General features: G+C 43.5%; 1 protein-coding gene across 1 annotated transcript; it reads left to right on the top strand.

Annotated features, from left to right (window-relative positions):
* Positions 1 to 28,413: 28,413 nt before the first annotated feature.
* On the top strand, positions 28,414 to 132,422 carry LOC144768423 (protein-glutamine gamma-glutamyltransferase E-like). The gene is made up of 13 exons (XM_078652066.1): positions 28,414 to 28,570; positions 61,379 to 61,552; positions 63,334 to 63,576; positions 71,332 to 71,444; positions 73,639 to 73,767; positions 82,195 to 82,369; positions 91,479 to 91,611; positions 103,790 to 103,893; positions 104,844 to 105,086; positions 107,937 to 108,251; positions 110,518 to 110,732; positions 115,210 to 115,343; positions 132,143 to 132,422. The coding sequence occupies exons 1-13, from the start codon at positions 28,564 to 28,566 to the stop codon at positions 132,291 to 132,293; spliced, it is 2,136 nt and encodes a 711-aa protein (XP_078508192.1). The 5' UTR covers positions 28,414 to 28,563; the 3' UTR covers positions 132,294 to 132,422.
* Positions 132,423 to 144,179: the final 11,757 nt, after the last annotated feature.

The following is a 144,179-nucleotide window of genomic DNA, read 5'->3' as shown; positions in this document are numbered from 1 at the left end:
CCGTCCCCCGCCTGTGGTCGCTCCTGTCCCCCTCCCCCCCCCTCCTGTGGTGGCTCCTGTCCCCCCCCCCTGTGGTGGATCCTGTCTCTGCCCTGGGTGGCTTCTGTCCCAGTCCTGGAATGGCTCCTGCAGCGAGGGTGAAGTTCTTGATGGGCCTCTTGTCAAAAAGGCTCAGCTCAAAATTAATATGAAAAGGTGGGTGGGTGAGTAAGTGAAGGGATGGCTGGATGAATTAGTGAAAGGGTGAATGGATGAATGAAAGATTGAATAGATGGATAATGGAAGAGGATGGATGGATTGATGAGTGAGTGGAAGGATGTAAGAGAGAAAAGGGAAATAGCTGTATGTATGGGTGGAAGGGTAGCTGGACGGGTAAAAGGGTGGATGGGTGAGTGAAAGGATGGATGAGTGAAAAGGTGGATGATGAGTGAGTGGGTGGATGGATGAGTGAAATGATGGATGGATTGATGAATTGATAAGTGCAAGGTTGAATAGATGGACGGATGAGTGAAAGGGTGGATGTAAGGATGGATGAGTGAGTGAAAGGGAAGGTAGATGGACACAATGATGAATAGATGAGTGAAGGAGTGAAAGGATAAATGGATGAGAGAAAGGATGGATGAGTGATAGGGTCAATGATGGATTCATTAGCGGATGAGTAGATGGATGGATGGGTGGGTGGATGGATGGAAGGAAGGATTGCTAAGTGAAAGAGTCAATGGAGAGAGAAAGGGAGGATGATGGATGACTGAAAGGGTGGATGGGTGGAAGGATGAGTGACTGGGTGAATGGATGAGTAAGTGAAAGGATGGCTGGATGGGTGAAAGGGTAAATGGCTGGATGGATGAGTGAATGGATGGATGATTAGAAGAGTGGATGGATGAGTGTACAGATGGATAGGGTGAAAGGGCGGATGGATGGAAAATGGATGGATGAGTGAAAGGATGAATGAAGAGGTGGATGAGTGAAATGATAGATGGAAGGATACATGAGGGATAGATTTGCAAATTGCTGAATAGGTCTCGATATGGCTGGGCTTACTTATATACAATTGCGCGACCTCTGGTGTGTCTGTAAAACTTATCCACATGTCCTGAAGTTTTGTCCTGAATTTTGACCTCCTGTCCTGAATTTGTGTCCTGAATTTTGACCCTTTGTCCTGAATTTTTACCCTCACCGTCCTGAATTTCCACCAATGCCAGTTGGTCACCCTTGTCATCACCCCATGCAATGACAAATAGTTGAGCATTACTTTTGTGAACACTGTCACCTCAGACTCACTTCTGTGAACGCTGTGGGCTTGACTCACTTCAGTGAACAGTCTGTTGCAGTTTCAGATTGCATGTTCCAGCTGGTCCAAACAGCGAGGGGCTGTGATTCACGGGGAGTGTGCGAGAGTTTAGTTGGGGCGGTGCAAACGAAACAAATAAAATCTGAAAATCATGCAAAAGACCATGACTAAGAATGCGAGTTACCAACAGCTTGTAAACTCCCTGATAATGACTGCTGGCGTAGGCTGTCCTTAAAAATGAATACCTACGAATCCTAAGGAATTTTTAGTAGATTTTAGAAGAGGGCGGGGCAAGATCAAGGACCGATGTAAGACTTTAAAATTACAGCAACAGAAAGAGGAAGACAATGTGCCCTGGTCGACCAATTTTAAATCCCTGATGCTGAAATATTGTCTAGATCACGAAAAGGACTCTGGCCCTAAGAAGTAATAATTAATAATATTGAAGAGTAGAGGTAGCAATGTGAGAAAAGGCGATTCTCGCATTATTATGAATTTGCCGCATTTGCCATCATCTGCTGTGGAGTTGGCAAATTTTACCCAAAATATGGTTGTTTCTAGCTCAAAAAGATTAAACGTTACTAAAAACGTAGGAACAAGTGTTGCCACTGTAATGAAAAGTCCCTAACAACAGTCTTTCAGTTGTCTATTGCTGTATTTGAGTGTTAAACTGCAACTAATGTGATGGAATTTTTGTGGAGTCTTAACGTGTAAAAACAAGATAATAAAATGCAGTAATACTGTCAAAAAATGTTTCCCAAAATTAGCTTTTTGTTACTGCATAATTTAGTAAAACCTGACACAAAATGTGATCCTCCTCTATCACCAAATTTTTGTGGCCCTAGTCACAGGTCATCAGACAGAAGCACACTACCCTTCATTAATAAAGCAGGAAACAAACATCTAGAGCCTCATTTATGAAAAGTGTTGCATCACTACGTGAAAGCAGCGATGCAACCTATTTCGGTGCACCCTCGTCACGATGGATGTGCCATATTTATTCTATGGCCAACCAGGTCAAAAGGAATGACAGGTACATCAGGAATGCTGATGTATCTGTCTGCGCAAAACCCACCCATTGCTGGAGTTGAGTCGTAAGCATGACGCAACTCCCGCAATGCATGGAAGAGGCCTATTCTTATTGCGTAGTGTCACCCTTACGCCTGCTGTGAGGCAGGCGTAAGGTTGTGATGCAGTAGCATCCTAGAAGTGGCACAGTGAATTTTGATAGATTTCACGACACCACTTCCACAAGGCTTTTTCACGTGGGAACTCCCACCCTGCATACATTATACCTGACACAGGTATAATGTAGGGAAGGCATTTACAAACTGACGCATCTGCTGAGATGCATCACTTTGTAAATATGGCACAACGTGGCACATTATTTAAGCTGCTGCTGCGGCACAAAAATGTACGTAACAGTAGCATAAACGTGTTGCAAGCCATTATAAGTAAGGCCCTTAATTTCTGGGTTTTACAGAATGGGGTACCATTGAGATCTCTAAAGTGGGAAATATGATAGAAGGCATCCATAAACAATTATTTACTGACCTGCAAAATGCCTATAACAGACATTACCATAATATCTGTCATTTCCCTGCAATAGAGACACAGCAACATTCCTACATTATAGACCTGCACCAACTTCCTGATTTCAGCCCTCTCGAAGTTAAACTCCTGATGGTGGACTAGAGGCAAGGAAGGATATCATGTACATATAGCTCCTTGTTGATTAACATGCCAGATACCTTAGAGACGCTGAGACAAGTCTGGGAAAAGGATATTGATGACCTAAGAAGAGGAAGAGTGGCAGGAGGCCAGAATGGACCCCGTGAAGACACCATTGCCACGGGGTACGTGTGAAATTTGCACAATTTACTTTCATGTAATTATGCGGAGTTTCGGGAAAATTACATTAAATTGCATTTAATTATGCGAAATGCAAATCTAGCATTTAGTGCTATATTTTAATCTCAAAATGCGTTTTGATGTCAATCCAATTAAAAACAAGCTTTATCGGAGACATTATGGCATCCATAAAAGCATCGTACAATGTAAACAATAAAAAAGATACAATTCATAAAATATAAGAAATACATACGGTAATTAAGATGGGAATAAGACATTTTTTGACATGAGGATGCATTTTTTCCTATCATGAAAAGCACAAAAAACACAACTGACATTGACAATTGCTACTCAGATCTGGTTGCTCATATTACTGTATTCATGAATGGCAGAGTATTTATCCAATGTAGCGCAATGGTGTAATTTCGTGAATTTTGCGTGATAAACCTAATGCTAAATGGTCAAAATACATGGAATTATGCTGGTGTAAATTACATTTCACCCTTGCCTAACTGCTGCATGATTTAGACTCGTCCAACTCTTGTTTCTTCACCTCAGCTACACGATAAGGGGTCCTGAGACTTCTAAGACTAAAGATAGGTTGGCAACTATTGAGTCATCCCATACTATCCCTGATTCGCCTTTTAGCTGACATTGACTTCAAAAGATACAAATTTGCATTACTACACTGACTTAGATCTGGTTGTAGTTATGTTGCTAGCTGCTAGCAGAAGGGTGAAGCCATTGAATTTGGAGACTTGGACATAAGGCGTAGACCAATGAATGGCACTGGAGATACAGATATACCAAATGTGGGACTGCACACCTATACACTCCAAAATATAGGATGGATGGATGGAATGCAGAAGAATTGATGTGACAATGATTATAACTGGGACCCTGGCTGGAAGGCCAGAATGACCTGTCGAAACAAAGGTTTACACAGACTGCAGAAGACTAGCAAATATTCTGGATTCGAGGGATATGCAGTAAGTAGTGAGTGACTATGTTATATATGTGTTAATGATGATGAACATGGAGGATAGGCTTCAATGCATGACCATGTAATGTCATGTTGTCGTGTTTATGTCCGGTCTTTGATATTTGTTTTTCAAAATAAAAACAAAACAATCAAGCGTTTTGAAAAAAACATTTAATTTATTGGGTGGCATCTTCTCAACTAATAATAGTAGTAGAGATTTGTACTTGTCTTGATATAAAAATAGTTAAAATCAACATAAAAGAGTAGACAGGAGAATAGCTTTCAAGTCGGCCTGTATGAGATGGAAAACAAAACAATGTTGATCACAACTTCAAACTTTTAAAGCCAAATTGCAAATAAAAGAAAATCTAAAAGAAAAAGTTCCTTACAGCTTATAAGAAATGAGTCTAATATAACTATAATAAAATTACATGTCTAACATGTTGTTTTGCTCCAGTTCATTATTTCCTAATTTGAAAACTTAAATTCTAATTTTCATCTTTTTAAAAAAAACACTAAAACAACATGATACTGTGTTATACAGTTCCCTCTAGAAAATATAGGACTGCGTATTAGGATAGCAGAACTTCAGAATGTTGGGACTAAGTCCATCTACACTATCAGAGATTGTCTGCCCAATTCCTAGCTTGCTCACAGTGCCTTACCCGAACACCTAACCTTCCTGGGGTGGCAGGTGATTTTGGCAACCTCGAACATGACACTCTGATCAGCCAGGCTGATTTGCAAGTTACCCAAGTGGGAATCCATCAAATTAGGACTAGAGAGACTACACTGGCTACCTGTGGCCCAGAGAGCCGCATTTAAAGCCGGTTGCATTATTTTTAAGGCCTTACAAGGCAAGGGCCCCCTGTTTATAAGACAGCTGATAGGGAGATACACCCCCTCGCGTAGTCTGCGCTCAGCCCATAAAGATCTATTGGTGGTGCCCCGGTTTAAGAAGAAGCGACAAGGAGGCAGCTGTTTTCACTTTTTGGCAGCCTCCTTATGGAACTCCTTGCCTCTGACTCTTAGACAGAGTAAGGATCTCCTTACCTTCAGACGGGCATTTAAAACCTTGCTCTTCACACAGGCTTTCGCTGTATAGATTGTTGTTAACACTTTTCCCTTGTTATGTTGTTTATCTGATCTTTCCAATAGCGCCATGAAGCCCATGGGCGTACGTGCGCTGTACAAATAATAATTAACATAACATGTACAGATTACATGACGAGAAAAGCTGTTTAAAAACAAGCATCATGTACAGCATCTTCTCAGAATAATATTCTGCGAGCAAAACACTTAAAAATAACATTGCTAAAATAATGTCAACCTTAAATATGTAAAATATAAAACTAAAATGGAGAACCAACATGGGCCCACGAAGGCCTCATGATAACTTCTGGTTTCATTATCCAACACCCTATTTTTTTAAACAAGTTAATTCTGAGGTGGAGGGCAGTGGTCAGATACATAGGATGTGATCAATTGATTCAAAATGGAGATTAAGAGTTGATATGTTGGGTCCACCTTGGAAACATCCTTTCATGCACCTTCAAAATGAAGAAAGGAAGAGTACAGTAAATACATTTGCAAGATCACTTTTAGGTTTAATTACTCTATGCATACTTTAAGGGGCTCTGGCTCAGTCATTGGCTTCTTTGACTCAGGAACCCACAGTCACCATCTTCAGTCAATGTCAATTATGTCTTTTAGCAACCCACAAGAGTATTTTATTTGCCCTATATTTTTGTTGGCTGTTTGGATCTATCCATCAACCTCCATTGTATTGTTTTCCACCACGGTGACAATTAGTAACCTTCACATTGTGTTGGAGCATGGGTATTCTCTCTTTCCTGGTTTCAATGTGCAGACACTCAATGGACTTCCAGGTTTTCGAGGACTTTGCACGTAGTGTAGGGCTACACACACAGCCTACGTATCCTGTTCACTCTATGAATTGTTAAGCATTTATTGAATATAGTTACTAAGTTACTTGAGATAACTACAACTGGTGAATGGCAATAATTGTCTATGCTTAAAACAGCATGTTGTAAATGAAATCTTCCCTTAACTATAACGTCTCTTTAAGTTTTGGATCTTTCTGTGAATTACTAGGGTTTTTATGGCAAAGTAATATTTTACTACCATACCTAAAGAAACCCCCCCATTGCTCACACTTTTCAAGCATAGCCCCAGCCCTGTGTTCAAACCCAGGTGGGCAGCCAATCCCCTTCAGCAGTGCATGGTGGGGGGTGGGCCACAGAGCCAGGCCTCCAGTCAGGCTCTGCAGCCAACCCCCTCCCTCCCACAGGCAGTCAACACCCTGTGCATGGCATGGGAATGGCCACAGATGCTTTCCTCTAACGAGCCTGCCCAACGCCATGCACGGCCTTCTACAGTACTAAAGTATAACAAGTAAGCCTATTGGCTTTATCAAGGAGTGAGCATATCAATATAAAGTAGATCTATCTTCTTTCTCCAAAAATCACCAATAATTTTATTTTATTTAAAGGTATATTTCAAGAATTCACACAATGCAATTTTTATTAACATTGACTACTAAAAATAAGTTTAATACCGCTTTATAGAAAAAATATGCATGTGACTCCTTTTTACGTACTGTCTTATTTAAGTAAAACATTTGAAAAGAAATAGTGAGGGACATATTGTTTTTTTTTTTTTAAACAAACATGTCTCTGATTCTTTTTGTTAATCTGTAGGACACATTAAATGCAGCCATACAACCAGACACTAGATGGCATTTTAATTCCAGCTGTAGAGCAAAAGTTCCAGCTGGGAAATGCTTCAAAAAACATAGCAAGTTTGCGTGGTGTACTTGATTCAGTGATCCAGGAGACTTACTATATTTTTGAAATATTGCTGGTGGGCTGCATAACTCCCTGCAGCCCCCCCCCCCCCAAAATTCTTTTTAAAAAACAAATGGTAGTGCCCCTTCCCCTTTTATGGACATCAGTAAAAATGCAACATGTTAATATCTCTTGCATTTCTTTTAGAGCGCTCCTTGAAGGAGTAGCGACAAATAAATCACAGGCTGTGTTCGCCCAGCACTCCCACTGTTTAAAATTACAGGGGCCTGTGTAGGGGGAAGCCTGAGGGCCCCCGCTAGATCACTGCACGCATGCCCATGTAATGGGGCCATGTAGCAGCTGCCAATTTTATGAATATAATTATCTAAAGGGGTGCTCCTGTGCCCATCGGGGTCACTCCACACCTTTATGTTTGATGGGACCTGGGGTGAGAGCCCCAGGGTCCTGCTGCCCCCAGCTCCCTGCTCCTGTAGGAGCTGTTTTTTTTTAATTTTAAAGTGGGATGCCCTGGTGCCAACCCAAGGCACCCCATGGCTGGTCCTTCATTGAAGGCTATGTGGGAGACTCCCTGCTAGCACCTATTGCACGAGCGGTGGGAGCAGGCATTTCTTCCACCCTGATGAGGCAGCTTCTCTTTTACTCCTATTGGGTGGGAGCAACTAACAGTACAGAGAAAAGTTTTGTTCTCCCTCCAGGCAGGATGGGATGGAAGAACATTGCGCTGCCCCTGTCCATGTGGGCAGGGAAATACATGGTATCCTGGGATTAGTGTTGGGGATCCTGGGACACTTCACCTGGGCCGGCTCCAGGGATGGAGTCCAGGGGCCATTGCATGGCTTTTGGAGGAGGCCTTGTGGCCTACCCCCATTTCAAATATTTTCGTTGAGGGGAGCCATGCACTCACCTTCTCCATTGTTACATTATGGACCCTGGGATGGGGCTCCTGGGGTCACTTAGAGGTTTGGGGGAGTGGGTACGCGTGCCCCCCTCACCTTTATGTTTTTTACACATCCGGGGATGATGTCCCTGGGACTTTTTAGGCTTGCACAGGGTGACTGCATGCCCCACTCTCCTTTATTTAAGATAAGGCACCAGGGTATGTGGTCCCCAGGACCTTTTAGAGTCTTGAGGCTAGAGGCCTCACCCTAAATAGAAAATGCACAATACCCGTGGGCTACCCATATGTTGTTTTCTTAATTTTACCACAGATTCTCTGATCCTTCCCCAAAAAGTGAAGCGCCCACTACCATGTGTAGGGGAAACAACGCTCTTCTCCCCCCCCCCCACACACGCTGCCTCCGCTTACCGCTGTGTTTCTTCTTTCTTCAATTCAAATCCGGAATGGCGGGAACTGCAACAATGTTTCAATCACTTCAGATGCTGCTATTGCAGTTCACCCTCCAACGGTGTCGGTGCCTGCTGTGGCGGCAGCCGCCATAATGTATAATCACCAAGACTTCTCCTCCAGAGCTCCAGACAAGAAATTAAGCGGCACACCAGGGATTACTTGCACAATTACTTTAATTTGCACCAAGACAACGCGTTTCAGAGTTAGCCTCTTTTGAGTGAATTGATACTGCAATTTCCCTTAGAAATACATCTTTCAATTCATGGAGAGTGACAACATACTTCGCTGTTTGCACATGTGTAGATATCATATATATAGCAAACTGTGGTTTGGATTTTGGGAGAGAGAGCAGGAAACCTGCTCTCTCTTCTAAAATTCAAACCAGATTGCTTTCTCCACATGGGGAGCTGCATCTTAGCAGCTCCCCGTGTGGAAAAGCAATGCTGGCTTCCGCAGGGACCGTGAGGGCATTGGGGCTCCCCCCCCCATGGTCCCCAACGAGAGGCCAGGTCCCAGGGGATGGAGTCCCCAGCGCAATAAGTGGCCAGGGAGGGGGGCCATGCAGCCCCCCTCTCCATTAATAAATAAAACAAAAAAAAACGCAAAGGCTTGCCCCGGGGTATGGGGTCCCCGGGCCATAAATGCCCTGAGGAGGGGGAAACACAGCCCCCCTCCAAATATATAATTATTTTTTTAAACACTGGCCATGCCCCGGGGGATGGGGTCTCCGGGGCCAGAAGTGGTCCGGGAGGGGGGCCACGCAGCCCCCCCTCCGAAATAATATTTACAAATAAATAAATAAATGAAGCACGCAAAGGCCGGCCCCGGGGGATGGGGTCCTCGGGGCCATAAATTGCATGAGGAGGGGGGGCCACGCAGCCCCCCTCCATAATAATAAAAAAAAAGTTGGCCCATGCCCCGGAGGATGGGATCCCGGAATTGGCCACAGGAGGGGGGCCCACGTGGCCCCCTTCCCATTATATATATATATGTATATATATATATATAAATATGTTTTTAATGGGGGTCAGGCCCTGGGGGATAGGATCCCCAGGGCCCAAACACAGTAAGAAGAAGGGGTTCTACACAGCCCCCTTCCCAAAACAATCTTTAAAAAACACTCGCAATCGTGTCGGGGGCCCTGCCCCTTCCCAGCAAAACTCTGCAAACCCGCCACAGGGACCCTCAGTATTCAAGGGGAATTAATTCCCCAACTTACAATGAGCCAGGGGATGCATTTGCACAGTGGTGAAGGGAGGGGGCGGGGCGTGAGGTGACATGTGTGGAAACACACCGTGGCGCGTTGTAAGTTGGGGAATTAATTCCTCTTCAATCCTGGGGGTTCCTGGGGCCAACTAGCCCACCAGGTACCTCCAGTAAGCGCCACAGGGCTGCGTTGCAGAGAGGTGGTCCAGGCCACCCCCCTTTTTACACCTCTCTGCAACACAGCTCTGTGGCGTTTACTGCAGGAACCTGGTGGGCTAGCTGGACCCCAGGGACCCTCAGGATTCAAGGGGCATTAATCCCCCAACTTAAAAAGTGCCACAGGGCGTGTTTGCACAGTGGTGAAGGGAGGGGGTGAGATCTGAGGTGACATGTGTGCAAACACGCTCTGTGGCACGTTTTAAGTTGAGGAATGAATTTCTCTTCAAGGCTGAAGGTCCCTGAGGTCCAACCAGCCCACCACCCACCTCCAGAAAGCACCACAGAGCTGCGTTGCAGAGTGGTGTAAAAGGGGCATGGCCTGAGCCACCTCTCTGCAGCGCAGCGCAGTGGTGCTTACTAGAGGTACCTGGTGGGGTAGTTGGCCCGCAGGGATCCCCAGGATTGAAGAGGAATTAATTCCCCAACTTAAAATGTGCCACAGGGCGTGTTTGCACACATGTCACCTCATGCCTCCCGCAATGCAGTGCTGATGACGTCACATATTACATCACTCATGACATGGTCAGTGACATCACTCATGACATCACTGATGACATCTCAAATGACATCACTGATGACATCATCCATGTGATAATTTGATGCATCTTCTCACACCCAAATATATTACCTTTTATACACCCACTCTAAATTACAGACTGCCATTCTCAAAACCATAGAAACTCCAACAGCAATAACTACATACACACTCACTGATTCTTAGGTTTACACAGACACCCACTCACTCAACCGTACAGTCACTCATACTTATGGTCACTCAGTACAGGACTATAATATGCACTCACACACCTATTTAAACACTCACACAGCATCACTCATCCATACAGGTACTCACACACCTAGTCAGTCATGCAAGTAATTAAACACACTGCCATTTATTCACCTATACAGTTATACACACCAGCGCAGGCACTCATACAAATACTAGCACATTCTTATGCTCTGATACAATCACTGATACAAGCACACACTCATCCATTCAGCCACTCTCACAATCACACACTCTCACTTGCAGCCACTTATATACTCCAACACACATATATACTGCCTTTCACATATGTAATTACTCACACATTTACCACTGAGATATACATTCACTTACTAACACACCCATACACACACTCACCCACCCATACAGTCCATCACAGATGCACTCTTGAAACCATGCACCCAGTGAATCACCCACTCACACATCTATGCACAGTCACACACACCCTACCCACATAAACACTCAGGCACCCATACAGAAACTCAGACAACCAATCAATAGCCCATATAGACATTCATGTAGCGATTCACAAGCCCATGTAGCCGCTTACATACCAACAGACAGACAGATACAGACATTCACATAGTTTAGTCACTAACCCTTGCATTCAGTGAGATACGTTTAATCACTCACTTATAGAGTCAGTCAGGCACCCACTAAATCATCCATGTAGATACTTATACACCCACTCGTTCTTCAATACGCCTTTCCCTATATAAAGTAAACATATTTAAACTTTACAGAAACACACAGTCACTGGATGATGTCATCAGATATGTCATTTGAGATGTCATCAGTGATGTCACTGACCATGTCATCAGTGATGTAATATGTGGCGTCATCAGCAGTGCATTGCGGGGGCGCAAGTTATAGTTAGCCGAACTAACTATAATGGGGAAATTTCTCTGGTTTTGTACGTGTGAAATGTCCAACTAACTATAACTTTCCCTAAAACCTATGGTTTTTTCAGTGAATTTCTAAGATTTTTTTAAATGTTAATTTCTAACTATAACGTGCCTGAAACCTATGGTTTTTTCAGTGAATATATATATATATATATATATATATATATTAATCCACAGATTGCCCATGGACTTAGGAGCTCACACAACTGGCAACACACCCTCCGGTTATTAGCTTCAGGCATCTTGCTTTCATCACTCCGGGTAACGGATTAGACCTGACGCGTTTCAAGACTTTCTCTCTTTATCAAAGGTCATATGCAAATTGAGCACACCGGAAGTTCTGCACGCACATTTTATTTACTGCTGAGTGCATTTTCGTTATGGTGCATGCTGGATTGTTTTGAAGCCGTCGGACAGCTACTTGCGTGTGTAAGTTTTCAGACTTTGTTTCTTCCCAGTGCTGGAGCATAACCTGGTAGAGTGTGTCCAGAGTAATCTCAGAAATCTGAGCCATATCTCCTAAGGAGGTTTCAGCAGCAGTGGTTAATACTGGCGAAGCTTGAACATCAACGCCTGCTGTAGTATCACCGGGTCTGCCCAAGTCCTGCGGAGCCTTGTGTATAGTATTTTCTTCCCCCCATTCCAATCTAGAGGAGGGGGATATTCCATTGTCACCATCCTCTCCAACAGCAGAGTTCTGAGCATCCTGTACATCCTGTACAGAGCTGCTTAGGCTGGTGACACTGAGATCATCTCTCCAGTCCCCATCAAAGCTCTCGGATTCCAATGCATTGGAAAGGTCCGACATAGAATGGAAATTGCCAGCCGAGTCAATAGACTCTGTATCTCCGGAGAGCTCAGATATTTGCGGCGTGCTGATAGCAACCATGGGCTCCGCTGGATTTTCCTGCATATTTACAATCTGCGATGAGTAGTTAAGACCTGCAATGAGATGGCAGCTAGAGTCGTCGAAGCCGAAGGAAGGATATCAGCGATCTAAGATGTCATGGCTCAACAGAAGTCTCAAATTTCCTCACTGGAGACATTAAAGGAAGAAGTTAATTGGAAACTGGTCGATCTGGAAAACAGATCAAGGCGTAACAACTTACGAATCTTGGGCATTCCGGAGGGGAGTGAGGGGGGAAACATTAGGCAATTTGTGGTTGAGCTCTTCAAGGAGGCCTTTCCGGAACTATCTCAGTGGCAGTGCTTCTCGGAGCTCCAAAAAGCTCATAGATTCCCCTTTCAAAAGAATAGTAGAACTGCCTCTATCGCAAAACCAAGAGCCATACTGATCTGTCTAAATAACTTCCTGGCTCGGGAGGCTCTCTATGACTTGGCCAGACCGTATCGGAAGCGTAAGGGGAAAAGCCAGGAGTTCTTCGTTCGGCCAGATTACTGCCATGCCACCGTCCAACAGCACTGGCAATTTCACCAACTTATCCCAGCCTTCCAAGCTAAAGGGGCCCAAGCTTTCCTCCTTAACCCCTCAAAGTTGAAAGTCATTTTTAAAGAAAGGACATTCTTTCTAACCTCTGAGACTGCAGCAAAAGCTTTATTAGCTTCTTTTTACCTACATTTTTGTAGTGTATGGAACGTCTATTGATGTATGATGCTACTTATGATGTTACTTATACATGTTACTATGTTTCTCAGAGGGTCTCTCAGCTGCCTGTGTTAGATAGTTTCTTTTTCTTTTTCTTCCCAGGATCATTTAAAGTTAATATTGATTTAGGGAGAGGAAGGGAAAGGGGGAGAAGGAAGGAAAAAAAAGAGGAAGAAATAAATACATTTTCTCTCCTCTTTACGGGACGGTCAGATAATTTGATGGGAAGCGAACTGCAAGGGGCACTATGCTTCTCAGGCCATCAATACTAGGGACTATACAGTCCCTCTGCCTCATGTGGGTGGGTTTTTGGGTGGGGTTGTTGGGGGGGCACTAGAGGGTTGTTGGGGTGGAACAAGGGTGGGGCAAGAAAGGACAGACTTTTTTTTGTAAGAGAGGCTTTGGCTGCATTTGGTGCTGCAGTATACTTTTTGGGATAGGATTTGTAGAGGACTTAGCAGTTCCTGCTGCACCTGAGCTGGAACCTGCGTCTGCTCGACTCGACTCGACGCTCGCTGCCTGCTGCTGCTACCTGCATCCCCCCATGGGGGACACGCACTTACCTGCCGCCACCGCCGAGAGTCATTCCAGGCCACGAATAGACCTTGCCAGAGCCGACGCCTAAGCCGCCACCGCCGAGAGTCCTCACAGGCCATTGGAAACCGCGTCGCCGCTCCGGGAGGACCACAGCTCCCGGCAGGCATCGCGGCGGCGCGTGGAAGTGACGAGGAACGCGCCGGCAGAGCGCAGATAGCAACATAAAGGGAGGAGGAGACCGGCAGAGCGGGGGGACACGCACTTACCTGCCGCCACCGCCGAGAGTCATTCCAGGCCACGAATAGACCTTGCCAGAGCCGACGCCTAAGCCGCCACCGCAGAGAGTCATCACAGGCCATTGGAAACCGCGTCGCCGCTCCGGGAGGACCACAGCTCCCGGCAGGCATCGCGGCGGCGCGTGGAAGTGACGAGGAACGCGCCGGCAGAGCGCAGATAGCAACATAAAGGGAGGAGGAGACCGGCAGAGCGGGGGGACACGCACTTACCTGCCGCCACCGCCGAGAGTCATTCCAGGCCACGAATAGACCTTGCCAGAGCCGACGCCTAAGCCGCCACCGCCGAGAGTCATCACAGGCCATTGGAAACCGCGTCGCCGCTCCGGGAGGACCACAGCTCCCGGCAGGCATCGCGGCGGCGTGTGGAAGTGACGAGGAACGCGCCGGCAGAGCGCAGATAGCAACATAAAGGGAGGAGGAGACCGGCAGAGCAGGGGGACACGCACTTACCTGCCGCCACCGCCGAGAGTCATTCCAGGCCACGAATAGACCTTGCCAGAGCCGACGCCTAAGCCGCCACCGCCGAGAGTCATCACAGGCCATTGGAAACCGCGTCGCCGCTCCGGGAGGACCACAGCTCCCGGCAGGCATCGCGGCGGCGCGTGGAAGTGACGAGGAACGCGCCGGCAGAGCGCAGATAGCAACATAAAGGGAGGAGGAGACCGGCAGAGCGGGGGGACACGCACTTACCTGCCGCCACCGCCGAGAGTCATTCCAGGCCACGAATAGACCTTGCCAGAGCCGACGCCTAAGCCGCCACCGCCGAGAGTCATCACAGGCCATTGGAAACCGCGTCGCCGCTCCGGGAGGACCACAGCTCCCGGCAGGCATCGCGGTGGCGCGTGGAAGTGACGAGGAACGCGCCGGCAGAGCGCAGATAGCAACATAAAGGGAGGAGGAGACCGGCAGAGCGGGGGACACGCACTTACCTGCCGCCACCGCCGAGAGTCATTCCAGGCCACGAATAGACCTTGCCAGAGCCGACGCCTAAGCCGCCACCGCCGAGAGTCATCACAGGCCATTGGAAACCGCGTCGCTGCTCCGGGAGGACCACAGCTCCCGGCAGGCATCGCGGCGGCGCGTGGAAGTGACGAGGAACGCGCCGGCAGAGTGCAGATAGCAACATAAAGGGAGGAGGAGACCCGCGTCGCGGGACGCCCGGGGCGAAGCCCGGGCAAAGGGCGGGCCGTCTGAGGCCGTCCGAGGTCGGACAAGGTCAGGTTGGGCCAGGGATTCTGCCTTTTCTACTAAATACTCTCCTTTGGATAAAGCATACCAGGCCCACTGAACTTCAGGTAAACATAAATCTCATTTCTCCTGCGTATTATAACATTTTGTTTCAAGTGCACTTTTGCTGAGCAATGCCTGTTAAAAAGCTAACCTCTGTCTCAAACACAATGGAGAACTATCTTGTTCAAGTTGTGACAAAAATTAACACTGATAGAAGGACTTCTTTGGGATTAGAATCCCCTATACAATCACCACTGGTAGATATCGAGAACGAGGATTCATTCGCTTTGCTAAATAATAGCCTCCTGGGTGGGGCACACGACTCCCTCCAGGACATAAATAGCATTCAGCCCAGTGGCATAGTAGCCAACACTGAAGAAAATAGTGACATTGACGCTTTGACTGTGCTTTCTACAAATAGCGACTCTATTGTCTCCAACGCTCCCCCCATCCCCGCACCAAGGGTTCCAGGGGGTAAAAAAAAGCCATTCAAAAGCGTGGAGGCCTAAGATCATCCAAAAACAAAGCTGCTACGCCACCAAGGAAATCTACCGATGATGACGAGGAAGACTTGACTGGGGAAACCTACGTGACTCTTTCCGATGATCTACTACAGAAACTTTGTTGCCTGATGGACACAAAAATCAAAGGGATGGTAAAACCCCTGATTAGTAAAATTGATAAATTAACTGCTGAGGTAAGCAAACTGGAAGGTCTATTAGGAAAAACTCTGGGGGAAGTGAGAAAACTTCCCGAAGTTATTACAACAAGTGTCCAGCGATTGATGAGTGAAATCCAATCTGGCAAATTTAACGGACCGACTCCTGTTGTTGTACCAAACCCCCCGTTGACTTCATTGTCAAACTTATCTGATAGGCCCTCCAGTGACGTACCATCTGCTTTACTTCATGGGGAACCTAATTCCTTGAAAGGATCATCAGAGCTTGTTGTGGAAGCTTCACCATTAGTTCTTGTTCTTGCAAATGTACCCCCACTAGCCCCAGGTGATGTCGAATCAACTTCATCATTGTTAAACAAATCTTTATCATGGCTAACCAACAACATGGCCATAACTTCCTGGGGCAAAGAGCAATTAGCTGAAGAACTGGTGAATGCAAGAAGGGTTGAGTGGATTGGGAATAGGGTAAAAAAATTCAAGGGGGACTGTGTTGTGCTTAACTTCTCTGACCCCGAGGTTTTGCCAAACATCCTGCCCAATCTTCACCCACCTCAGAAAAGATTTACCCCAATTGTCCCATTGACCCTAGATTTCTTCTATCCTAGGAAAGGCAGAGGCCCTAATTGCAGCACACTAAGAACAAAATGGAACGTTGTAACTAAGAGGGGCAGCAAGAACCCTGATCTTGGTGAGTGGGGTCTAGGATTGGTAAACAGATTTTCTGCTCTTTCCAACCTAGACGCATGTGATTGACTACCATCTAACCCCTCCACCTTGCTGCAAATTCCTACGGCTGCATGTTCTATAGAGGTGCCTAGTTGTTCAAAACTTTTACAAAATGTGATAGTCATTAATGTACCTAGAGCTGGATTAACTGCAGTAAATATAAATGAAATTGGTATTGTCGATTCAACGCCAACAGGGCCAGCTCACAGTAATTATCCAATAATGGTAAATGCTACCGGGAATTTATTGTCTTGGAATATTGCTGGGCTTTGTTCCAAAATGGATTGTGGAGAATGGTTCGGTTTTGTCAGCCTGTATGATGTTTGTGTTTTTCAAGAGACCTGGGCCTGTGATCCTGTATTTGCATTGGGCTATTTGAACTTTTATCTTCCGGCCACCAAGGGCCCAAAAGGGCGACCGATGGACGGACTCACTATATGGGTGCGCCAGTCTGTAAGGCTTGATGTGAGAAACATTGAGCTTCATCAAAAAGACATCCAGCTTATACGACTAAAGGGTAACCCATCTACCTCCATAGATATTTATAATGTATATGCTAGAGGGGGTAGTGCAGGAAAATCTGAGGTCCTTTTGTCTTTGTATAAATTGTTAGAAACTCACTCATCTGGGAAAAATACACTAATAGCTGGCGACCTAAATCGCACTTTTGAACCTTTAGACATTGGCGATGCACATTTGGGCACGGAGGAAGATATGTTATGGGATATTCCCGCTCTTAATACAACCCCAATAACACGCTGGACTGAGGATATTCTTGGCCTAAACGCTATGTGCCTCGAACATGGGTTAAGGGCCTTGAACGGTCGGACAATGTCTGACAGAGTACCAGCCATGACATTTAATAATGGGAGAAATAAGAGCCGTATTGACTACGTTATATGTAGTATGCCCCTATGGCCAACAGTCACTGATATGGTTGTTTTGGAAAGGCTCGAAAGTGACCATAATCCTTTATGTGTTCTCCATAAATGGTGGCTGTCTGATGTTGTTTCAAGTACTTGTGTTGAATCTCTTCCACCGTTGACTGTACCCACCAATGATTTGCGCAGGCTGAGGTGGACTAGTGTTAGAACTGACCCGCTGGTCTTAGAAAAAATAAGTATGGCAACTGATAAGGCTATACTGGCCCTTGAAGGAGAGGCTGGGCATTCTCCTACCCAAAATAATGTCACCAATGTCCATAATGACCTTTTCAAAGAAATAAAATGCCATTTCTTAAAACCGGCAAATAAAAAGAAGCCCGGGGTCTATAGGCCTGCTAAATGGTACAATCAGGACTGTAAGGGGGCCAGGGCCCGCTTGGGTGATGCAATCAAGAACAAAAATAAGGAGGCCACTAGGATAGCTAGGAATCAATATAAACGTTCCATAGCAAAAGCGAAAAAAGACTGGGATGAAGCCCATTGGAATTTGCTACAGAGTGCTAGTGACCAAAATCATTCCAGGTTATTCTGGCATATAGTCAAATGGGGTCATGACAGGCTTGAAGATGCCACTACAAACAATGTCCCCCAGGATGCCTGGGTAAAATTCTTTAGCGAACAATACGCTTCTAGTGACCAGTCCATTGATAGTGTACGCCCACCCTCTTCTTTGACAGAAGATGACATTTGTATGCAGTGTGAAATACTGATTGCACTCAAAACTGTTCATAGTGGTCGTGCCCCCGGCATTGACGGAGTTCCTGCAGACGTTTTTTTAAACGACACTGCAAGATGGTGCAAATATATTCATCTGTTAATAAACCATATTGCCAGAGGTGCAGATATTCCAGAAACATGGCGGGGTGCTGTTATCATCCCGATATATAAGAAAGGAGACCGCGCTCAGCCTAGTAATTACCGCCCAATTAGTTTGATCGACACTATCCAAAAAATAGTGGGGCGAGTAATCGTTAACAGGTTGCTTGATTGGGCTGAGGATAACAACATCTTATCCCCCTATCAGGCTGGTTTTCGCAGGGCAACCAGCACTGTGGACCAAGTCTTCCGTCTCCAACTGATCCAGTGGAGGACCGTGGTGCTAGGCGGAGGCAGCCTGTATGCAGCATTTGTTGATTTGCGGCTGCCTTCGACCTGGTACCAAGGGCAAAATTGTGGGAAGTTCTTGTGACTCTTGGGGTCCCTGGGGAACTGTTGTCCTTAATTATGCGTTTACACGAGGGCAATTACGCTAAAATTCGTTGGGGTGGGTACGGTAATGACACTGCCGAATTCCCAGTTGAGCGTGGGGTTCGGCAGGGTTGTTCAATGGCCCCTACTCTGTTCACCCTTTTTATTAACGGTGTGGTTTCTTGTATGCAATCTCAGGCAGTGGATGCTCCCTCTCTTGCAGGTGAAAAAGTTCCAATTTTAATGTTCGCCGATGATACCTTAATTTTATCTAAAACACCAGCTGGGTTGCAAAAAGCATTGGCAATATTTGATGATTTCTGTGTAGTTCATGGACTGGAGGTAAATGGGTCCAAGACAAAACTCATGGCCTTCAATCCCCATAGAAACTTTAAACCCAAAATTTCCCTGAGTGGTCGTACCCTGGAGGTTGTAAAATCCTTCACTTATCTAGGGATCCATATCTCTAATGACAACAGGTGGCAGCTACATCTTAATATTGCTACTTTAAGGCACAAGCAATTAGCTGGCACAATTATTAAGGAGCAAAGGAAATCGCTCACTAAGCCCATTAAACCACCACTGATAATCTATGAGGCAAAAGCAATAGGGTCTGCCTTGTATGGTGCGGTTTTATGGGGGCATGAAAACCTTCAGGAACTCCAAACCTCAGAAAACAAATTTTACAGGACACTGATAGGTGCCCCCCAGAGCAGCCCACTATTGCCCCTAAAATACGAATTAGGTAGGAGAGCGATCTCTGATAAAGCCAAACTGCGCCCGATTTTATACTGGCGCAGGCTTTGGACCACGCCAGAGCTCTCTCACTACGCGAATGGGTTTAAAGATGTTGTCAAAGCCGACTGCTATAACAAAATAAAATGGTTTAAATCATTAAAGATTGCTTTGTTTGAATTAGGACTTAATGCTCTATGGATTGATCCAGCTGGGGCTTTATTTCCTTCCAAGTCCACCCTAAAAAACATTTACTGGGAACATGTTGTTAATAAGAGTATGCTTAGTACAAACAGTGGGTATATGACCACTAGTTACTTAGAGATCAAATTGTACCCAATTTATGAAATGTATTGGGATTACATATTAAACCCCATGGACAGGAAATTGCTCTTCCAATTGAGGGTAGGTTCCCTCCCCCTCTGTAACTTAACATCTAAATGGAAAGCAGGGGGTGTACCAATCTGTCCAGTCTGTGGGGTAGGTAACGAGACTCTTGGTCATTTTTTGTTCTCTTGTCCAATGTACTCTGCACCAAGGCGAGCTTGGTTGGCTCCCATGTGCAGGAACCTAGGTACAAAAAATAGTATGGTAGCATTGCGGATTGTAAGATCTACTTCTGTTAATTGGATTATAATTGCTACTGCAAAGTACCTGGGGTGGGCCTGGATTATAAGACAGAGATTGCTGGCAGGATAACTATTTATCGCTTAGTTGACAGTAAATTGTTAGATACATGTCTATTCTCTGTAACAATTCAATGTAAATTCAGAGACTGCTAGACTATTGTTTATTCTCTGTAAATGTTGTTTAGTTGGCCAGAGACTGCTAGACTCGTGTCTATTTTACTTTCTTAATGTAACATACTAATTTAATGTATCATCGGTATGAAATTTTATGATATGAATTTTCTTACAAATTGCCTTTTGTGATTATCAATCAGGCACTTTTTTATAATGAACTTGCACCTGACATTTTATACGTGTATTGTTTTTTAAACATCATCTATGTGCTTATGTCTAATTGACTTGTAAATTTAATCGTTTTTATTACATGTATGTATGTCTGCTTTTATGAGTAATACTCGAATAAAGCACTTTTGAATTGTTAAAGGTGCTGTTTTTCTTGACTTTGTGATCTCTTCATTAAAACTTTATTATGGCTAAGCTGAGGATTTGCTCCTGGAATATCTGTGGCTTAAATAACAGGAAAAAAGGGGGATCTGTGCACAAATAATACAGACTATGAGATTAGATCTCCTCTGTCTTCAAGAAACACACTTGTTACGGGATAATAGGCGATTGTTAAACAATTTGGGTATGCAATTATTGAGTTGTACACGTCAAGGTACTACTACAAAAGGGGTCGCCATCCTTATGAAAAGAGGTTTGGGTTGTCTCAAACGTAGTAAGGTGGACTTGTATGGCAGATGGATTATATTAGAAATTACTATAGAGGGTAAACTATGGACTATCTGCTCAATTTATGCTTCAAATCTGGGCGATTCCGACATCCTAAACATCTTAAGTTTAGAATTAGCTGGTTGGCCCTCCCCTTTAATTTTGTGTGGATATTTTAATATTCACCTAGATCAAGCTTTTGACATTCGTTCTGATCTGGCTTATCAAGGGCTTAAAAAAAAGACGTATAAAGCATTAAGAGGGTTAGTAGAAGAATTTGGACTATATGATGTGGGATTTGTTAAGAGTTCTCCTACGCCAGGCTTTACATTCTTTTCTGCACCGCATCAAAAATGTGTCCGATTGGATGATTTCTTTGTCACCTCTGGTCTTTTAAGTAACATCGGCTATGAGATATTCCCTCGAATAATCTCAGACCATAACCCAATTTTGATAGAGATTAGAACAGGCTTATGCTCGACATCAGATCCGATAGTATGGTCATTCGAACGGAAACTCTTAGCGTACCCATTATATATAGAGCATATGAATAAATGGATTGAGGATTTTTTTGATTTTAATTGAGGGTCTGCCTCTATTCAAACTGTTTGGGACTCTTTTAAAGCCGGGGTGCTCGGAGAGACCCAGTCTTTTTCTATACATAAGCAAAAAAAGGCCTGAAATACATTAGCCATGTATTACAAGGCAGTGTCGGACTGGGAAGCTAAATTAGTCACTGCCATTAATTATTTTCAAGATACCTATCATATTAAAGCTACTCTTGCTATACATAAATCTAAGTTGTATGAGATTTTTTCGGCCAAGCTCGCAGAACAGGTGGCAATTTTCCGTTCACAAATATATGAAGTGGGGGAAAATTCTGGCCGGATCCTGTCCAAAAAAATTAGGCAAAAAGAGGTGTATAATTCGATTAATAGCATTCAGGATGAGGCGGGTCAAATATACCATCAGCCTGAAGAAATCTTGGAGGTTTTTCGAAAGTTTTATAGCAAACTGTATGATGAGGACATATTATCTTACTCCGATGAATCTATCTTAGATTTCATCTCTCCTGACATCTTAACTAAATTAACTTCCGCTCAGGTGGCATTACTGGAGGCAGACATCACATGGGAGGAAACAGAGGCGGCTATTCTTTCTCTTGCCGTTGGCAAAGCTGTGGGCCCGGACGGCTTACCGCTGGAATTCCATAGAGTTTTTCGTAAGGTATTAAAACAAGATTTGCTGTCCACTTTTCTGGAAACCCAGAAAGGGACAGCTCCAATTTCCTGGAGACAATTGATGATAATGGCCTTCCTCAAAAAGGACAAACCCCTTCTCAATCCTGCCTCGTACAGGCTGATTTCCTTAATCAATGCAGATAGCAAGGTTTTTTCAAAATGTTTAGCTTCTCGCCTTTCTGGTATAATATCTGCATTGGTTTCACACTGGCAGCACGGTTTTATTCCTAACCGCGATACCGCGAACCATGTCCGGCGAGTGATTGCTCTAATGGACTGGGCCCAGGGGACTAATACGGCACATGATATCACCCTGTTGGATGCCTAGAAGGCATTAGACAGGGTGGCCTGGCCGTACCTCTGGAAGCTTCTTTCATTGAAAGGCTTTGGCCCTCAGATAATCACAGCATTAAAGGTATTGTACGACTCACCAACTTCCTGTATAAAAATTGTGGGAAAAAAGTCTGCTTTGTTTCCTATTCTCCGCGGTACACGTCAAGGCTGTCTGTCATCACCACTTCTGTTTGCCCTGTACATTGACATATTCTTAAATAAATTGAACCAAGCGGAAGATATAGCCCCCATGAATGTTGCAAATATCAACTATAGAGCTCTTGCTTACGCGGACAACATTGTGGTGACTACCACCGACATTGTAAAGGCGCTACCAAAGATAGAACAGCTTGCGACCCAGTTCGGTGCTCTTTCGGGTTATAAATTAAATCTGGCCAAAACCCAAATTCTATATATCGGCCCGCATCCTCTTTTACACCCGAATAGTGTGTCAGTAGCGACATACTTGGGTATTAAAATTACAAGTTAAACAACAATTAGGGAGTTAGACCCTATGAATAAGTCCCAGCCTCAGTAGAGGGAGGGCAAGGTGCGTTAAACACAACCCAAAATGGGACATCCTTTGTCCTTAAGAAGACCCCTCACTTACCAACCTAGTTGGTGACATGCTTCATCATCGGGGTCCCACCTGAATAGCCGAGTGCCATCCAGGTGTGCTCCATGAGCACCCCCGGACCGGCAAATGTCTCGCTATGATTTGTGAAGGAAGAGACGGGCGCCTTTCGGGCCTATAAAAGGCATAAAAGGCGCCCGTCTCTTCCTTCACAAATCATAGCGAGGAATTTGCCGGTCCGGGGGTGCTCATGGAGCCTTAATTAGCAGCGCTCCTAGTTTTTTTCCCGGGAACACAGGAGAAAAACACTCTTTCAATTGAGAGTCTAATTTTGTGACTCTACATCAATTACCGACGTGGATAGGGAGCCTTAGCGTGCGCATACCAACCCGCTGGTACTACATTGGTCCTGATGAAAACCTAATAATTGACACATAGGTTGAAACATGTAGACCTCTTTTTAATTCACAATACGACTCCGTTTTATACACCGACAGCCCACCTAACAGGGCAACTGGTGTCCCACATTTTAATAGTATCCGAGACACTCCAGAATACATTTTTTGAGTGGGTAGGATCGGGTACTTTTTACACACACGATTACCTGTCTTGCACATATAAAAAGAAAACCAGCTCCACTGTAGTCAGGTGTCGTAGCACACCTGGATGGCACTCGGCTATTCATGTGAGACCCCGATGATGAAGCATGTCACCAACTAGGTTGGTGAGTGAGGGGTCTTCTTAAGGACAAAGGATGTCCCATTTTGGGTTGTGTTTAACGCACCTTGCCCTCCCTCTACTGAGGCTGGGACTTATTCATAGGGTCTAACTCCCTAATTGTTGTTTAACTATTGATCTAGGGGACTGGGAGTCCCAACCCTGCCTTCACTGGCTAATACCCTTCCTCTCCATATTGTTTATGAATATTAAAATTACAACCCCAGTGTCTGCAATTCCAGAGCTTAATTTTAATACAATCCTTAAAAAAGCTAATTCTTCATTGGAACGCATAGATCATCTTCACTTATCCTTATATGGTAGAAATAACGTTTTAAAAATGCTTATACTCCCGAAATTTTTATATATGTTCAGAACAATCCCTCTCGAATTCCCCTCAAGCTGCTTTAAGCAATTAGAACGGATGTCGGCCAGATTAATTTGGGGGTATAAGCGCCAGCGCAGAGCTTACAAGAAGATGATCCTCCCAAAGACAAGGGGTAGGTGGGGCATTCCATACTTTATGTTTTATTATTTTGCTTCAGTTTTACAGTTTATTACCCCTTTGATAATAGGTGCGAAGGCCCGAATTCCAGTGAGCCACTCACCATCAATATACGAATTTGCATTGGGAGTGGAGACCCGCGGCTGCCTTTTAAAAAATGTTGAGCCTAGTTACTTCAAAAAACTAAGTTCAAGATTTTGAAAGCGGCGTTTGCGGTATGGAAGCAGATTAGGCGCCACTTAGGGATTCAAAAAATTTCATTATATACACCCCTTTCATCCATTATTTTCCCCTCGATTTTTAGAGATCATATAATGCTCAGATGGCGGAACTCTGGTATTCATTGTGTGGGCGATTTATGGCAAAATGATCATCTTATATCCTTTCCAGAGTTGTTGACTAAATATAATCTTACAAGTTTTGATCATTACAAGTATCTGCAAATATAAAGCTTTTTTATTACTTTACGCCTGCAGGAAAGGTCTGGGCTTCAGAGGATTCCTCTTATTGACAGCTTGTATAGCAAAAGGAGAATAGGGTTTTTTATAACCTATTAATTTCATCATTTTCAGACGATATAGCAACTCACCAATAGAGATGGGCGGCGAAGCTCGGTATTGATAACATTCTGATAGAGGAATCGATTGCCCTGGCTAACACTACTCTGATAACTGGGAGATCACGATCGCAACATTACATGGCTTTATTTGATTTATGTTATACACCATCGAAAATTGCTAAATGGAGATCAACAAGGGGTTCATCATGCAGTAGGTGTGGTCTGTTTGCCGCTGACGCAGCACATATGTTCTTTTCCTGTCCTCAACTAACTCTGTTTGTCTCTGCAATTCAAACTTTCTTATCACTCTTGCTGGGTTCTTCACTTACTTTGACAGAGGAATTAGTTCTAATTGGATTATCCTCAGAAATAGTGTCAGATGAGAAAAAAAATCTACTTTTTATATCTATGGCAATTATGCGTGCTTGCATTACACAGGAATGGATTAGCCCAGATCCTCCTTCTTTCTTTGCGTGGAGGGCTCGCCTCCTGGCTATGTATCATATGGAAATGGCTATTTATAGAACAAAGGGTCGTAAAAAAGAGCCCTAGGTAGGAAGCTCTGGGCACCGGTGCAGCACTGGATTCAAGGGGAGCTGGATTGAGACTGTTTCTGGTATCAGTGTTAATAGCTGTACAGTTAAAGTAGATTTTTTTTCACTCTTGGCTTATGACGTTCAATTTTTTTTTGTGCTGGTTTTGAGGATGAAATCCAATCTAATGTATTATAGTGTAAGCTTTCTTATTTCTCATGTTATAATCTGCACTATTTGAGATTGATGTAGTAACAGTTTACCCGCTTTGACCTGTTTTGATTTGTCTCTTTTACAATGTCTTTTTCTTTTTGTTAATTATCTCTGTAATCTGTCCTGCTTGACGGGGGGGGGGGGGGGGGGGGGGAGGGGGGAATGGGAAAAAACTCAAGAATGAAAAAATAAAAAAAATAAAAAAATGGTGCATGCTGGAATTTATAGTCCAAAAAGAACAGGCATTCATCTTTAAGTAAGTCCTGGGTGCATCAAACTACACTGTAATTGTATTTGCCCTGAGTGGGCCCCAGACCTCAGAAAACAAGTATGTCACCTTATTGCCAGTGCTGCCTATCATATATATATATATATATATATATATATATATATATATATACCTCTTTGAGCAACTGAATGAGATCATGGCTATTTACTGCCAAAGCTTCCTATGATTTCATTGCCTCCTCTGCTGGCACCTTGGCCTTGCGTGAGGAATTAGGATAAAATACACACATTGCTTAACTGCTAAAAAAACAATCAGGCAGGCTGTTCACTAATCCTTTCATGGACAGTTCGACTCACTCCTTAACAATTACACGAGTAATACAAGGCATTGTAGAGTTTGTCTTATTGCTGCCTTGTAAATATTGTTCCCTTTAACGCAGTTTTCTGCATTAAAGGGGCTCTCAATGGGTGTTGCTGCGGGCGTTCCCAGCAACATCCATGGCTTTTTGACACTGACCCAGATTTACGAGAAATCGAAAATCTGAGGCAGCGCCAAAACCTTACACCTTCTAAGGGGAGGCCAAGGGAGGTACAACGAGGAGAAATATCTTTATTTCACCTTGTTTGTCCTTTTTCTATGAGTGCTGCATTCTGCAGCACATATAGAAAGAAAAAAAAGGGATGTATGACGTTAGCACGCATACTATTACCACGCATACCTTTACAACGCGGTATTTACAACGAATACCGTTACAACGCATAGCGCTTTGAGGTGCTGGATAGTGGTAAGTATAATTTTATATTCCAACTCCAGTCCCCGTGGACACTAGGGAAGGTGTTGGATATAAAATTAAACTTATTCCCTATCCTAGAACGCCCCCCAGCGCAATGCGTTGTAATAGTATGCGTGGTAATGCCTGCGTTGTAATGGTAGTGCGTTGTAAAAAATGCGTGCTAAACGTTGTATACCAAAAAAAAGCCTCTTGCGATTGTTTTCGTGCTGGAAGGTTTCCATTCCTGCACAAATATAATCATCCCCACAACGCAGGCACCCTTGCACCATGGTGCAATGGTACCTGCGTTGACGCACAGCAGCCCATTGCGCACCGGCGTTGGGGAAAAGGACAGGAATGCGCTGTTTTTGGTGCATACCTGCAATTTCTTTTGCCATAGGGCAGCCCAGCAGGAAGGCCTGTGGTGCTGCTCTACAACAAAACCTCGTAAATGAGGTCCATAAATGTTAACTTATGTTTGTAAAGCTAGCACTTCTATTGGGTTTAGTAGGCAGAAACTTTGTACGGCATCAAGTTTGGGGGGGGGGGCAGTAAATTGCAATTTTAGATTAAAATATGACTCATAGACTGAGTGGAATGGGGACTCCCAGGAAAAAATATAAATTGTGTTTTACATAAGTTATATGACTTTTCTGATTGTATTTGTGAAAAGGGGAGATGTTCTTGTTAAAACAAGTGTTTACTATACACATTTACAGTTAGGAAAAGCAATCAAGCGGTGCTTGTGGATACCGTACACTTAGCTACTTTTTATGAGAGGTGCATAAAAACTTTGCATTGAGATTCCTGCACTAGAAAGTACAGATTTCATTGTGTATGGTAATCCAGAAATATGGGACCACGAAGAGAATTGAGACTTCAGAATTTCCAAGGGAATTTGTGTGTACGAAAAATTACAGCGTTTTTCTCCTGTTTTGGCCCGTTTTATTCTTGCACATTTCAGTATTTTTTTTTTTCAAGTGAAATCTACTTGGGGAAGGGAGACTCTGCAGCAAGGTGTTACAGAAATACTCAGAGTCGTTCCCGATTTGCTGAATTGGGATTGACGTTTAATGAGAATCCCAGAGTACATCATGCATAAATTACCGCACGTGTTGGTTGAAAATTTTAACAAATAAGCCAGTCAGTTGAAGTCTATGTACACGTACTTGCAGGTGTAAATTAACATGTAATTTACATATTTTTTTTTAAGTAGGCCTTGAATGTCTTCACAAAGTGTACTTTAAAAATATTGATAGTTTATTAAGTTGCTATGACTAAAATCTTAAAATGGCAAAAATTGGATAACAGTTGCTTATAACATAAATGTGTGATTGGTCTCTGGAGTATAGCTTTATAGTAATGGGCCATCAAAGAACCTATTTTCGATATAGTGTTTAACCTGTAGGAAAATTGATTTACACAAAGTCCACAACATGTGTATCTTGAACACAGCACACAGACCCCGTGCGTGTTGAAATGTCCCCTAATTGCTATTTGGATGTCATTTTCTGCACACAAAAAAAATTGCGAAGAAAAGGAGCACTGCAAGAAAAATTGCCCCAAATGCTGGCTTTGTACATTATTGTCTAGCGTAATTGGAAATAAATTCCTAATGGATACCAGGCACAAATACTATTTTCCTGGGTGTTTTAATTATGACAAAAATTTCCAAGAAAGGGAGGGACTGTAAATTGGTCGGTAAGCAAAACATATCTTAGGTAATTCAGCAGAAATTCAAAGGCTGTTCCTCATGTGGGGAAAACTAGCTTTGGTGAGGGAACCTTAAATAAAGTATTCTTCTTCCGGCATATAACATGGTAGTCATCGCTGTTTCAGCAAAATCACAAACTCTTCATTGTACATGAATGCCGCCTGGCAGGAGTGGCGAGGCCTCTCCCAAAACTTGTGCAACTGAAATGACATGAAACTGTGTGATACATCATCACACGCTGTGGGCAACACCCGGCTCTTGCTCGTTTGCATGTTAAATGGCATAGGAGGAGAGGCCTCAGATTTGAGTCTATAAATATTAACAGCTTTGCCCCACTTGTGTTCAGACTGCGCGCAATCCTGTCTGCCAGGGAGGAAGAGACTGTGCTAGAGAGTGTCAGAGATAGACAGCAAATATGACAGGTGAGTTAAATGGAAGCTTTCTGAATGCCATCCAAGGGCCTGACTAGGCAAAGGGCGGTTCTTATGAGTCGATGAGCATGACATGGATCCTGCACTCATTAATTTGTGCAGGTGGTTGCAGGTGGTGGGCATTGGTTCGCATTTTAGAGACTCCACATTTGTAAATGCCATGTGACCCTGGGTGGCTGATTGCACACACATAACCACATGTATTAAGTACCTTACTAACACTGCTTAATTTGTGGTGGTGGTGGTTGCAGGTGACGGGCGCAGTCACTCATTTTTGGGGATCTCTTCTGATTTTGTATCACCAAACGTTGACCCGGAGCATGAGAGTGATAGGCAAAAAAGTGCGACAGATATGAAGACTGAGACAGGGGTTGAGAGTGGGGTTGAAGAAGAACTTTTAAAAGTGAGATAAAGAAGAATGAAGCACAGGTGGTGGGAAAAAGAGGCATGGGATGGATTAGAAGATTTGCAGCCTTGGTGCTCAGTACCTATGGCATTTGGCAGAACTGCTGTCAGGCTCCTATAAAAAACTTTGGGGGATATTTGCAAGAAAATGTTGGAGCGCTGTGTTATGCCAAAATTGTTGACGCAGCGCTCCAACATTTGTAAAACGCAGGGATGCGCTGTGTTTACCAAAATATGTTGCACCCCTATGTTTCCCCTAGGGCTAGCTCTAATAAAACTGTGTAGTGCCAGCAAAGGCTCCTTTGCGCCATGTGGCAAGGGTGCCTGCGCTGCAGAGGAACTCGCTTATGTGTGGAAGGGACACCTTCCTGCACATAAATAATCTTGAAAGGAGATTTGCTCTTTCTATGTGTGCTGCAGCACACATAGAAAGAGCAAAAAATGAGGAGACATTAATAATGTCTCCTATCGCAAGAATAAGATCAGGTATTTTCTGGTCTTAGTTTGGAGCGCTGCCCCAGCCTTGCAATGGTTGTTGTGGCAGACCGCCCACTGCAACACTCATTGCATGCCCCTTTCAGGCTAAGGGAGGTGTGAAGAGGCGCCTTATTTACAAGGCAGCGCTAAGACACGTTAAGTTGCTTAATGCCGTTTTGTAAATAAGAAGGGGATATTGCCACCAGAACGTCGCTAAAAGTGACGTTTTGGTGGCGATATCCCCTTGTTAATATGCCCCTTTGTCTCTTGCACTCATTTACTGTTATTATTTTTTTTTTTTAAACAAATTGGAAACTATTTACATGCTACTGTTTGCAGTCTCATTTAGATCAAGGAATACCACAAATGCGTCTGTATGTAGGCAGACTGATTCATCTGTGGGTTTGTTTGCATTTGTTAAGCATATTGTGTAGGAGGTGCTCAGCTCCTTGTTACACTGGTTTAGTTGCCACAGCCTCTGGTTAGTTTGTTGTCTTTGTGACAGAAAGAATGCTGTTTTCTATCTGAATAAATTAGGCACTGTACAAAGAGAGTGGGCAAAACGTAACTCATAGTAAGTAGGTAAGTAGAACCGTCTTTGTAAAAAATTGGTACTTGAAGGGTTAATATACTGATGCTTGAGTGCACATGTTGAGGTCCTTTTCATGGTTTAAATCTTTTTTATTATCATTTCAAACATGACAAAAGGGGGAACAGGAGGCTCCTTCAGGACAGTGCGATACATACAGACTTCTTAAGTCAGCGGTGATGATCTTACTAAGTAATTGCTAGGAGCGGGTCAACAATGAACAACCCACATAGAACACATGGGGAATCGGACAACAAAACCCCCCCTCCACTGAGGTCCTTTTTAATGTTCAAACTTTTCATGTCTCAACAGTTTCCCTCAAAATATTGTGCAGCGTTTTAACATTCCCAGAGTACGTGCGTTAATATTGTAGGTTATTGATTGATTGATTGATTGATTGACAGGCTTTATTTCGATATAAAAATATCATAAAAGCTTGTACAACAAATATAAAACACCACATTTATAAGAATCATTTCATAAATATACAAAGGGAAAAACAGAGGTAAAGATTTGTTAAAAACAGTTTAAGACAAGAATTATTGAAGATCATGTACATTTGTGTTCACTTTGAAGGTTATAGTCATAGTGTTGCTTGTCGCCTCATTGAGGTAAAAAATGTCAATCTACACACATATCACATCCACTACATTACCTGATGCCACATGACAGGGTAAGAATGCATTAACTGATCTCACCTGCACATCAACTTACCTAAAATTATAATGCAATGTAGGGATCGATGGGTGGTTGTAAGTCAATGTTTTCAACCTCGCTATATTGTCATACAACCCTATGGTGGTACAGTAAACACGTTTCTATTCATAGATGTGTGATAAGCATTCCTAGTGATGCTTGGTGATATCTCTCAATCTTAGGGGCTCCCAGAAAACAGGCAGTTTTATTATGGTAAATCACAAAATCTATTCCTTATTGGTACTGTTCTTTTTGAAGTGTTGTAAACGTGCTGAAGGAGGTTTCCTGGTACTTAGATTCAAAACTGGATCATACACATTGTGAAAATGAATTATTGTATATTGTATTTTAAGATTTTGGCGTAAACGAGAACATTTTCCCACCACCTATCAGTCAATGCCCTTTGGTGTGATTGACATATATTCCCATGTGCAGTAAGCTGTTTAAAAATCTGACAGACATGTAACAAGATGATTACATGGGTGGATGCTAGATGTCAAAGTAATTGAACAACAGCAAATAATCTTTAAGATTTGTTATTGAATCCTGCACTGCTGAAAGCCCCAGCTGGGAGCAGAGACTCCCTCAGTTCTGCAAAAGGAATATGCCAAGTTGTGAAGCCTTTTTGTTGCACCATTACAATTATTAATATTAAAACACTTTATTGTATAGTTAATAAAAACCATTACAAAAATATGCAATACCTGAATATTTAAAAAACTGTAAATGAACATTGGACCACAAATATGCAAGTAATATGTCATAAAATTTGTGAAAATTAATCTTTAAAAAATGCATTATTATTATTTCCAGTACTAGAACTACTATCACAAATACTGTGATTACAATCTTGAAGTTAGCAACTGGATCTGCATGTGGTTTTTCACATTAAAATCATAACTTACAAACCAATTTTAAGTTGTTTTGAGAAAAAAAGATCCTCAACATCCATCCAGGTTGAAAGTCACAAAAAAAACAAGTTTTAAAGTTAACTTATGAGAAAACGGCTCATCTATTTCCAATGCAAGCTGTCATTCACGAGGAAATGCTGCCAGGAAAACTCAGTTGGCCCAAAAACATATGAGAAGCAAAACACTCAGTGAACCATGAGTTGGCCAATAATCAGGATTTACACAAGACTTGGGTTGCATCAACAATGCTTTACACACCCATATTTGGGAAAAGCTTTTACCAAGAGGTCTAAGTGCACCAAGGAGTAGTGCCAATAGGGGCTTCTGTTGCCAGTAGCACAGCACTGATGCCATGGATCCTAATAAAAGTAAAATGAGCTGGTTGCCACCATCTGGGTAGTAAAAGGCAACTGTAATTTTAATGCTCTGGTTTCCTAGCCCATCTAAGTCTTGAAGCACTGCACGTGCTGTTGTAACTACAGCTACACCCTCCCTATTACTCGATAAGTCTTGACTTGGCAGCTAATACTGATGCCTGTTTAATGAGCATCAGGCCTTGGGCTTTTAAGACATACCTTTCCAGTGCATAGTTATATATTGCTTCACAGTGAATAATCATTGCCAGCTAATTCGGAAATAGTTTTTCAAATTTGAATGGCCCCATGTGAACCGAAGCTTTTGGTTCTGCAACAGCAGCTTGTGTTTTTCAGGGATGCTTTAGTAACTTGCTTAATAAGCAGTTTTCATAAATGATCTGATTACTTACTAGTGATCTTAAGTTACATTGGGGGAGATTTACTAAGATGTTACTCCATTTTTGTCTCACAAAAATGACGCATATTGGTGCAAAATCTTTTCCCCCGGTTTTCTTTCCAGTGCTAAATTTGTTGAGCGCTGGAAACAACGGAAAAGTAATGCAAAGCTGCCCATAGCGCTGCCATGCATTACTAAGCGCCAATGTGGCGGACCATGAGTGAAGCATGGGCATTCCCATGCAACCCCCATTGTTGCTCACGCTAAACCCACTTTACTAAACAAAGTTAACAGGGTGTTGCATGAGAAAACTGTGCCCTTTTAAAAAAAAGCGCAAGGAAGGAGATATGCTTTCATTTCTTCTTCCTTTTCTGTCTTTGCATGTGTGCTGCACTGCACAGCACACATACAAAGTGAGAAAAAGCCTTTCAAGTTAATCTAAGCATAGTATTTTGGCTGGAAGGGTTCCACTCCATTACAAACCCTTTTGTGGTCTCACGGAGACACCCTTGCACAATTAGGCAAAGGTGTCTGCGTGGCGCACAGCAGCTGATTTTAGCACCGGCGCAAGGGAGAGGGAAGGAGATTGCCTTATTTTAGTAAAATGGGCGCACCCCCCTCTCCGGATGTATGTCACTACAACGCACACTTTTACAATGCATACCTTTACAACGCATTTTTTACAACGCAACATCCATTACAACGCATACCATTACAACGCATAATACCTTTACAACGCATACCATTACAACGCATAACATTACATTCCATGTTTAGGTAAGTATTGGATAGTATAGGGGTAAAATTTACTATTCTAACTCCAGGGGGTGCAACAGTAGGGTAAGTGTTGGATAGTGTAGGGGTAAAAATTACTATTCTAACTCCAGGGGGTGCAACAGTAGGGTAGGTGTTGGATAGTGTAGGGGTAAAAATTACTATTCTAACTCCAGGCGGTGCAACAGTAGGGTAAGTGTTGGATGGTAATGTTATGCGTTGTAATGGTATGCGTTGTAATGACTGCGTTGTAAAGACATGCGTTGTAGTGGTGTGCGTTGTAGTGTCATGCGTTGTAATGGTTGCGTTGTAATGGCTTACATTGTAATGGATGTTGTGTTGTAAAAGTTTTGTTGTAATGGTAGTGCGTGGTAAAAGTTGGGTTGTAAAGGTTGTTTCCCCCCTCTCCTTTTCATGCAGTGCAGCATGCTGCTGTGCGCTACGTGAAAAATGGTAAATCTCCCCCTCTGAGTCCTAGTCTTCCTCATCAAAGCCCTTACTCTACCAAGCAGGTCTTGCAAGAGCCAGGCACATTTCTGTTATCCTCTGAATTACAAAAACTTTCTCTCTTGGAACCTGTGCAAATGCATGCCTATTATTTTTATTTTTATGCAACCTTTTCCTTTAAAAAAAAAAACGACATTAGCACATTGATCTGGTCCTCCCTGTGTTTATATTTATTGAGGTGCTCAGAAGTAGGAATGTGAGGAAGAAGACCAAGATTTATAGAAAGGAGTATCCGGGTCATTATAACTGCCACTGTTTTTTCCTTGTCAGAGGTTCCATAGGGCAAATAAAGGCAGCAGCTTTATGGCTCCACCCAGTGGAGGTGCACAATTATAGAAATAAGCCTACAAATGCGCATTAAATGCCAGGAGGGCGGTATGCAGGTATTTTTTATTTTATTTGAATGGAGCACTGACAAGACTTGCACCAGTCCTGGTGTATCAATGCAACAAAAAACACCAGGAGCTTATTCTATCACCCACTGATAATACCAAATAAATGTGTTAGAAGAGGCCGTGGTGGCCGGGCGACAAACTCACCCAAGGAAAGGGTCTTAGATTCCACTTAAGATGCTGCAATTCTCCTACTTCTTTGGGGGAACCTGAAATCCCATGGCTCCTATGCTTTTATGATTGCTTCCAGAAACGTCTGGCTAAGAGTTAGATCAGCGCTAAGGGGGAGACGGGGACGCGCCGCGCTCCCGTACTCATAATGGAACCGCTCCGTCACGGCCCACGGGTGAGCTGTGCTTGTGACGGAACGGTTCCGTCATGGCCCCGCCCGCTCTATAGAACGTCAGCGCAGGCGCGGAATTCGCACCGTGCAAGCGCGGCGAGCGGGCTGAGACGGAACCGTTCCGTCACCAGCACAGCCCACCCGAGGCTTGTGATGGAACGGTTCCGTCACGAGCATGCAAAGGGTTAAAGGGATGCCTCGTTTTGGCATTTATGAATTTCAACAAGCACAGGAACCGAGACTGCTGCAGATAAATCATTAGATAGTGAGACACATCCAGGGTGTGTCACGCCACACCCTGCTTCGAGGCACGACAGTAAAAGAAGGCAGGGGTGCTAATGTCTTCCTCTAAATGACAGCACAGTGTGTCAACTGTAATGAATACTTGATCAGGATGAATCATTATTTCCTCCTGCAGAACCTTCAGCTGTAGCTGCCTGGCTAGTGTAATGCCTACCAGATTATCTGCCTTGGCTGACAACTAAGCCAAAGGACCTCCTTGACAGCCTTAGACCCTAATCCAGAGACCCAACTGGGGCAAAAGGGGCTTTAACAGTTGGGCTGTGATTCCTAAACTGCCCAATAACTCAGCTGCCAATGCTTAAAGGTTTGACAATTGAGTCTGGAGGTTCTAAAACTGCCTGCAGTGCTGTTCACCGCAACATTAACAAACTAGTGGTTTGCAAAATTGTGGCATTTTTCGTTTGCAAACTTTTCATAATTCTTGTGAATTCTATGATTAGTTCTGAGGTTTGCTAGTTTTCCTGCATGTGGGTTTTAACAATAAAATCAGGATTTTTGGGGCTTATGACGAGTTGTTTTGACTAAATTAATTTGAAGTATCAATCCAGGTTGAAAGTTGAGAGGAAAACTAGTTTTAAAGTTAACTCACAAGTATAAATATACATCTAACTCTCAACGAGAACTATCATTTGTGAAGCAATATTGCCAGTTTGAGGGGAAAAATTTAAACCAAGGCATAATGTAGAAAAAGCAGAAAACAGGTAGTTCTGTGCTTGCAAAATGAAACCTCCACACACCCGTGCTAAAAGTACATTAAGAAAACCCTATTGAAGAACAGAAACTTCAATATCCAACATGGATCATAAAATGATCAATGGAGCCATTTTTCTCGGTACCACTCTACTTTGGTGGGTGGAGGACCCTCGGTATGGCAGTAGTAAACTATACCGCCATACGGACAGAGATACACCTGCCCACCAAACTCTAAATCAGCCCCTTACCATCTAGAACTCCTTCACCCTAATGGTGTCTATGCAGTAATACAAAGATCCAATGGGACTTCAATATCATTCATTTTATTCACCGACCACTTATTTTTTGCTTCCTAGTTCCACCTTTTAAACCCTCCCTCATCAGCTTTGCCTGTCCTCATTGCTAATCTACTTCTGCCCGTTCTCTTCACATAATCCTTTATCTTCTTGAAGGCTCTGATTTAGAGCTCTCCATTCGCTGACCCACTGCTTACTATCCCTCTACCTGCACCTTCCTCCTAACCCCTGCCTTGAATTCCATGGACCTACCCTCCTGCCCTTAAATCTTTCACTATCCTTGCCATATCACCTAAACTCTTGGGGGCAGATTTACAAGAACTGGCGTATCTCTGAATATTAGCAGAGATGTGTCAGTGAATTTGCGTCACGTAAAAAAATCCTTGCCCCACCATGGATGCGTCACATTTACAATGCGGCGCACCGTGGCACAAGGATAGAAAGATGCGTGTCGCATAGTTTGGCGTAAAGGCAGCGAATTGTGTCGCAAGCACGAAGCAACTCCAGCAATGGTCAGGAATGCCTATTCCTATTATGCTGTGTCACTCTTTGTGTCTGCTTCAAGCAGACACAAGGTTTTGACGCAGTGGCATTGTAGAAGTGAGTGACGTAGTGCAATTTTGTAGATTTCACAGCAGCACTTTTACGAGGCTTTCACACATCGGAACGCCCACCCTGCATACAATATGCCTGACGCAGGTATAAGGTAGCGCAGAGCTTTACAACGTGACTCATCTCCCTAGATGCATCACGTTGTAAATATGTCGCAATGTCCCGCATTGTTTAAGCCGCCGCTACATCACAAAAGTGACGCGGCAGTGGCGTAAAGTTGTCGCAAGGGGCTTGTAAATATGCCCCATGGTTCCTTTTATCCCATACCTCGAGTTCTTCCTCATTAATAATTTCAGAAACCCTTTTTGTATAGTTCTTCTTTCCCTAGGCTCCTAAACCTTCTTCTTCTTTCCCTTCCTCCGCTCTTATGTCCCTGTGGCATTCAGCCTGCTGTGTTCCACTTTTATTCACAGTTTTCTGCTCTATTTATATCTTGTGAGACTGATTTAGAGCTGTTGTCATTATCTTCCATTAGTGCCTTTGCCCTCCTTGGTTAATTATCCTTTCAATGTATAGGTTGACCTCACCCTCCTTGTTCTGTTGTACAGCACACTGTCCCTCCTCGGTTGAGGTGAACTTTGCAAAAACTAAAAAGAAAAAAATATTAATAACCAATTCTCACTTGGTGTATTCTAGAATGAAACCCTGTAACAATAGAACAGATCCTGATTTACCACATTACAACAACTTATTACATTCCAAAGTGTGAGATCAGATCTCAAAGCCCTGTTGAACTGTTACACCCAACAAGTAGCCCTATAGAAAGTGTTCTGTGTCATCATTAGTGTATATCATTTTGTAGAGGTGACCACTGATGCGTTCTACAAGCCCCAAAGCACATGTAGACACCTAAGTCTCGTGGGAGACAGAGGGAGAGAAACAAGATGTATCGTTTTCGGACTCATGAACAGGAGAATGTCTACATGAGTCCTCATTTTTTCATTTTAATCCTACTCAGTATTGTACAGGACGGGGAAATTATCATCTTCATAATATTATACAGTTGCTTATGGTCCTTGCGTTTGGAGGTTTGCATGCAGTCCAGTTATTATTTTAGCAAAGTTTTAATGAATAATATCACTTCAGTTATCATCAGATGTATTACACTATGTTCATGAAACATTGACATCTTTGGAATTAAGTGCATTTATTTATATAAAACTCTATCACGTAATTAAACTTAGCAGATGGTTCCATGAACTCACGTTTGTCATTAAGGAAATTAGTATACACGTTTTCCTTTGAATACTCATTATGTGTCGTCACAGGGGTGTTTTGCCGTGCCATATATTATTGGCCGCAAAGTATTCCCTCAAAATCCTTCATTTCCTTACTTGATATATCTCTGTTGATTTTTCTAATGACCTTCAGTGGTAATGTTCTTGGGCCTAGTTTGACCTGTATAACAACTGCATAAAAAATCAACTGGGAAACACAGGATCACTTCCTTCACTCCTTCATCTTCCTGCTCTAATATATTCCCATATTGAGTTGTAGTATTTCTTGCCACCTATCATTCGCCTTTCAGGAAGGCCTTCGATGACACCTGACAATGACGTTAGTGGATTGGGCCGTGTTTCCCCATATTGTTGTTTATGGCCCAGTAGAATCTGGTTGTATAAAACAACCACCCATGCCTAAACAATGAGGTCTGTACGACAACAGTGTCTTTACCACGAATGCCTCTACCACGCATGCCTTTACAACAAATGTTGTTGTAAAGGCTTGATTGGTAAAGGGATATGCATGGTAAAGTGCCCTAAAACTTGATACCCCAGTCCTTCAATCCACCCTGCCCCAGCCCTAAAAACGACCCCAAACCTAAATCCCGCCCTCTGCCCAAAGAAAGACCCCACCAACAACCCCCTGTCCTGAGCCTTAAAACTGCCCCAGCCCTGAAATCCGCCACTCTTCCCCCCACCCTGAGCCTTAAATCCAGCCCCCAGCCCTAAAAACAACCCCGTCTCACCGCCCTTAGCCCTAAAACCCGGCCCCTGCCCAAAAAATGACCCCAACCCCAGCACCCCCACCCTGAGCCCAAAAACTGCCGCCAGCCCTGAAAACTGCCCCTCCACCCCCGCCCTGAGTCCTAAAATCGGCCTCCAACCCTAAATGCTTGCTGTTCCTCTCCCTGCCCATCCGCACATGTAGACCGCTGATTGCGTTAACCAGGCATATGCCTGCTCCCAATCATTCATATTGGATGAACGCTCAGCCGCTGATTCAGAAAAGGGTGGATTTGCACCAAGGTGGCATTAAATGTGCCATCAGTGGATTACTGTGCATTCACACGACTTTCGCTATTTATATTGATGTTCATGGAAAGGTGCGCCTATTAGCATCCCACAAAGGTTTTGGAAAACATAGAACGCTATGTCCCAAGTTATTTCTTATTTGAAGCTAAATGTACTGCAATATCAAGGTATCCTGTAGCGGTAACAGGTGATATTATTGCAATTTATTTGCGAAACTAAGAGGCATATTTACAAGGAGTTAACGCCACCAGAAGGTCGCTTTTTTCCCGACGTTCTGGTGGTGATAACTCCTTTGCCTTATTTACAATGCAGCGTTAAGGAACATTAAGCCACTTAACTTGGCTTAACGCCACCTTGTAAATAAAACGCAGCACTTAGCGTGAAAGGGGGGTACAACGGGTGTTGCAGTGAGCATTCCACCCATTGCTTTTTGGCACTGCCCATATTTACAAGGTATGGGGCAATGCCAGCAATACCCATGGGGAATACCTGGTCATAAGCAGGGGATACAGGGAGAAATGTTTTATTTCACCTCATATTTTTCTCTTTCCACATTCTGCTGCACACATAGTTACAAATGCAAAAACAACAATTGATGGACAGAATGTAGAACAATGTCATACATTCAACCCAGTACAGAGATCTGGGCCTAAATCCATGGTTTTTTTGCAGTCCACACCACCCCATAACATTGTTCTGCATTCTGTCCATCAACTGTTGTTTTTGCATTTGTCACCCCGAGTGGGATGGGTATGCTCAGACGTGAGTCCCATGCTCTCCACACCACTGGAGTCAAGCTATTTTGTCTGAAGACGGCTGATAGCCAGAAACCGGTCCTATGATGCTTGATTCCAGTCCAGTAAAGACATGGCTTGGCAGTTCAGGCTGGACTGTTCCCATGAGGCACAGGGTCAAGGCTGATTTGCATATGGCCATGTCTGAACTAGGGTGGTGTGGAGTGCAAAAAAACGATTGATTTAGGCCCAGATCTCTGTACTGGGGTGAATGTATGACATTGTTCTGCATTCTGTCCATCAACTGTTGTGTTTGCATTTGTCACCCTGAGTGGGATGGGTATGCTCAGACGTGATTCCCATGCTCTCCACACCACTGAAGTCAAGCTATCCAGGCTGAAGACGGCTGATAGCCAGAAACTGGTCCTAGCATGCTTTATTCCAGTCCAGTAAAGACATGGCTTGGCAGTTCGGGCTGGACTGTTCCCATGAGGCACAGGGTCAAGGCTGATTTGCATATAGCCATGTCTGAACTGGGGTGGTATGTAGTGCAAAAAACCGATGGATTTAGGCCCAGATCTCTGTACTGGGGTGAATGTATGACATTGTTCTGCATTCTGTCCATCAACTGTTGTGTTTGCATTTGTCACCCCAAGTGGGATGGGTATGCTCAGATGTGAGTCCTATGCTCTCCACACCACTGAAGTCAAGCTATCCAGGCTGAAGACGGCTGATAGCCAGAAACTGGTCCTAGCATGCCTTATTCCAGTCCAGTAAAGACATGGCTTGGCAGTTCGGGCTGGACTGTTCCCATGAGGCACAGGGTCAAGGCTGATTTGCATATAGCCATGTCTGAACTGGGGTGGTATGGAGTGCAAAAAAACGATGGATTTAGGCCCAGATCTCTGTACTGGGGTGAATGTATGACATTATTCTGCATTCTGTCCATCAACTGTTGTTTTTGCATTTGCACACATAGTTACAGCAAATCACCTGTAAAGATTGTTTACGTGCAGGAAGGTGTACCTTCCTGCATTTAAACAATTGCCCCTGCAGCAGAGACATCCCAGCAAAATGGCACTAGGTGCCTGAGCTGGCGCAAGGCAGCTTTTTTAGGGCCAGTGCTAGGGGAAAGACAGGGTGCCCTGCATTCTTGTAAATCTGACACATCCCTGTGTTGTGCAACTGTTGGAGTGTGGTGCTACCAATTTTGGCATAACACTGCGCTCTGCCAGTTTCTTGTGAATATGCATGCGGGACTCTGCAGTTGTAACATGTTTAAAGACGGTTAAGTAAGCATAGGTGTATAAACAGAGAATGCTGCAAGTCCGACAAAGGCCTGCCTTGTGAGATGTCTTGAAGAAATGCTCTCTGGATATTTTTCCTGGAACCAGTGTTTAACTGTAAGACTGTAAGATTGCCAGGGGCCTAGCTGTAAATAAGGAAGTATTTTGTGAAGAAGAGTGAGCACAGGTGGAGCAGTGGAGATCGCCAATCCACCAACGCTAAAAGAGAAACGAGGACCACAGAAATGCACAACGACCACACTATTGTGCCAAAATCGGGACTATTACAGTATCATGAAGGTACCTAAATGTAGGTGACTATAGATTTACTATTCTTAACTCCACATCTGTATTCCATACTCTGCATATTTTCAAGGTACATAGATATGATGTTAAGAAGAGGAAATCTGTACTTACATATATTTACTTTTAGTCACAATTTGTTGTAGTGTTCAATTTTCTGATAGTTGATATTTTGGCAGGACGATATTTTTCACTATGACATTGTCTTAAAACCGAATATTAAATTTTCGCCTCGACCATCCATTATTTGCCCTCTGGCATACCATTGGGTAGAGCGGTGCTCCAATCTTTCGATGTAGTAATTATGAACGATTGCTCAACTTTACCTGTAAAGATGGAAACAAGATCCAGTTCACCTTCCAGCATTGGCACACTGCCTGTAGTCCACACCCAAGGTGCATGAAACGTCTGCTTGTAAAATAGTTGCCTATGTTGCAACCAGCACAGCTTGTTTACTCATCAAATGCTCCCACACAGGTTTTTCTTCTTATAAGAGTTCAAAAATGCTTAACTAACAACCTGGCCGAAGACATTTCTTTATTTACTCCTTATACTTGATGGAAATAGTGTTCATTGTTTAGCCTGGTATAAAATCCATTTGCTGCATTATTATTAAATAAGTAGCAAAAATGTTGAAAAGATAGGCATGTAGGGGCACATGCATCAACGAAAATTGCATTCGCAAATGGTGCGAATCGCAAAATTCGGCCGTTTGCGAATGCAATTCCATTTTTTGGGATGCATTAACATTTTTGTAATTTTCGCAATTTAAGAAATCGCAAAATTGCGATTTCTTAAATTGTGATTGCATTTAAGGAATCTCAAATTGAGATTCCTTAAATGCAATGCATCAAACTTTAAAAAATTGCGAATTCGCAAATAAGGGGAGCAAATTACCATGAAGTTGACCTTCATGGTAATTTGCAAAAACTTTCAAAAATGCACTAAAGTGCATTTTTCAAAGTTCCATTTTACACACAGACATGCCCTTGGGGCATGTGAGTGTGCAAAATGTACTTCTGAGCAGATTTCAGGGGTGCAACAGGGTGTCCTTTGGACACCCCTGCACCCTTGAAATTGCATTCTTAATTTGCGAATTTCTAATGGTGAATTGCAAATTAAGAAATCTTTCCATTCATTCCTATGGGCCTCTAGGCCCATAGGAATGGATGGGGAGGTATTCCTTAATTGCGATTCTCAATTAGAGAATCGCAATTAAGGAATTTTAAGAAATCGCTATTTTTATAGCGATTTCTTGATGCATTGCAGTTTGCAGTTCCTTAATTGCGATTCCTTATTTTTCGCAATTAAGGAATCGCAAAATGCAATATTGATGCATGTGCCCCGTAGTTTTAGCTTTTTCTTGGACAAGTGCAATGTTTCTGTGAAATGGGCTTGTCGCACTTGACTGCCCATTCATTCTGCGTTAGATGTAGAAATGCATATGTGATAGGAAATAAATATATGCAGTATATGTTATAGGGTAAAGTCTGAGCAGTCTGAAGATATATATATTGTATTTTGGAGTTTTATGTAGCGCGAACCTGACCCGAAGGAATTATGGGGCATATTATCAAGCACAGGCGATAAAATTATCGCCACTTTATTGGCAGGAAACTGCAGATAAAGCGGCGATAATGGCCTTGATAATATGTCCTTGTGAATTCCCATAGCAGCCCAGGCTCTGGTGTTAACCTGGGCTGCTATGGGAATTCACAAGGGCATATTATCAAGCCCATTATCGCCGCTTTAGCGGTAGTTTCCTGCCGATAAAGCGGCAATAAGTTTATCGCCTGATCTTGATAATATGCCCCTAAGAGTGCTTTACCTGATCACCAGTTGTATTACAGGAGACATTCATTTTTTATTAGGGGGGGATTAAGTGACTTGCCCAGAATCACAGGCTGTTGAGCATCCCTTCCGAGACTCGAAGTCGGTTTCCCAGATTCGAGGTCGACCGCCCTAGCCGTTAGACCACATCCCATCCAGAATATATCTGATGACTGATGAATAACTAACGGTTTACTGTTTATTGAATGCACAATATTTTAGAAAGAATTCTGGACGACTAATAGAAAAATTGCTCCATTCGCCTTCCCTTTTTTAAATTCCCTGTCTTCCCTTTTTTACCTCGGTTTTTATGTTAACCTTAGATTAGGAAGAATTTGCAAACCGTTGACTAATCCAACCAATTATCTTTCTCCTTTTTGGAACACAAAGTAAGTCTGTGCTATTATGCATCTCGCACCTATAGAATTTCTGAAGCTACACTACTATTCCCTTTAATATGGTTTGCTTTATGTGGCCTTCTTATTATATATTTGGAACAAAATCTTTTGTTGAATGTCTACCTGTGTATTGACATTCTCTTTTAATCTATTTCCTATTGAAGGGGATTTAGAAAGACCAACTTACATCCAGATAGCCTCATGGCCATTTTGCCCTGGGAGCCATTCAAATATTGGGGCAGATTTACAAGCCCCTTGCGCTGCCAATACATCACTTTTTGTGATGCACTGGCAGCGCATTTCTTTGCCCCCTATTTACAAGGACAGGAAAAGCCACCCTGCGTGGCATTTTCCTGTCCTTGTAAATATGGCCCCTTTACATGTAGCACTTTGCGTGAAAGGGGCGTTCCCATGCAACACCAATGGAACCAGACACATTTCCAGATTTACGAGAATTCGAAACCTGGAAATGCGTCAGTTTGCTACGCCACCCTAGGGGTGACGTAGCCAGGCACAATGAGGAGAAATGTTTTAATTTCTCCTTGTTTTTCCTCTTTCAATCAGTGGTAGAAGTGGGCGGGGACGGAAGGGCACGGCGTGCCCCTACTTCTAAAAATTATTCCAGTCCGTTCCCCTACTTCTTACTTTCAAAAAAGCATCCCGGGACGGCAAGAATAGTCCTACTTAATAAAAAACGATAACTTTTTTCTTTCAGCTTCCAGGGGCTGCTCGCACTTCTCTGTTGAACTCCAGAGGCTGCAGCAGCCCCTCCCTGAGTTCTCACAGACTGAGGGCATGCCCATTGTCATTCCGATTGAGGCTGATTACCCACTTTCGAATGACAATGCACCCGCCCTCTGCCTTTAGCATGTCATGTGCCAGTGAGATTGGAGTTACTGATTACAGAGGAGCTTTCCATTAAAGAGCGCTTCGACGCCTCGTAAGCACTATATAAATGCATTTACAATACAATGATTGTGTCATGTTACGTGAGAAGGCCTGAAAAAAATGCCTTTTCGATGTATAGGGTTACTCAAGGAGACATGTTTTTTCACTGCACTGCCATTTTTTGCACTTTTCCTCAGGAAGGCAACCTCAAAAGAGACTGAGAAAAACTATTTGTCTCAATTCCCTCTATGCTGACTTTGTTTGTCTGAGACTGCAATGGCTGCAGATCTGATTGAAATCGTTAAGCAGCGCAGATCAGTATAGCTTTGTATCTCCTCGTAAAGGGCCTGTGTGCTGGGGAATCTCTTGTCGTGACGCTATAGTGGCTCTGACAATATGATCCCCCTTGACACTCATACAACCAACTTTTCATGACCTTCCATCACTCACAGCACAATTGGGGCAGGGGTTTAAGTGGGATGAAAAAACTGGATGGCTCTCAAAGGGACGTGGCCGATATAATTAAGGATGTGGCTTAAAACATTTATGCTAAAAATATGTGCCCAGCGTAATGTGCTGCCCGACTTGTATTTTGCTGCTTCTGTTATTGCCTCCACATATATAATATAACAAGTAACATTACACCTACAAAAAGCCAGGACAATTGGCTTTGTCAAAGGTTGTTGGTTGGAAAATATAAATATACTACATTCATACAACTATGGCTTTGCTGTATATAATATTGAAAATGCTTTAGTTTCCGATTGAGGCTGATTACCCCCTTTCGAATGACAATGCGCCCGCCCTCTGGCTTTAGCATGTCATGTGCCAGTGAGATTGGAGTTAGTGATTACAGAGGAGCTTTCCCCAAACAGAGTACTGTGGAGAATTTGCCACCTTGTGTAATTTGTCAATGTTGTACACAGAGTGAACTGGGCAGGAGCAGTGACGTGACAGAAGAGGCGACAGGAAAGGAGAGGTAATAGGGCAGGAGAGGTGACTGGGCAGGAGAAGTAACGGGCAGGAGAAGTGATAGGGCACGAGAAGCGACAGGCAGGAGAAGTGCCCGGCAGGGGAAGTGACTGGCAGGAGAAGTAACGGATAGGAGAAGTGGCGGGGCAGGAGAGGTGACGTGTCAGGGGCAATGATGGGACAGGAGAGGTGACAGGAAAGGAGAGGTGACGGGGCAGGAGAAGTGATGGGGCAGGAGAAGTGAAGGGGCAGGAGAAGTGAAGGGGCAGGAGCGGTGATTAGGAATGGGCAGAAGCGGTAACCGCCAGGAGCAGTGAACGGATAGGGGCAGTGAACGGATAAGAGCAGTGAACGGGGCAGGAGAAGTGATGGGACAAGAGAAGTGATGGGGTTGGAGCGGTGAGCGGGCAAGAGTGCTGACCAAACAGGAGCAGTGAGTGTGCAGGGGCAGTGAACGGGCAGGAGCAGTGACGGGGCAGGAAAAGTGACGGGGCACAAGAGGCAACAGGAAAGGAGAGGTGACTGGGCAGGAGAGGTAACTGGGCAGGAGAGGTAAGCGGGCAGGAGAAGTGACGGGGCAGGAGAAGTGACGGGGCAGGAAAGGTGACGGGGCAGGAGAGGTGACGGGGCAGGAGAGGGAACAGGGCAGGATCAGTGAACGGGGCAGGAGCAGTGAACGGGGCAGGAGTAGTGAACGGGGCAGGAGTTGTGAATGGGGCAGAAGTGGCGGGGCAGGAGCAGTGAACAGGGCAGGAGCAGTGAGTGGGGCAGGAGCAGTGAACGGGGCAGAAGTGATGGGGCAGGAGAAGTGACAGGGCAGGAGAAGTGACAGGATATGAGAAGTGACGGGACAGGAAGAGGCGACAGGGCAGGAGAGGCACAAGGGCAGGAGAGGCGCCAGGGAAGGAGAGGCGCCAGGGAAGTAGAGGCGACAGGGAAGGAGAGGCGACAGGGAGGGAGAGGTGACAGGGAGGGAGAGGCGACAGGGAGGGAGAGGCACCAGGGAAGGAGAGGTGACGGGGCAGGAGAAGTGATGGGCAGGAGAAGTGACGGGCAGGAGAGGTGACGGGCATGAGAGGTGACGGGGCAGGAGAGGTGACGGGGCAGGAGAGGTGACAAGGCAGAAGCAGTGATTAGGCATGAGCAGGAGCAGTGACCGGGCAGGAGCGGTGAACGAACAGGAGCGGTGAACTGACAGGAGCGGTGAATGGACAGGGGCGGTGAATGGGGCAGGAGCATTGAACAGGGTAGGAGCATTGAACGGGGCAGGAGCATTGAACAGGGCAGGAGCCGTGAACAGGGCAGGAGCAGTGAACAGGGCAGGAGCAGTGAACAGGGCAGGAGCAGTGAACAGGGCAGGAACAGTTGACGGGCCAGGAGAAGTGACGGGGCAGGAGAAGTGACGGGGCAGGAGAAGGGAGGGGGCAGGGGAATTGACGAATAGGAGTGTTGATCGAGCATGAGCAGGAGTACTGACTGGACAGGAGCAGTGAAAGGGCAGGAGAAGGCGTTTCCCTGGGCAACTGGAAGGGTAGGGGGTCAGTTTAGTTTGGGGGAGACCATTTTTGTACAAGTGCAGGAGTTTTAATAACACTGCAAAGTTCTTTGTATGTTCAGCAGGTTTCGGTCAACAATACAAGTGCCAAGATCAGTTTGGTGATCAATGTACCTGCTGGAGAGAGATGGGAGCATGTTTTGTCTAGTGGCTGTTTTACTCATCTAAGGTAGCGCTGAAGGGAATATGCCTGCTGCAAAGAACATGTACCATCCATATCAAGGAGCAATATTTTATGTGCATAGTTCAGTGGGTACTGCTTTGTGTTCACTTCCCGAATGAAAGGACACTTGAATACATATGGCATGGACTGTTCACATTGGGCACAGGGTCAAGACTGATTTGCATATGGCTGGGTCCAAACTGGAATGGCATGGTGAGGCAAAAAACGATGGATTTAAGCACAGATCTCTGTACTGGGGTGAATGTATGACATTGTTCTGCATTCTGTCCATCAAATGTTGTTTTTGCATTTGTTACCTCGAGTGGGTTGGGTATGCTCAGACGTGAGTCCCGTGCTCCCCATGCCACTGGAATCAAGCTATCCTGGCTGATGAGGGCTGAAAGCCCGAAACCGGTCCTAGGAGGCTTGTTTCCAGTTCAGGGAGAACCTGGCCTGGCAGTTCGGGCTGGACTGTTCCCATTGGGTGCAGGATCAAGACTGATTAACATATGGCTGGGTCCAAACTGGAATGGCATGGTGAGCAAAGAAACAATGGATTTAGGCCCAGATCTCTGTACTGGGGTGAATGTATGATATTGTTCTGCATTCTGTCCACCCGTTGTTCTTTTTGCTATATTATGGTTGAGCAGCTAGCTGACTGACATGAATATGAAGGAGCCTTTGTGGGTTTCCATGAGTCTAGATTCTCCTGTAGAGTCCCTTTCTCTTCTGAGCCCTGCTTAACACATGTGTACATGAGGATCCCTGTATTCATGACCTCAATGTTTGAGACAAAAAATAATCATGGATTTTTGAACAATAAGAGTAAAAGCATTAACACCTTAACCGCGGCAGCAATTCCGCCACGGTGCGGTCATTCTGATGAGTGGGCAGGGCCGCGTCGGCCAACGGACGTGCGGAGCACTACAAAGGTACTGCTCGCAACGGCCGTTGGCCGACGGCAGTAATGAAAGGGTTAAGGTAACATGTTGTTCCTGCTTATATTTCACACGCTTTACATAAACCTGTATTTCTTATAAGTGTTTGCTTTTTCCTGAATTAAACCTCAAATAAACATGTGTATCCATTGTTTTAATTAAATAATGTTATAAGCTGTAACTGGTCAGTGAAATGCTAAACGTACTAAAAATTGGTATGTTTTGCTATTTCTAGCCACACCCCTGACTCTGCCCACTGATTCAATCTTCGGTTATTCCTGCCCCCTGATTCTCTATGAAGAGAGAAGTAGCCACGAGTCTGCTGATTGCCTGTACCCCCCCGCCCATATTTAGTGTTTCTTAACTCTGTGATGTGACGTCACTGGCTGCAGCACTCTCACTCAGACCGGCCAAGCTCCCGGCTCCGAAATAAGTATTTGTCGGCACCCATCAAATTATTCTGCCCCACAGCGCGTGCAGCCCGGCCGTTCAGCAGGTGCGATCAGTGGTGTTGGAAGGCAGCCGAGCCCCATGATTTCCGCGCTGAACCACAGAGCTGAACCATTGAGCAGCTGGCCTCCACCTCCAATTTAATAAAAAAAATTAACTCCCGGCGTGCAGTGCCCGCCCTAGCTAGGTTAAACATCAGCAATAACAACCTGCAAGTAACGCCGTGCAAACTTCTCAATGTGCCCAGCAACATGAACAATTGAATCCACCAGTGCAGTGCCACTTACTCAACGTGCCCAGCAGTGTATACCTCTGAGAGGCCTTCAATGCAGTGTAAGTTACTCATCCTGCCAAGCAGTGAATATCTGAGTTCACCAGTGCAGTGCAAATTAGTCAACATGCCCAGATCCGCGAACGCCTGTGAGTCCACCAGTGCAGTACCATCTACTCGAAGTGCACAGCAGGTGTATACCACTAGGTCCACCAGTACAGTGCACGCTACACAATGTGCTCAGATGTGTGAACAACTACATGTCCACCAGTGCAGTGTGAGCTACTCAATGTGCCCAGAAGTGCGAACATCTGAGCGTCGAGCAGTGCAATGCAAGCTTCTCAATATGCCCAGATGTGTGAACATGCCAGTGCAGAGTTCAAGCTACTCGGCGTGCCCAGATGTGTGAAGACCTGCGAGTCCACTAGTGCAGTGTAACCTACTCAACATGCCCAGTTGTGGAACATCTGTAAGTCCACCAGTGCAGTGGAAGCTACTTAACACGCCCAAATGTGTGAACGTTCCAGTGCAGTTCAACCTACTCACCCTGCCCAGAAGCGCAAACACCTGCGAGTCCACTAGTGCAGTGTAACCTACTCAACGTGGACAGTTGGGGAACATCTGTGAGTCCACCAGTGCTGTGAAAGCTACTCATTGTACCCAGATGTGTGAACAGCTGAGATCACCCCTGTAGTGCACGTTACTCAATGTGCCCAGATGTGTGAACACCTGCAAGTCCTGCAGTGCAGTGTAAGCTGCTCAACGTACACCGCAGTGCGAACATCTTGAGTTCACCGCTTCCGTGCAACCTATTGAGTTTGCTCAGCAGTGTGAACATCTGTGAGGCCACCTGTTTAAGTTCTTCACTGGAGTAGGTGTCATACCATGTCACCCACTCCAGCTACTTTCACTGCCCACATCCACACAGCAAACCTTGTCTGATGGGTGAGTACAGATTCCACGCCTGTTCGGTCCTCACCCCACCACACACACACACCCTTGAGAGAGGCCCCTGAAAATCTCATTGGAAACTCACTCAGTGTCTGGCACCCGAAGGCACTGCCTGAAAGGGCCACCTGGCCACGTGTGCTGCGCTGTTACCTGCTACCCAACCTCCCCTCACCCGCTGCTGCCACCAACCACATCATAGCTGTCGAACGGTGCCCGACTTGGTGAGGGATGAGTCCCAGCAGGACAGGAACTTTATTTATGTAAAAGAATTAAAAATATATATTTTTTAAAACCTTTGAGTTGTTATTTTTGAACTACAAATGTATGCGATCGACTCGCCATAGTTTGGTGGAGAAACCAGCACTAAGCAATTTCTTTTGTCAAGAGTACTCCTATGAGCAGAAGTACTTTCTTTCCATTAACAAAGAACAGTTGCATGAAGGCCTTGATTTGGTTTGTTGACACGTTGCACAAAGATCCACTGAGTTGTACAATACTTGAGGAAAAATGCTGGAAAGCTTCCAGAAAGGTCTGACAAAGCACGCGTGAAAATGTCAGGGCTACCTGAAGAACTATGCATCCTGTGCCCCTTTCAGCCCCGCCTCCTCCCCAGCAGTCCTATGTATGCATGGGCCAGTGGCCCCAGCCTCTAAAGGGTCCCCTGGCCCACGCTGATGGCTGCATGTTTGATGAATCCAAGGCACTCAAACTGTTTTCAAGTACACCGCTGCCCAAAGGTCCCAGTCGCCCAACGTGATTAACCCCTTCGCTGCTCGGCACACTGGAGCTGTGCTTATGATGAGCTGAGCTCATCATGAACAATGGGATTTATCAATCAATCAGCACAGGAGGGGGAAAAGTCATAGCAGCCAAGGTGTTAAGTGTGAACTTCAGGGCATCCGTCATTGGGGATGGGCTGCAAATAAACGATAATGGGGCCAGAGCTCTCAAAGGACCCTCACTTACAATGAGCGCCTGCAGTGCAGTGGCACCATGGCCCACGGGTGCGGGGGAGCCACTACCCCAGTTATAGATGTTTTTTTGGTAGAAAACCACTAGATAGACCCATTTCATGGCTTGCAGCCTTGGTTTGCCCCTGCGGATATGACCCTATTCATACTCAACAGATAACTCCCAGTTTCCTGCTACAAGTTTCCAAAACATTGCCTGAGCACTGTTTTTGTAGGGAAGCCTCCAGCAGAGCAGTGGTCAGACTGTCGGAGGAAGCGCCGAGAGCCGGTAAGTGTAGTGCTGCGTGAGGCATAGCTCCGGGTCCAGGCACACCACGCTGTGCAGCAAGCACGGATGTGCCAGTATTTCCTCACCGTGTCCTGCCTGGGGGTGTGGAGTCCTTCCTGCTCCACTCGGGCAGGGTGCCAGCACCTCTCGGTGCCACGGGCACCCCTCCACCCGCTGGGAGGGGGTATCCACTGCGCCTGCTGCCAGAGGGAGCTGTGATAAGGGGGCTCCCCTGGGGGGCAATCCCTCAGGGCAGGACCCTGCCGCCTCCATCCATGAGCTCATCCGCATTCCACCCCACCTCTTCCCGAAGCTAGCTCCGGGAAGAGATGAGACCTTCCCAGAGCTCGTCGTCATCTGTGTGCGCTTCAATAAAATTTAAATATGACCCATGGAAGAGGAAAGGGATAGCGAGGTTCTGGGGCAAAAAGAAAGAACACAGTAAGAGGTGGAGAAAGCAACCAGGGCCGGACGTGGAACCAAAACCAGCCCTGCAAAAATACAACCGAGCTCTCAGCATGCGAGTTGGACCTCCTCCATGTCCCAAGAAACCCGAGAAGGCGAGGCTAAGGGGCAGGGAGGAGGAGACAGCGTGCGGACAATAAAAGCAAAAGTCGGTAACCAATGACAGAGACGACTGGTGCGTGCTCCAGGAGTGAAGGCAGCAAGTCATTGTGGGTGCAGGAAGCCCGGAGCGTGCCGTCCACGTGTCGCCTTGTAAAGATAAGAAAAGCATTTGCGACACACGGAAAGCAGGCGAGCCAATCTGGGTGGGCCAGACAAAAAAGCGAAAATGAGGCACCCTAGAAACCTTATTTCCAAAGGCAGCCCACCGTTTAACATAAACGGTTACACAAGCCAATGGGAATAAGGGGTGGGGCTTCAAGCCCTTTTCTCAAAGTAATCATCTGCAATAAATCTCGCCGAGCGAGTTGCGCATGTACGCAGCAACCCTAGGCGAGACCTAAAAAGATAGTACCAACATCCCCCACTAAAGACCTTTATTTCTAAAAATTAGCATACATAGGTTGTGCTTTTCATTAATGGACACTAGGTGGCAATGTTTAAGTACCTTGCGATAATTGTTGAAATGGTAAGACTGCTGGCAAAATGGAAACACTTACTGATAGCGTTCCTTATTCACTATTCCTTCACACGTGGGTGTAATCATGTACAAATGCCGTCCATACCCCGGCAGAAAAAATAATACTAGGAATACTTAAGCCCATTATTTGATCAATCTGCAAATGTACATAACATATTTTAGGGTTAACGAAATGGGAAAGTTGAAGCAGACTGTAAATTGAAATGTTTGGGAATACATTACAGCAATATTTTGAAATGGCTATTTGATATACACAAAATCAATTCAATTCAAAGAATCTTTATTCGATTTTAGATTAAAATCATAAAAGAGCAAATTCACAGTCTAAGACATTAATACAAATATGTTTGAAAATAAAACATCAGTGCAAAATAGACTGCCGTAATAAAGTGCATTCATTTACCAAAATGCTGTCTATGCTTGCGTTACCCCTCCATCAACTTTTTACTTGATATAAGGCAGTTTCACGGGTACAAATCACCCCAGTTATACAAAAAACAAATCGGAAAACTCAAAAAAACACTTTGATACAGAATCTATTAAGAATGAAAGAAAACATGGCTACAGTACAGAGGGAAATATTACATAAATGCATTTACCAAGCAATGAGCTACCGCTACTGCATTACCCCTCCATCCATTTCCTATTAGGATATATAGTTAGCTCTGTCATCCCATCACAGGGGCATGATGGTAAACTGCTATCTCAACCATTCGCCCAATTTAAAATAGTACAACAGGCACCACACTGTTCCTGCAGAGAAGGGACCTCTCCCACCGTGAGAGATCCATCGTTAGGTAGAATGCCAAATCTCCTGTGGCTAGTGTGATGAAATAGTTGAGCAAAGAGTGCTTGGTAAAAACCTCCTCCATTCTGCGGGACAAGCTAAAAACTGCGGGGCATATTATCAAGGACTAGTGTTAAAATTATCGCCGTTTTATCGGCAGGAAACATGTTCTGATGTTAACATGGGCTTCTATGGGAATTAACAAGGGCGTATTATCAAGCCCATTATCGCCGTTTTATCGGCAGTTTCCTGCCGATAAAAAGGCAATAATTTTAACACTGGTCCTTGATAATATGCCCCTCTGTGTGACGAGACTTTGCCTGCCTCTTGTTGCCTTTACTTAGTGTTTCAGGTGCAGTAAACATCTCAGGGAGTTCAATGTCAGGGAAACCCTTTCTAAAGTATTTCAGTCATGGCATGGAATGACCATTGTCTAAACTAACAATCTAAAATAACTTCTCTACTGAAACTCGCTTCAATGTATGATCACGCACTCACCCAAAGCAGGAGCGGGGCCAAATCAATTCTGTCTAAAACATATTCTAAGTTGAGTTCAGAGTGTAGAATAAAGTGGGGGGCTGGCTGGCGGGAGATTCAGTAACCGTCTTAGAATCCTGTTTTCCTCCACCTGTATGGGGGAAGGATTATGGTACCCCCAAACCTCCGCTGTATATGTAGCTCTAGGAACACACTGAAGATAAAAGATCTTATTGCTGGAGCAAATAGTGCCCCTACCTTCCCTCCGAAAAAGATTAAATAAGGACTCAGTCACCCTACTCACTTTCATGCATGCTGCATTCACTTGGGATTGCTAAGATTGGAGGAATCAAAAGTGCCACCCAGGTAACAAATGTTCAGAACAGAGCACAGAGAATGGTCTAGCAGCTTAAGGTACTACAGATTACTCCTTCCTGGTCCGCAGGCTATTAGTTGTGATTTCCCATAGTTATTTGCCATAGCTAAGTTGGTCAAAGAGGAGACAAAAGATTCTCAGAATGCGCAGGGCACAGAACAGGTTCAGCGCTCCACTCATCATCTCCTTGTGTTTGCTTTGTTCACTCTAAGACGGCAGGGTATGTCCAGATGTGGGTCCCTTGCTCACTTTGCCACTGGATTAAAGCTAGCCTGGCTGATGAGGGGTGTTACCCCCAAACCAGTTCCAGGATGCTTGTTTCCATTCCAGGGAAGTCCTGGAATGGCAGTTCAGGCTTGACTGTTCCCATGAGGAACAGGGTCAAGACTTATTTGCATATGGCTAGGTCTGAACTGGGGTGGCGAAGTGAGCTAAAGAGCAATGATGGATTCAACCCAGATCTCAGAGTGGGGGTGAGTGTCTGACTGAAAAATGTCAGTGCTCCATTCATCATCTCCTTGTGTCTGCTTTGTTCACCCTAAAATGGCAGGGTATGCCCAGACGGTGGTCCCTTGCTCACTTTGCCACTGGATTCAAGCTAGCCTGGCTGATGAGGGGTTTTACCCCGAAATCGGTCCCTGGATGCTTGTTTCCAGTCCAGGGAAGACCTGGGTTGGCATTTCGGGCTGGACGGTTCCAATGAGGAGCAGGGTCAAGCCTGATTTGTATATGTCTGGGTCTGAACTGGGGTGGCAAAGTGAGTTACAGAACAATGATGGATTCAACCCAGATCTGTGATTGAAGGCGATTGTCGGAAACGTTTCAGCGTTCCATTCAGCATCTCCTTGTGTCTGCTTTGTTCACCCTAAGATGGCAGGGCCTGCTCAGACATGGTTCCCTTGCTCACTTTTCAATTGAATTCAAGCTAGCCTGGCTGATGAGGGGTGTTACCCCAAAGCCGGTCCTAGGATGCTTGTTTCTGGTCCACAGAAGACCTGCCTTCGCAGTTCGGGCTGGACTATTCCCATGAGGAACAGGGTCAAGACTGATTTGTATATGGCTGGGTCTGAACTAGGGTGGTGGAGTGCCATAAAGATAGATGATGGATTCAACTGAGATCTGTGACTCGGGGTGAGTTTCTGAAATGTTTCAGTGCTCCATTCATCATCTCCTTGTGTTTGCCCACGAGGCTTACTTGTCATTAGAACAGCATTGTTGGCATATAATAATGCTGGGACAAATGTATTGTTAATTTTCGGTACACCCCTGGTAGAAAGGCACAAGTGTGTGCTCAATTTGTTTATATAAATAATAAAGAGCAGGGAGCCACCCCACTAGATAAAGGAAAGACACCGGAAACTTCTCCTGCTCGGTCATATTGCAACCTGGCTCCTAAGTGTTCTTGTAGGCAGTACAGGAAATTTACCACGGGAGCTTCTACCACCAAATTTATAGGAATTATTCACAGCTTAGCCCTGTTCACACAGTCAAACACGGAGGATAACTCCATAAATGCCAGATACGTTGGACATGACCTGGCGATGGTATATTTGCTCACAATCAAGTTTAAGTTCAGGCACTGCTCCAATGTACCTAGCCCAGGATGAAAACCATACTGACAATGGGACAGAATGTTATTGTTGCTAAACCAGGACTGCAGATGATTAAAGATAACCCTCCCTAGAATCTTCACAGAACTATCAATTAGGGATATCGGCCTGTGACAATTGGGGGACTCTCTATCTCCCTTTCTAAAAATTGGAACAGGTCCAGGAAGGTCCAGGATTTCTGGACCCTGTTGCACAAAGAATTATTGAGTACATTAGTGAGCAGTGGCTCCCCAAGTTCTGAGTTGCATTTAAGTTGGTCCATGTACACATTATCAGAAAGTACTCTAGCTCTCAAACATGGGTGGATGCAAACAAGTAATTTAATAAAAAATTTCGGTTTGCCCTACCAGGGAGCCCTTGTGAAGACTGTGGAACTCTGAAGAAAGCTTTAAAAGAATTGCAGAAGAAAACCTGAATAAACCTATAATTAAACATCAATTGTTAGTGAAGATTGTGCTAATTCTGAATGGTAGTAGTTTAAAGATTTAAAGATAGTTTGGGAAACTTTTCACCTGTGTACTATTTGCTACAGCATGTAGTATGTTATACAGCAAATAAAGGGTTCTTTAAAACAAAGGAGTACAGAATGAGACCAAACAACTAATTCAGAAGGCCAGTAGCACTTCTTGTATTCTTTTAAATAATGTTCCTATCTTTATATGTAGGTCCCACTGTTTAAATTTGAATATGCCATTGTTTCGGGTTGCAGGGTGTGGTGGTATACTGGCACTATACGCTTAAGCAAACATCATATTTATGTATACAATGACCCCCTAAATACCTATTTCATCCTTGTGCTGAATAGCACAAGTGTTAATATATGCGTTTTAGAACCGGCCCAACTTTCGATATTTTAATAAACCTTTGTTCTTAAATGTCATCAGTAGGTGTCACTTAACCAAATCAAGCCCAAGCAAGAGCCAATAGTTATATGAAGTCATATAACATTCAAACCCTTTTACTAGACCCTCGGCTTTGCCACTCAGTGACATACTTTAAAATGATGGGCTCCCTGTAGAATGTGGTGAGGCTCCCCTGGGTCTGCTATACCTTACTATTCATTGACCCTTGCCAACCAAAAAATTGCTTTATTTTGCCTGTTTCCCTCTTGGAATTGCCTCTGCTTCAATAGAAGTGGATGGGAAAAATACATTTGCCCGATTTTTTTTTATCTCCCACTTTCCTCTTCTAAAATGTTGGCACGTATGCTTATATTATGTCCCTGCTGCCACTGTTCCCGTCTATAAACAAACCACAAAACTCCATGCAATCCACGTTTAAATCACAAGCTGTTTGAATTAAGCAAGTGACTGGGAATCGTCAGCTACATATAAAGGATTTTGGGAGCCATGGGCCAAACATATTTTGGGAGACCCTGTTCAGAACATTTAATATCCAATTTCAGCTTTTTCATGCCACCATTGGCCAGGTCACTTATACTGCAGAGGCATACTAATCCAAATTCTAAATGTGTTTGTATCTAATATTCAGGGACTGAGATTTGTCAATTCAATTTTGTAATATAGCAGCAGCTCACTAATATTACTGCAGTTAATCTCTGTGGACCACTGCCATTTCTCATATGTGAGATCCTTTTTTGATCTGAAAGGGGCTTTTTTAGGGATGGTGTATGCTGCTGAAAAACATAAATGTATGTATGTATGTGTCTTGTAAAGCGCACTGCTGCCCTGAGGCGTTGTGGCGCTGTAGACCGCTGTGGAACCCGTCCTGGCTATCCCTGTGAGATTGTCCCTACTGGTATCTCCAAGGTGAAACCAGGCATCCCCGGTGAATGTGGGGGGCCGTTGTAGAGATGAGGCAAGCTAATGCCCAGAGTTGCCGAGTGTGATCCCTGGTTAGAGTAGGCACCAAGGCGAGAATTATCGAGTTCGCTGACCCTGGTCCACGACCCTGCCACATCGGGAATTGAACCCTGGTCCTGGGCCGTTCTCTGCTTCCGGGTCTGCCGCCTCTAACCAGTGAGCCACAGAACATTTCACTACAAAATGTCTGTTACAAACTCCTACATAATAACAGATAAAAAATAAATAAAAATGGTATTTAAAACAGTCAGTGTTTAACAATTATTCAAGGTCATCAGGGCTGGACTATGTGGAGAACAGAGCAAAATCTATGAGGGGGCCCCTGAAAGGCTGGGGTCCTTGGCCAGAGTCCACTTTGCCCATGCCTTAAATTGTCTCTGGGAATCGTTCCCCAGTAACATACTTCTTATCCGAACCAGAATATTCTAGACCTGATCCATCAAACTTTTGGTGGGGTACAGTTTGAAGGATCGGGGCTCTAATTTTCTCATTTGGATTGAGGTATGCTATATAGAAGTTCATTTAACTATTTCCACTTGTTTGGACATGATTTGGTTAATGATTTATTTTAAAAAAAAATGGTTTACTATATACTGCCACTGAGATATCAGGTGCTTGCTGTGTTTAATTTGTAAAATAATAAGTGCTGGGGTCCAAAGTTTTTCTCAAAAGCTCCTGGCCTTTACTGCCTATTGTCGAGTTGCAAAATGAAAGCAGGCTTAGCTTTGATTCCACCTTATGCTTCTTTCATCAACTGACATGTACTCCCTGCACATTTATTTCACTCCTGCAGGAACTTTTTCATCAAAGCTTCCTTCCTTTGTCACTGTTTTCCATCATTCTTATCTTGACTTATAAATCGCATAGCTACCTGAAAATTACTGGGGGTCTCTTCCTCTGTCTTTCCATTTTTGCTGCCTTTTGCTCTCTTGTTCTCGATCAAAGGTTGATTATAAAAAACATAAGTGCCATCCCCAAAAATGAGTGCCAGTGGGGCCCACCAGCAACAATGGTCTCAAATTATGCGCTAGGGGGCATATTAGCAAGGGCCATATCGCCTCTTTAGCAGCACTTTTTGCCTCTAAAGCCGCAATATTTTTATCACCCTATCAGCAAGCTGTCGCTAACAGCAGTTAGCGACAGCTTTTAGGCGATAGCGACCGGTTTGGGGCCTGCTTTGCATGTCAGCGATATTTATCGCTAATGACATGCAAAGTGGGCGTACCCAAACTGTTAGCGACTGAAAGCAGTCGCTGACACAGCTATCGCCTATTAGCAAGGCAGGCTTAGCGATAAAAAAAATCGGCCTAAGCGCGATTATCGCTATAATCTAACGCCTGCTAAAAACATGACTTACCTATTTATCCAATGGGAGGTGGATTGTCAGGTTAAGTCCTCATTGGCGTTAATGCATGAATATCGCTGGATTTCCAGCGATATTCACGCATTCTGCCGCTATCGCTGGATATTTTAGCACAATGGAGAAAAACGTTGCTAATAGCATGTTTTCTCCGCTAACGTATCCAGCGATAGCCAGTGATGAAAAAAAATTAGCTAAGCGGATTTTAGCAATAAATATCGCTATTCCTTGCTAATATGCCCCATGGCTCTTAAACAATTAGCATGAAACACAAGGCATCAAGGTTGTGGCCCTGACAATTGTCGCACGTTCAAACTGTGGTCGTAAAAGTTGAGTAGCATTAGTACACCTGGGTAATTTGAATGGGTGCTTGAAACGAATGCCGAGATTTATGTTTGCTCTTACCTATTACAAAATTATTCTAAGTATGGTCTATGATGTGGTATCTTGATCTATTAACCAATGTCAGTTACAAAGGTTGTGGAGACTCATGCATTTCAATTCAAGACAATTGCCTCCTGATGAAGCGCAGAAGCATTAAAGGATTTGGGATACACTATAATAGCTGCATTGATGGATAGAGAATTTTAAACATGATCATCCACAAGAAACGTGGATGCTATGTAATGATAATAAGCAAAGATTTACATTCTAACCACTATTTAATTGAAGTGTTTTCACGAGACACCTGAGTGTGAAATGACATATACTGATGACATTTTGAGAACCAATGTTTATTGAAGTTGGGCAACTACTAAGGGTCATGATATACACAGTTGTGCCATTCAGCACGAAAATGCAATATGTCTTCTGGGGCTAATTGTCCACAGACATCTGATGTTAACTATAAGGAAAAATAAACAACTTCTACTTAGTGGCTGTGGTATCTCTAGAAGGCATTTGAAGTGGAGCACCCAATGGGCCCCACATAAAACAGATCGGGCAACCTACAGCAGTGAGCATGTGTGAATGGGGTCTCCAACCTTTTCCATATGGAGAACTACTTCTGCTCAAGGAAAGTCATCCAGAGCCCCCAGCAAATGCTATTGTATACAATACTGACCACATTCTTTAACAATACACAAGCCACTTCCCAAACATTTCAGGGGGATTACCCGCAGAAATGTCTAGAAAGGTTTTATCAATATAAAAGGTCACCACGTGGCTAATGAAATAATAACTAATGCAGCACACGGCCTCCTAAACAAAAGACAAAACCACAGTAATAGGTCTCCCCAACGCAACATGAATTACCGTTCAACTCTTGGCTAAAATTATGTATCGGAAATCCAGCCATTTTGTTTTCTTCAGCATATCAATTTAGGAAAATAAACATGTGTTTCTATCAAACACCTCTTCCATTTTAAGGAAACAAACTAATTTTTGAAAATGTATTTTATGAAAGAGGAATAATGTTTGCCTTTTTAATACCAATTCTTATTTTTAGTAAACACACATCCCAAAACATAATCTTTCCATATTCATCAAGTACTCACAAGCATAAATGCTTCACATAGACAAAATCTTGTTCAAATATCCAGGCTTTATGATCACATGCCATGGATGTTTCCCAGAATGCCAGGAATACCTGTATTATGACAGTAATGTTCACCCTTAAACAGCTGGACACTATTATGGCCAGGATGCTCAGAGTACGTCATTTATGGCCACATTAAGTCAGAGTTGGACAAAATGTAATCTGTCAGGCTTACAATTTGTCAATCATAGCTGCCAGAAAGGCCAAAATATGTCAATGATGACAATTATAATGGATGGGGCACTTAATTGCCAAGATGAGCCCCTGCATGACAGGAAGCAATGTATAGTTTTGGTGGTTCTTGACACTAGGAAGATTTTTAAGGGAGCAACGCTATTTATCCAGAAAAAAAACACATTGTCAGATACAAATGCAGAGAGACAGACACATACATGTGCACACAAAGATGCATGCACAGTGAGCTTGGTAAATTATTCTCAGCTCCAAATCCACTCCTGCCCACCTTGGCTCCTGGGCTGACCATGCACCTAACTCCACACTTCCTCTCTGGCTCCTGCTAGCCCACACTTGGGTAAGTCCACTCTGACTCCAGCTCTTGCTACTGATTGCACTCTTCTTTCCTGGCCCATTCTCACACACATTGAGTGACTGATAGAGCGAGGCGTAGGACATGTTCAATCTCCTTGAAAGTAACCTTACTGGATTTGGAGATGATCAATGCCTCATAGGCCAACGCAATGCATGCCCCATAGGTTGCGGGCCTCTATAGGCCAACACAGTGTGTATTTGTGTTTTAGCATGGGGCCCTTCCATTGGTTTGGGTCGCTGACGGGGAACATCCTTTACAACGCAACTTTTACCACGCAGTGCCTTTACGACGCAACTATTACAACGCATGTCATTACAACGCATTGCGCTGGGGGGCGCTCTAGGATAGGGAATAGATTTAATTTACTATCCAACACCTTCCCTACTATCTCCGGGGACTGGAGTTGGAATAGTAAATTAAACTATTCACTATCCAGCACCCCATAGCGCTATGCGCTGTAACATCATGCGTTGTAAAAAATGCGATGTAAAGGTAGGCGTTGTAAAAGTATGCGTTGTAACATCACACATCCGTCGCTGACACTCTGAAGGTCTTCAGATTAGCACGTCTGTCTTCTGTAAAGTGCATATACCTTCTGAATGATGTACTGGGCTGAGCTTCACTCTGGAGAGCTACTTCCGGAGTGTTGTTGAGCTACCACTAGCTCCTGAGCTCATGAGATATACTGACACAGATCTACACACCTACAAAGAAAGCTGTGATTAAATATTTTAAGCCAACCTGTAGGCTTAAGTACTGCTTTGACCGATTGCTACTTTGAAGTGAAATGTATTTGGGTATATTAAATGTGTGTGGCGGTGTTTTGTCTGTTTTGCCTTCCTGTATGAGGCTGCATTCAAAATATGAAGCGTTGGGGCCAAAGTGTGGAGTTAGGGAGTGGGAGGCTGCATAAATTAAGTTGTGTCATGGGCCTCATCTGTCCTCTCCAAAACCCTTCCCAAAGACACAATTGCTAAGATGAACATACAACTGAGATCATGAGTAGGAGATGATGGATGCTAAGGAAAGAAACCTGGTCTGGCTAGTGTTCTCTAGAAGAATTTTAGGGGTGCCCCTAAATAAAGAGAACAAAATGAGCTAGAGAGGGTGTTGTGAAGGATGCACAATCATGCACGTCTACGCTTGATGAACAGATGACTTTCATTTAAAATGCTGTACTTCCCTTACAGCGCTACGGGTGACCAGCGTGGATTTTCAGCTTTCTGCAAACAGGACTGCCCACAACACCAATGAGTTTAGCACCCCGAAGCTGGTTCTGAGAAGAGGCCAGTCATTCACCGTGAATCTGAAGTTAAGCAGAGCTCTGAGATCTCAAGAAACCATTGGGTTCACCGTGGAAACAGGTAATTACTCGTGTTACATCAATCGCACAAATAAGCAACGTAATCTTGCAAGGCTGGTAGTCAGATGGCAGCTTCTCATACGATGCACATCGAGCAGGCATAAAAAGATCTGATTGACGAGCAAATACTCGGTATAAGATAGGGAATTTGCAAGGAGACAAACTCCACTGTTCACTCATCTCAGTTTTGCCAACTTTGACACTTTCAACTAACAGGCTGCTTAATCTCTGTCCACATATGTAGTTATCATTGTTGCTACTGGGCCACATCAGTAGAGGACAAACTGCATCATTGCCATGTAGACTTTATTATACTCTACACTCACAGGCTGATCATACTCACGAATACCTCTGATGAACCTAGAGTTGGTGTAATGAACTTGCCTTACAGGGAGGTTGGTTCCAAAAGGTGCCATAAATGTTTGCCTTTCTTCATTCCATGGATTTTGGGGGTAACCAGCTGTAGCAATCAGTGCCCCTTGGTTGGCCCTCTGCTATCCCTGGCACTGTCCTTTCAAACCTAGGGGCTTATTCACAAGCCTCTTGCACCACTGGTACGTCACTTTTCTCTGCGTTAAAAGTGTCGCACCAGCAAGGGGCTTGTAAATAAGCACCCTAGTTTCTGGAGTTTTGAAGGAAGCAGCAGGAACAGAAGGTACTGCTTTCCAGGCGCTTTCATCTAGTTTCTTGGCAGCAATTAAGAGACTGCTGAGGGGAAAGGCTGGTGCAAGTGGTAAACACTATGATTTCAAATTTTACTTTATGTCACTTCCGGTACCCCAATATTTTGGTGAATCAATGTCTACACTTTACGCCTGTACTGACTGAATATATTGACCCTGTAGAACACATTGAACACACAAACATGCCTCATTTTACACAATCATCTTACTTGGCTCCTTGGGCATTCATCGCCAAGGATTCCATTGTCTACTCATTTCACAAACAAGAAATCACAGTTCATAGTCACTTTGCAGCGGGGTAATCCCTCAATACACTCAGTCACAGACTAGCCATCTCAATGATATGCTCGTTTTATAAAAAGAAAACCATGTTCTTGCAAGCTCACATTCGACAGCCAATCCAACTACAAACCAGCACACAGAGAAACAATCAACAGTATGTATTAAATATAGATGCCTCGTCGCCTGATATAGGCATCACACACCCCTGTCAAAGGCAGAAACTTTCAAAACACACTGCCCTGGTAGACGGCATCCCCCATCCCAACGTGGACAACTGGTAATGATAGCCACACTTATGTGCACTACAGCGACCACCTCAATCCTGGTCTATACAGACACTGTGTCCAGCTTTAACTTTTCACCAATAAATCCTTATGTTTAGGTGTGTTAATTTAATTAATTGAACTGAAGCAAAGCAAGACTACAGCGCCCAGAGTGCATTATGTTATCCCAAAAAAAACAAGATTGGGATTGACAATTGGCATTACCTACGTGTTCGCGCCTGACACGAAATTGTCAGTGCAAGCCAAAGACAAAGATGCTTATTATGTGGGTAGGATTTTTCCAGCCACGCACACCTGACAACAAGTGGACTCTGATGTTTATTATTACTGGCCCTCCAATATCAACCAAGACAGTCAAATGAAGACCTTCACTGCTTCTGTCCATCTGTATCCCTCATGGTCCTGCCAATAACCCTAGAATTCAGCGAACAACAGTAGTTAATGCCAACATTATAAGCGCTGTGATTGGCTTAGCCAATCTCACCATTGCAGGTCGGGTACTAAAACTCATTGCTCACATTTCTTTTCTGTAGGTCCTTCGCCATCAGCAGCAAAAAAAACAAAAGTTGTGTTTCCGCTCTCAAAATCTGCAAGCAGCGGTACCTGGAGCGCAGTTCAAGGGTCAACCAGCTCCACTTCCATAAAGGTCACCATTACCAGCCCGGCCAAAGCCTGCATCGGTTTCTACAAATTCAGCGTGCAGACCTCCTCTGGTGGCACAACAAATTCGGCACCATTCGGAGACTTTGCACTACTCTTCAATCCTTGGTTTTCAGGTACAACCTTCAATCTTTCTTTTTAAGACTGAGGTCTTCTTGCACTCTCTATTTCAATGTCAAAGTTTGTTACTCACCACAAATGATTACAAAACGTTAGTAAGAAGCATTCTTACAACAACACCTACGAAGTTAAATGAACTGGTTTTCATGGATACACAATTGCAATACAATGTCTTTTTCTATATTGATGGTTTTAACTATATAATTTATTTATCATGATATAGCAATTCTTTGACAAAAGAAATTTAAAAAAAAGTTTTTCTTTAAAAGAAATCAATATTGTCATGTTTAATATCAGTAAGTAGTGCACATCGATTTGTACAAAATAATTGTTGTGGTGCCAGGATACATTTTTTTGTATTTTGTACACTTGCTTAAGTTTTTTTCCCTTTCCTAATATGATACTGATTTCTGCTCAAACTCATGTCTCGAGGCCCTACAGAAGAGCCATGTGTACTGAGTGTGCTGCCCCCCAACCAAGTGCAAGGCTCTGCCAGAAAAAGAGTGCGTACAAAATATATCCTCCTCGATAGTATGGAAGACTCCCTCATCCTTAAATGAAATGGCTTCTGGAAGATGTGCAAAATATGCAAATATAATGTATGGACAGTCCATCAAGCCTTGCATTAAGACAATGTAGCAAGTGGTGTGACTTGTGCTCGTCTGCTATTGGTGGGATCGAAATTGTCAGATCAGTTCTCTAAATCGTAGGTACTCTAGAGGAACGGCATAACCCGAATTTTGATAACACTCCAGCAATGCGTCATTTTTGTGCCTACAGATACGTCACAAATCCTGACGTATCTGTAACTCCTTGCGACATGATGCGTCATATTGTAAATATGACACATCCAGCATGTCGCAAGGAGGGCGCAAAGAAAAGTGACGCATCGCTGTTTTCACGCAGCGATGCGTCGCTTTTCATAAATGAGGCCCCAGGTTTATAGAGCATTTATCTAGGCTAATCACTTCTTAAGTTAGAGTTCTCTCAGCGCATTTTGGCTTGCTGCAAATACAAGCTTCAATGTCGTAGGTGCTTCCCTGGTGCCTCTACGGCTGATTTGCATACAGTTAATCCCTCTCTGCAAGGGTGGAGATAAGCTAAAACACAATTGCCCACATGCATCAAACTGAATTGCATTCGCAAACGGTGCGAATCGCAAAATTCGGCCGTTTGCGAATGCAATTCATTGATTTGGGATGCATTAAGCTTTTTTGCTTTTTTCGCAATTTAAGAAATTGCAATTTATTTACGATTTCTTAAATTGCGATTGCATTTAAGAAATCACAATTTTGCGATTTCTTAAATGCAATGCATGTTTTTTTTAAATTGTGAAATCGCAATTAGGAAGTGGTAAATTAACATGAAGTTAAACTTTATGGTAATTTGCGAAAACTTTCAAAAATGCACAAAAGTGCATTTTTGAAAGTTTCATTTTACACACACACATGGCCTTGGGGCATGTGTGTGTGTGTGTAAAACGTACTTAAAGGTACATTTCAGGGGTGCAGGGGGGTCCTTTGAACCCCCCCTGCACCCTTGAAATTGCATTCTCATTTTGCGATTCCTTAATTGCGAATCGCAAAATGAGAATGCCTTCACATTCATTCCTATGGGCCTCTAGGCACATAGGAATCAATGAAAAGGGATTCCTTAATTGCGATTCGCAAATTGTGAATCGCAATTAAGGAAAATTAAGAAATCGCAAAAAAAATTGTGATTTCTTAATGCATAGCCGTTTGCGAATTCTTAATTGCGATTCCTTAATTTTTCGCAATTAAGAATTTGCAAACGGGAACATTGATGCATGTGGCCGTATGTGATTTATTGACCTCAGAGTTCATACTTGTGGTTCAGATTGACACTAGGATTTTCCTCCGGAGCTTTTTTGCCACCTGGGCGAGTCACCCTAGGTGGTGAGGTATCCTTAGACCTGGATCCCTTGCTTGCTGCGCCATAGAGATTCAAGCTGCACCTCACTGATGAAGCCCAAAAGGGATAACAAGGTATTTTATGTGTTCCTATTGAGAGAGATGTGGCTCAACAGTTAAGGGCATACTTTTTATGATGGACCAAGACAGATTTGCTTAAGTCTAGTTTCGACCTATAATTACACGATAGAGCTAAACTGAAGGTATGGAATAGATCGCAGTAATTATTCCATTTACCTGACAGGGGTTGAAATGAAAACAAGTAGGTACTCTGGGGGTGGGAAGGATGGGAAGGAGCTTTGTTGTTCATCACCGGTTTCCTGCCTCGTGTGTATTATTGAGTCAGGACAACTTGCAAATTGTTGTTTTGCACCCCATAGATTTGTCCATCAGTTGCAGCACAAAACTGAACTGGGTCTCTAAGCAGTCACTGTGCAAGAACAGCAACTCGAATTTTGTACATCAGGCCCAGCATTCTGACTGGCTGATTAAATATTTCAATTTCACACTTTTCAGAGTTTTAGTAAACAGCCATTCCTGCATGATGGTGCCCTCTTTTAGGGACATTTAACGAGCTGCACAAATATAACGTAATATGTATGTTCTAATATAGAAATAGAACAACCTGTTATAATGTATTTCATGGCTACTCAAATGGACTAAAAGCCTAGAAGTCAACTGGCACAAGAATACATAAATAGCAAACAGGGAACACACTAGAGTGAAGTAAATGTATGTCACCAATTGATATCTGACACAAATGAAAATGATGCACTCAGGCTTTGTCTTCATGTGTCTATGCTGTGTAAACAATGTCAATGCAAAACGCCCTGCTCTGCTTATAAGACACCAGACAATGAAGAACTTAGATTCTCAACCACTGAGGCATGCTAACTGCTTTTGCCTCACACCACACATTTGACATAAGAGGTGCCCATCACACTTCTCGAAGTGCTGAACCTTTCCATATGATTAGAATAACTGCTCACTATCTAAATAACTTTAAAATAAATTAATTGGAAATGTTTTTTATGTGAATAGCATGAAAGTAGCATACAGATAGGCCACCTTGAATAAAATTGAACTTCCCTGTCCCACATGTTCAGAACTGGGTCCTCATGATCCATAATTTGGTAATGTTATCAAAGCTGTACTGGGAACATAAACCAGTACTGGCAATTCAGCCGGCCTGGCCTGTGTGGGGGAGTGCTAGTGGGAAGCAGTGCTGCCGCTTTAGCACTGCTGCCCGCCGCTTTAGCAACACTGCTCCTGTTTTTGTTGCAGAGGACCGATATTGCAGCACTGCTCCAAAACCGGTCCATACTGTTCCAAAACCGGCGCCCACCCTTCCGACTCACCTGCTCTCTCCCCGCTAGAGCTAGTTCGGTCTTGGATATTATAGCATATAAAGCATACAATGGCCTTATGTGGGACATATAATCATTTATAAGACATTCTTGGTAAGACCAAGGCTAGCCATTATGCAACTCTGGGAATTTACAGATGCTGCGGGCTAAGGGGCTGCTTCAGAACGGAATAGGTTTCTATTAGAAATGGGGTTTCTGATTGTCAGAGTATGCACCCTGTACAATCAGGAACCACTATGTTAGTCAGGGTAAGCTAGATACACACTAAAAGATAACCTGTGCTCACCCTCTGGTGGTTTGGGACTGAACAGTCAGGCTTATCTAAAGAGGGGATCACTGAAAGAATATCGACGGAGAGAATATCGACCATCAAAAATATCGTTGAGAAAATATCGACAGTCAAAATATCGAGTTTCTATCTACAAACAGGTAAGTACAAAAATATCGAGTTAAAAATATCGTTTACAAAAATATAGTTGTAAAAAATATCGTATTTACTAAAAACAGTGTTAAATTAAATTAATATTAATAATTAATTACTAAAATATACTTAAAATTACTTAAATTAACTTATAATAATTAAATAATTAATGAAAGTTAAATAAATATTTTTTTATTTCATATTTATTAAACATATATATATATAGTAATAAAATATAATAAAATAATACCCAAAAACTGAAAACTGACCCTGAACCCTAAAAATACCCCTTTACCCAAAAACTGAAAACTGACCCTGAACCCTAAAAATACCCCTTCACCCAAAAACTGAAAACTGACCCTGAACCCTAAAAATACCCCTTTACCCAAAAACTGAAAACTGACCCTGAACCCTAAAAATATCCCTTTGCCCAAAAACTGAAAACTGACCCTGAACCCTAAAAATACCCCTTTACCCAAAAACTGAAAACTGACCCTGAACCCTAAAAATACCCCTTTACCCAAAAACTGAAAACTGCCCCTGAACCCTAAAAATACCCCTTTACCCAAAAACTGAAAACTGCCCCTGAACCCTAAAAATACCCCTTTGCCCAAAAACTGAAAACTGACCCTGAACCCTAAAAATACCCCTTTACCCAAAAACTGAAAACTGACCCTGGGCTGAACCCTAAAAATACCCCTTTACCCAAAAACTGAAAACTGACCCTGAACCCTAAAAATACCCCTTTACCCAAAAACTGAAAACTAACCCTGAACCCTAAAAATACCCCTTTGCCCAAAAACTGAAAACTGACTCTGAACCCTAAAAATACCCCTTTACCCAAAAACCCAAAACTGACCCTGAACCCTAAATATACCCCTTTACCCAAAAACCCAAAACTGACCCTGAACCCTAAAAATAAAAACAATTTTTTTTACTATCTATAGTATATACTTACATATTTTCACTTTCTATATTATTTACAGTCGATGTTACTGCACTTACCTTAAAAACGATATTTTGGCTGTCGATATTCTGTCCAGTCGATATTTTGTCCAAACGATATTTTTTCCTCGATATTCTGTCCAAACGATATTTTGGAGTCGATATTATGTCTGTGCACCCTAAAGAGGCAGTGTGTAAAGTATTTGTGGAACACACACAGCAACACACTGAAAACACCACAAACATACTCCACACAGGGTTGGAAAAATAGACAATATGTTTATAAGTAAAACAAGGCCAAAATGACAAAAATACAATAAGTAGAATTGGAGTTATGGATTTTTAAAGATTAAATAAAATGATGGTACTAGAATCATAAAATTCCAACCAGGGACATTTGGTCATATTAGACCGGGGTAAATCCAAAGTTCAGGCTGACTGTGACGGAGGGCAGGCTGGCTACAGGACTCATGAAGGTCCCACTGAAAAAAGACCTTGGCTGGAGGAAGCGTTGACATCGAAGACTCAATGCAACGAGCAGAGGAGGCAAGGCGCTGTCGTCTAACCTGTGGATGGAGGCGAATCGCTGTTTCCAATTCGCGCAGTTGATGAAGGCTTCACCAATGAACCCTTAATGATGCAGGCAATGCATAATCATTGAGCTGTGCACTCTGTCTGCGTCGAGCCACACAGTATGTTAAAGCGATGTCATCAAGCCGCAGTCATGTCGGCATCAAAGGGTGATGTGTTGGTTCACAGTGGCTCAAAGCCGTTAATGTGCATGTTTTGATGGATCATCACTGCAGAAATCACCTTTCAAGGGCCCAGGACTGGATTGGCATTACTTGGCCAGACAGGACTCACATATGGCATAGTCCAGAGGCTTGCTGCAGGGTTGAAGGAAGTCTTTGATGGCCCTGAGACTTCAGAACAGGGGGCAAGCCAGCAAGCGCTTGGAGTCACTCTGAGTTCAAGTGAGATGGGTCCAGTCCTTGTCCTCAGCAGTGCGGAGATCAGCAGGTAGCAGTGCAGCACAGCAAAGGAAAGCAGAAAAGCAGATCTTCCAGAACAGCAATCAAGCAGAGTGGCAATCCATTTAGCAAAACAGTCTCTATTCTTGGCAGAGTTTTTCACAGGTCCAGTAGTGTACTCTCTTGTTAGGCTCAGAGCCACAGTACTTATATTCAGTTGTGCCTTTGAATTTTGGGTGACTTCAAACAAGTGTCTTTGAAGTGCACACAGGCCCTTTCTTCCCAGCCCTGGCTCCAGACTATCAGTAGGAGGTAATCAGCCCTTTGTGTGGTAAACAGGACACTGCCTATTCAGGTGTAAGTGTCACCTCGCCCCTCTTCCTGCCCTGGAAGAGCTATCAGAATGCAGATGAGTTCTCTGTCACATCTACCCTTCCTGTGTTGCACAAAGTGTAGCTGTCACCCACCCTACACGTGTATTGGAAACAGGTTGCAGGCAGTCAGAGCAGTAGGAGCAGAGAAATGGCCACTTTATGAAAGTGGTATTTCTAGAATAGTAATGATAATTCCAACTTTACCATTAAAGAGTATTTATCATTACTATTCTAAAGATATGAAACATGATGCAGCTACTCCTTTCTAATCAGAGAGTACAGCTTAAAGGGTATTATGTAATTTCCATTGTTAACCTATGATGAGAGTAGGCCTCATAGTAATGAAAAACAATTTGAGTGTTTGTCACTACCAGGACATGCAAAACTTAAAAGTACATGTCCTACTTTTTACTTACACAGCACCCTGCCCTGTGGGCTACCTACTACCTTAGGGGTGGCTTATGTGTAATAAAAGGAGATTTTTAGACTTGGCAAGTAGTTTTAAATGCCAAGTCCAAGTGACAGTAAACTGCACACACAGGTTGTGCAATGGCAAATATCAGACAGGTTTGAAAGGTTACTTGTGCGGTGGGCCAAATGAGTGTTACAGACCCACTAGTAGCATTTAGGTTACAGGCCCTGCATATATGGTATAACACTTTACACGGTACTTAAAGGTAAACTAAACATGTCAATTGAGTATACACCAATGTTACCATGTTTAAGGGAGAAGCACATGCACTTTAGCACTGGTCAGCAGTTGTAAAGTGCTCAGAGTCCCACTAAAGAGATTCAGCAATAAGAGGAGGCAAGCAGGCATCAGCTTAGAGGAAGACCAACTTAAGGATGACAGGTCTAACAGTTGCCATGACCCAACCATAAAATCCTCCAACGTCATATTAGTCATAAACCCCTTCAGTGTGGGGCTGGGTTGAACATATCTACCATGGCTGATTTAGGTTTTTCGGATGGCTCTCACCTTTGCATTTTATAAAGCTTTACAGATCTTTGAACTATTCTTGGGGGGGGGGGCTGTTATCACTACCGTCATACAGAACACACATACCTTGAGTTTTCTGGATCACTTCTGTGCTGTAGCCAAGTATATTATATCTTGCCATCAGACGTTACACTTATTTAGCGTGGCCCGAGACTGGTGGTATGCAGGGCCAGTGAAGTTCTAAGGAAATCACTAACAAAATTATGCTGCAGGCTTCACTAAATTATGTGACAGAAGAAGGCAAATTATGTGGAAAAATGCGGTACATTCTGTCAGTATTAAGTTACTATTTTGCATTGTAAAACACATTAGTCTCTGAGCAAAGAGTGTACATTACCAGTTTAACACCAGAATGGAGCAAAGACCAACAACATGGTGTCAAAATAACAATTGCAACTGCGCTGCCACTGTTTTGCACAATATTTGGCCCTTTTTAAACAATTGTGTTTTTTGTTAAAAGCTGCAAATAATGCAGCAGAGGGTCTTCTGTGTGTCAAGGGTGGTGGATCTCTAATTGTGTGAAAAACTTGGTAGATGAGCATAATCGCTTTGGTCCATTTGCTAGGGCAACCATGTGTGCAAATGCAGCTTTTCTCCAGTCCTAAAAAAGTGCAAAAGTGTGTCTGTGCTGAAAGAAAACCACGACATGTGTGTGGGCATGTGTGTGGTGGATTTTAGAAAGGGTCTTGAACTCACTGCAATAACTGTAAATTTTTTTTTGTTTTCTTTTCCTTTTCGTTAGGGGACGATGTCTACATGTCAAATGATGCAGAGAGGAAGGAGTATGTTCTGAACGAAAATGGGATTATCTTCTGGCACATTGATGGCTCTTTTAGACAATGGGACTATGGACAGGTGAAATGAAAATGACCATCCAAGGGCTCTTATATTAAGTATTCTACTGATGTCCTAAAATAAGACTGCATAAAAACTTGAAACAAACATTAGCAAAGCCAATAGGTATGTTCTTTGTAGCAGTGCAAGGTTTCTTGTTTTGCAAGTATGCAACATGCAAAAGGGCAAAACTGAAAAAAAAGTAAAGAAATGGCCCAGCAGGCGAGGCATATCAACCCAGGCAGGGAAGTGCACTCATTTTTCTGCTGGCTCCGCACAGGGTTTTAGGCAAAAGGCCTTCAATCACAGAGCAAGACAGCCTGTGGATGAAGTGGGCTGACTCATTGCCTCATGCTCAGTGCTGCGGTGATCTAAAGCAAAATGTTAGTGACACTGATATTCCATTCACTGTAAAGGCATATGGAGTACAGTACACTACTACCCCACCCAACAACAATTCAGTTTGTAAGTTGTAAATACTGATGCAACATACAAATTCAAGAACGATAAACCTGGGCATGTATTACTGACAGTGTGCACGTTACCTGTTTGCACCTTAGTGCACCTTTAAACGGATATGCTGGACGCAAACAGGGAAAGTACGCCCTATTATGATGAATAAGCTGTAAACTCGAGCATTCATAAAATATAGAGCTGGCTGCTTTAATCAGCCACCCCATGCTTCACAGTGCAGGCAGCACCAACCTGCACTTTGAAGAGGGAAGAGGGATCCTATGCAGGTAAGTGTAGTGAGTGACTGCACTCGCCTGCTGGAGGATTCTTGGGTGTTCCATTTTGCCATCTTTTTGTGGTGCACTGTGAATGTGCCTCCAAAGGGCATGTTTACGTCTGTAATACAGCTCACGCACAGAGGCAAGGAGATTCCCCCATTTGCATAAGGACACGACCCCGTACAAATTAGTGAACAACCTCTTATGGAAGCACTGGTGCAACATGTGTGCCAGTGCTATCAGTACTGCTGAAGGTGCTCCACTAGCGTCTGCTGCCCCTTCTGTAATACCATAGTGCCCCAGGGATACACAAGGCAGGTACACACACTCTTTTCACTCCCAGGGCACAATCAGCTAGATTCATCAAGCTTAATTGCGCTCGCAAAGAGCCAGATTCTGAGAATCTGGCCCTTTGCGAGTGCAATTTTTGCATTTGGGATTCATCATCCCAAATGCAAAATTCGCTAATAAAGAATTCGCACATTTGCGAGGAATTGCATTTAAGGAATCTCTATTTGAGATTCCTTAAATGCAATTCATGAACCCTTTTGAAATTGCGAAATCGCAATTTAGGACCGCTATTTACCACGAAGTCAAACCTCGTGGTAAATAGCTAAAACTTCGAAAAATGCATTTAAATGCATTTTTCTAAGTTGCATGTTACACACACACATGTCCTTTGGACATGTGTGTGCACAACATCAGTGTAAATTCACATTTCAGGGGTGCTACAGGGTGTCCTTTGGACACCCCTGCACCCTTGAAATTTCATCCTTATTTGCGATTAGCAAATTGCTAATCGCAAATAAGGAATAACTCCCCATTCATTCCTATGGGCCTTTAGGCCCATAGGAATGTATGGGGAGTTATTCCTTATTTGCGTTTAGCAATTTGCTAATCGCAAATAAGGAATGTGTAGGAATCGCAATTTATTTAGCAATTCCTACATGAATCCCGTTTTGCAAGTCCTTAATAGTGATTCCTTATGAATCGCTATTAAGGACTCGCAAAACGTCCCTTTCATGAATCTAGCTGAATGTATATTAGGGCCACAGGTGCAAAAGGATATTTCATTCACACTTTAGAGGAAGAACTCAGATTCACTCATTCGAGCTGAGTGTGGGCCTAAATCTGCTTGTAGGGAATGAACCTCTGTACAGTGAAGTACACCTGAGGATGCATCGCTCCTGGATTGGAATCAGGGCTGGACTGGGAGCACAAATCAGCTTTCAGCTATTGTGAGACATACCTTGGGGACATTTGAATTGGATTACATTGTTGTTGTGTTGCATTGTGTGTAAACTTAGCCATGTGTTTGTTATATAGAAGGTAGTGAGACTTTTAAGGAGTAGGGTATCAATGTTGAGATATTCTCCATTGCACCATCACACATGCCAACAACATAATGCTGGTAAATAGAGTGATATCGACATTTACATTCTATGAATCACCTAATTCTCACAAGCTTTGCCTTATTTTTGCAGTTTGACATAAATATTCTGGAAATCTGCTTCAAAATTCTCGATAAATGCCCAGATTACAAAGAAAATGCGGCAGAACATGTTTCCAAGAGGAACGACCCAAAATACATAGGAAGGGTGCTCAGCGCAATGGTAAGGAATAAGAGGTTTATTTATACAGTACAGCCTGACAAGAAGTATGCAATCCGAGGGGCCATTGTAGTAAGGTTTGATCCTCTCAGGGTTATGGTACTGATGGATTATATTTCTGACTAGTTTGTCAACGCTTTGGATGTGGCTGAGTTGACGAAAGGTTCGACTGTGTAATGGCCTCATTTAAAGTAGCCTGGTATAAAGGAGTTGTTATACTACACCTGATATTACCAATGCTGGGGGATATTAGATTCATCAGGTCCCTGCTTTGTTGGAGGGAATTAGGAGTTTAAACCCTAATGTTCAGATAGTAACATGCAGATATTTTTTTTGCTGCACTGATTCTCATATGTAATACTACATAGCCAGGGATGTTTCCAAGGACAAAGGTTTCCTGATATGACTTAGAGAATCTGTTCCCTGATAAAAAAGAAACATTGGCAAAGCTAGTAGGTCTCGAGTACAAGAGCTATAGGATTTGGCGATATTTCGTAGCCATGCCGTACAACAGTATGACTGATGTGAAGCGTGACCAAAGTTAATAATACAATGCTATGACACAGTCATCGCTCTACTGAGACAATAAAGATGGAGGGAAGAAGGGTGGAAGGGGGAGAGAGAAGGACACCAAAGGGCAGGAGAGTACAACGAAAGATGGGTGAGAGGGGCTGGAGACAAGCAGACAGACAATGGAGGGTGTGCAAAAGGGACTGGGAGAAACCACATGGACAACGGAGAGTCAGCAGGGAGGTCTGGGGGCAGCCACATGGACAATAGAGGGTCAGTGGAAAGGGCATCTGGAAAGCTGCTGAACATTATAAGGTTGGTGGGAGTGGTTCGGGTAAGCAGATTGACAAGACAAGGAGGGTGGGAGGGCTGGGCAAGTACACGGACAAAGGATGGTTGTCTGCAAGTGATTGGAAGAAAAGGGAGGTCTCCTTCAAAATCCAATAGGGGACGAGGAGTAATACAAGAAAAACATACAAAGGTCCCTAGTTAACCAATGAATTGGAAAAAAGTACCTGCTGCAAATTAATGCAAAGGGAAGACATCACTACCCCTTAAATGCCATAACCACACGTATAATAAATCACAATAGTAGAGGAAAATAATCATAAAACAACTTTAAAGTGATGTATAGAAAATTGTAAAATTTATTCAAACAGTTATACATTCATAAAAACTTATTAGTGCCATAAAAACAGTTAAAAATGTGCAAATGCACACAAAGAATACGTTTAAAAAGTCATAAACAAAGTTGTCGACGCAGCGTTTCGGTGTTATGATGCGACCTTCATCAGGACAAATTCTAGTTTAAAAAAGAAACATTCAATTAGACAAAATTTACAATCTTTTTCTTTTTTACATAGTACAACAATACCATCAAATAAGGGTCGATTTAAGACAATATCTATTTTTTGTTAAACTAAGGGCACATTCGTATCCTCTTTTTATTATGCATGTGGTATGGACTTCATAGTACGAAACGAGTAAAGGATTATTGTTGGCAAGGGATTACTTATAAACTTATGTATGTTTTTCCTGCAAGTGATTGGAGCAAGCATATGGACAATGATCAGGAGCTGGAGCAACTGCATGGACAAGAGAGGGTGGGTGGGTGGGGCTGGGGTCAAGAAGATACACTACAGACATCATTCAGGTGGAGCTGGAGTCAAACAGAAGGACAACTGAGGGTGGAAAGGAGGGTCTGGGGATACGCAGATGGACAATGGAGGGTCATTTGGAGGGACTGGGAGAAGCACATGGACAATGCGGAGGGACGGGACAACTACATGGAGCAAGCAGATGGACTATGTAGGGTAGTCAGGAGGGACTGGAGGCAAAAATAAGGACATCAAAGGGTGGTCATGAAGGACTGGGGCAAACAGATAGACAACAGAGAGTCACAAGAGAGACTAGGGGGAAGCAGACAGGTGGCATAAGCTGGGCGGAAAGGGTTGAGGCAAACAGATGGAGGGTGATCTGGAGGTTCTGGGGTCAAGCATATGGACAACAGTGGGTTGCCAGGAGGGGATGAGGCAAGCATGTTGACAGAAATCGGTGGGCGGGAGGTGCTGCGACAAGCAACAGAGTGTTGGCAGGGATGGGACAAGCACACAGAGAATGGATGGGGCTGGCGAGGAACATGGAGGGGAAGAAGTACATGAGGGAGATAAATGAAAAGTGCAAACACTCTCATTGAGTGCTTAAACAAAAATAAAAAAGTAGTGCCTGAAAAAGGGAACAGTGGAAGGACACAAGGAATACATCCTTGCTCCAGGGGAGAGTCAAACAAATGAGTAAGAGCCAAGCCTATGGAACCTAGGGGTATATTACCAAGAGCCTTATCTCCGCTTTAGCTGGAATTTTTCCCGCTAAAGCGGCGATAATTTTATCACCCTATTACCTAGCTGTCGCTAACACCAGTTAGCGACAGCTAGTAGGAGATAGCGATCATCTTGGGGCCCACTTTGCATGTCAGCGATATTTATCGCTAATGACATGCAAAATGGGCGTGCCAAGATGTTAGCGACTGGAAACAGTCGCTAACATCGCTATCTCCTATTACCTACTTTTGGAAATAATTGCGCTAAGCACGATTATCTCCAAAAGCTAACGCCTGCCCAGAGCAGTTTTTAGCCATGTTATCCAATGGTAGGTGGATAACATGGCTAAGAGCATTAGCTCGGTAATGCATGAATATCGCTGACTTTACAGCGATATCCATGCATTTCGGCCGATTTTTATCGCTTAGGAGATAAACATTGATAATTGCAAGGTTTCTAAGCGATAAAAATAGGCGAAGCCCGGCGATAAAATTATTGCCTCTAACCAAGCTTAGCGATAATTATCGCTTATTCTTGGTAATATGCCCCCTACTGAATAAGGAGCCAGCTGATGACAGTGACAATGAAACCAACCAATTGTAAGCAATTGGGTGGCGTCTAAGCCCCCTGTAAGGTAACCATAGGTCTAGTAGGAAACAGTGCATGATCTTACCTTAGATGAGACCTACATATGCGGTTATACCGCAACATTGGGAGAAAGAATACCCCTTCATAGGTTACAATTGCACGAGGTGCTCTCCGTGTTTTGGACCTGATGTTAAGATCAGAGAAAAACTGTGAATAAAGTGTGCAAGTGTTATTGGTGTCCTTTGAGAGTGTTATTATCCGTAGTTAAGCAGCATGGGGTAGGACCTGGTGGTAAGTGTCAATGCAAATATCAGAGAGAGCACAATATGTGAGAATGTGATAATAGGGACCAGTGCTAAAAACTAGTGCAGATTCAATTTGCACCAGTTGTAACACTAGCACACAGGTCCAAATGATAACAGATGTGTCATCTGTGTATCGCAGTTCTTTCTCGAGATAGAAGAGTGTCCATTTTAGATCTGGTGGTGAATCCCAAGGATACGTAATATCACCTGTATGGCAAAGAGAAAGTTCAGAGAAGAGGTATTGAAATAGGGATTGGTAGAACATGTCTGTGAGATGGAAGCAACTAATACTCCTCTTCTTTGAGTAAAATAATGGAACAGGTTTGAAAACACTTCAGACTACTTCTCTCGACATGGTAGCTAATGGTTAAAGAAGGACAAAGGGGGAAGGGGTTTTATGATAACATAGGTGTTACTGCAAGGCTTCACTGCATGTGCAACTAACACCAAATTTTCCACATCCTGATTCTGCCTGCAGCTGTGCTTCATAGTAACAGATGTCTTACCTCTAGAAAGTGAGATAGGCAGTGTCTGTGATACTTGGGCCAGCTCTGTTACCAGCTTATCTGTCCCATGGAGCAAGTGCCTGGCCAGGGCCAAAAATGCAGCCTGAAACAGGCTGGAGCCTTGCTTGGCTAGACCACTTTTCCATCAGTTGACTACCAGAATATCAAGTTTTTCGCATCGACTTACAAAACTATTGACTTCAGAATATAGAGTATCACTATATCTTCAAGGTAGGAGTATAGAGTTACATATAGATTTACTATTTTTAAATCTACATACTTTAATGATTTGTATATGTCTTCAAGGTACATAGATGTAGAGGTATGCACAGTAAATCTATACATAGCAAGTCATTATTATTATGATTATACTTTGAATTTCAATACTCTGCAGTCCATTCATACTGCCACAGAATACTTGTGTATACCAATCTACTCACCGGTCAAACCTGCCGTGGACTCAGCGGAGCCAGCGCTGACGTCACACGCCTCCCACCCTCCCGCCCTCCCGCCACGAGCGGAGGACACGCCCCTTTTTAGGCCACGCCCCCAACAAATACTCGCGCATAAAAAGCGCCACACCAGGGCTATCAGTAAAGACTAAGGATCGACTCCTGAGGCGGAAAGCCGGGAGTAAGGCTATTGGATTTTAAAATTATCTTGTGTCACTGAATAATTTGTACTTTGTGTCACTGAATAACTTGCTTTTAAAACTAACTGTCACAGAATACTTGTGCTTCATAAAATCATACTGCCACAGAATACTTGTGTATACCAATCTACTCACCGGTCAAACCTGCCGTGGACTCAGCGGAGCCAGCGCTGACGTCACACGCCTCCCACCCTCCCGCCCTCCCGCCACGAACGGAGGACACGCCCCTTTTTAGGCCACGCCCCCAACAAATACTCGCGCATAAAAAGCGCCACACCAGGGCTATCAGCAAAGACTAAGGATCGACTCCTGAGGCGGAAAGCCGGGAGTAAGGCTATTGGATTTTAAAATTACCTTGTGTCACTGAATAATTTGTACTTTGTGTCACTGAATAACTTGCTTTTAAAACTAACTGTCACAGAATACTTGTGCTTCATAAAATCATACTGCCACAGAATACTTGTGTATACCAATCTACTCACCGGTCAAACCTGCCGTGGACTCAGCGGAGCCAGCGCTGACGTCACACGCCTCCCACCCTCCCGCCCTCCCGCCACGAGCGGAGGACACGCCCCTTTTTAGGCCACGCCCCTCGGCCCATAACCCCAAACAACATAAAAATATGTGTAATCCTCGGTCGCGCAGCGGGCGAGCGCAGCGGGCGCGACGGATGCGCGCCGAAGGCGCGCCTAAGGCAAGCCCGTCTGCGCCCGTCCGCGACCGACCGGGACCAGGGGCCATACCCCCTACATGCTCTAATCCATCCAGGGCAGATATCATCCGCTACAACCGCAGCGAACTGCTAGCCATGACCAAATCCACCGTTACGGCCAACTGCAGTCATACCGGCCCAGGCCTATCCTACGGACCTATCTCATGCCGCTCATGTCAATGGACTAGCTTAGGTCAATCCCCAACGGATTTTTATACAATCCCTACCAGCTACCAGCGGGAACTAAAATGTCTATACTTCAATGCCAGATCCCTCCCCAAGCATGCATTAGACATATGGGACATCTTAAACTCTAAGACTCCAGATCTGGTCTTCATCACCGAAACGTGGCTAACAGACGCCAATGCCCCAGACTTAGCTAACGCCCTCCCCTCTGACTATAAAATAATCACACAAAACAGGCAAAACAAGAAAAAAGGAGGTGGAGTCGCTGTAATCTTCAGGGACCATCTAACATGTCTCACAGAGACGATTAATGCATATCCCGAACATGAGCTACTACCATTCAAAATTCTCGTAGAGAATTTTATCATTCTAGCAGGCGCAGTTGTCTATAATCCTCCTGGACAACAATCCAGCGTTAGCGCCAAACTTCTGAACCAACTACTCCCTTTGTGCCTAAAACACAAAAACTACATGGTCATTGGGGACTTTAATGTCCATTACGAAAATACCAATGCCCCTGGATCGACACAGCTCAAATACGACATGGAAATTCTGCAACTCAAGCAGCTGATCGATGGCCCCACGCACATAGCAGGGCACACCCTGGATCTCCTTTTCACCAACATCGAGTCAGCCACCCTCAAGGAAATCCTCCCCTTGTCCTGGTCTGATCACTTCATGCTTTCATTTTCATTTAAACTTCCCGGCAAACCCATAAAGACCAGACCCACCCCCCTCACCTCCAACAGAGCCTGGAGATTAATTAACGACTCCATTTTCCAAAACCACTTCCGTGAAATAGATATCTCCCTACCAGACAATTCATCTATCGGTAACAACGCCATCCGGCTAGAAACAGGAATTCGCCAAACGTTGGATAAAATAGCACCTCTGCGAGAAGTCAGGAAAAAAACATCCACCAACGAAAAATGGTACACCCCCACCCTCAAGAGCCTTAAAAGAGAATGTCAAAAAGCAGAACACCAATGGAGACAAACCAAAGACTCTGAAACCAGAGCCAACTTTACAACCACAAGGAGACAATATATTCTTGCCATTCGAGAGGCAAAAAAAGAATTTCTTACGCAACGAATTCACGGAAGCCACAACTCGGCAAAAGAGTTGTTTAAAATCGTGAAAGAGCTCACCAATCCAACCAGCACTTCGCAAACTCTCACCCCCTCAATAGAAGCATGCGAACGGATTAGCACTTTCTTTTCTGAGAAAATCGATAAAATTTACTCCACCTTCACCCCCTCCCATCCCACCACCCACTACGATAACCCTGATGTAGATCTTCCTACTCACGACAAAAACAACGCCCATCCAGACATAGGCAACTCCCCACGTCTAACTAACTTCCAACCACTCTCTGAAGAAGGAGTGTTGGCAGTTCTCAAAGCAATTAAATCCGGCTCTCCTGCAGACCCCTGTCCGCACTTTGTGTTTTCGGAAATTGCACCGACACTCTGCCCCCTCATTACCAAACTCTTCAATCAATCCCTCGCCAACGCGTCCTTCCCAGACTCCTGGAAACACGCATCTGTAACCCCTCTTCTGAAGAAAGCCGGCTCGGACATCCTCAACCCAGAAAACTACAGGCCGATCTCACAGCTCCCCTACCTCTCCAAAGCACTGGAGAAAATGGTAAACTCACAGCTGTCCAAATACTTGGAGGACAACTCGCTTCTGGACCCCACCCAAACCGGCTTTAGATCTAACAACAGCACCGAGGCCACGCTGCTGGCAGTGTCGGACAGTGTCAGATGCATCACAGATCAAGGGGGATCGGTGGCTCTGATACTGCTAGACCTGTCGGCAGCGTTCGACACGGTGTCGCACGAATGCCTGTTAAACATCCTACAGAGCAAAGGAGTACAAGACACAGCGTTAAAATGGATTGAATCCTTCCTGAGCAACCGCTCTCAAGCTGTGCACATGGGCCAATTCCACTCTAAACCCCGTCACATTGGCTGTGGAGTCCCACAAGGGGCCTCTTTAAGCCCCACTCTCTTGAATGTCTACGTTTCATCTCTGGCTGACATTGGAAGAAAGTGGGGCATCGGCGTATGTTCTTACGCCGACGACACACAGCTGATGGTGACCATGGATGAAAGATCGGAAAGATCGGAAACAACCAAAATAAAACTACATAGTTGCCTCTCTGAAATGGCAGAGTGGATGCGTAACCATTGCCTCAAACTTAATGCCGGAAAATCTGAAATACTACTGTTCGGAGGAGCAAAACTATCATGGAATGATACGTGGTGGCCACCGACACTGGGAACAGCCCCCACCCCGAAACAGTATGCCAGAAACCTCGGCATTATGATGGACAATGCATTATCCATGAAAGACCATGTACGCATACTCTGGGGCAAAGGATTTGCAATCCTGAAACTCCTAGCCAAAATCTTCTCCTGGATCCCACTAGACTGTCGGCGCACAATCACTCATGCCCTTCTGGTTAGCCGCCTGGATTATGGCAATGCCCTATTCGAAGGGATGAACGAGCAACTGTTCTCCCGCTTACAGGCAGCCAAACTGGTATGCAATAAGGGCAAACGAGATTCAGCATCAGCATGCCTGAAACAACTCCACTGGCTGCCAATGCGCCAGCGAGCCACCTTCAAACTACTCTGTCATGCGCACAAAGCCCTCCACAAGACAGGCCCTACAATCCTGCAAGGGAAAATTGAGTTTTACATTCCAAACAGGAACCTAAGATCCAACAACTTAGCCCTAGCTAAACCTAAACGCATCTACAAAACTAGAACGGGTGGACGAGCCTTCTCACACCTAGCGGCCAAACGATGGAATGATCTGCCCATGGATCTTAGACACACCACAGATCTCCTTCAGTTCCGGCAAAAACTTAAAACTCACCTCTTCCCTAAAGACTAACTCCCCCCGTATGAACTCAGCAGTCCCCTTTTTCTTTCAGCGCCGTGATATCCCTTGGGATGAGTGTTGCGCTCTACAAATACCACAAATAAAATAAAATAAAATAAAAATTTTTGTATGTCGCTATTAGTGACCTTGATATTTCAACATACAAACTTTTATATGGTGGTCCACTTATGTTAATATATGACAGTGAAATGATACACGGTGCTCTTATCTGAAGAACATGTTGCTTCTTTCTTCACAGGTCAATGCTAATGACCAGGACAGTGGTTTACTGGTGGGGAAATGGAGTGGAAGCTATGCAGATGGGGTTGTGCCCACCAAGTGGAACACCAGCACTGCCATCCTCCGCCAGTGGGATAAGTCTGGACCCGTAAAATACGGTCAATGCTGGGTCTTTGCTGGAGTGCTGAACACAGGTACATAATAAGCAATAAGTGTGGAGCGTGGTATCATTCTTATTTGCAGGGTGCGCAACTATGATTAGAACCACCATAGAGCATGAGGGCGCTGGAAAAATGTGTAAATAATTTAAGGGGCCAAAGAATACCAAATGGAGAAAATATAATAGTGCAAGAAAAAAATGGGAATTGCGAGATAGCCTGAATAGAGAAAGTCTCAAGTTTGAAAGCACACCATTGACTTTTGCTTCCTGTTCCCAGAGTCAATTCAGTCCAGGGCAAGACTGGGAACAGCAACCCACCCTGGCAGATTGTTGCTCGACCGGCCCGCCCTGGAGAGGGGGTGCTAGCAGAAAGCACCACTCCCGCTTTTGTTATAGGGGCCCGATATTGCAGCACTGCTGCAAAACCAGGCCCCAGTGACAAAACCGGCCCCCTCTGGCACAAACCAGCTCCCACCCCTCCAGCCAACCAGGGGAATGCTTGGTGCCCGATACGACTGGTCTGGCACTTATGCAGTCACTCATTCTTTCTCTACAGGCCAGATAAAGGCTCTCTCAGAAGTCCTCAAATAGCCTGGATTGTACTTGCTAGCTTGATAGTCCTGGACAACACCTGGCTGGTGAAGATGCTATTAGAAGAAACCACCTCACCGCCAGGAGGCACAGTAATATTTTGATAGAACCTCATCACTACATTCAGGTATATATAAAGGCTGTTAAATGAGTGTATAGGCAAGACTCCATATGGAAAATATAGTTGACTCGTCTAGAGCCAGACACAAAGCTGATTCTGTGCTACTCTACATTAGGCCTGGGCGAAGCACTACGCTACGCTCGCATAGTTTGCGAAGTTTGCGCAACTTTGCACTACGCGAACTGCACGTAGCACAGTGCGAACACGCATAGCGTAGTGTAGCATAGTGCAGCGGTAATTTTATGCTTGCTCGCGGTCCTCAACGTCAAGTTGGCGACCACGAGCAAGCGAATTGACATCCAGTTGAGACTTTTTCCTCGTTCGCGATCAGCAACATCAAGTTGCTGATCGCGAACGTGGAAAATAAACCTCCCTGCGAGATTCTCAACGCGGGGAGGTCTGGTTTCTCATTGCGAGTGGACGCGTATGCTCGCGATGAGAAACTACCAGTCTGTGTTGAGAAAGCTGCTGCTCGAGTAAAAATCTCCTTGAGCGGCAGAAAACTACAGCTCGCACTGTGCAAGATGCCGTTTTCAATGATTGTACAGTGGCGGATGCTTGTCCGCACTGTGCAATCATTGAAAACGGCGTCTTGCACAGTGCGAACATGCTACTAGACAGTTCGCGCAGTGCTATGCGTAGCTTGTGTAGTGCGAAGTGCACTTCGCGTAGCTTCGCAAAGCGCTACTTCGCAATCTACGCCCAGCCCTACTCTACATGCCTACATTTAAAAAGGCTCTTTTATCAGGTGTCCTCACATTACATCGACTAAAAGAGATGCTTTCCTAGCCTGTGTAGTTCAAGAGGGAAGAGATACCACATTAAGAGTCAGTGTACAGTTCTGACTGGGCTAGATGCTTTGACTGATCTGTGGGAGAAGCTTTGTCAAACTTCCAGAGAGCCTTCAACAATAATGCTATACAGAAACCATGGCAACTAAATCAAGCAATGGCAAAGAAACACCAGACCCATTAGCTTTGCTAATGCTTCTTGCTGATTTGTTTCTCACAATTTGAACCTTGAAAACATGGTAAAGTTTGTGAGGTTTGCGAAGCTCCGAGTTTGTGGAGGGGAATCTATGTACCCTCACACATGTGTATCATGAGTTCAACCACATGGGTTATATGTGAATTGCCCTACTGTCAAATATCACTGCGTTTATTCAATCCCCCCAGATTATATTCAAATAAGGAAAATCCATTCCGAACGCATGTGGTAGGCTTAATATTATTTGTGAGTAACTTTGCCCTTGTACAGCTTTACTCTGCCTTTAGGCAAGGTCTCCCTAGGGATAAACCACATACTTGGATATAAACATTTTGTGAAGTCCAAATGTGAATTTACACTCCGAAACAATACAATTTCAGCACCCAAATGAATGTATGCGCATGGGTAAAGGTAAAGGATATTTCCCATAATAGACACGACTCAAGTGAAATCTGACACTAATTTATAAAAATACACCTTATTTTTATCTTAATTTAAACATCAAAATGAACATACTAGCATACAAATAACCGGAGTTATAGATTTTTTAAGCAATTTTAAATCAGTGCTGTAAAATACATAGGCAAAATAACATTGCTGTAATTGTCACTTGCAAGTCAAGTTACGTGGAACCCTTATAGGGGGTAAGGTCATGAGGGCCTCATGACCAGGCCACAACAGTCATAATATTTTACGTACCCCATGGAGTCCGGGTGCAGAGTTGTTCTGGCTGTCCTTTGTGTTGAACTGTGCTGTTTTTACCGCTTAGACAGCACAGAAATAAACAAAATACAAAATTCCAACAGGTACGCAGCTGCTGATGTGTGTCAATGGTTACACAGTGTTCTCTGTAGCTGCAGCATAACGTGTGGGGGTTGGTTTTCTGAATTGGTGACCTACAAGCCGTGGTAGCAGTAAGCACAGCAGAAAGCTTATGGAACTTGACTGAATCCAGGGGAGTAACATAGCAGCCTGAAATTTCGGGGCAGGCAAGACTACAACTCCCACAATGGACTGGACCACTTGTACTTAATCCCTCAGAGGGCCCAATGGCCAGCGATTCTTTGGATCCAGTGAGTGTTTTTACCTGCAATTTACTGGGGACTATTGCCACTTGTCCATGGGAGCCTGAGGGAGCTTCTGGCTTCCACAAGGGCCCCTCTCTTCAGGAGTGTTGAGTTTTGGTCAAGATGTTCACTCAGTTCCAAGTCTGTTGCCTTAGGGCCAAAGTATCCCTCTTTTGCTGTGTGCAGTGGGCAAAGTCATGTTGTCAGCGACACAGGTCTCCTCTTAGCCCTTCTTTGAAATAAGATGCTCAGGTCTGAGGTTTTGGTGTCAGGGGAGTCCCTTAAATCTAAGATTTACAGGAGTTAGGGGTGTGGGAGCCAGTAGTCAATGGGCAGCTAGTCCCTACAGCTAGTCCGCTCCTGAGTTGACCACATCTGGTGGTGTAGGTCACCTTTTCTACACAGAACCCACTATTTCTGCCCTCTTAAAGATGGCAGCTTTCAGTTTTCAGTGTATTGACCAGGCTGCCTACTCCAGAGGTGCGGCCAGCCTTCCTGGGGGTGTACAACTCCTGCATAGATAATTTCCCACCTTGCCATCTGCAAGCGCGCCTGGGCCAAGGAGAGGGCTGTTTCCTTCTCAGTGGGACAGACCAAATGCATATCAGAGGTGGTGCAGCCTTTGAAGCTCACCGCTCTTATATGCCAATTTACTAGTCTTCTGGGCAGGAGGGAGGTGTGCCTTTGTTTCTGACTCCAGGGAGTGAGCGCACTGCCTGGCAGGAGGTCAGAAAACTGTTTTGGCAGCAGCATGTGCAGGAAAGTGTGGGCTGGTCAGCTAGAGCACAGTGAAGCTGGGGCAACAAGGTGGGCAACCTCTAAGGTGCCAACTGGGTGCATGCCCCGTCACCTAGGACACGCGAATCATGTATGGAGTGAGAAGACACATTGTTTGATACCAAACACAACATATTTTAGTGGTACCATAATGGAGCTGGCACTTTTGAGAGTGCCCATTTGGCAGCCCATGTTATCCTTTGGACTGCTAACAAATATAGTAGTTCCCAACTGGGTTCATCACTATAGAGAGGTATATGCTTGAACTTATATGTCCACACGTTTACTATAATGCACCCTGCCCCCTGGGCTGAGAAGGCCTACATTAGTGGTGACTTACATATATTAAAGGCAGTGTAGGTGACAGTGCCACGCATGGCGAGGGCATAGTTGAGTTTGATCAGTTTGCTCTGCTCCTGCAGTCTGCAATGGCAAGCCTTCTGTCAGTAGTTGTTTTGGGTCACCCCAGGTGACACAAAACTATAAAGCAGTCCTGGGGGCCCCTGTACCACCAATGCCCTGGTTACCCGAGGTACCATATACAGGGTTCTTCTAAGGGGGTAAAGTATTTGCTAATTTAGAATTACCAAATCAAATATAACAGCTTTGGTAGTGAGCAAGGGCACTGGGGTCTGGGCAGCAGACTCCAATGCACTCTCAGAGTCATGATCATCAGCATTTTGAGAAAATAGTGAGGGGTGACCTGCAACATGGGGCACTTTCCTACAGATATTACTAATTTACTCAAAAGCATGAGATGGGTAGAATAGGGAACATTATATCCGAATCTGGACTCTAACTGGGAAAATGGATGTGCAATGACAAACTGCACAAATTGTTGTCATAAATGTATCATCTGTATGATCTATTCAGTAAATACATAATACTATCTCAGTTCATCGATCATAATGTTCTTGAAAATCAAAGATTTCTCGTTCATGAATAGAAAGAATTTAAATGTTGAACTGCAAAACACGTGACAGCTTAATTTCGTATTTCAAATCATATGTGTTTGCATGCTGTGTTTATTTTATCCCTGACTCTTTTCTGTGATACCTACCTAGAGCCTTGGTACCTTTTGCTGCATGAGTATCTGCTCGAACATCTTTGATAATGCAAAGATTTTAATTATTTTGGAATAACTACTGAATGTGTTATTGCACTTTACATCAATCCAGTTACCACAGGCATTGTACATGTTTTTGTATAATTTGAGATGTATTACATTACCTTCGCACTGGTGGAGAAAAACAGGTCAGATTCACTTTTGACATTTTTTAAATAGGGAAGGGAGATAATGGTACTAGCTTCAAAGCAATTTTTTTCACCATGACAAAATGATCAAACTGATCTTTTACCATTTTTGCTGCATTGACAACTCAAAATTGGCAAACATATATTTTGCTCCATTTTTAAAGTTGTATAGGTATCACTACGTTTGATGCTAAATCTGTGAGCTCCATTTTTATTAGGTCGAGCCTAGAGTCAGCGCGCAAGCGCTGCTCCGCGAGACTTGCTGTACTGGAGTATGGCATAAAACCCCCGCCTACTCTCCGCCCATGTTTGTCATTGGCTTGTGTCATTATCCTTCAGAAATGGTGGCTTCTGATTGGTAAAGAGGCTTGTTAGTCCCTCCTTAGTACCGCCTTATCTTCACTTGCAACCTCCCTTGGAGACTGGCCCTTTCACTTTGGTTGTTACACGGTACATGCTATTTACTCTTGTAAGCATTATTTTCTTTATTGAGTTTCTCTACACTTGGAGGCCCAAGCAGCATGTCCAGTTATGGCGGCTTGCCAGGACCTCCAAGGCCACTTCGGCAGAAGGGCTTGGCCTCTTATGCGAAGGAGAGTCCGCCATTTAGGTTTGATTCTGAGGCCGGTCGCCGGTCGCCCATCAGGGAACTCCAGAGCAGCACTGAACAGACTCTGCTGCACACAGGCCACCAGTCACTTGTTCTCCCTCACCTTTTCTGCTGAATGTGTTATTGCACTTTACATCAATCCAGTTACCACAGGCATTGTACATGTTTTTGTATAATTTGAGATGTATTACATTACCTTCGCACTGGTGGAGAAAAACAGGTCAGATTCACTTTTGACATTTTTTAAATAGGGAAGGGAGATAATGGTACTAGCTTCAAAGCAATTTTTTTCACCATGACAAAATGATCAAACTGATCTTTTACCATTTTTGCTGCATTGACAACTCAAAATTGGCAAACATATATTTTGCTCCATTTTTAAAGTTGTATAGGTATCACTACGTTTGATGCTAAATCTGTGAGCTCCATTTTTATTAGGTCGAGCCTAGAGTCAGCGCGCAAGCGCTGCTCCGCGAGACTTGCTGTACTGGAGTATGGCATAAAACCCCCGCCTACTCTCCGCCCATGTTTGTCATTGGCTTGTGTCATTATCCTTCAGAAATGGTGGCTTCTGATTGGTAAAGAGGCTTGTTAGTCCCTCCTTAGTACCGCCTTATCTTCACTTGCAACCTCCCTTGGAGACTGGCCCTTTCACTTTGGTTGTTACACGGTACATGCTATTTACTCTTGTAAGCATTATTTTCTTTATTGAGTTTCTGTACACTTGGAGGCCCAAGCAGCATGTCCAGTTATGGCGGCTTGCCAGGACCTCCAAGGCCGCTTCGGCAGAAGGGCTTGGCCTCTTATGCGAAGGAGAGTCCGCCATTTAGGTTTGATTCTGAGGCCGGTCGCCGGTCGCCCATCAGGGAACTCCAGAGCAGCACTGAACAGACTCTGCTGCACACAGGCCACCAGTCACTTGTTCTCCCTCACCTTTTCTGCTGGCCGCTTCCAGCTACGGGGACTTCGGCGGCTACAACATTCACTTTGGCAGTGCCAGGTGCCACAAGCTCGCTGGATCAGCCACGGCCCGCCATCTTGGTAGTGCAGTGTGGCAGCCAGCTGGCCCGTCTCAGGGTTGTTACTGCACACTTCGCACCCTAGCAGGTTTTTATTGTCCAAGGGCACGTCCCCAGGTGTCCACGCTATGGGTCAATGGTTGCTGGACAGTAAAATTTGAGCCGGATTACTGGGCCCTGGTGTAGGAGCCCCAGGACTATGTGTGCGCCATGCTCCAGTGTTGGCCACGCCCCCTGCATGTTTACTCTTTTATACTTTTTCCTCAAGTCTATCAATCCCCATCAATAAGTAGAATAGGTATGCACGCAAGCACACAGACATATCATATGTAAAAAAAATTCAATGTTCAATAAATCATTGCATTTCGTTTGCCTAAGGCTTTAACACCCATTTCACAGTGCCAGTTAACCCCAGATTTACAAAATACACAACATAAAATGTCATCATGATGAGCAAAGCTTTAGTAGAAGACAAAGGTATGATGTGTTTAACACATGCCGTGCACATAAAGCTGTTTTTTTTCTGATCCAAGTCAATTATAAAAAGGCAAAAAAAAAACACAGAAACACATCGACACAGGCAGGGCCGGCTTTAGGCAGTGCGACTGGTGCAGCCGCACTGGGCGCTGACCTGTGGAGGGGCGTTGTGACCTCAGAGGGGCACTGTGTTTAGCAATATCACTTTTGCAGGTGGTAGGGAGGGAATCCGAGGAGGAGGTCATGGGACATTCCGGTGCCAAAAGTGATTGTCGCACCGGGCGCCACCAGCGCTAAAGCCGGCCCTGAACACAGGCAGGATTTTTTTTTTCTTAAATAGTTTTACAAATGGAAATATTACAGATACGGTAAATGAGCACGCTTTTTCTGCTATGAAAAAAAAGATTTTGCTGAGTTGATGCGGGGAAGCTGTTTTTCAGCTTCACCTTGTGCCTGCTCCGTTGAAATGAATTAGTGGTTCCCGTGGGTGCCTCTTATTAGTGGCCGTCAGTGCTTCACGGAGCATGTCGTGGGCCCCCAATGGCATTCAATGAAAATCCATCTTTTGTAGGCTGCTCCGAAGGTTCCCCCTCAGTTGGAGCCTGGAGCTTGGCTGCGGCAGCTCAGGACTAGGTGGGAGGAGTGAGGGGACGCCTCAGTGCGGAGTGAGGGCTTCTCCCGGCGACTGCGTCCGGTGTGTGAGAGGCTATGAGAGAGGGCTACTTATAAATATACTGTGTGGGAATAAGTGTGTGAGAGGCCACACGCTCGTGTGAGGAATCGCGGTCGCGTAGCAAGGATGCCATGGGCACTAGCGCAAGCGAGTCAAATGGACCCTTTAACTGTTACTGGGGGAGTGATATATAGGAGTTATCAGGCCTCAATGGACCAATCTGGGCTTTGGGCCCCGGTACCACTGCACCTGATGCACCAATGCTAGCTACGCCGCTGACAGGAGACTGCTGCTACATTTGTGGGTGAGAGAAGGTGTGAGAGAAAGCATTTTAAGATGGCGAAGCAGGGCTACTTACATATACCTCATGTATGAGAGGCTGTTCATGTGCGAGAAAGAGATTGTGGCAAGTGTGACAATGTGAGAGAGTCTTACTCATTGGTGTATCTTGCATATATTAGAGAGAGGATGTGTGCTTGTGGGTGTGAGAAAGTGTTGCTACTTATAGGTATACCTCCTGTGTGTGAGAGAAACTGGGCGTGTGTGAGAGAGAGGTTGTGTGCGCATGTATGAGAGAATGAGGACTCATAGGTGTACATTGTGTATTTTAGAGCTAGGATGTGTGTGCGTGCGTGTGTGTGTATGTGTGTGTGTGTGTGTGCATGTGTGAGAGTCTGGTGTGAGGGAGAGGCTTTCTGTATGGAAATGACAAAGAGTGCTACTTGTACCTGGCGCATGTGTGACAGAGAGGTTCTTTGCAGTGTTTTTCTAACTGAGGCTTTTAGTTCTACGTCAAGCAAACATCTCATAACTAGAGGCATTGTTTGCTCGATTTATTTATTTGTATTGAATAAAAAAAAATGCCATTTACAATGCCAATAGCTCCAACTCCAGCGAAAGCGAGACCTATTGCATTGCAAATGCTTGTTACTCAAGTGGCAAACATGTTGAAAACTGAGTGCATTCTACTTTTCTTTTTAAAAGTCAAATATTTTTCCTAATTTCATTGTTAAAGGCTCAAATGTAGACCAAAACTAATTTACACATGATACTTTTTTAGGAATGACTTGACATTGTTGCTGTCTGCACACCTGTTGCGGCTAACTATTTAAAATATATTTGACTCCTTTCGGATGAGTCACCTCATGCTATCGCCTGTGTAGTGTATCATTCCACCTTCTACGAAGTGCTTGCATTGCAGTCCACAATGGACTATTTTACAACTAAAAAGTACACGGAATCATCACACATTCAAGTATCGTTCTCGTAGGTGCACTTTATGCAGAAAACAATCATTTTCCAGTGTTTTTCACTGCTGCAGGATTTTCTTTAATGGTTTAGTCAGGGCTCAAAATAAAAGTCAGTTTGAATTGGCTTTGCCAGTGTTTCTGTTGTATATGTCTTGATTATACATTCGATTTCCTCGTTTTTTTCCCAGATGTAAACATCTTTCAGTAACATGGATGGAGCACAATTTGTTTACTCCCATATAATATATCACACATGAGAACATTGTGTGAAATTGATTGTTCAATAACTAATTTGCAATATTGCATTTTGTACCAAGTTCTCAGGTGTTTTGGAATTCCCTCACGTGTGATCACAAACTTCCTGTCGGCACACGATGCCAACGCAAACCTGTTAGTCGAGGAAATATACAACGAAAGTGGCCAACCTATTGACTCTCCAGACAGCGTATGGTAAATATGACTACCTTTGCCTTGATGTATGCTTGAGCGGGTGATTGGGAAAAAGGATTTGTAAGACCCTTCGCATCACTAAAAAACTCACCCAGCTTCCACTAAAAACCACTCACGTACAGCATCACACAGAGTATGTGAGGACATATGTTTTAATGAGTGGATGAATGAATAGTCCACTTGTAATGCTTGCAGCTGCCGAAGGAGGTCTCAGCAGTCTAAACATGGATTGATTCAGAATGCTCTAAGGGATGAAACAAGTATGATCAGGAGAATGGAAAATATTATCAAAAGTCTGAAGTGTAACTAATTTGTAAGACGTAAGATTGGTATGGTGCTCTGCTGTTACACCAGTGATGTATTTCATTCATTCATTCATGAAAGGGACCATCCGTTATACACTAAAACCACTTTTCATTATACCCAGTCACCTTATCCATCACCAAGAATAGGCATTCTAGAATGTGTGTTTGTTTAATGACGTCTGATTGGGGTTTTCAGAGCTATAGTGACATTATTTGCCAAATGGACCCCTTAAAACTCACAAGACAACTTTTAAGAATCAATCAAAGAGGAACAATGTTGGTATTGAAAGAGGATTGAATTAGAGTTTGCATAATTCTATACTTGTGAATGGGATTGCCTCTTTCAGGACACATTTTGACTATTTTTGCCTCTAGAGCTGTAAAGGATCTTTTCTTTGCCAGTTACCAGTGCATAAGCTTGGGAAGGTACAGGTATCTCTGCAGGCACAAAAGAATAATCATATAAGTGTATCTAGCACTGGCAATCTCCTTTCCACTTATAAGGCATAGACCTGATACACACTTCTCTGACAATTCTTCCCTAGATATACGTATACTACCATTTTAGTTTATCAGTTATACTTCTAGTTAAAATCCAACTCTGCACTGCCACCAAGTTTATTGCAGCAATGTGATTTTGTCATTCCAAATGTTGCACAAATAGATTAGGCTTGTTTCATATGTTTAAGGCAAATTATAGATGTGGAGAAGGTTTGGTCCAAAAATTGTGAGATTTTGAGGCTTGATTGTAAGCAGGGCCACTGAAATTATGCGATTGTGCAGCTGCAGCGACTTTCGCATAATTTTAGATTTGCTGCAGTTGTTCCATAATCCATCATCTGCTGCATATTGTTCAGATTTTAATGAAAAAATAGTATCTATCTCAAACGGCTCAAATGGTACCAAAAGTGCAACAACATCTGTTGACGCGCACTGAGAGGCCCTTTGCAAAGCTGACCTGTTTCTGTTTCTTATTGCTATTGTTGGGTATTAAACTGGTACTAAGGAGGTGCAACCAATACCCAGACAATGTTACCAAGTTTAAAAATGACGAAATAATGAAGTAATGCTATTACAAAATTTGCCACATTATGGCACCTAATTTGCCATTTCTTGCTGCATAATTTGCTCAACACCTAAGTTCCCACTAGGCTGTGTGCATGCGCGCGCACGCAGCCATACTTCGCACAGCACCCAGACACTCTCTAGAAGTGGACTCTCCCCTGAAGCGCCAAAACACATAACAAAGGGGAAGGTGAAAACTTTCCTTTTCATGGATGTCGGGGCACCAGGAGGCCTAGTAAATCAATTCAATGATAGAGTGGCTGCTTCTTTTAAGAGCCGCCCGTAGCAGGCAGTGTGAAACAAAACACTCATGAATGTGTTTCACTCTCAATGAGAGACTGTGGATGTGGCATTACGGGCAATGCTGCTGACTTTGGAACTGGGGAAACAGGTTCCAGTCTTGATGCTCAAGTAAAGCGCTCCAATACTTTCCGGTCGAGGTTGCTCACAAAACTGTAAAAAAAAATATTTCATCCTAAAGAATAGGTGAATACTTTCTCTTTAGTAGAAATACTGTTTTGTTCATCATCTCAAATGAGGGCACCCTCAAATGCACTAATTCAGGCTTTGCACTGTACAAAGCAACTCTTGTGCTTGATTTAATAGCCTATAAATTTGCTCCATCTATAATTATAACCTAGGCCTCAAATAGGGTACATATGACTCCTGACTTCCTTCTTAGATCACTAATAGCATTTTTATGTGGGGGTCGGGTAGAGGGGCTAGTAACTTTTCTGAGTTCATGTGTAAAAACTCTTATTTTAAATAAATACTTTGCACATAATCTGATGTACCAAGGTGAGGTGCTTCTTTGTTTTCATTTTTTTGAATCTTGACTATATTTTGACATATTTTAACATAATCTGTGCTGCGTGATTGACATGTCACATATCTTCAAGGCTTGGCTCATGTACGACAGTTTAGGAGCCAGAGCCGACCCTTAGCTCAGCTGTCCCTATTAATTTGTTGGTTCGCACACCTCTGCCTTGCACCATAGTCAGGGCCACTGGAATTATGCTGCAGGAGAAGACCAAATTATGCGTCAGGGTTTAATTATGCAGCAAGAAAAGGAAAGTTATACGAGGTAATGCTGCACATTTTGTGATAGCATTACTCTATTATTTTGACATTTTACATATGCTAACCCTTTCTAAGAAAATGTTTCACCTCATTAGTCCCAATGTAACACCTATATACAACAATAAGCAACAGAAAGGTGACCAGGTTACCTTTAGAAAGGGTCTTCCACTTTGCAGAAATAAAGTAAGTCCCAGTTGTAGTAACTTTTTATCCATTCAAGCTAGAATCAATTTTTTGGGGGTTAAATCCTCAAATTATACAGCAGATTAAAGATTATATGGCACATGTGGCAAATCTATATTGATGTGGAAAAGGCCAAGGCCGCAAAATTTTATAATTCCTGTGGCCCTGCCCTTAGTACAAAATGTTAGGGGCATATTAGCAAAAACCTTGTTAAAACTATCGCCGTTTTAGTGGCAGGAAACTGCCGCTAAAACAGCGATAATGAGCTTGCTAATATGCGCTATGGAATTCCAATAGAAGCCCAGGTTAGATGTCATCCACATCTAACCTGGGCTTCTATTGGAATTCTATAACGCATATTAGCAAGCCCATTATCGCCGTTTTAGCCGCTGAAACTGAGATAACTTTAAAGATGTTCTTGCTAACATGCCCCTAAGTGTTCTGTCAAGCATAGGTTTTTTACTAGAAGGGAATCGTCCCAGTACAAAAAATATCCTTTAAGACGTTTCCCACTGTGTGTGTGTTGTACAGTGCACAGTGCATCACACATGCAACGTTTGAAAAATATGGAGCCTTTTAAAAGTTCTTCCACTGTTACATCTGCCATGAGGAAATGCACTTTTGTGGCTCAAATACCTGTCTATAAATGTTAGTAGATAGGTATTTGCCTCAAAACCAATGGGTGAGTGCATGGGAATACCCATGTACCACCTGTGGCACACCCCCTTTGATACTAAGGGGCCCATTACGATGTCGGGCGGATTGCCTTCGCCAGGCTGGCGGTAGCCACCGCCGGCCTGGCGGAGACAATCCACCCGACATCCACACTCGTTTTACCCCCGCCATATTAGTATGGCGAGGGGACCTCGGAAGACAGAAAGACCGTCCGCCGCTTTTCCGCCCCTGTCGCCTTGCGGCTGGGGCGAAAAAGGAATAATATGGTATCGGTGTTTATCAGACACCGCCAGCCATATTATGATGGCCATTTTTCAATGCCTTTCTGTGGCGACAATGCCGCCACGGAAAGGCATGCTCAGAATCCCTGCGGGGGCCCATTGCGGGCCCCCAGGGACACCATGGGTGTGGGGGGTGCACATGGGGGGTACCTATGGTACCCCCCAGCAGTTCCATGCACAGCATGCTTTCCTGCATTTGTGGCGGGCGGTGCTGAGTGCACCGCCGACCACAATGCTAGGAATGTGGAATGCGCCCGCCACTGTGGCGGGCGCATCCTAATGCTGATGATGGGACCCCCGCCCTTACGGCGGTCGGTCCCTATTACCATGAGGATGGCGGGCGGGCAAAGTCCGCCCGCCATCCTAATGAACCCCTAAGTAGCACAATCAAGGGCATAGTGCTAATTTGCGCTACTGAGGGAAACTTTCATACACACATCATGCTTTACATTGGAAAGTAAATCCCACCACAACACAGTGTGCTGGGTTTGTGTCACTTTTGTGATGCAAGCTCAGTGCAAAGTGTTAATATATCTGGATCAGAATCCCTAGACAGGTACTTGCCAATATTATTATGACGATTTGTGTACTTACTGCAAGCTAATGTAAGGTTACCAATTGACCAATGCGGAGCAAATGCTGCTGTACTGTGTCAAATCAGAAGGCAATGAAGATGCCAAAGAGAAGGGGCCTCTAAAGCATGAGTGAAAAATGGCATGAGCTTTGCACTGAGCTTTGCAAATTTCGGTAGACATGTTCCGGATTGCAAAGAAAGTCTAAACTTTCTCCACCAGCTATTCTTTAGTTATGGTTCTTGAAGTACGCTAAATCATAAAAGGTACAAACACCTAACATTTCAAAGGTAACTACACATTTAGCTAGTTCATTTCACCTAAATGCACATTAGTGTTTTTATCAGCCAGGGCCCATGTAGGGCGTGCTTCCAGGCGGTGACGTGCCGCGGGGGAGGGGCAGGGTGGGGGGGTTGTAAAATGCAGGAAACGGATGATTTTAGGTAAGTACTGAAAAAAAAAATGTGTTGCTTGCGCTGCATCGACAAATGTGATGCAGCGCGAGCAACAAAATTAATTTCTTTTTCCAGTACTTACCTGAAATCGTCTGTTTCCCACATTCTACAAGCCCCCACAATGCCCCTCCCCCGCCCCACCTCACCGCCCAGTGGCAAGCCCTACACGGGCCGTGGCTGGTTTTCATCAAATGGTAGGTCAATTTTCACTCTCTGCGGCACCTCATATTTACCTGCAGCAATGTTCACAGAAGCATGTTTGAATCATGTCTTTGAATTTCATGCCCCTCACCCAACATCTATAAAGGATGCACTAAATCCAACATCCTTATCAACCATGCAGTCCAAAAGGGTGCCGGAACCACAAGGCAAATAAGAATACCTGACAGCTTTGTCCAGTGTATTAAGTGCTATATAAATTCAAGAGGACCAAACAACCACATAATTTTTCTGGTTTATACCATCACAAGTGGTTAGGTAAGGATGCGGGCCTGTTAGTGGTATCAAGGGTGGTGCACCTGGCCTTGCCAAGGATGCCTGCCCCATTGCCTTTTGAGGATTATCTAGGAGGTTAGACAAGTGGGGCAGAGGTGACAGGGAGTGCCACCTGTGATGTTAACTTGTGATTTTAGTCAGGGCCATGGCTATTTTTAATGTAGCCAGTGCAAAGGCGCCACGGCCCAGACATGAGAGAAGCCCAGTCTTCTCTGCACTGGCTGCAGTTTAACAACAGAGACACAGAAGATGATGTGAGGAAGGCTTGCAATAAGTCTAATCACCGGCAGCCAGTCAGAGTAGCATTCCAACTCATTCTTCTTTTGCCCTCCATGCAACCTCCGTTTGAACCCAGCCATATGCAAATCAGTCTTACAAATGCTGAAACAGGAGCAATCCACTCTGAACTAACAGGCCAGACCACAAGTAACCCAAGATCAGTTTTGCCCTGATTCGGACCCTTCAGTGTGTAGCTTGGTTTCAGTGGCACAGTGAGCAAGGGGATCATGTATGGGCATACCATTGGCACTCTGCATTCCATAAGGCTCACAAAAGGTGATGGCAGAATGCTTGCAGTAGGTATAACCATTGGCAATCACTTGGGATAGCATTCCAAACAATTGTTCTTTTGCCTACCTGGCCAACTCAGTTTGCACCCAACCATATGCAAATCTTCTCGACCATACTCGGAGCAGTCCTACCTAAACTGCCAGGCCAGGTCCTCTCTGAACCAGTACACAAGCAACCCAGGAACAATTTTGCCCTGATTTGCTAAGAATTCTTTTGAAATGTCTCCCGGGGTTTAGCTCTGTGTGCTCTCTTCCTCTGGGAGGGGTTGGGGGGACAGTCTGTGCCACAGAGAATGAAACTGGTCCCAGGCAGGCACTGGTAAAACTCTTAACAGAGGCCATTGCAGAGCAGAGGCCATACATTTAGTCAATGGGTTTGTTCAGGAGCTTATCATGAGGTAGACAAAAAGACAAGGAGACAGTGTGGAAGTTGATGGATGAGGCAAAAAAGCAGCAGAAATTACAAAAAAATGGGTGGAAAGAAATAGAGGTGCATACAGAAGAACAGGGATTGGAAAGTAAGAAAAGGTACTGGATAGGAAAGGAGAAAAGCAGGAAGGACATAAATAATAGAAAAGCTGGAGAGGAAAGGAAATGTGGGAGGGTGAGGGAGAGGGGAGATTTGGGTATAGAGAGAAAAGGAGGCATGTATGGAGAGGATGAGTTATGGATGTGAGATAGATAGAGGAAAAAGTGAATAAGCAAGAAAGGGTGAGAAAAAGAAAAAAAGGGAATGAACCATACAAGGTAGAGGAAAATGAGAGGGAAGGGAAGAAGGAAAAGACGATAAAATTACCAAAAGGGGATAGGTAGACCTAGAGGTGACTAACAAAGAGGTTGGCGCTAAGGGGAGGAACTAAATGAGAAAGTAGTATAGTCAAGATATAGATTTGATAATGTAGGGTTGGAATGAGAGAGAACAGGGATATTAGAGAGAATTTGTGGGAGAGAGAGTATGATGTAGATTGAAGGGAGGAAACAGAATGAGGGTGAAATGGAGCACAGTGGAAATAGAGAACAAAACATAGGAGTGTAAGAAAGAGCAAGGAGAGAAACAAACTAATCAATGGAAAAAGGCGATAAGCCCAAACTAGGAGATCGAGTGGAAGGGGACAGGGATAAGAAAAGGTGTGAGGAGGAGATAAAACTAGCTTGGAGAATGCAGATAGAGAGGAATTATAGGCCGAATATTATGGCACAAGATGCATTGACATCCATGCTCAGGGGTGCAAGGAGCCTTCTGTGCCCCAGTAATGGGTGTCTTTATTACCGACCCAGAGTTGTGGGGGGAGGGGGAAGGCTAATTTGTTTCTGGTTTGCTTTAGAGTCGATGACACACTTACTGGGCCACTGATTTTGGTAGCTTGCACACCGCACAGGCTTGCATATTAAGCTGTTACTTATCATCAGTGCAGGCAGCCTTAGCTGCAGTGCACAAAGCACCTTTATTGCTGCATATAAAGAAAAAAATTAGAGGGAACATTGCTCAACATTGCTGCATAACTTAGTCCTCTTCTTCAGCATAATTCCATTGGGCTTGATTATAAGTTCAAATGCAACAGTACTGCTTACGACTGGGGTAGTACACAGTGGGATATATACAACAGCCAGTAAATAACAGTACTCCAGATCAGATTAGATACTGGATGCTGAAAATACTTCCTATTATGGGTTTTTGCCCAAGGAAGAATGCATAATATGCAGAACCAGTATTTATCGAGCTGCAGACTTTGGAACTGGGGAACCAGCTTTGAGACTCTGCGTTGGTTCAACATCTTGTGATTCTGGGCAAATCTATGATCTCTCTGTGACAACAATTTGACTGTGACCTTGTGTAATGTAACTGGTGCTCATGTGGATGCTCCAATACCTTTGGTGGAGCTCGCAATATAAAAAAACTGCAATAAAAATCATTAGAAGGTTCTTAAAGAAAAGAGGATCCTCATAGTTTAAAGCTAAGAGTTATCATTTAATATATGTGTTGGTTATTGACACACTATTTATGAAAGGTTACTGTTGTACTTTGCCTCCATGTGTTTCTGGGGGCTTTCTAATATGATCTGCATCAACATGGGGATCTCTTCACAGCTCTCTAAAGTTATCTGAGCAACCAAGGGCTGAGGTAAGGGTTCAATTTGTAATTTCTGCTTTTTAGTCGGTGAATTTCCTTCCTCAACTGAGTTCTTATCTCAGATACAATTTGCCGACTTAAAATGGTATAGTTTCATGTGAGCTATTGAGTTATGCATGCAACATCATATTGGACAAAGAACATGGGGGCATATTACCAAGCAATAGCGATCGCTATTGCTTGGTTAGAGATAAAAATTTATCGCCGAGCTGCGGGGATTTTTATCGCAGATAAACCTTGGTATTACCAAGGTTTATCGCAAATGCGATAAAAATCGTCCGCAATGCATGAATATCGCTGAAAAGTCAGCGATATTCATGCATTACCGAGCTAATGCTCTTAGCCATGTTATCCACCTCCCATTGGATAACATGGCTAAGAACTGCTCAGGGCAGGTATTAGCTTTTGGAGATATTCGCGCTTATCGCGAATATTTCCAAAAGTTGGTAATAGGAGATAGCGATGTTAGCGACTGTTTCCAGTCGCTAACATCTTGGCACGCCCACTTTGCATGTCATTAGTGATACATTTCTCTGACATGCAAAGTGGGGCCCAAGATGGTCGCTATCTCCTACTAGCTGTCGCTAACTGGTGTTAACGACCGCTAGGTAATAGGGAGATAATTCTATCTCCGCTTTCTTGGCTTTTAAAGCCAAAAAAGCGGAGATAAACCCCCTTGATAATATGCCCCATGGTTTCCACCATTTTCTAATAGCACTGGTATATATTTGCCTAAATACCTACCTGACAACTCATCATCAAAAGTCTCAGACCTTGCTGTTTGGCCAGCGGGACAACCAGGCTGCATAAAGATTGCAACTGTAAATTAGCAAAGATTTTTCTCTATGTTTATATAAGTAATCTGCTCCTCCAAGCAATATTTAGTTCAGTTTTGAAACAGGTATTGGCAAAGCCAATAGGTTTCAACTCTCTCTCATTCTTGGCTTCATTTATACATGTAATGGACACTGATAACACTAGTAAAGCTGTGCTGCATAAGTGAACGGAGGTATTGACTGGCAGCGGTGCCATTTTTCAAATATCGTACTATGAATCATTTTGGCATGAGCTTGGTTTAGACTAGGATTGCATTTGTAAAACACCATTCAGTAACTTTGTTTAAACACATTTGTTCCAGACTTGATATTTTGCTGTGTATAAGTCTCCCTAATAATATAACCCTAATATTGCACACTTCACCAGTTCTTTAAGATGTTGGAATGATATCTTGTCAAAATTCCTTGCAACCAAACTTAAGGAACATTATGTGATGTAAAGTAATCCTTTCCCAGAATTTATTTTTCTTAGGTTAATAATTTAACGAGACTACAGTTAACTCATAAAAATCATATAATTTGGTATTAATGACACTGGGTTTTACATATGTAGATCACCGAGGTTACACTCATTCTCCCTTACGCTCATTGAGTGCTACATGCTTGGACTTCAATCAACACCTGGAGGAGTGTGGAATTTATAAATGCTGCTTTATTTGGGATATTGGTGGTTCACCTATGACCCTGTGATCTTTGTGTCTATCTGCCACCATATAGGCATAGCACCCCATTAATGTGAGTGATTTAATCAATTTAATTCAGGTCTAAATTTATGAACCTGGGAGCCTTCTTCTGATCTAAAATGAGAGGGATCCAGAGTTGGTTTCAGAGCAGAGTTTCGTAGCAATTTGTTTTTTTATGTGCGATTTGTCTGGCCTTTCACCTTTTATAACACTGTGCTGTGTGACATTGCCATTCAGTGGCAGAGAGTGTGTTCTTTCCATGAACATACATTTTTTAATTTGTTGCACACAACTGTATTATTAAGTTTCTAGGAGGACCATGGTAAATTGGAACATAAACTACACCAGTGGCATGGAAGTTAAATGTTGAAAGTGGTCTGCAATGTAAATTTACACCACTCAGATGCATGAAAATGGTATATGGGTACAGACGGAACCCTTGAAGTCTACCTGGCTGGTGTTAAAATCACCATCTAGACAGCTGATTCTAACGTATATAAATGCTGCTATTTTGTAACTACATTTTCCATGAGCAGGCCTAATTTTGGATAAAAAAGTCTTTCATAATGCTAGAGAAATAATTACAAAATGTTCCCCATTTGTTATTAAAAACCGGAAGCGGACGGTGTCAGTTACGAGTGGCAAGGCGGCGAGGAGGGGCAAAAGGGTCACATAGGGAAAGGAGCAAAATAAAAAAATGATCATTTAAAAAAAAAAAAAAACCTTACCTTCAGCTGGCCGCATCCTTCGTCGTGCTGCTCTGCTCCTCTTTTTCAGGCTCACTCTCACAGCCTGACCTGCAGCCAATCTTGAAGTTGCTCTCGCATGAGATTAGCATTCCAGGACAGACTGGGTGTCTGTGCTTGCTTTCTCCAACCCCAGCAATGCAGCTGGGGTTGAAGAGAGATTCACTGAGCATGAGGGTTTAGCCAGCCTGAGATAGCCGGCCAAACCGTCATGCGCAGTAAAGGGAGTGCACTACCACTTCCTCTGTGCTGTCATCCCCGTGCCCCCCTCCCTCCCCTCTCTATGACTCGCCAGGAAAGGAGAAATAAATTGAGTGTTATTTTTTTTCTCATTTCTTTATGTTTTTGAGAGGGCAATGCTCCTCCGCCATAGCAGAAGAGCCGCTGCTGTTGAAAAAATAATTTAATAGGGAAAGTAGACTTGATGACGGTAGTGCCAAAATAACTGTTAAAAACGATTATTTGCACTGTCTAAGAGAAAAATTGATGGAAATAAGTTTGCCTTTCGCCCCACTGGGGTGACTAAAATACTCATCCCTTAATAGGTGTTAATGACAAGCCCCTAGGATACGAAGACATGTGTATTTGTAAGGCACATCTTCATCCAAGGGTATCTTGGCGTTGAAAAATAGATGTTTATTGTCTCCCAATTAAATGGCACTCATTTTATCGACCTCAGAAAGATGAGTGGACACACTGGGATTTCAACCTGGAACCATGAGGTTTAACACAGGCCCCTACAGTGGACGCATTAGTCCTCTAAGCCACTAGACCAGGCCGGATGGATAGCAGGCAGTCTAAAGTGGTTTCAGCAGTCACCGGTTAGCAGTTATGATTCCTGTGGTGAGGGACAGGAACAAACAGAAACACAAAGGAGTGCCACAATAGTACTTCCTATGTAGTGGGGATCACAAATATAGGTCTCAATAACTGACATCTCTAATCTGAAAGCCAACACAGACCTTCATTCGCACACCCAAAGGCCAGGGCCATCTTGGATGAGGGGCTCAAGGAATATGTGCAGTACTTTAGGTAAGAATGTTCTATAAATGGAGGTGAGAAAGTTGCCAGGATTCAGGATGGGAAATTCTCCTAACACTGGCAGGTGCACAGGACAAAGCAGCCACCTCAGCTTCACCTCTCCAGAGCACTTGTGGTCTTATTACGTTTTGCTGTAAAACTTTCAAAACCCATATTTCCTAATTGTCGTGTCTGAGTTTAATAGATTTTGCATCTCTTTTCCTATGATTTTTTTTTTCTGATGTTTCTAAATTAGTGTGGGAATTTTATTGTGTTGTGTTCTTAACATTAACGTTATTTTGTACTACTTGAACGTAGCACATATTTCTCTGGGTAACTGCCTGCTGCTTGTGCCATATCTACCAGGGCTTGGGAGAGTTTCACTTAGAACTGCATGGTAACCTACACCAAATACATTTCTTAATCTGTTAAGAGTATCCCTTCTAAAATATTATTTGACTTTCTGAAGTTTCACAACTCAAAACTCCACCCATGGTCCTCCTGAAATGAAGGGACCTTGGGGTGTTCTGTTCCTCTCTTTAGTTTTCAGCTGCATCGCAATCTGTCTCTCCAACTATGTCATACTGGACTCAATCACCTCCAGCCTCAAAATTCCATAATGGCATAACAGACCCTGCAGCTTTTGGTTGGCCCTCCAATGTTCCCTCAGAGATAGAACATACTCCATTCTCACAGAAAAACCTCATTCATAATGTGAGCACCAGAACATACTATGAATAAGCCTCTTCTGAAAACATACTCAGTCTAAAGCAAAATTGAGGTGCATTCTAGCTGCAGGCCAATTCCACTTTTGCCAAGCAGTTCCCAGACACAAACAACCTGTCTGCATGTTTTAGGCGCTCTAGAAGTTAGTGTTTTCCATGGGTGAGGAGTGAAGAAGCTCTACAGCAGGTTTCCTTACAGGCTTACACTCTCATATTGAATACAGATGTCAGGCCTTCTCCAGAGCAGTGTTGATCTTCAGGAGGTTTGCTTACAATCATGCTCTGTCTGCAGAATGGTTCCATTTACAGTAATTGTCTTTCTTGCAAACGTATTTTGTGGCTTCCTTTTTGTTGTAGGAATTTCCATGTATGGAATGAAGGTTGGCTCATCCGAGATGACCTGGGACCAAAATACAATGGATGGCAGATTTTTGACGCAACTCCACAAGAGGAAAGTGGAGGTACTTATATGTTAAATGCTAAAGTGCTGACCTTAATGTGCCGGCTAAGGACTTTATTTGCTCAAATTAGACCCCGTGGGTTATCCCTGACACCATAGTCAGATACAACAGCAATCCTGGAGTTGGATGAAAAGCCCAAAAATTGAGCCAATGGCCTCATAATGTACATCCTCAGAGTGGTGTAGGATACGCTACAGGAGCAAACAATATACTTGAGTTAGGAGATATGGCTTTAAAAAACCTTTTTGGCATCAATATACAGTCATAAACTTCCAGAACATTTCCCTTTTTTTAATAGACATTGATTGTAGCTGTAAGGCCACAAGTAAGATTTTCTCCATTTTTCAGCCCTGTGTGGCTGCCTGTATTTAAATGTTAGGGATTTAAGTTGTACTAGAGAAGGCAGAAACTACTCCCTCGAATATAGGTTGCTGCCATGATGGGCATCAATGAAGTATAACAAGGAGAACATAAACATCCCTTTCTCTTCAGCAGTATGGATTAAAACATCCCACCAAAAAGTGCATTATATGTACATACACCTGTGCAAAAATGTAGTAAATATATCAATATCTTAAAGTATTGAAATGTATTGGGAGTCATTGACTTCAAGTCTCATATTTCTATAGATTTTCTTTTTTCTTATTCTGAAATTAAAAATGTCAGAGGGGGCTCTGTGGAAGGTTTGCTCACCACTGTGACATATTGGTAAATAAAACATCAAAAATAGAAACATTACACCATTATATAGCTATTGTGGACACCTAATTAATGGTGGTGTGAAAGTTCTTGAAGTGTCCATCACATTGCTTTGCAGTTCGCTTGCTACTCTGAGGGTATTCCAGTTACACAGTATATATACAATAACGAATAGGACGAAGAGGGACATTAGGGGCAGACAAGAGTTTTGTGTTCAAGGTAAGGGTGTCAAGACTCTTTTTCTACATTAGGTATATTTCGCCTGGGACCCACCTCACGCGAAGCGATCAAAGAAGGAGATGTTGACCTGCTCTACGATACCCCCTTTGTGTTTGGTGAGGTGAATGCTGACAAGGTTCAGATGGTTGAGGATGAAGATGGCAATCGTGAAAAGATCTATTCTGATAGCAAGGCAATTGGCCAGAGAACCAGCACCAAGGCCGTGGGCAGTGATGCACGTGTGGACGTCACCAACACCTATAAATATACAGAAGGTAAGCACGTGATTTGACTACCAATTTCAAAATGGTGGTCAAACAAATCTGTCACTACACTGTCTTCTTTCCAGCAAAACTGTATAATAAGTCACTATGCCTTCCAGTCAACCTGTCACAACACCCTGTAGACCTGCACTTAGGACAGGTTCACAATATTGACTTCCAGGATATCGTCAAGGTAAGTAGATGTGGAGTTAAGAATAATACATCTACACTTTCCTATGGATGCTTACCCTGAACGTATGTTGGTTGTCTATGTTGACATTGACGTAACATTAACCCCAACACACAACCCTTTGCACATTCCAACAAACCTGCCAACAAACCTTTTGCTTTTTAGTGTACCTGGCATGTGAAACACTCTACATCTCGCCCCACTGGAGCATGAACACTCCACCTTCTAATTAAACATTCTACCTCTCAGTATGTTTACCACTTTTTGCATCCCATGTTCCCTTTGCCCACTGTTCTTGCAAAAAAAAGCTTACTACATTACTCATCGTACACCTAGCCAAGCAGGTCACTGTGCCAGTGCCAATTTAATACACCTACAAGCATCCCTAGACATTATATATGATATAACTTTACAAATATAACCCATCACGCTCAGGTTATTCTAGTTAGCATCCATAAGCAGGTTATGGGGTGTTATGAGCTGTCCTTCCTAAATCACGCTCTTTACATTGGAAAGGTATGGAGAAGAAGTTGTCGACATTAACCACAGGGCAAACACTGACACAGGAGAATGCCCTGTCGTTATTGCAGTTTTCTATTTTTTGGGGGGTGCCGTATGCCCTCGCTTCCCTTCCCACCTTTCCGACGGTCATTTGGCAAACTACAGCTTCAGTGCTGTTTAATTAGGCGCAGCAGTGTAGGCGGTGAAATGCCTCTCGGCTACAATGGCGCGGCGCAAAGTCCGCTTATTGTGGAGATGAAGTATCAGAGCTTACTTTGAACTTCACTTACGCATTCACTGGGAGTGAGAGGACGTAGTCAAAGGGGCCATTCTGTGAAGAGTGTCACAATAGATCCGAAAACCACAGCTGTCACCATCACACCAGCAACATTCTAGAATGTCTATTGTAGGGGATTTTTAGTGATTCTGTACTTGACAAAGAGAATTTTCTTTTCTACTCTATGCTCAGAGTCTCCTTTAAAACCAAGCATTTTTCTGGGCATTCTATCTTCACTATGTCACATAAGGAAAGTGCATGCTGTGAATGTGTACTACTGTGCTCAGGCAGGGCACATACATTGAGCAGTGATTTGCAGAAAGGATTGGTGAATTTATCAAACTCCAGCATACTACGAATGCAGAGCTCTTTAGAACAATCTAATATTAACTCCAAATATTCTCAAGATAAGTGTCAAGTTGGTTGAGATGTGCAGGGAGCATTTAAAAAGCTACAATCTATTCACTATAATGCAGGTTGTGGGCTATGACCTTGAAAAATGCTCATCGCTTCCCCCAATACCCAATGATTTGCCCAGATGTTGTATCAAAAAAGGCACACCACAATTCAATGGGCATGGTGGTGTGAGGGCCTAAAAGGCTCACGCCCGTTCAATTGTCCACTGCCTTCCAGGAGCACAAGTTATCCTTTAGGAAGCAGAATGCCACAACCATTTAAAGAATACATAGGCTGTGATTTCTGTAAAGAGCTTATGTGGAGCAGTGTGATTAGTCCCATTGTAGGATAGGGTGCTGACGACTCAGCATGGCCTAGACAAGACTGAGTGTAGGTTTCCAAAACGTCAGTTTTAGAGCAGTGGGTGTTTTCCTGGGGAAACATATGTATACGTTACTCAGACCCCTTGATTGACACAAGAAGCCCCCACGGGACTTGCCACTCATCCTGCAGCCTCCACCTCTACTTCGGTGGATCATCTATATCAACTCCAACAGTTTTTTCACACCAATAGTCGCAACCCAAGAGTCCTGGGACCACTATCTTACACCATAAACTGCATTGACAACCCTTCTGCACACATTTCTTTTGAACTACATAATCATGTGATGTTTTTGTCCACAACCAAACGTTTTACTTGCAGTGAAAATGTTTAACTATGTGATGGGATTGTATGTATTTAAGTATTTGGTATTTGTATAGTGCAGAACTAGCTGAAAGGCAGTGGACGCTTCACAGGAATAATGGCAAACAGAGTCAGTCAGTGAATGTAGGGAAGCTGGGTTCTGAGAGTGGGGGTGGACTGTTACTTTGTTGCGATGTAGTATTCTTTAAAGGTGTGCATCTTTATTGTGCATATGAAATCTACGTTACATGTATTGATTTTAACATTTGGTGCAATACATGCCTGTTGGCTGCTTAATGGACCAGCTATATCTAAACACTAGAATAATAGGAATCAGACACAGACATCTCATTGACACATGATCAATGTTAGTCCATGATATGTTATTTTGCAATTCACACCAGTTTCTCCCATTGAATTTATAATTATGAGACCTACTAGATTAAGTGGACACAACGTTGGCAACTTCCACTGACTATAGACGCCAAAGATTAGGTAGTCATAGGAGGCCCTTCCTACGACTCCCGGGAAATTCAAGATAAAGGGTTTTAGTCTATGGTAATGGGTGCACATGGTTGTACGTGGGGCTCATCTGCACTTATTATTGGGATGGGGACTTGTTTATCATCATCACACTTTGACCCAGAGCAAATTATTTGACAGTGTTCTATTCAATTAGACATGGTGATGTTCAGATGTACTCTTTGCCAGCAAAAGCTGCTTGTTGGGAATGCTAAGCTCTATTGAGACTTCAATACCTTAGTTGCTTAGTGTGCTTTGGCTTACATTGAGCTACAATGCTTCATTTTTCAGGAAGTGCAAAGGAAAGAGAGATTTTCCAAAAGGCCCGAAACAAGTTGTTTGGTGGCGCAAGCAGAATGGCAGCCTTCAGTCTTGCAAGAGAGGAGGCGGCACCTGCACAAAAGCCTCAATTCTCTGGAAAGTTTTTGGTGGAGGGCACCCCTGAAGTTGGCAAAGAGATCAGCTTAACATTGTCACTCAAAAACGACAGCTCGGACAGCCTGAAAATTGACGTGAAGACCAGTGCCACCGCCATCACCTATACCCGCAAACCAGTGAAGGAGGTCATGTCGGATACCCAGGCTGTCACCCTGGGTCCAAATGAAGGTACAATCACTACAGTCTCCCAATATCTGAGCACTAGACCTGTTGGTCGTTTTCAGTTCCACAGATAACAGGAATACAACAGGCAAAAAATATAAAATTCAAATAAATTATCAAACTTTGAGTAAAAATGGAAAGCAGTGATCAATGTTACATTCCTCAGCATATTAGGACAGAAACCTCAAAGATATGATCGGATCCCAGACATTTCCAGGACATAGTGAGGGTGTTATTACAACTGTTTTGAAAGACTGAGGGACTCATTTATAGTGTGGAGGGGAACAGAAAAATCCTCTAATTCCTGGAGAAAGCTCAATGACCTTCAATACAAGTTAAGGGCTAAATTGTGATCCCTGTTTGAAGGCGTGCTTGCAAAGTTACCAGTATCATGTGTTGTGTGTTAAATATTTCAACCTCACAGTTTTTCTGATAAAATCCTGCAGGCCAAACCTGCCAAAAAGTATCAGGGGAAAAAAGGGCCAGAAATAAGGCAAAGCACGTGAAATTTGGTATTTTAAAAAGCGATCCACATGACTCAGAATAGTAGGACATTTTCGGTTCCCTCCAAACTTTAAATGAGGTTGAGTTACTCTCTAACACCAACTTTGTTTGCAATCAGTTCAACCATATGTATGATATCTCTGAATGCAGCATTGCTAACTCTTACCAAATATGTTTTTTCCATCTTGGATGTTTAGGTAAAATGGGCTGCCTCGAGGCTCCAGTAGGCTCCAGGGGCATGTACCTGCTTTCCACCCAGCTGTCTAAGACAACCAACTGGAGAGGTTTACACTGCGCATATCAGGCTGGCTGTTGCAATACAGCCGGCCAAAGAGATAAGTGCAGTGTAAACTAGTGAAGTGAACACTCCCCTGCTGCCAGTCAGCAGCAGCCCTACCCACAACACTGCTCAAGTTGGGAGCACAGAAAAATAAAATGGTAATTCATTTTATTACCATTTTTTTTTCACTTTTGCTGCCCTAATGGGGGTACTGCGGCTGGCTAGAGGAGACATGGACCCTATTTCTTTCTATTTCCAGGGACGTTTGGTTGCTTAGGTTGATTGTTTCTATATCTATCCCAAGTTATCACTCATTACATGAAATGTTGATCTATTAAATTTCCTGTGCTCGCTGCTCTGAGTGTGGAGCTATTTTCCAGCATTAAATGAAGTATTGGACACAATTATGGAAATGGCCAAGATTGTTATGGTGCTGACTACTGTGCACAAATCAGTAAGTATTAAGATGTCAGTGCCACAACTATGTAGCATTTTCAAGACAATGCAGTAACCATTATGTCATTGGAGAAGACCAGGGCTCTTTACCTTTTGTTTCACAACAGCTTATTTAAAAATGATATGATTACGGAAAAATGTTTTGATAGTTGAACTCACTAAATTGGTAGTAAAGGGCCGGATGAAGTAAGCATTTTAACTGTCACAAACATTCAATTTGGAGTTTGCAATTGTTACAATGTTTTTTCTATTTATTAATCCCGTTCTAAGACTCAGAAAATATTTTTCACTCCTAGTATGGGACTCCAAATGGAAAGTGATTTGGTATCTGGAAGGAGCTTCATGCAGGCGTCCTTTCCAAATACCTAATTGTATTATATGTATCAGTATTTTGTGACCTAAATCTGGCTGCAAAATATTGAAAAGGTACAGACAATGTAAATGAGGTGGTAATGCATTTGCAAAAGGGAAGGGTTCCCTTGAGACCCATTCCCTTTTCTGAATCTGGAAAAATGCTGAAGAGTAGGCAGTGATCCAAGGTATCCTTTGGGGGAATAGGCTGCAGTTAAAAAAAAATAGCTTTCTTTAAAAGTATTTATAAGCATGATAGTCTGCCGGTGACCTGAGCGCCTCACCATACCTGTGATGGCCTCCAAATGTAGTGAATTGCAAATGTCCTTAATATTCATAAGGTAGGTTAAATTGTGTCCCATTACAACTCAGAAGTTTAAGTTCTGACTTATTACTACAAAGCTGTTTTTTAAGAATCTTTACTGGTTGCAAAATTATTGGTTGTAAATTGCAATAAGTATTTTGCGACCAGTAATACCTCATCTGGGCCAAGGTCACCCAAAACAACAAACCTGTGGGAGGGGCATAAAATAATAGAAATAAAAAAAACGAATGTGATCTTGCAATGAGCAGAGAATATGCATGTGATGTAGCTTGGTATGTAACATTCACTCGTCTCTTTAAATGTGACTCTACTGGAAGGCATCATCACATTCTGACAGAATTTGTTCAACTTTTCAGAGAAACAAATTTCACTGGTTATAACATATGCCCAGTACGATGGGCGCCTGACCGAGCACAACCTGATCCAAGTAAATGCTGTGTGTAATGACGACAAAGGTGGAAAACTGTTGGTGGAAACAGACATTACCCTGAAGAACCCGCCAGTTATTGTGAAGGTAACAAGAGGAAGATGGGCTATTGGCCGCTACCTATGCATCACACCGTTTTCATGTGTAAGACTCTGCAGTGCCCTAACAATGCTTATCCATTGTGTGTCAACAGTGGTACAGAGTTCACTTGTAGTTACTGCAGAAATCAGACATCCAGATAAAACAATGATGTTGATTATTAGGGTGAGGGACCCCCTCCAGTATCTCATCTACTTATCACCCGAAATGCTATCTTCCACAATCCTCCAGAATCTGGGAAAAGTATGGTACACTCCCTGCTGATTTGCATGAAACAGGCTGATTAAGGGTACATTTCTACGGGTTAGTATGGAACAGACTTGTCAGGAGTACAAAAAAGATGAGACCACTCACCAGAGCCACTCTACTGTGTCCTCACATAGCATCACTAAACGACATTGGAGATCAGTCCAGTGGTGAGAGACTCCACGTTTAAAAACTGTCTTCATGCAATTGCATTTGATCCTTTGGGAAAACCTCCCACAAAACAAGGAGTAGCATAATGACAGCATATCATGTAAGTCCTGATCACTATAGAGCAGTAGTTCTTAACCTTTTGACTTTTGTGGAACCCCAACTTCATCATTACTGTAACCCGTGGCCCACCACTGAATGCTTATTGAGATCCAGGGATCCCCATTGAGTCATTACAGGAAGCCAGGCACTACAGCCTAAGCATTTGAGATGATTCGAACCACAAAGAAATACACACAATTAATGAAAAATGTATTCATCAAGCAAATACATAAATGATGAAATATTTTATGTAATTCACAAACAAATATATAAAAAAAACACAATTTAAATTTTCAACTTAAGGTTGCAGCTTTTCTAAATTTAATTTAGGGCACTCATTGTCCATACTACAATCTGTTTGATGAACCCACACTGCTCCCACAAATCAGTCTGAGGATATTAACATAATTTTAAGCCTCCAATATAAAATTCATTCATGTTCACAAAACATTTTATAATGTTCATGTTTACATTTTGCTTCTTTATTTTTATACACTTGATTCATCTATTAATATTATTTAATTTTCTAACCAGTTACAGACCCCATGAGTAGGCTTCGCGGCCCCCCCCATGTGTCCCTGGACCACTGGTTAAGACCTGCTGCTATAGAGTATACCAGGTCCTGCTGCTTAAACTAAATTGCAACATGCAGAAGTACAGATGCTCCATTCTAAGGCTCGTAATTTGAGTTTTGGAGTAAAATCCAATCCCTATGCAAATAGGAGTTTGTGCAGAAATTGGCGTACCTGGTTGTGCTGAATATCACACCCTTGCTGTTTTATGCATGACAGATATTGCCAGCAAAAACTTGCTCACAGTTTTTGGGAAATAATATCCGATTAAAAGACAAAAGTTTCGAAATTCATAGCAGTATATAACACGTTTGCATGTTATGCCTCATTTTTATCAGGAACATAATAAGTGTTATTTCCACACCTCTTAAAAATTCTGAAGTATTGGTAATGCCCAGGGGAGGTAAGGCCCTTTATTTTCCGCACAACTGAGAATCAGGTCTTTGTATTAGCCTACAAAAGGGCCCATCACTCCCTTGGGCATTTACCCATATGTTTAGGGAGAACATGACTACATGATGTATACATTGTGTCTTGTGAACCTCGGTAGTGAGTAGCATATATTCCACTAAGTGACCTGGCACTCTTGGGGTGTGAAATCTTATCTATTTTATAAAATTGTTTCTTAAGTGCTGTTCTTCCTCAGAACCACTTTTGCATTTCTGTGAACGTATAGTCCAGTGTTTTGATGTCATAGTGTACATTCTAGAGTTGCAATTAAAAATAGTACTTGGCGCACAGCCCTTAAAAAATCTTTTGGCGAAGCAATTGTAAACAGTTATTTTGAGTTCCCTCACCAAACAAATTTCGGATAAAAAAGGCCAATGGTGTCTTTTCAGTGTACATTTTCACACGAAAGACTAACCATTATTCTGCAGTGAACAGTAGCAGCTCCTTGAGGGAGTGATGTCGGGCAGTGACGCAGGGCGGGGGAGGGGCAGGGTGGGGGGTATTAAAGTCAATAAATAAAATTTTTTTGTTAATAATCCAGACTTTACTACCCCCCACCCTGCCCCTCGCCGGCTGGGCGTCACCTCCGGGCAGCACTCCCTCCAGGAGCCGCTACTGGCAGTGAAACATACCCCAAAGTCTTGGAATTGCACATACAGAACTTAATAGACCTGTTCTCAACTTCAGGAAGTTCCCGTAATGTCATTAAGTGAAGAGATTGATCTAATGTATCATCAGACTCGCATTAATTTGAAATTGTCCTCAAATGAACAATGATTTGCTTTCTGCAATTAACATGAAACAAGGAAGACAATACACATAATGGGGCTCATTTTCAATGATTTGGCCTAGGGCAGCGCCTCATGTCTATTGGCTGCTCTGCCCTATGCCAAATCTAAAGGGCAGGGATGCACAGTATTTACAAGATACGGTGTATTCCTGTCCTTCCTGCCAGTGCACAATATTGCGCCTACTGCCAATGCAGGCACCCTTGCACCATGATTCAAGGGAGGCTGTGTTGTTGGCAGAATTGCTTTTGTGCACAATCAATCAATAAATCAATCAAAGCATTTGTATAGCGCACTACTCACCCGGAGGGTCTCAAGGCGCTAGGGGAGGGGGGGTCCGCTACTGCTCGAACAGCCAGGTCTTGAGCTGCTTCCTGAAGGCGAGGTGGTCCTGGGTCAGGCGGAGGTGGGTCGGGAGGGAGTTCCAAGTCTTGGCGGCGAGGTAGGAGAAGGACCTTCCCCCTGTGGTGGCTCTTCGGATGCGGGGGGCGGCGGCGAGGGCGTGGCCGGTCGATCGAAGCTGGCGTTTGGGAGCGTAGAAGTTGAGGCGGTTGTTGAGGTATCCTGGGCCTTGGGACACCTTCCTGAACAAAAACAAGACATGGAGGTGTTTTCCTTTTTCTAAGTGTGCTGCAGAATGCAGCATACAAAGAAAGAGGAGAAAATGAGGAGAAATAAACATAATTCTTCTCGTTACAACTGCCCTGGGGAGGTTTACAGTGTTGAGGCCAAGGTTTACAGATCCTAGTAAATCTGAGAAGGCGTCAAAACCCATCAGTGTTATGTGGAAACACCCACCGCGAAATCCATGAAACACCTCCCTGACAGTGTCAGGCAACACAGTGACTTGTACTGCTTTACCTTACACCATATCCAGGAGGCCATGAAAAGTCACACAAAGTGGCTATGTGTGGCCTCGTAGGTACGAGTCTGCACTCAATTCAGGGCACCAGCACATCGATGAAAAACGACACCTGGGATGCATAACCAGAACATCATTGCATTGCATTTGCACTTTAATCCAGGGTTCTCGTAATGTATAAAGGAAGATCACTAATTATTCTGAGCAAAAGAATTGAAGGACAAACAATAGAAATTATTGTTATAAGAGCGTTTTAATTAAAAAGAACAAAGACAGCGCACTTTAAACCCCAGAACAATGTGAAGGTAGACATTCAAATTAAAAAGTACCTCAGCACAATAGCACTTTAAACATTGGCTCTTGCCCTTTAAGTTTGAGTTTACTGAAAAGCACTCTGTTTGCTGGAGAGTCACAAAAAGGGGCTGTACCAGCAGGGCAAAGGGCTTGTAAAGTTCCCCGATGTTTTTAGACATTCCTCACCATACAGATTAAATAGCCAGGCCGACAGTTTTTCAAAGCAACATGAAACAACATGAATTGGTGTGAATTGCGACCAAGTTGGCAATAAATGTTGGTGAAATCAGCATGCAAATCTCTAAAAAGCAAAATTAAATGATCATATGAAGTTACAGAACATGTTTGGCTGTCCAGTAAACTATTGAAGGTGAGAAGGTGAGGGCTAGTTGCAGACAGTTGCAAGAAAGAAAAAATTTGAGAGAGAGAGAGAGAAAGAGAGGAGGTGGAAAAGGTTAATATAATTATAGGGTTGTCACTTCAGTTTAGGAGAGACTTAGTTAGTAGGTAAGGCCATTATTTCATGTTAGACCAATAAATTACAACCACCAAGAGGGACTCAATTCTCCCTTCATTTCTGAATAACTGCCAGACTAGCACACATGCATACACCCCAACAGTCCATGTACTGATGCATTCTCACAGCATCCACACTTAACATTCCACATCACGACCTCCTAACCCATTCATACAAAAAGACACACCAAGACATGAAAATAACTTTAGAAGAGCATCCGACTATGTGGGGTTGAGAGGGTGAACAGATGTAATGAGAGTGGTGTATAGATTGAACAGAAGAGATACGATGAATGGACTCAAGATGTAGGTTGAAGGCACCTAGTACAAATATGTGAGGTCCTCACATCTCTTTCTGAAGTTTCAGTTCTTTATGACAGTTGTCCTTCCCATGTTTCATTCCTCCCTTCACTCTCTTCGCCTCCTTCTCCAGTGCCCACAGGTCTCTTGTCTCCCCAACGCAACTTGACTTAGACATTCCAAATAGCATGCTTAATATATATCATAAAACCTTGTTTTTCCAGGTTTCTGGGCAGGCTAAGGTGAACCAGCCTCTACAAGTGGAGGTCATATTTACCAATCCTCTTGATAAGGATGTGAGCAAATGCGAGCTGGTGGTGGAAGGCAACGGTTTACTAGAGAAGCAGCTGAAAATAAGGTAACAAAGGTTATTGGTTGCCGTTGTGGTTTGCAAGGTCAATCCTTGAGTCTGAAATGCTGAAGCTTTTGCCGACGTGGTGGGGAGACGGGGCAGATGGTAAATGAAAGAATACATTTATAAAATGCCACTGCTCAGGATTATTGGTTTGGGCAAAGAACACATCAGAATCCAACACACTTTTAAATAATGTAGTCAATTGTTTAACAATTGTGCTTAATCTGCAGTCCGAATCACTTGTTTCGCTTTTTAATCAGGGCAGGACTGGGAACTTAAAACAGTCCTAGCAAAAATTCTAACTTCAGCCCCCATGTGCAGACGTGCTAATGTGTGCTAGAACCAGAGCAACCTTTTAGAGTTGCTGCCGGAATCGTGTAACGTGCACCACCACTTCTGGAGGCCGAAACCGGCCTCCAAGTGTCAAAACCGGCCTCCTGGGGCTCCAGCCTCCCGGGACATTGTCCGCTTGCCCGGCTGGCCAATCCGGTCTTATTTTTAATTTGCCAACCAAAACTTTCACTTGCCAAATCTCACACCACTAACCACAGCAGATTGTGTCTTCTTTCTAATGGAGCTGCTTAGTGGATCGTTCTTCTGCCAAAGTCCTTTGTAATCTGTAGGACAGCAATGCTGCCAGAGGCTGGGTCCGTAATATTTTAATTCTGTGGGGACTTGCACTCATCTAATTCATTAGCCTTTAAGAACCCCGCCATGTGCCTTGCTGTTTGTCAGTGTAGGTGTTCTGACACTGATGTTAGAGGCCTTTGCTGGCAGAATGCCACCAGCACGCCATGTGGTCTCTGGCGCGGAACCTGCCCCACTTCACCAACTTTATGTGTGAACAGTGCCTATTTCTGAGATATCAACCATCACACGCTTTGCGCGTGTCTGAGAATAACTCCCAGGGTTTCCTGTCCTGCCTGTAAAGTGGTCTACCACACTCCAAGCTGCACTCCAGTACATTCACCCTGTAGAATTCTGAAGCACACTGCTACCTTGACTGTGCTTCAATTTCTTCTCTTAAAAATGGACCTTGAACTGTATACCTAATGATACAGTTGAAAGACACTGGAGGGGGAAATAGGTCAAAGCAGCTGTGAGAAGTGCATGGTGAAGCATTGGCGGTGAGTGGTATCCTCCATGAAAACATATGAACTGGCAGCATGTTTCTTTAACCCCTTTGCTGCGGGGGCTATTCCACCGCAGCGCTAAGGGGGCGGGGCGGCTGCGCGGCGGCTGCATGCTGGTGACGGAACCGCTCCGTCACCAGCCGCGGTTGAGCTGTGCTCGTGACGGAGCGGTTCCCTCACGGCCCGCCCGCTCAATAGAACGCGCCGCGCAGGCGCGCAGAGCGGGCTGTGACGGAACCGCTCCATCATCAGCACAACGCGACCGCAGCTGATGACGGAGTGGTTCCGTCACTAGCAGGGGAGGGGTTAAATTACGGTAGCAGGAAAAGAACAACATTTTGGGATCAGATTTACGAAAAGAAAATAGGGCAGCTAAGTGCAGCAACCAATGCACTGCATTGCGCTAGGCACGAGAGAGCAGTGCAGAGCCATGTTTGCTTTAAGTGGCCTGCTGCTTCTCTCTTTCTCTGTGCTGGTGCTGTTTAAGGCTGCCGCAGACCACACACTTTTTAAACAAAATGCAAAGGTGTGTGCCTTCTACCTGGATGGGCATCCTTATAGTACAAAATCCTATGCCTAGACTTTCTACATATTGGGGCCATATTTATGTACAGGTTGCATCTTTTTGCATCATGCAATGGGTGTGCATGTGCAACGCAACCCTAAAATGCAATTTATCAAGCCAGGTAGGGCCACGCAACTCAGTTGCTTGATAAATCCAGACTAGCGCAAATGGCTATGTAGTGTTACTCTGCCCCAGGGAGGCGCTCAATGGGTGGTACGTTGATGTTCCCACGCAACACCCATTGGTTTTGATGCCAGATTTAACATTACTGGTAGATCTGGGAATGTGCCAAAATGCTATGCCTTCCCAGGGCAGGCATAACGAAGAGAAAAATCTTTATTTCTCCTCGTGTTTCCTCTTTCTATGTGTGTTGCAGAATGCAACTCAAAATGAAAGAGGACAATATCTCAGGGGATTGCTTTTGCATGGGAAGGTGTCCCTTCCTGCACAAAAACAATACTGCATTCAATGCACACAGCCTCGCACCATGCACATCATGAGCCAGCACTGGCAAAAGGCGGGAATGTACTGTTTAGTGTTATACAGTGCATTCCTGCACTTTCCCTGTCATGCAGCACAGCAAGGTGACTGAAAAAAACATAGGTTTGACACCAGTTATAGTTAGCTGGAAATTTTACTGACATAAAACCATTGAAATTCCCACGTTATAGTTAGTTGGACTCACTATAACTTGCGCGTTTCGGTCTCTGCTGAGACCTTGCTCACGAGACTGACGTGAGCAAGGTCTCAGCATAGACCGAAACACGTAGAGTTGCTGCTGGCTGAGCTGTAATGAATTATGATTAAAGAAAAATGAACTACGAACTGGGTGTCAATCGCTTGGAAGGTTTTTCTGGAGTGTGCGAGCAAATCCCTGCGGGGAAAAGGAATACAGATTGGCAGAGCGCTCGCCAGCTGGAAGTGGGCCGCTGGAGAAAGGGATATATAAATATATATATATATATATCGAGGAAAATGATGAAGCCAAACAAGGGAACTAACACACCCAGCATGCACCTTTCTGACTTTTTTCAACTATCATGAGGAAGTGAATATAAATGAAACGCGTTGGATGTTGTGAGTCAGGTGTTGGTAATTAACTCCGCTTTTGCACACCCACACCAATAAAGAGCTGTGGGGAAAAGCTGGTTGGTTCTCGTTGGCCGCACATTGTGTGGACAATCCCCAAAGGAGCTGGAGATATTTATTTATTTATTTATTTTTGTATTTGTATAGCGCCTGATTCAATTCCCGAAGGGATATCTCTGCGCTAGTGCATCTACTGATAGGTTTTGCGGTATGTTAGTTATGGCTGTGGTAATGGGGGGGCTGTGCCTATGGCATGGTGTAAAGGTAAGTTTTTAGGTTTTTTCTAAAAGATTCAAGGCTGGTGATTTGTCTCAGCCCTGGTGGTAGGGAGTCCCAGAGGGCAGGGCCCTTATATGAGAGGGACCTTCCTCCTTGTCTGGCTTTTCTGAACTTTGGAACCCGGAGCAGATGATGACTGCTGGATCGTAGCGTGCGTCCGGGAATGTATGGAATTAATTTTTCCTCTAAATATCTGGGACCGTAGCCAAGCAGGCATTTATGTATGGTGACACATATCTTGAATTTTATACGCTGCTTTACTGGTAACCAATGAAGTTGGTGAAGAAGGGGGCGGGAGGGAGTTCGGGGGGGGGGCATTGAGGACCAGCCTTGCTGCAGTGTTTTGTACTATTTGCAATTTCTTCAGTTGTTCCTCGTTGGCTGATATATAGAGGCCATTGCAATAGTCCATCCTACTTATTATTAGGGTCTGAACAAGCGTTTTCCTGTGGTTGTCTGGTAAAAATGGGAAAACACGTCGGAGCAGCCCAACCACACGGAAACATGTCCCTGTGACTTGGGTGGTGTGTTCCTTAAGTAGGAGAGCCTGATCCTGACGGATGCCCATATTTTTTACTATTTGTTTCGGGATAGGGACAGGTCCCAACTCTAAGGGCCACCAGTCAGGGGACCACGTTGGAGTTGCACCTCCAAACAACATGACCTCAGTTTTGGATACATTGCACTGTAGGTAGTTTTGTGCCATCCAATGTGCCACTGCTCTCATTCCGTCTGCGAATGATTTTTGGACTGCAGGTGTGAGAGTGTGGAAAGGGAACAAAAGCTGTGTGTCATCAGCGTATGATACTGGGGTGAAGCCATATGATCTTACAATGTTTGCCAAGGGGGCCACATACACGTTAAAGAGCGTGGGGCTTAGGCATGAGCCCTGTGGCACTCCCTTGGTAAGCTCCCTAAAGATGGAAGAATGGGAGCCTAGCTTGACCCCTTGTGATCGTCCTGATAGACAGCTCTCCAGCCATGACATAGCCACCCCTCCTATGCCCATATCTCTCAGTCGGCCGAGCAAGAGCTCATGTGACACCGTGTCGAAGGCAGCGGATAGATCTAACAGCACCAGAATCATTGAGCCTCCTTCATCAAGTGACATCCTGATGTTGTCGGTCACTGAGAGGAGGGCTGATTCGGTGCTGTGATTCGGCCTGAACCCAGATTGTGAGTGGTCCAGGCCCTCCGCTGCCTCGATGTAGTTTGACAGGTGAGTGTTCACATGTTTCTCGGTTAATTTACTGAGGTATGGCAAAAGGGAGATGGGGCGGAGATTAGAGAAGTCTGACCATGGTGTTGCGGCATTCTTACGGATGGGATTGACCACTGCTTTTTTCCACTCTGTTGGTACCTGTCCTACTCTGAGGGAGTGGTTTATGACTGTTTGAATGTGGGTCCTAATAGGGCACTCAGGGGGGCCATCATTTTTGCAGGTATTAAATCATTGGGAGAGCCTGATTTTATATGGCTGGTGAGGGGGGGGGGGGAGGTCTGCAGCCGTTACTGGTGGAAAGGTCAGCAGGAAGGTATTCCTTTGAGTTGATGTAGGGGAGGGAATGATACTATTGGAGTTTTGGTTATTCAGAATTTTTTCATAGATTAAGTTTATTTTGTTTTCGAAGAACAGTGACATTTCGTTACAAAGGGATGGGGAGAAGTCATCAGGGCTAATACAGGCTGTGGGTTTGGTGAATGCTTCCAGAATTTTATATAGCTCTTTGGAAGAGTTGCCTGCGTCTGCGAGTTGTTGGGCAAGGCTATTCTTTCGGGCCTTTTTTATATTTTTATAATAGTTTGTCTGTCCTTCGTAATGTGCCTTCCTGTTCTCTTCTGTCCGTGTCTTTCTCCATTTTTTTCTGTCCTCCTACATCTCTGTTTCTCAGCTCTTAGTGCCTCGGTGTACCACTTTTCCTGTTTATTTATAGGAAATTGTTTGTGTAACTTCATGGGGGCAAGTTTGTCTATTGCCTCGATTAGGGATTTGTTGAATTTGGCTAATGCGTCCTCCATGCTATCCTCATCTGTGAGATTGGGTATTTCCCAAACCCTTTGCAGTCCTTCCACAGTTAGCTTATGCCACTTACGACGCCATGTTGGAGGGAGGGTTTTTTTGTGGGGACGTATTTTAACTGAGGGTAGACGAAATTCCACCAAGTAGTGGTCAGTCCAGTCAAGCTGGATAGCAGTTTCGCAATGAATTTTGGCACCGTTAGTAAATAGCAGATCAATGGAGTGTCCCCCTTCATGAGTGGGTCCACTATTCTGCAATTCAAGGCCCAAGGTCGATAAGTCTGCCAGCAGAGTTTTTGTTTCTGGAAGTTCAGGAATATCTGCATGAATATTGAAATCTCCTAATAGAAAGAAATCTTCCTTGGCTCTGAAGTGGGGGGCTAGCAGTTCCAGAAGGGTGTTAGTAAAGTCTGAGTGGGAGCCAGGTGGGCGATAGATCAGTGCTCCTTTCTTGGTCACTGTGGTGGAAAGATTTATTCTAAAAATTACAATTTCTATTAGAGGGCAGCATTTTTGCTCTAATATGGTGACCTTTAGGTGTTCTTTGTGGGCGATGGCCAGCCCGCCGCCTGTTTTAATTGGGCGGTCCATATTGAGAAACTTGTAGCCTAGAGGTATCCCTAGTGTGATGGCGGGGGTGGTGTGAGGTTTAAGCCATGTTTCTGTGAAGAAACATAGATCGGGTGACGATGTTTGAAGTAGATCCCATATTTGGAGTTGGTGTTTGGGCATCGAGCGAACATTTAATAAAACACACTTTAAGCCATTTTCCGGCCTATCCGTGCATGTGTCCTGTGTAATGGGGGTAGTGGGATAGGTTGCTTGAAAGTGACAATTGAGGCAGGAGAACGGGCCCTCTAACCATGGCCAGTTCTCGATCATACAACCTGACCGTGGACATGGTCTTAGTCTTAGCAAATCTTGCGTGGAATATCTGTGTAGGCTTTGTAGAAGACTTACTGGTTCCATGGCCCCTGGTCCCACCCTGTCGCGGACGGGCGCAGACGGGCAGCTCTTTGGCTGGTCTTCGGCGTGATTTCGGCTGCGCGCGATCGCTGCGCGCTCAGGAGGGGGCGAGGGTTAAATAGCCCCTGTGAATAGCAACTAGAGCGCTACCCGCTCCAGTGAATCCCGGAAGTGCCAGCAGTGTAAGGCTCTCACCTGTCCGCCCTCCGCACAACGGTAATAATTACCCTGTCGGAACGAGGCGGACAGGAACGAGAGTTGAGCCCCCACTCCTCGCTGTCTCCAGGCAAGAACCTGGCTAGCGGCTGTTTCCCTGCTAGTATGTCAGGTAAGGGAAAGGCAGCGCGGTAATACCTAGCGCATTCGTAATCAACACGTTAAAATATTACACATTAGTAGGTGCTTGTAAATAATCAACACGCACACAGATTATTATCCGTTTCAGTTTTAAAAAGTGCTCAGGCACAAAATGAAGTGAGGAATAAAATGTCCAACAGCTTTACCACATTAAAATGATGTTAGCGCTGTATCAGTGTTAGCAAGCGGATCAGGGACGCTGCCACCGTCTCCTACCGCATTCGAGCTGTGTCTGATGCTCAGCCTAAATAGCCCCTGGGAATAGCAACTAGAGCGCTACCCGCTCCAGTGAATCCCGGAAGTGCCAGCAGTGTAAGGCTCTCACCTGTCCGCCCTCCGCACAACGGTAATAATTACCCTGTCGGAACGAGGCGGACAGGAAGGAGAGTTGAGCCCCCACTCCTCGCTGTCTCCAGGCAAGAACCTGGCTAGCGGCTGTTTCCCTGCTAGTATGTCATATATATATATATATTCACTGAAAAAACCATAGGTTTGACACCAGTTATAGTTAGCTGGAAATTTTACTGACATAAAACCATTGAAATTCCCCCGTTATAGTTAGTTGGACTCACTATAACTTGCACGCCTGGAATGCACTGCTGATGACGTCACATATTACATCACTCATGACATGGTCAGTGACATCACTCATGACATCACTGATGACACCATCCAGTGACTGTGTGTCTTTCTGAAAAATAAATATGTTTTATATATGTATATGTAAAGGTCGATGGAAGAATAAATGTTTAAATAAGTGTTTTTTAAATGCTAATTCCTAACTATAACTGGTGTGAAACCTATGGTTTTTTCAGTGAATTTCATAGGTTTTTTAAATGCTAATTGCTAACTATATAAGGCCTGAAACCTATGTTTTTTTCAGTGAATTTCAAAGGTTTTTTTTAATGCTAATTCCTAACTATATAAGACCTGAAAGCCCACCAGGAATCTCCAGTATGCGCCAGGGGACTGCATTGCAGAGAGGTGTAATGAAGCCACGCCCCTTTTTACACCTCTCTGCAACGCAGCCCCGTGCATGTTTGAAGAGGGGGAACTAATTCCCCTTGCATACTGGGGGCCCCAGGGGGCCAACTAGCCCACCTGGAACCTCCAGTATGCGCCAGGGGGCTGCATTGCAGAGGTGTAATGAGGCTATGCCCCTTGTTACACCTCTCTGCAACGCAGCCCCCTGCCGCGTTTGCAGAGGGGGAACTAATTCCCCTTGCATACTGGGGGTCCCTGGGGGCCAACTAGCCCACCAGGAGCCTCCAGTATGCGCCAGGGGGCTGCATTGCAGAGAGGTGTAATGAGGCCACACCCTTTTTTACACCTCTCTGCAACGCAGCCCCCGTGCATGTTTGAAGAGGGGGAACTAATTCCCCTTGCATACTAGGGGTCCCTGGGGGCCAACTAGCCCACCTGGAACCTCCAGTATGCGCCAGGGGGCTGCATTGCACAGAGGTGTAATGAGGCTATGCCCCTTTTTACACCTCTCTGCAACGCAGGCCACTGGCGCGTTTGCAGAGGGGGGACTAATTCCCCTTGCATACTGGGGTTCCCTGGGTCATATCTGCCCAAACACCGATATTCCGGACGATTGAAAATGACTTTTCTTGAGAAACATTTGGATTTGGATTATCATGTCCTATACTTTGGAATTTTTGAAAGACTGACTTTGAGGATTCTATAAATTACTCAAGTCTGCCCGAATTGTGTGGGTAAAATTGATACCTAGTCCCTTTGAATAAGAATGTACTCACGTCTCATCTAACATTTGGAAGAAATATCTAGTTATATGACAACAGGATACCGACATAACTTGAAGGAAATAAGAACGCCCTGTAGAAGTTCTGTTGTACAGAACGAAACGTTTCGGCTGGCTGTGGTACATAAACTTAAGGAAAATAAAAGCATTTGAATATACACCAAGATTCAGTGCTTCAATAAGGACTCTAAGTGATATGATTTGATTGGACTTATTGTGCAAGTGGTGCTGTGCCAAACTTTGGAATATTCTCCACTACTCTCTACTACTTACTCTCTCCTACTCCACTACTCTCAAATACTCACTCTCTACTACTCATTCTCTACTACTCTACTACTCTCTACTACTCTCTCTCTACTACTCACTCCCTAATACTCACTATCTACTACTCTCTACTACTCACTCTCTACTACTCTCTCTCTACTACTCACTCCCTAATACTCACTCTACTACTCTCTACTACTCACTCTCTACTTCTCACTCTCTACTACTCTCTACTACTCACTCTCTACTACTCTCTCTCTACTACTCACTCTCTACTACTCACTCTACTACTCACTCTCTACTACTCTCTACTACTCACTCTCTACTACTCTCTCTCTCTACTAGTCTCTACTACTCACTCAATACCACTCTCTACTATTCTCTCTCTCACTCTCTACTACTCACTCTCTACTACTCACTCTCTACTACTCACTCTTTACTACTCTCTACTACTCACTCTCTACTGCTCTCTACTACTCACTCTACTACTTACTCTCTACTACTCTCTACTACTCACTCTCTACTACTCACTCTCTACTACTCTCTACTACTCACTCTACTATTCACTCTACTACTCTCTACTACTCACTCTCTGCTCTCTATTACTCACTCTCTACTCTCTACCTCTCTACCTCTCTCTACTTCTCTCTCTACTAGTCTCTACCTCTCTACCGCTACCTCTCTACCTCTACCTCTCTATCTCTACACCTCTACCTCTCTACCTCTCTCTACACGCACACATATACACATATATATATGCATATGCATTAATATATATGTATGTGTATGTATATATATATATATATACATACATATATAAACATATATAATCTGTATATCTATATAAATACAAATATAAATGCATGCGTACATATACATATATGCATACAGATGCATGTTATTTACATGAAAGTTTAAAAAACACTAATAAAAGCAAAGCTAAAAAGCCACCTCATTACAAACAGAATGGCTTTAACTTAAACGAGGGCGAGATCTATTGCATTTTCAATGCTTGTTTACTTTGGTTCCATCAAGAAGGCATTCAGAAGTGTCACACATTTGCCATAAATTCTGAATGTTAGCACTCTATTTGCTCATTAGATCACTGTAGTAAAGCTACTGCTCACCAGGGAAGTCTGCTGCTGGAATTAAGAGTTACCACTTTATTCCCATCACGATGGCTTCAGGTGTGCTATACCTTTGTAATAAGTAGGACTGTTAGCGCTCTAGTTGTTCTTTAGAACACTCTAGGAGGCTGCAGTAGAACACAAAGGAATCAACTGACAGTCTCTGTCCTTGTTGGATGTACATGTTTTACTGAGAATGTCAGACTTCATTCTCACATGACTGAGAAAGATAATGTGAATTTACAGAAAATATGCTTTCAGTTTAGCTTATAGATCCCCTTCCAAACCACTGTGGGAAAATCATGAGATATTAGTTTTCTTTCAAACATGATTCATGATATCACAGCAGAAGTCTTTTTCACATGGTAAAATCACCTTAGAACACACCACAATTCCTAAAATGAGTATGGTACCATCAACAAATAATTTATAATGTAACTAAAGTCCTAAAACCCTCTATTAACTACAATGCTTTTTAATGAGGTGCTATCATGTACATTGGTTCCAAGATGGCTGCCAACACTTCTTGGATGAAGTGCTGACAGCCAATCAGATCAGATGTGTGGTTAGGCTCCGCCCAGATATATATATTTTTTTTAACCTAAATTACTCAAAATCCACTGGAGCACATATCTTGAGACATAGCAAAGGCACATCGGGCTACCAGTCTCTACAATTTTGCCAAGTTTTGTGGAAATCCATTCAGCCGTTCGGGCTAAAAGTGAGTCCAACCGCCCTATGGAAATTAACACGGGGAAAACATGTTTTGGGACCCCCTTTTATCCCGGCCCCCGCTTGACGAATCCCCCCCAAACTTTGCGGGAAGGAGCGGAGCGCAGCGAGGCAAATTGAAGGAAAATTACAGGCAGATTCCTCAACCGGCGCCAAAGTTATTCCCAATAGAATGTTGCGGATTTCCTATAGAAAACAATCCTAACTATAACTAACTACTGGCGACCGCCAGTAGGTAATATATATATATATATATGTAATATATATATATATATATATATATATATATATATATATATATATATATATACATTTTTAATCAGAATAATTTGATTCATTGAACATTATTTTCTATTGGCGGCTATTTTACGTTCCTGCCTCCATTACTTTCAATGGGAGTGTGCTAAAGACCCTGTGAGTGGCTTGTGTGGTTCTTGGCTTACTCCAAGGCTGGGCTACAGTATGCCTATGTCTTATGTTTGACCTTTTGAACTGTAATGAGTTTAGAATTGCAGTTTGTGACTAGCTATGGACTCACTCTTTTGTGGGTGGATGTTTGTATTATCATCTATCCCCCAAAACCCATCTTGAACACCCCCTAAACCCCTCCTATTTTATTGTAAGCAATCCCCTTTGTAAACCCACTTCCCAGGCCCCTGTCACATTTGTTATACAGAAACGTATGTTCACATGTCTGGAGATCTGCAACACTTTGGTAGAACTCTCCTCATAGAAAAGATAGGAGAGGAGTAGGAGGAGACGTCAGCCCATAGGAGAGAAGATGAGGGGGTATATTATCAAGCAGGGCGTGGGTTTTCAGTAGAAGCCCATGTTCACACCAGAACATGGGTTTCTATTGGAATTCACAAGGCCATATTATCAAGCCCATTATCGCCGCTTTAACTGCAGTTTTCCACCGCTAAAACAGGGATAATTTTTAACGCCCTGCTTGATAATATGCCCCGAGGTTTTTTACAACCACAAAGAACTGTCAGCAGTATTTGCTGCATGTATGACCTTTTCAGTGAAGGTCTTTTTTGGCTTCATAGATGGCTTTGCAGTATCCAGCATGCATGTTTGAAGGGTTGGGGCATTTCATGCATTCATATAAGTTTTGCCAGTACTCTTTTTTTGAATGTTGGGTGTGTTTATGAGACAATGAATCCTGCCTGCTTTCAAAGTGTTTGCCCTATTGTGTGAATGCACTTTTAACCACTCTCTGAAATATTTCATTTGTGTGAGTCTGAAGGAGAGATTTGGGTTGGGCTGTCATGTTGAAATTGTTGGGGTTGTTTTCTGCGCTCGATCTGAATGTGTTTGGGGTCCTTTTCACATTAGCAGAAGTTTTAGGTTTTGAACTCTCTTTTTTTGTGTTTCTTGGGTGGGGCTACTACGGTGAATGGTAGGGTTTTGTGGTCATACTTAATAACCATTTTGTAGAAATGTTGTGATATTTGGGCTATGGTGGAGGTTGCTGACGATGACCTTTGGTGTGTGAAATCCTCGTAGGCATGACTTTTATATTTAGACTTTTGCAGAGGTCAAGAAATTGTTTGATCAGGGGATAGAATCATCTCTAAGCCAGAAGCCAATAACTAGTGGGATTAGATTGTTTTTGGATATGATGAGAGTTGTGAGAGCAGTGATGATAAGAGTTGTATGACCTTCTTTGTGTGACTTGCCAGGATATACCATTTTAGTGGAAGTGCTCTATACTGGCTCCTATAATTTCAAAAGAGTTGTCAGGGTTGGAGAAGGCGAATGGCTCTAATATGATTTTGCTGAATTGTGGCTACTCCTTGCCTCTTCCAGGGAGTTTGGTCTAATTTACAAGTTCCACAATGTTGTGACCCTCTGGACCACATAAAATGAAACAGCCATGACAAAAACCCTGAGAGGGCACTGCACAGTGAATTAAAAAATACTAAAATTGACTCATATTACTTGGAAGATCAGCAGCCCCAAACATGCAAACTCTCTTAAACTGGCTCTACCATCCCCTAAAATGTTTATCATTAAGTAACTGATGAGTGGTTCAAAACAGGATGCCTGATGCTAGAACCGCTATAATGTCGAGGCTATCACGGTTTAGTCTTCTCGCCTTGCTGACTGGTGGTCAGTCACAGTTCCAGATCAGTCTCGTAGGAGTGTGGTCAGGGCCACCAACATTTGTAATGAACATTGTAAAGGTATATTGTGTGAGAGTCTTGTTACTTCTATCTAATGTGAGAGAAAGCCAGTGCCACAGATTTATCTTTTCCATTGCAGAATGCTCTAATCTGGATGCAACCAATGTGTTTGCCGAATGTGTGTTGGTTTTGCACCATAGACTGAAATTTAGGGAATATGCCACCGCACTTTTTAGGAAGATTATCTCCTATGAAGTCTTTAGGTGCCTACAGTTCACTGTTACTGGGTACAATGTATTTGGGGACTTTAGGCAGTGGGTGTGTTAAGCATGAACAACATTACCAGTAGAGGTGGGAAAGTGTGTAGTAGAGGTAAATTACCAATTCTTCTTTTTTTTTACTGAGTTTTATACAGCCCAAACTTGACCCGAATTGGGTAGCAGAGTGCTTTACATAGCACCAGTAGCATTACATGAGGATACATTCATTTTTGTTAGGCATGGAGAGATTAAGTGATTTGCCCAGAATCACAGGATTTTAAGCGTCATTGCCGAGAGTGAGAGAGGTGTTGTGCCCACTACTGTAATACCGCCTTCTGCCTATACCCTCTGCCTATACCCTTGCACCCAGTTCTGTGACCATACCTGCGCCTCCTGCACACTGTTCCTGTGTCCATGTCGCTTGTGGCCAGCAAGTTCTCCAAGACCCATTTGGGTAAGATAGACAATGTTGAATATGGGTGGTTAAGACAGAACTCATGCTTGTGAGAGAAAAGAGGGTGGCAAAAAAGAGCAAGAACCATGTTAGTGGATGGCTAACCCATGGTAAGCAAACAGGGATTATTCTCCAGAATTTATCATGAAAAATGGCAATGGAGCAATGGACACTAGAGTTCTGAATACTGGCTCACAAAGTCAAGATAGTACTTTTTTATCTGCAGCAGTTGCCACTCGTGATTGTGAATAGGTTGCAAGAGGAACGGGTTTTTGCAAAGCAGTAATTGACATCTAAGGTTTGGAGAAGTGAGAAGAAAAAGCTTTTAGGGTAAACACCCAATAAAACATACCTTTGTGGGGTTGAAAACACTTGCAATGCCTCTCACACACTAATATATATGTTTACGGTACCATTTAATTCAACCATCTCTGATACATCTAATAAAGAACCATTTTGGGGCATTCCTATAAATTTAAATTATGAGGAGATTATCCTGTCCCATAATGTGCAGAATGGAGTTAGCTGAAGATAATGCAGGCATATAATGCTGCAGTATCACCATTTTTTTTAGTTCAATCTTTTTAGAGAATTCAGCCTTATTTTTTTTGTAAGTTATCCATTAGGGCTTTACAGAGCACCAAAGAGTCTAAGTAGTCGTAACATTTACTTACAAATCTATCTAGTCCTAGTAGAAATTTCACAGTAAGCATTTGTTTTGCCTTGTGGTAGTATGTAAATGTGGGACACAAGAGACTTGCTTCCTCAATCAGACTAATCAGCTTTAATAATAATAATAATACCGACATATATAAAGCGCAAACAGCTACCTCAAACAGAGGTGTCCCGGCGCAACAGAGCTTACTCCTAGAAATGTTAGATATATTTTTTTGCCAGAAGAAAGTATCAATTCTCAATTCAAGTTTTGTAAAGGAGATTCCAGGCTGAACAAAGGACAATAACATATGTAAAAGGACCAATTTTAGATAGATAACACTAGCAATCAGAAGAGATGGTAGGTTTTTGTTTGGGTGTGGTAAGTTCGTGATTTCTTCCCATTTTTCCTAAGAAGTAAGTAAGATTAGAGATTTACATTTTGAGGCACAAAAATCCATTATGTTTACCTTGCTCAGAAATTGCACGTTTTGGTGAAGCAGGAAGACTCGGAGTAATTTGTTGTATTTTTTTGTAAAACAAAAATTTGTACCCTGTGAATTGAGCAAATCTATTAACGATATTTGTTCACCTGTGTGACACAGCTTGGCTACTGCTCGTAAAAATCAAGAGATTATCTGCATATTAAACACCTTCAGATGGAAAATCACAAGGCACAAATGGAGTGATGTCCACTAATCTAAGAAAAGGAATGTAAAAGGATTAACTTGAATGTTATGAGATGACGTAAAATAAATTATCAATTGATTTAAAAACATATCAGGAGGAAATATATGCGTTCATTAAAAGTAAACTGGTAACCTACTTGTACATCTGTCCGATATTAAGCAAAAAAAGCAGATTAGGCAAAATACAGAAAGCCAAATTACATATAAATTTGAGGAGAGTAAGAAAATCCATTTAGCAACCTCTATTCTTTGCTCTATTAAGAGCCCATAGATACATTGCTGAAAGGTTGTCACTTTTTCCAGTTGTGCTACTCCTTATAAGGAGGAATTAGTTACATTCCTATTGAAGGATGAAGTGGCAGATATGGTTGACGGGGTAAAAAAGGAAAAAACACTGCGTCCTGATGGGATTGAGGTGAAACTCTGAATAAACCCATTTAAAGAAGCCTATCTGAAAATAATGGAAGTGGTGAGGAGCCCTGTTTACGGCAAAGCACAGTAATAGCTGTTTATTTATTATACCTGGGAAAGACCCCACTCTTGAAATTCATATAGACCTATATTTCATCTAGGTACATTCAAGAAAATATTTTCAAAAAAGTCTTGCTTGCTTTAACACGTATCATTCAGCAGTGTTCTGGCAAGACAATAGCTGACTGACCTCGGATTTCATAACATATATTGATTGTGCCTCAGCTGATTCCCATCCATTCATAGCGATCACGGCGATTCTGGTGGATGCAGAGAAGGCATCGGGTTGCTGGAGGGAGGATGCATCTGGAGCGTGAGGGATCCATGAAAATTCCCAACAGCATTTATGGGAACAATGCATGAATATTTGCAAACAAATCACATTCTGTTTGAGAGAGGAACTAGACATGGTGCCTAACTTCTCCATTTCTCTTTTACTTGTTGATTGAGTCGTTGCCTTTATCCCTTAGAGCCAATCACAAAATAGAAAAGGTTTCTGCTAGGACATGCTACTATGAAGGAATAATTATTTGCAATGTCAGGGAATTGTTGATGCAACCTTTCTTGGATTTCTAGACTTTAACCCTTGTGACCCAGGTCATTTTTAGTCATGATCTGTATGTAAGGAGATGGAAGAAGAGGCTGACCTGATAGATTTATGTTGTTCGGTGATGAAGTCCAGAGTTGGCCCATTAAGGCTGGATCAATGTAGAATTTTTGGTCTAGCCATTAATTATGTAAATGAATCCTGTTCACATTCTTTGTATGTAAATGTATCACACGTCGATATCCTTGATAGCTGGCATGGAGCCAGCAATTATGGTTCACCAAGGGACGCCCCTGGCAAAGATTGTTCCCAGGCATCCCTTCACTGAAAGAATTATATTAATTTTGTCAACAAAAACTTAGATGAATAGGATAGAGCATTACTGGATTTTGGTGGATGATACTCAGTGGCGGCTCCTCCGCTAAGGAGGAGGAGCATTGCCCCACTGCTTGCAGCAGTAAAATAAATAAAAACATAAAAGGATAATAACATGTTATTATCATTTTATGCTTCGATGCTGTGTCAGCCTGGGGACGGGCAGGGCTGCTCTGCTTACAGGGCAGGGGAGGAGTGGTTTGGACTCCCAACCTGCCCTGTCTCCATGCAGGCTGCATTACAGCCTGCATGGAGAACATGCCCAAGCCCCAATCCCCTGGCTGAGCGCTAATCCACTGGCTCAGACCAATCACAATGCTGCATTTCAGCATTGTGATGGCTCAGGGGAGCCTGTGGTCCGGGTTCTTCCAGCTTCCCTGTTCTGGCTGGAGAGACAATTGGAGGGATGGAAGAGGAGAGACCCGGTAATCAGGTAAGTTTTTATTTTAACCCCCCTCCCCCGCCGCCGATCCCTGCCGGCCACCACTGGTGATACTGTTTTCAATGGTGGTGTGTTTCTTCGATGGATGGAGGTTTTCTGGTTGATAGTGCTCTTTGTATGTAATGTGCCAGGTTCAGTGGAGAATGATAACATTTAAGATTTCTTCTCAAATAATAATAAAATAATGTATTTGTATATGCCATTTGCAACCACATATTTAATCAATATGGTCAAATTCAAAAAAAGTTTTGCTTCAAACATTTCCTGAAACCCAGCAAACATATTACTTAGTTTAGGTATTAGACCAGGACTTCATTAGTTGTGCTAATGATTCTGAGAACAAACATGAAAAGAAAAACTGTAAGATTTATGTATTTAAAATTATTTGCTTACTTTCATCTGCACTTTCAGGTTAAAACCGAATATTGATATTTACTAAAAGTCAAACTACAAGTAGCCAACAGTGCTGTCCTCTTGTTTTGCAGCTTGAATCCTCTGAAGAAGAGTCAAAGATCCGTAGCCCGGTTTGAATTTGTTCCCTATAAGCCCGGGAAAAGGAACCTGATGGTTAACTTTTCCTCAGATAGATTCAGTGATGTGAAGGGATCACAGACCATCACCGTATCTGCAGCTTAAGTCTGTCTTGTTGCGTTGCTGACGATTGGCCGCTATGAATGTAAAATATTACCTTTTATGTAAATTTCTGAAGAATGCTATTGATTATGTTAGAAAGGGTATCAAAATAAAACATTTTCATACTTTAAACATGTGACTCTTTGTAATGGTTATGTTTGCTGTCAATGGGTAAAATGTGTTTCACATATCAAAGTCTAATAGCTGCAGCCCGCTTGAAATTCAAGAAGGCTTTTAATTTGTCTCAGGTACATCCTGGTGCATAGACACTGGATTGAAATGAAAACATGATTCACATGGACTTGGAATGTATTTAAGATGGTCATTTCTGTACTTTAAAGGGTTTCTTCAGTAGTATGTGCTACTAAGCTTGAGAGTACATGTCTCCATTTTCAAAGAATGGTAGAAGCAAATCATAAGCAACCACCCAGCATTTAAACCTTGGTTAGAAACATTAGGGGTCTGTCAATAGTTGTTTGGTAAGTTCCTAGTGCAACCATAACGTCACCTCTAAGCACAGGATGGAGACACAGGAATAATAGAGACCTATCACCAGGAGAGAGGTAAAGGAGAGGAAAAGACAGCTTGAATAGAGGTCCTTCAAGAAATAAATCAATACAATTTTATTTTGCTAAAAATTGGAAATATTTCGAAAAACAATTACGAGAAAAGGAGACAATAGGGCTATGTGGTGTAACAGCCTCCTGATACTATAATGACAACAAAACAATGTTATCTACAGTTATCTTTTGGAGATATATGTGGATTCCTAAGAGGTTACCCACAGTGTGGAACTCATTCACTTTGATAATAAATGTGTCTGGACTTTTATTAAAAATGTAAATATACCCTCACACACCAATCTAAGTGTCATGCTTCATCATAGAGTTTGACACCCAGTCTTTGCAACTAGAGTGTGAGACTGCATACCAGGTCTTCTGGGTCTGGCACTAGGGGTGAGGGAGGTGAAACAAACAAAGTGGACATGAGCAACTTTGCTCCATTCCTGATATGCCAACTTACTTATGCTTGGTTGTAGGCTCTGTTGAGCTTGGAGAGGCACTGGGGCCATGCAGAAGTGGGTCTTGCCCTTTTCTGAAAGCTGGACCCATCAGAGAGGCCTTGCGCCCTGGGTTTTATGTGCAAAATATAGGGTTGGGGGTTCTTGAAAAGTCCTGGATGGTCTCTTAGCATGTAATTTAACCCTACGGGAGGTAAGAGGCATATCTTAAGTGAGTCCATTGGCATGCTTTTAGGTCAGGGGTGTGGCTGGGGCCTGATTTGCAGTCCTGTCTCCTCTGTTTGAGTCAATGCTCACCACCTTCTGCCACAGTATTGGAGATGAGGCTTGAGACAAGACGCATTAGGCCAACTCATCTGAGCATCAATCATCCTGTTCCTTCTCAAAGGTAGAGAAGGAGCTGCATGGGCACAGGGCCACACAGCAGAGAGTTAGCATTCATCCGGGCTCATAATGGTTACACAACCAGACAGGGAGCTTGGCTCTCCCCTTGCAGGATGTCAGTGCCATACATACATATTTGATACTATTTATAATATATAATGTGGTCTCACCTTTCTATCTTGTGTTTGGAAGCATGCAATGTCTAGAGATGGGTGAGCCAACAAAATAACAGGGAAACCCGAGCCAGAGTCGAGGTTGGGCTCTATAGTTAGCATCAAACATCATGTGAAAATGTCATAGTCATTTGAAAAGTAAAACTTGTTTCTTTAACACACAGAAGCATTTCACCTTAACACATCAGATTATTTTCATACAGTGTACATTCTGAGCTCAATTATTGAAAGCCGCTCTCAAATATGATAATGAAGAAAAATAAGGTTTTGTAAAATAAATAATTTGCCCATGATCACACAATTTGGTCATGTGAAGAAGCCAGGACTGGTCCCATATTTTCATATATCACATTATGCAATTCTCCCAAGATGTCTGCTTCCTTCTCTCCATTTTACCACCAAAGGTGTATGCTGTGTTTTTAATTCTTTGTGCCTGATGATACTGCATGGGTGGCAGTAAGAATCCACACTAAAGCTCTGCTCGTTTTTGGCTTGAGGATCCAAGAGGACCTCGAGCTGAGCTAGAGCCATGCCTCTGGCTTGAGCATACCTTAAACCTTAGGTGGCTCGCCCACCTCGATAAATGAGATGTATAAACCACATTCCAAAGCCCACTTTAAAACTAATCTAATTGTCATTTCCATCCTTTCTCAGAATACTTGAGATGACTTTTGTTTATAATATCCTTCCACTAAATAGGTGCCTTTTGAGAGGGGCTGACAACTCTCTCAGCTTAGGCTCAATGTTGTTTGATTTCTCCCAGCTAATGGAATGCTGAACTACGATGGTGAATTTGTACAGAAAGCAAATACAATTTAAGAACAGAAAAATCAGTATGCTCTCATTATAAAATTAATATTGTCAGCGTGTTCCTTCCAAAAAACTGAAATAATTATGTAAATATACCATTTCAAATGTGTGCAAGCTTCAGTAGCAAGTTGTATTTCGCACACCCCTACTCCACACCAGCAATTTCTGCACCCAAATCCCACTTTGACTGCAACCACATCACCCCCTTCAACTCCATACTAGATTCTGCAAGTGGCCCTAACTATGCCCACCTCCGCACCACCTCTCCCTAGCATTCGTTACTCTAACAGCACCATCTTTAAAGGACTGACATAGGCGTCCCCTTTGAGAGACACTCGGCCAAAACCAGATCCACACTTACAGAACCTATTCTTATTGCACCCAGATACTTGCATCTTTCAATCTACCTCCAGGGCATGCAATTGAGGGATACTAGTTACCTATACTAAACACTCCTATATTTCCACTTGCACCAATTACCGTTTGCCCCACCTTGTTAAACTCTGGCATACAGTAGAAGAACCCAGGGCCACATTACCAAGGTGAAGTATCGCCACTTTTCCGGCGAATTGTGCCGCGAAAGCGGCGATACTTCTAGCGCCCTATTAACAAGGGCATGCTAATGCCTGCCTCAAGCCCACTTTGCATGTCAGCGAGAAACATCGCTAATGACATGCAAAGTGGGCGTTCCCACATCCAACCACATGTAAAATCTGGTTGGAGGTGGTAACACTCTATTACCAAAGCAGGCGTTGGGAGAAGGAGACCTGCGATAAACTCGTTTATCGCAGGTCTCCCAACACCTGCTCTGATCAGGTGTTAGACATTGATAACATGGGGGTGTGGATCATAAAGCTGAATCCACCCCCCCATATTATCAAGGCACACATTAGCGCGTGACAACAACGCTTGTTTTCACGCGCTAATGTTCCCTATCGCCGGCTATTGCCGGATTTAATATCGCCTACGTGTTGCGCGTGGATAATGGCGTGCTAACACGGCGATAAAATCCGGCGATAGGGAAATGTGGGATGTGCGTTTTTTAACGCACATCTTGGTAATATGGCCCCCAGTGTTCAACCATAGGTAGAATAACTTTGTCAGCTATTGCCTTAAAACAAGCAAATATGATATTTGGAAACCTAAAGGGCTGCCCTAGTGAAATTGCTTACATTTGCTTCAGTTATTTGGATAGCTAAAGCCAGTAGTCTAAATGGTATATTTTGACAAAACAGATCCTAGGAGTTAGTTGCCTCCACAACTGAAGGCAACAATTCAGGTGCTTTGTCTGCCTGATTTCAAAGTGACCAAAGCAAGGACTGCAAGAATAAGTTATACACATATTCCTATGGATAGGGGATCAGAACTGGGGCTGACCATTAAAGCCAAGCCTACTTGTTCTGTCCTCAACTAAAAAAACAAACCAACAGGTCTTTCCTACCTATGCGCCCAGAATCTGGGGCAATGTCCTCATATCCATCAGAAAATCTCGAACCCTCTGGCAAATTAGGAAAGAGTTGAAGATTCTCCTATTCAAACACCACTTCTTCAAGATGCAGCAGCAATTCAATGCTAGGTTAACGCTATTCAATACTGTATTTATACAAACACTTGCAAACATCCACTGCCGCCTTACTTTCCAATCCGCGACTGGAGGATGAACAGGTAATGCTTAGTTGAGTCTTGACACTCTACCGCTCTCATTGATGTCTAAAAGCCCACTCGGAAGAGCAACACAGCCAAACATGATCCTGACAAAATCGGTGTCCACCCACCCCCACAAAATCGCTGTCCACCCACCCCCAAAAAATCGCTGTGCATCCACAGTGAAACAGTTTATCTCATGAGCCACTTCTCTGGACAGTCACGGATTGATATAGGAATATGGGTATTTCTAAGCTGGGTGATGCACCCATTTAAGGTGCAGTTGTTAAAACTGTTACATGATCTGTTATTTACAATTTAGTATTTTGCAACTGAATTAAAACATGCTATTTTGACATTGTGTGTTCACCTTATTTGAATTGCTCTGTATTACATAGTATAACATGTAAATAATTAAATTGCATTGAATAAAAAAAGGGACTAGATTTTGTCCATATTTGTACACTATGGGGCTCAAGTACAAAATGAGCACGAGCGACGCCAGATTTGGCAGCGCCGCACTCCAACATTTCCATAAATGCAGGGATGCGTCATATTTACAATATCGGTACAAAAGGGGGTGGTGATGGACGGAGCTTCTGAACCAATCAAACACTCACACCCAGTCAACAGATCTGGGTTTAATCCATCACCGTTCTTTAGCCCACTCTGCCACCCCAGTTCAGACATGGCCATATGCAAATCAGTCTGACCCTGTGCCTCATGGGAATATGGCACGCCCCTGTGTTTTCCCTAGCGCTGGAGCTAAAATTAGCTGCCTAAGGTCAACGCAGACACCATAGTGCAAGGGTGCCTGCATCTCAGGGAATGATTGTTTATGTGCCGGAAGGTGTCCCTTCCTGCACATAAACAATCTATAAGGCTGATTTTACTTCTATGTGTGCTGCAGAATGCAGCACACATAGAAGTAGCACATCGTCATTTTTTAATGTTTGTTTATGTGCAGGAAGGGACACCTTCCAGCACATAAACAATAATTCATGGTGTTTTGCTCTTTCTTTGTGTACTGCAGAATGCAGCACACATAGAAAAGCAAAAACGAGGTGAAAACAAAGTATTTCTGCTTGTTTCGCCATTTTAATGTCTGCTCCTAAATGACTGCCTCAGATTTACACATCCTTGTAAATCTGGGGCAGCTTTAAAAATAAATGGGATGTTACTGTGGAACGTCCACACCAACACCCATTGCATGCCCCTTTCATACAGATTCCTGCATGAAAGGGTACCCTATTTACAATGCTGCTTTAAGCCCAAAAATGTGGCTTAACGCCACTTTGTAAATATGGAGCAGGGCATTGCACCACAGGAACACTGTTAAAAGTGGCATTCCTGGGCACAATGCCATTGTAACTATGCCCCTATGTGTCAAATTACCGTATTTGTTCCTTTTTCAGGGTGGATTTCTGGACCTTCTAGTGCTGAGGACATGGAGGCCCTCTGGAGGTCATGCCCTCAGCAATGATACTGTAGTGGAAGGACATGCCCCCGACTCCTGGAACAGAGGGTGGTTTCTGGAACTTGGATCACCTGGCAGCAAGAGAAAACAAGCAATGCCAGTGCCAATAGGTCTGGCTTTAAAAGAAAGTTGTATGGTACTGTGAAGCATTACAGTTAGGTAGCATGGGAATGGATATATATTTGTGTGGAAGCAAAGAACTGTAGAAAATTATTGGTGTAAGATAAAAGATGAGGTGACAGTTTGCCAGAATTAAAAATCTATGTAGGTTTATGACTACACTCCTCCCATCTTCGCTGCAGCCAGAGAAAAACACTATAAATTATCTTGTTATCTAAGGCACTTTAATGCATTACAATGCCATGTGTGTGCCCTCAGGCAAACTGTATAAATAAACAAAATGATTACTTCAGTGTGGAGGGCAAGCTCTTTTTAGTGGAAGCATACAATTTCTGCCTAATTAAAACATGTACTCCTGGCTCCCAACATGTGGGCAGTGTCAAAGCCCCTCTCTTGCTGATTTCCACATATCTGTCTGGCGACAAGCAAAATCATAACAAGCATTGGCAATGTTGATAGGTCTGGCTTTAACCCCTTCGACGCTCATGACGAGCTGGGCTCATCATGGCGCAGCCTCCTCGCACGCTCATGACGAGCCCAGCTCGTCACGTAAAGTGCGATTTTAAAAAACCCAGCGTACGGGCGGAATTCCGCCCGCACGCATGCGGTTAAAGTAATGTGGTTGTGTTGGAAAGTGAGGCATGGTCAGTAAACAGCATGGAAACGGATATGTATTTGTGTGCCAGCAAAGAACTGTAGAATAATATTGTTGAAAATTAAAAGGTGACCAGAACCAAACATCGAAGTGGGTTAATGACTGCTCTCCTCCCATGTGTACTGCTGCCAGAGAAAAACACCATAAATTATCTAATTATCTAAGACACTTTATTGCATTTCAGTGTCATGTCTGTTCAGGCTCAGGCAGGATAAATAAACAAAATGATCACAGCAGTGTGGAGGGCAATTTTTCTTTTTTTTGCAGAAGCATAAAACTTCTGTCCAATTGAAACATGTACACCTGGCTCTCAATATTTGAAAGAGACAAATTTCCTCTCTAGGGATGTATGACATTACAACGCATGCTTTTACATCGCGAGTTTTACAACGCATACCATTACAACGCATAGTGCTTTGGGGCGCTGGATAGTGAACAGTTTAATTTACTATTCCAACTCCAGTCCCCGTGGAAAGTAGGGAAGGTGTTGGATAGTAAATTAAATCTATTCCCTATCCTAGAGCGCCCCCCAGCGCAATGCGTTGTAATGGTTTGCGTTGTAAATACAGCATTGTAAAGGCACTACGTTGTAAAAGTTGCGTTGTAAGTGTTGTTCACCCTCTCTAGTGATGCTCAAATAATTGTCTGGCAACAGCTGCGCTGTTGAGCCAGTTTGTAGCTACCAAGTCTAAACATTGTTGAAACCTAGAAACCCAGGAGATTCTAAGGAGGGGAATTAGATGCATCAGACAAACATTCTTTACGTATAACACCAATGATCTTTCAAGATTGAGGACAAGCAGTATTTCCCCACATCTACATGGGTGTGAACACCAGAATTCAAATTCAATGGCAAAGGTACTCACAACCAGCATTCCTACATTGCCACTCATAAATACAGTACCCCACATGTGTGGATAGGCATACTGCACCCCACGTGTGGATAGGCATACTGCACCCCATATATGTGGATAGTGTGCTGCACAGCAAACACAAGGAGATGATGGACGGAGCTCTGAATCATTTCAAACACTCACCCTCAGTCACAGATCTGGGTTGAATCCATCATCATTCGTTAGCTCACTACGCCAACTCCAGCTATATGCAAATAAGTCTTGACCCTGTGCCTCATTGGAACAGTCCAGCCCGAACTGCCAAGTCAGGTCTTCCCTGAACCGGAAACAAGCATTCTGCGACCCGGTTAGGGGTAACACCTCTCATCAGCCTGGTTAGCTTGCATCCAGTGGCAAAGTGAGCAAGGCACTCATGTCTGGGCATACCCTGCCAACTTAGGGTGAACAAATCAAACACAAGGAGATGATGGACCGAGCGCTAAAACTTTTCAGACACTCACCCCAGTCACAGAGCTGGGTTGAATCAATCATCGCTCTTTAGCTCACTGCGCCACTGTGGCATCCAATGAATCCAGAAAATCGCTGCATCTTTTAAGTATGAGTTTTATTGGTGAACAACTCCACCCAAGCGCAAAGCGTCCCTCTGATGGAAAGTCAAACGGTGACTGAGAAGCATCATTGGAACTTCCATCGAACAGACCCACCACGCGTGAGTGTACATTTAAATCATAACACAACACACGCGCAACATGCACGTGAATCATTTAAAGAAAGACATTGTGCGACAACCGTGCGATGTACTCTAACCACTACACCAACCTCAGTACAGACATACTGCACAACAGGATCAGGCCAGCAATTTGAGTATGAATGTTAGCTGCCTTTGATCGTTTCTTTTACTGAAATTTGGCTAAAGGTATGACGATAGCTCTCAGATTAAGGTTTGGTACGCACCACAAGAAACATAAAAATGACACAGATTTTTTAAAACTAGATACAGTGGAAAACCTAAGAATTCGTGACTTGCATGGATGATCGGGCAGGCTCCCTCACCCAAAATAAAATTAAAACATGCTCTTTGTAGAAAAGCCTGAATAACCTTTATTTACAGGTAGTACCACCTGAATCCACGGCCAACATTAAAGGCTTTGACGCAGTGCATTTCGTCGCCCGAGCTGCTAATATTGGTACGCATATTGAAACAGATCCAAGGCACAACTGTGTGGGTCAGTTATTCAAAGGTAATTTTTAAAGAAATTCAGCTCGAAGGATGGTGGCAGTTTTGTGCCCCGGGTTCACCTAGTCCATCACCACCCCCTTTTCTGAATCGTTTTGGCCACTATAGGAGTGGCAGGGTATGCTCAGACATGAGTCCCTTGCTCACTGCACCATCAGGATTCAAGAAAGCCGGGCCGAAGACGGCTGCAATGCCAGAAACCGGTCCCCGGAAGCTTGTTTCCTTTCCAGTAAAGAATTGGCTTGGTAGTTTGGTCTGCCCTGTTACCATGATGCACTGGGCCAGGGTCAGACTCATTTGCATGTAGCCAGGTTCTGAACTGGGATGGTGCAGTGAGCTAAAAAACGGTGATGGATCAAGCCCTGATCTTTTGACTGGGTATGAGTGTTCTGTTTAACTCAGATGCTCTGTCCATCACCACCCCCTTTTCTGAACCGGGTTCACCTAGTCTGCAGCAAAGCCTGCCAGTCACCAATATTTCTGAAGGTGAGATACCCAGTGCCCCGGGAAGCATGATTTACACCGTTCTCCGATAACGGGTTTTCTCTACAATAGTGGCATAAAACACACTGTTTCCTCATATTTATGTCCCGTCAGTGCCCATAATTTGTTCCCAGTCCCAACATTCCTATGGCTCTGCGTGCCTACATCTCTTATTTCAAATAATTGACATTTTTACAGTTTTGGCTCTTCCATCTTTTGTACAATATACTGTTCCACACATATGGGATATCACTTTTATATGTGTATACAAATACACAAAAGAACTTCTGACCTGAAGTGGGTTGAAAGGTAGTAGGTGAGTGTGGCAACATTTAAAACCAGAAAATACACCTGGTGTAGCTAAAGCAAATCTCCTGGACTCGTGCCATGCAAGGATAAATAGAGCAATTCTTTCTATAGCCCTCACAGGTAAATGTAAATGTAGCGACATTTCCTCTGTCACTTCCAGGCATCAATAAATAACATTATGTAAGACATCGGAGGGTAAAGATATGCAAAATCACTTAATACTGGCACAATACCACACACACACACACACGTATGGGGGAGGTTCACTTTCAACTCAGTCTTACACCTTTGCAGCGACCAGTGACGGACAAGACATTTTGACAGTACTCAAACATGATAAGGTATCTTGCAATGATCACACCCAATAGCTTTTCACAGCTCCCAGTTCACTACCTCCTCCGGTCATTGGCTGCGCTTGAGTTAGGGGTGGGATGTGAATTACTTGACAGATTTGTCTGTCTGCATGTGTCCCTACCTTTTTCACCACTTTAGTTTACAAAGACCCTGGCCTCTTGCCCAGGGCTTGTCCATTAAGGCCTGAGCCCTGAGTCTGGTTCTGCATCCTCCACCCATCGTTTCATTCTTCCAGTGCTTGACAAATTGAGTACCACTGACTTAGATTATCATTAATCCCTCTTACCAGCGCCAAGAGATGAGTCAAATAGCAGAGTACACCAAGGGCCAGATTTAGAGTTTGGAAAACCGTGATAGAGTACTCTGTCCACCAAACAGAAGGTCTGCCTTCCTGATTTACAGATGGAGGGACCTTAAGTATGTCTGTGATTGGGACTAGTCTTTTTAAGTCCCTGACACCGAATCAGAATTGGTGGTGAATGGCTAATTTTTACTAGCCCTTGTGGGAAGGTGCAGTGAAAACTGCAAAGCAACCAACCCACACTATGGGAGCCAACTCCTATGTTGTGGAAGGGGGTCACTATTATGTTTAATTGAAGAAACAAAATTCTGGTTTGGGATTTTGCTTTTGAAAATACAAAAATATTTTACTCTCTAAATCGCCAAGATGAGGACTCACCGATACCTCCCTGGGTTGCCTTTGAACACTCCTTGCTACATGAATTCTCTTTTACTGATATCTGCCTTATGTCCAATAGTACTTTCATTTCTAAATATCCCATTTAAAAATATTCTCAACACTTATTACATTCCTTATTTACCGATGGCTCTAATTTCTATCAAGCCTTCCTTGCCTCCTCCATCTGGTACAACAAATTCATTAAATTTCACTACAAATCTTTCTACTTTAAACACTGAAACGAAAAGGATATTTTTTATGTTCACCAACTGATATCACATAACTCTGTCATACCCTTTACTACATTACAAGAACGGTATAACCTGCTCTCATCATATATATCCCAATGCTCACAATTAGCACAGGCACTTCAATCCTTCCTAATATCCAAAAATGTCCCTGATGACTCTACTCCATTCATCCCTCTGACCCCTTTATATAATATTTCCTCCGAATCCTCCCCCAAAGTTTCACTTATCAATAAAATGCTTGTTACCCCTATACTTGAAAGACAAAAATCCTCTGCAGAACTGGCATGGAAACAATATCTCTCACTCACTCTTTCGATTCAAAGATAGGATAAGTTGTGGTACAAAATGTTTACCACCTCTAAAGCAGCTAATATTACTCATTCCTTATTATTTCTATACAATAGAGTAGTTCGTACTCCGTACTTATTCATAAAATTAATCCCTCTTCCTTTCCCCTTTGCTGGTCATGTCTTTCCTCTGACGACACACTGTTGCATTTAATTTGTTACTGCCCTAATGTTTTCAAATTTTGGAAGTCCATTTGGTATGTAACTTCTAAGATATTTCATTGCCGTATTTCACTATCAATTTCAAATGTCTTCCTTGGTTCCATGTTTGATGAATTTTCTAACAACTCCTCTAAGCTAAAATTATTTGACCTTTTCATTGCTCTTGCTTTTAAAGTTATTTTAACTTGTTGGAAAGATAATTCCAAAATTTGTATTCTAACATGGTGGAATCTTATTCGTAATGAACATAGCTTTCTTTGCTAACGCTCTCTCAGAAAATGAAATCTGATTTGATCTGGCTTCCTTTTACTTCTTACTTATTCTCACATCCTTCTTTACACAAACCCCTTTTTTATTATTTTCTTCCCTTCCTTCTCCTCTTCCTTCCCTATCTTTTATCTCTCTCCTTTTATTGCAAAATCATGTGTGTAACACTTTTTGATTTGTTAAGTACCTTTATTTCTTCCTATCCATCGTTTATTCATAAGGTTGTTTTCCTTTTATGTCTTTTTGGATTACATCATTTGTAACATGCTGTTCTTTTTACCATGCTAACTTTTCACCTCATGTTTACTGTTAATTTGGTACTTTTTTTTTTTTTTCAACTCGGCATCCTTTTCTTTTTCTTTTTCTTTTACCATTTTGCCTTTAATGGCCGAGTTCGATACTCCCCCCGTAATCTTTGCTGCCTGCTTCCTGGTGACCGCATGAACCTCGGGCGGTTTCGATGGATCACATGAAGACTTCATCTCCTTGAGATCTTTCCCCTCTTTAGGCTTAACTCCTCGTGGCGGCATAACCGTGCTGATAGCTGACTTTCTTGTCGCATCTCCGGGGGTGAACCAGGCGTGCAGAAAGGTCTTGAGCTGTGTCTTCTGGTATCGTAAAGCGATGAGGACATTAATCACTCTTCCTATCCAGCAAACTAC

Source organism: Lissotriton helveticus, chromosome 7 (genome assembly GCF_964261635.1).
Source record: "Lissotriton helveticus chromosome 7, aLisHel1.1, whole genome shotgun sequence".
Classification (NCBI taxonomy): domain Eukaryota; kingdom Metazoa; phylum Chordata; class Amphibia; order Caudata; family Salamandridae; genus Lissotriton; species Lissotriton helveticus.
Note: the sequence above shows the minus strand (reverse complement) of the source record. Positions and strands in the feature narration are given on the sequence as shown.

Excerpts from the sequence above, each read along its gene's own strand:
- LOC144768423 (XM_078652066.1), top strand. Across the intron at positions 61,553-63,333 it reads TGGGTTCACCGTGGAAACAG|GTCCTTCGCCATCAGCAGCA; the intron begins GTAATTACTCGT and ends TCTTTTCTGTAG. Across the intron at positions 82,370-91,478 it reads TGCTGGAGTGCTGAACACAG|TTCTCAGGTGTTTTGGAATT; the intron begins GTACATAATAAG and ends TTTTGTACCAAG.